Raw genomic sequence first — 144,179 nt, 5'->3', positions numbered from 1 at the left:
ATTGATATGTCTATCAATAGATGAATGAATAAAGAGGCAGTCTATATATACAATGGAATATTACTCAGCCACATAAAATAGTTAAATATTGTCATTTGCAACAGCATGGATGGACCTAGAGCATATAATGTTAAGTGAAATAAGTCAGTCAGAGAAAGACAAATACCATACAATTTCACTCATATATGGAATTTAAGAAACAAAAGAACAAAGAGACAAAAAACAGAATTAAATACAAGGAACAAGCTGGCAGTTGTTAGACAGGAGGTAGATGTGGAGGAGGGGTGAAACAGATAAAAGGGATTAAGGGTACAACTTATGATGAACACTGAGTAGTGTATAGAATTGTTGAATTATGTTGTACACTTGAAATATAACACTGTATGTTAATTATACTTCAATTTTTAAAAAAATACTATTTATAATAGCCTCAGAAAAGAGATAAAATACTTAGGAGTATATCTAACAAAATGTGTAAGATCTGTATTCTGGAAATAATAAATCACTGATAAGTGAAATTAAAAAAAGACCTAAATATGTGGTAAAGATGCACTGTGTTCATGCATTTAAATACTTAATATTAAGATATTAATTTTCCCAAACTTAATATATAGAGTTACCACAATCCTCTTTAAAGTGTCACAGGTTTTATATAAATTTCAGATATCATTACTACATTTATATGGAAAAGCAAATTACTTAGAATAGCTAGAAAATTTTTAAGAAATACTTAAAATACTCCAGCAATACTGTATCAGACTTCTAGTTGCTTTGTAACACTCATAACGTCTATAATATGTGTAAGATTCATAAAGCCAAATTTTAAGATTATCTACAAGGCAACAATAGCCAAGATAGTGTAATATTGGCAGATGAACATACAGATAAATGAAACAGAAAAGCCAGACATAAACATATATGTGCTCAAATGAATTTTGATAAAGCTAATAAAACAATTCAGTGGAGAGAGGATTTTCAACAAACCATGCTTTAATAATCTGCCATCATATACAAAAGTGACCCTTGACCCAGGCCTCATAGCAAATACACAATTTATCTCAAACTAAATCATAGGCTCATTCCTAAAATCTAAAACTATCAAAGTTCAAAAGAAGAGAATATCTGTGACTGTTTTTAAAGCAAAAACTCCTTACATATAAAGAAAAACATGAACTCTAAAATAAAATATTGATAAATGGTATTTTATCAAAATTTAAAACTTTTGTCTTTTGAAAGATGTATTTAAAATGAAAAGATACGGAGTAGGATATAAGAAAATAATGGCACAACCTATACCCAACAAAGGACTTTTATCAAGGGCATGTCAAAAATCCTTACAATCAATTATAACAAAACTGATGACCTAAGAAATGGGCAAAATATGTATATCAAAAGAAGATACATGAATAAATGAACACAAGAAATAAAACAATAATACTGGAATGGATAACGAGCAACTAGCATTCTGATACATTTCATTACTGGTGGGAGTGCAAAATATGTCCCCTTTGAGACACAATTCAGCTTCTTACAAGTTAAACATACAATTTCCATACAACCCAGCAATCCTTCTCCTGGTATTTATATAAGATAAATAAAAACATATGTTTACCCTGAGTCTGTACCCGAATATTTATAGCAGCTTCATTCATATTCACCAAAACTTAGAAACAAATATTCATCGAGTGAATAGATTAACAAATTATGGCACCCCCTTACAAAACAGTACTACCTGCCAATACCAAGGAATGATATACAAATATATTCAACAACATTGTTGAATCTCAAATACATTATACTACCTGAAAGAAGTCAGAGTCAAAAGGCTACTAAACTATGATTTAATTTATATGACATTCTAGAACAGGAAAAACTGTAAGTACAGAAATTAAATCAGAGACTGACATTGGATAAGGTTGAGCAAAGATATTAACTCCAATGGGCCATGAAAACATTTTCATGATGAAAGATATATTCTATATCTTGGTTAAAGTAGTGGTTACATGATAGTATATATGTGCCAAACTATATATATATATGACATATTTATAATATATATATGACATATTTATAATATATATGACATATTTATAATATATATATATATGACATATTTATAATATATATATAAACATATGCCATATATATGATAAATATTTATTTTATGTGAATTTATGGAAATTTTACCTCAGTATTCTGATTTTTTAAAAATCTTTTTAAAAAGAGATCTATAACAAGTCTTATCTCACCTTATTTTTTATGACTTTAAGGCAAGAGGATAATGCAGGCTTTGTCTCTCAATCATCATGAACTCCTCAACATTTCTGCTAAGGGAACACAGGACATCTAGAGTCAGGAAGTCCATAATGATGTGGCATTATGGCACAGAGCTGAGCATCACAACACAGGGGAGTATAAACAAAGTCACGTGACACTGCTCTCTGTACAAAAAAGTGACCCACACTTCAAATTGTGTGCAAGGATTATGCTGAGAATGAGAAAAAAAAATTCTAAAATAAAATGATATAATAGGAATTAAATCTTCACATCTTCCAGATCCAGAATTGGTCTCTATCGTTTCAAAATCTGAGTAAAAGTTTGGAGTATATTCATTATTGGTATCACCCCTTTTCTTTAATTAGGTAATATTGAAGCCCATTCCAAACTTTCATCCTTGTTTTAATTTAAAAAATGAATGCGTATATTCTAGATATAGCTTTCTAGAAAATCACTGAAGCCACTCTGGGCTACGACAGTAGGGTTAACAGGAGAATTTCTTTTGTGACATTATCCGGAATCTTTCATTTCATTGGTTACAGAAACTGATAACCAGAATTTCTCTGAAGAATAGTAGTATGTTATAACAACGTCAGTTTTTGTTTTATTTTGTTTCGTTTTTACAAGACAGGTAAAACCTCTCATAGAGTCAACGATTAACATAGGGCAGCATTTCGTTTTTTGTTTGTTTCAAGTTTTTATTTAAATTCTAGTTAGTTAACATATAATGTTACATTGGTTTCAGGAGTAGAATTTAGTGATTCATCACTTACATATAATACCCAGTCCTCCTCACAAGTGCCTTCCTTAATACCCATCAATCACCCATCTAGCCCATCCCCCACCCACCTCCCCTCCAGCAACCCTCAGTTTGTTCTCTATCCTTAAGAGTCTCTTATGGTTTACCTCTCTCCTCAGCCCCCACTTTCCCTATATTCATCTGTTTAGCATCTCAATTCTTCCAAGATAAAAACTTTAATTTCTAGATATACATACAAAGCATAAAATTTACCCAGGCATTTGTGGGTTGTAGGCAATTCTTTGCAGCAGAAAAACCTTTTCCTCAAATTTCACCATCATTTTACCAATCTTATAATGCTACATCATGACATTTATTGGTGAAATCAGTTGACTCATCAATCCGTAGAGAAACTGTTGTTTTTCAGTATGTTACACAAACCTCCTCAGTGTGATGGGACATGTCATCAATATGTCAACTTACTGTACTGTTTTGAGGCTGGAGCTTTCAATTTCTCATACTGCATCTTGTCTAAACATTTTCCTTACTATAATTTTACATGCTGACATTATTAGTTTCTCACCAGCTGTAGGACTTTTCCTTTTCTGAGCAGTAAGTTCAGTCACTATATAACTTGATTCTTGAGGCTTTTGACTATGACTTTAAAAAAAAAACAAAACTTTACTCTGCTTTAAGAATATAATAGCTATTTAAAATCGTCAGTAGCTTTATCTATCAGATGGCTGTGAGTTGTATATAAGTGACTTTTAAGTTTGTTTGAAGCCTCTGCTGCATTTTTAAGTTGTGACTCTTCATCATTTATCATATCAGAATTGCTATCAGACTAAAATCCTCTTCCATGTCTTACCTTATCTTTAAATGTCACTATACTGGATAGCCAGGCATGTTTTAACCCACAAAAGCTAACAAGATATAAAGGAGAAGGGCATGAAATATAATAAAATTATAAGAAGGTAAAATTTCACAATATAATACAACCCTCATTTTGCCAAGCTTATACCAGCAAAATACTGAGGGGTTGCTAAGTCATGGTAGGTAAGAATTTCTTTTTTACATTTAACATCTCCCTCAAGTTTTGTTATACTGGCAGAGTTCCTTCAATCCTGTGAGTCAGTCAGCAGCACACAAGGGACGATTGAGGGAAGTAATTTAGAGGGAGAATCTAGCATTGTCACCATACTGTTCTACCCTCCCTCCTATATAGCAGCCACTAGTAATCAGCAGTCTCCCCTATCTCATGTCAGAAACAGAGACTAGATTGAACCAAATGAAATGGCCTTCCTATGTATTCTGTCATAAAGGCTGATAAGTTTATAATAAAAATTCTAATGGTGCTGCTCAGTCAATATTCACTACAGGCAAGGTTAGCACTGCAAAACATCTAAAATTTAAATTACAACTATTTCACTAATTATAATCTCTCATGAAACCCTAGCAACATTTTGCAGAACCTCATCTGGGAAAATCTATGGTAAGACCATGGAAATAAAATCAATATAATATTGCTTTGCAGTTACACACATAGAATTTTTGAAATAAATGATGAACCCAGAATTAGATGTTTCTACTAGTGGGATGTTAATATATGACAAATAAAAAAGTTTAATTCAGTGTGTAAAATATAGACTATTTCATAAATAGAACTGGCAAAACTGGCTAATAATTTGGAAGAAAAGAAAAATAACCCCTAATATCCTAAAATAAATTTCAGATAGAGTAAATGGTCAACAACAAAACCCAAAACACTTGCAAAGAACTCTAAGAAACTAGACTATCTAGGAATCAGGGAGATTTTCCCAATTAAAATCTAGATGGTACAAAAGAAGATAGAATGAACAGATTAAAACTTTTAGATGAGAAAGAATATCATTAAAGTTAAAAGAAAAGAATTGTTCTTAAAGATACATAATGTAGATGATAGACCATGGGTTAATTTGCATAATAACAGCTTTTACAAGTTAAAAAGAACAAAACAAATATAAAAAAGTGCAAATTCTAAAAATAGGTAATTCAAAGAGCAAATCCTAGTGAAGAAATATGTAAAAATGTGCTCAGTAACACAAATAGTAAATGCAGATTTAAGTGACAGTGACACGTCCTCTAAATCCTCCAGTCTGAAGGCAAGTGACCTCATATGGTTATTGAGAATGAAGTACTATAGCCCCTTGGAGGGCAATTTAGTAATATTCACCCCAAAATGACTGTTATGGTGTCCAGCCCACAGATAGAAAAATTCCAACTCACAAAGACAATGAGGGCATATGGATAGAGATGTTTTTTCAACCTTCCTCACAGAGGCCAAGAACTGGAGACAGACTGCCCATCAACAGAGGAATCACTAGCTTGTGGTTTTCTGCCTGTTTCAGTATTACACAACCAAAGAATGAATTTAAACTATAGCAGATGATGAGAGATTTTCAAAATGTTTTTAAGACTGAGAGGCATTCAGAAAATAAGCTAATAATATGATTTTACTTTTGTAAATCTAACATTTAAATGATTATCGCTGAGTATTGATCAAAAGAGAAAAAAATGTATGTGAATATCCAGTATAGGTGTGTATAAATGATGCAGATTAAGTGTGAGGACACTGAGGTCATAAAAGAAGATAAGAAAGATGTTAAAAAGTGCACTAAATAGTATATTCTTAAGAATAAAATAGTGCCCTTAAGAGACATAAATGAAGAAGTGAATAGATGGAAAGAAAAAAAAGGTAAACTAATTGCAAAAATGCTAGTTCTACTTAAATTACAAGTAACATGCACTCTAATTAAAAAGATGGCTGGGGCACCTGGGTGGCTTAGTTGGTTAAGCAGTAGACTTCCGCTTAGGTCATGATCTCCTGGTTTGTGGATTGGAGCCACCAGTTGGGCTTTGTGCTGACAGCTTGGAGCCTGGAGCCTGCTTCAGCTTCTGTGTCTCCCCCTCTCTCTGCCCCTTCCCTGCTCATACTGTCACTCTCTCTCTCTCAAAAATAAATAAACATTAAACAAAATTTAAATAAAAAAAATTAAAGGGGCACCTGGGTGTCTCAGGTTGAGTGACGTCAGCTCAGGTCATGATCTCACAGTTCATGGGTTCCAGCCTGCTTCGGACTCTATGCTGACAGTTCAGAGCCTGCAGCCTGCTTCAGATTCTGTCTCTGGTTCACTCTGCCCTTCTCCCGCTTGTGTTCTGTCTGTCTCTAAAATAAATAAACATTAAAACAATTTTTTTTAATTAAAAAAAATCTATGGCTAATCTTGGAAAGAGATACTATCATTTTAAAGCTCATTTGCATAAAAATTTGCTATAAAAGAGCCTGAAAATTCTGAAAAGAGGGGTAATTAGTACTTCTTTTACCAAAACTTAAAATATAAAACTGCAGTCATATAAATATTTGGACTTAGCACATGAACAGAGGTAGATAAATGGAATAAGCAAGAGTCCAGAGAGACCCAAGTACATATGGGAATTTAGTATATATGGTAAATGTAGCAATTTAAATAAATGAGTCAAACGAGCAATTTTTAAAGAATAGTGTTGAAACAACTGTGTAGCCATCTGGAAAAAATGAAATTGGATTCTTATGTCGTCTCTTCCATTTAAATAATGTCCAGATGTATCAAATATTTAAGCATATAAGATGAAACAATAATGTATAAAGATAAATATGGGAGTAGTTAAATCATACTCTCGGGGCGCCTGGGTGGCGCAGTCGGTTAAGCGTCCGACTTCAGCCAGGTCACGATCTCACGGTCCGTGAGTTCGAGCCCCGCGTCAGGCTCTGGGCTGATGGCTCAGAGCCTGGAGCCTGTTTCAGATTCTGTGTCTCCCTCTCTCTCTGTCCCTCCCCCGTTCATGCTCTGTCTCTCTCTGTCCCAAAAATAAATAAACGTTGAAAAAAAAATTAAAAAAAAAATCATACTCTCATAGCTGGAGATTTGTTGTTTAAAACATAGGACACAGAAATTATTAAACTGACAAATTTGGCTCATGGAAACTAAAAATTTTACAAACACATGACCAATGAAGATACACAAACGAGAGGTATATGAAAAGGTGTTCCATATCATACGTCATTAGGGAAATGCAAATTAAAACAATGAAATACCACTGCACACCTATTAGAATGCCCCAAATCCAGAACACTGACACCAAATGCTAGTGAGGATGCAGAGTGACAGGGACTTTCATTACTTGCTGGTGGGAATGCAAAATTTCACAGCCACTTGGGAAGATGGCTTGGTGATTTTGTACAAAACTGAAAATACTCTCACTACATGATCCAGAGATTGCACCTTCTTGATATTTACCCAAAAGGATTTGAAAACGTGTCTGCACAAAGCCTGCACATGTGTATTCACAGTGCCTTCATTCATAATCACCAAAACTTGGAAGTAACTAAGAATCCCTTTAGTAGATGAATGGATAGACAGTGGCACATCCAGATAGTGGAATATTATTCAATGCTAAAAACAAATGAGCTATAAGACCATGAAAAGTCACAGAGAAATCTTAAATGAATGCATATTATTGAGTAAAAGAAGCCAGTCTTAAAAGGCTACATACTGCACACTTCCAACTATATGACATTCTAGAAAAGGCAAAACAATGGAGACCATAAAAAGACCCCATGGTGGTTATGAGCAGGGAAGGAGGAAGAAACAGGCAGAGCATGAGGATTTTTATGCTTGTGAAAATACTCCATCTGATATTTCAATGGTGAATAAATATAAGTTTGTCTAAACGTATATATCATACAACACCAAGAGTTAATTTTAACATAAACTATTGACACTGAGTGATAATGATTTATCATTGTAGATTTAACCAGTTTTAACAAGTGCACCACTCTGAAAAGGGGTGTTGATAATGAGAAAGACTATGCATTCATAGGGGCATAGATTATTTGGGAAATCTCTGTACATTCCTCTTAATGTTGCTGTGAAACTAAAACTGCTCTAAAAATAAAGTTTATTTTTTTAATTTAATAATTTTTACAAAGTGAAAATTATTTCAAAGATTAATTTTTCAAGATTAGGAAAAAAAAAGTTAACCTATCAAAATAATTTTTACAAAGTGAAAATATTTACAAAGTGAAAAGGCACCATAAACTGAGTCAAAACAAATTACAAAATGGGAGAAAACACTTGCCACAATATTTGCCACAAATATGGGGAGAGCATTTGCAAATCAATACAAAAATAGGGCAAAGGATATGGACATAAAACTCATTAAAAATAGAAATCAAACATATAAACAAATACTCAGACTCATTCATATTTTAAAAACTAAGATTTTTCACCTACCCATATCAAACAGTTTTGGTTAGATGGATCAATATTAAATTTAATGCAGTCAACTATATGGTAATAGAATATCAATAGCCTTAAGAAATTAACACTGAAGTATTTAGACCTAAAAGGCCATCATATATGTAACTACCCTTAAACTCGTGTGCTTGTGTATACATACATACATACATACATACATACGTACATACATACATAGAAAGAGAGAGGGGAACAATGAGAAGCAAATAAACCAATGAAGAAAATTGTTAACAACAGGTAAATCTAGGTAAAGGGTATACAGATGTTATCTATATTATTTTTATTTTTGCAAGTTATCTGTAAGTTTGAAATTATTTTCAAACAAAAATAAAAGTTTTGGGTGAAGTGTGGAGAAAGCAGCCATATATTCTTTCATGGGCATGTAAAATTTGATAATACCTACCACATTTTAAGATGCATTTATTTTTCACCAATGATTTATATGAAGATTTCCTTTGAATATAGTAAAAACCATTCTGTGTAAAAAAGAGTATATAAAAATATTTATTCCATTATTATTAAGGGTACAAAAGGATTGGGAACTATATATATCCATAGAAGATAGGTTAAGTGAATTACAACATACATGTACAATGGAATACAGTAAAGATGTTAAAAATATGAATTCAAGAGACATATAAGCATGCACTAATCTTAATTATATATTTTACTGACAAAAACTATATACTTCCACATATCTGTAGAGACTTGTTTATTGATAGGTTAACTTTTTTTTTTCTAATCTTTATTTTGACAGACAGCACAAGTGGGTGAGGGAAAGAGAGAGAGGAGTGAGAGAATCCCAAGCAGGCTCCACACTGTCAGAGTGGAGCCTGATGTGCTTGAACCCACAAAACTGTGAGATCATGACCTGAGCTGAAATCAAGAGTTGGACACTTAACCTAACCAACTGAGCCACTCAGGCGACCCCATAGATTAATTTTAAATGTTTATTTACTTATTTTGGGAGAGTATTTATTTATTTTGGGAGAGAGAGAGAGAGCAGGCAGGGGAGGGGCAGAGAGAGAGGGAGAGAATCCCAAGCAGGCTTTGCACTGTCAGCACAAAGCCCAATGTGGGCTTGATCCCATGAACCACAAGATCATGAACTGAGCTGAAATGAAGAGTTGGATGCTCAACTGACTGAGCCACCTAGGCAACCGTCCCATAAATTACCTTTAAATAGGTACATATAAACTGGCAACACTAACTCTAGGGAGGGGAACTGGATACATAATTACTAAATTACAGAGATTTACTTTGACAGTATATGATTTTGTATATTAAATTCATATATATATAATAAACTTAATAAAAATTGAAATAGAATATTTTTAATAAATACTTTGACCCCAATTGATTAAAGAGCACGTGTATGACATGCTTTGAAAAAAAAAAATGGTGATAACATTTACCCTCTGTAAAACTGTCCTTTTTTTAACTAGACCATTTCTGCTTATACATCCTAAAATCTTGCTAACAATAACATCATTCAAAAAAATTGTTTCTTGGGGTGCCTGGGTGGCTCAGTCATTTAAGCAGCCGAGGTCATGCTCAGGTCATGATCTCATGGTTCATGAGTTCAAGCCCCACATCGTACTCTGTGCTAACAGCTCGGAGCCTGGAGCCTGCTTGGGATACTGTGTCTCCCTCTCTCTCTGCCCCTTCCCCACTCACACTCTATCTCTCAAAACTGAATAAATGTTAAAAAAAAATAATGTTAATTTATTTATTTTTGAGAGAGAGAGAGGCAGAGAGAGTGGGAGGCAGAATCCCAAGCAGACTCCACACTGTCAGCGCAGAGTCCAATGTGGGGCTTGAACTCACAAACTGTGAGATCAGGCACTAAGCTGAAATCAAGAGTGGGATGCTTTAACTGATTGAACCACCCAGGCACCCCAGCATCATTTTTTAAATAGATAGATTTATGCTTTATGTCCAGATATCTTGCTACCAAGAGTAAGAGTTTGAAAAGCTGGCTAGAATGATGCCTCTGGTTTTGGGAAATTCCTCTTCATCTGTCTTGAAAGGTGACAAAACACACGAGGGGTGACATGACTGCCAACCCTCACCTTTGCTACGCCCATGAGAAAGATAGGCTCAGCACAGATGGCAGTGTCAGAATCCTTAACACTTTTACCCGTTGGTCCTAGTTAGCATGCCTACTGCAATTAGAATGGATTTTGAAACCTGACAGACTTATGTTTGTCTAGCTTCACAACTGATGAGCTGCATGATATTGGGTAAGTTAATTAGGCCTCCTATGTGACTTCCTGTGAAGATAAAAGCCATGTGGAAAAACACTTAGAGTAGCATCTGGCATATGTACTTAACTAATATACATGTTATCATTATTACTGATATATTTGGTATTATTACTATTATTGACTGACTGATTCTGCCCCAAACCCAAAATTCTAAAGTTAACTGGCATTTTGTAGCGGGATTAATGAAGTGACATGTGACAACGCTATTAAGTAAAAGTTAATGTTCTTGTCATTTTAATAGTTGAATGAAAATAAATTGCAAACTACGTGAGGAATGGTAAAGACTTCATTTGATAGCAGGCTAGTTTCCCTGTCTTTGCATTATTTATAATAAAAATTGAAAACTCAGTTGCCAGTAGTTTTATGAGCACCTTCAGGTTTGGGAAAACTGATGATATGGTAGTTCTGCATCATGCTATAACCTTATGGGCAAAACAATATATTGGAAAAAATCACCATTTTTGCCAAGTATCTACTTATTAACCATTGGAGAAATTTGTCACCACACCCTGAAAGCATTTGACATTAAGTTGCTTGAGGGTGGGTAAAATGTGTATCTCCACAATATTAGATCTCTTGACATCTAGCAAAAGGAAACACTTCATAAATATTTGGTCAAATAAATGGATGAATCCAGTTGACAAACTAGAGGAACTTTCCCCTCCTTCTCTAAAGGATGCAGTAACCATCAATAAGTCTGAAATAGACTAACTACAGGATTCAGTCTTGATGTGGCCCAGATTGATTTAGCTACACATGTTTATGTTTTTAAATTACGGTCAAATTGGAAGCTATCCACTATATGGTGAAATGAAATGTATGCTGGCACAAGAATCAATATTGCAGCTCTCATCATTTTGTATTCCTTTAATTGTTGCAAATCCGAAAGAATAAAGTGCTAAATCAAATCCTGCAGAAAGCATCAGTGATTATTTATGCTCACACATATCTCAACCCACAAAAATCTGAGGCTTGAGTGAAGGGAAGGGGGAAGAAGGCACAAAGCATTTCAAGCAAGTCCCATCTTTGGAGATGTCCCTCTGGTTGGTTCAAGTAAAGAAGTGAAAGCCTTTATCACCTCCCTGTAATGTGTTTTTGCAATAAGAGATTATTTAAAACATTTTCATACTTGAAATTCAACACTTATCTGTTTAAATGATTGATTATTTGCTTCTTTTAGCACAATCTAAGATCCATGAAGACAGAGACAACTCAAATCAAGTAAATTGATTTTCATTATGGCATCCCCAGTGTCCAACAGAGTGTTTGGCAAAGAATAGACATCAATAGACATTTTTAATGCATAAATTAATGAAAATGTGAGTGTTTTCTGCCATGTTCATAGATGTTAAGAATAGCTGCACACCAGGATAAATATAGTTAACACTACTATATTGAATATTTGAAAGTTTCTAAGCCCGAAATATAAGAAAAAAAAATTGTAACTATGTATGGTATCAGATGTCAACTGGTGATTATTTTGTACTGTATACAAATATCGAATGATTATATTGTACACATGAAATTAATACATTATACGTAAATTAGACCTCAGGAAAAAAAAAAAGAAGAAGAATGGCTGGACTGAGCATATGTCTGTGATGTCCTATCCTAACCATGTGTTTAAGATACAAGGTCTGTGGTTACCAGTAGCATGTGCTCTCTGACAACCTATGGAGCACAGTCTGAGGAGAAGATGTAAAGTGGCCTCATTAGCTTCTGCTATTTCCAAGTCTTTAAACTGTTCCAATTGAATATACAATCCATGTGGAAAGAAGCTTTTTGAGACTTCAAACCATCAGGTTTCTCCAATGGTCCAGTGTATATTCTTTATAGTCTTTGTATTAAGTAACTTTTGCATTTGGTGTCTGTGTCTCAAAGTAGAAGACCATTGCTGTCCAGTCTTTTCTCTCAGTTTCATAGATTGAAATCCTTTGACTCACTTGAATCTTACTTTAAAAGCTGAGTGATCTTTACTGGGCTCTCTCTGATCTTTTTTTCTGACAGATTTAATACACTGCATACCAATAACCTACTTCTATCCATCTATAAGCAAGGACTTGAATACACTTGTTAAATGAAACTTAAAAATCAAAATGAGAAAATGTTTAAGAGGGCTTAAAAGTGATCTAATTCAACTCTCACTGTTAAAGAGAAAGAAACAGAGTCCAAGTCCCAGAATAAATTTGCTGTAGAAATTGTCAAAAGCCCGAATTCCCTGACACCCAGAAAAAGCACCACCCCTACCCCGATGGCCTAAAATTCTCAAAATTCCTAATCATAAATCATCTAAATACCATTTAACAATACAGAAAACCCAAAATACTCCACCAAAATACTACTAGAACTGATAAATGAATTCAGTAACATCACAGGATACAAAATTAATTTACAGAAATCGGTTGCATTCCTATACACTAATAATAAAATGGCAGAAAGAGAAATTAAGAAAACAATCCCATTTACACCTGCACCAAAAATCATAAAATACCTAGGAATAAACTTAACCCAGAAGGTGAAAGAACTATACTCTCAAAACTATAAAACATTGATGAAAGAAATGAAAGAAGACACAAACAAAAGGAAAGATATTCCATGCTCATAGATTTGAAGAATTAATGTGGTTAAAATTTCCATACTTCCCAAAGCAATCTACAGATTTAATGTAATCCCTATCAAACTACCAACATAATTTTTCACAGAACTAGGACAAATAATATTAAATTTTGTATGGAACCACAAAAGACCCCAATTAGCCAAAGAGATCTGTGGGGAAAAAAAAAAAAAGTAAAATTGAAAGTATCACAATCCCAGGTATCCAGATAGACTACAGAGTTGTAGTAATCAAAAACAGCATGGTATTGGCAAAGAAAAAAAGAAAAAAAGAAAGAAAGAAAGAAAGAAAGAAAGAAAGAAAGAAAGAAAGAAAGAAAGAACCATAGAACGGAAGAGGGAGCCCTGAAATAAACCCATAGGTATACAATCAATTAATCACAAAGCAGGAAAGAATATCCAAAGGGAAAAAGTATGTCTCTTCAAAAAATGGTGTTGGAAAAAGTGGACAGCTACATGCAAAAGAATGCTACTGGACCACTTTCTTAGACCATAAACAAAAATAAAACTCGAAATGGATACACAAAAATACACAAAAATAAACTCGAAATGGATTAAGGACTTAAATGTGATACCTGAAACCATAAAAATCGTAGAAGAGAGCATGGGTAGTAATTTCTCTCACATTGGCTGTAGCAACATTTTTCTAAATGTCTCCTGAGGCAAGGGGGGGAGAAAGCAAAAATAAAATGTTGAGACTTCTGCACAGCAAAGAAAACAATCAACAAAACTAAAAAACAACCTACTGAATGGAAAAAGATATTTGCAAATGACATATCTGATAAAGAGTTAGTATCCAAAATATATAAAAAAAACTCCTACAACTCAACACCAAAATCATCATCATTGGCAGAAAAATCTATTAAGCTGAGGCAAGGAGGGGACTTGGGGCTCTAAATACTCTTTAAAAATTTTTTTTAACGTTTATTTATTTTTGAGACAGAGAGAGACAGAGCATGAACAGGGGAGGGGCAGAGAGAGAGGGAGACACAGAGTCTGAAACAGGCTCCAGGCTCTGAGCTGTCAGCACAGAGCCCAACGTGGGGCTGGAACTCACGGACGGCGAGATCGTGACCTGAGCCGAAGTCAGCTGCTTAGCCGACTGAGCCACCCAGGCACCCCTCTAAGTACTCTTTAAATAGATATTTAAATACTCTTTAAATAGATATATCTATTAACTATATTTAATTTACTCTTTAAATAAATATCTTTATCTTTAATTGGTCTTTATCTCTACCCTCACACTCATTTTCAGAAATACTACCAATTTTTACATGTTCGGGGTCTTCTCCAGGATAACTGGGCTGCTTCTCAGCTTTGTTTATTGTGTGTTCAGGAAGTCACTTTCTCACATCTAAGGTAGGGTTAGGGTTAAAATTTGGCTGAGGTTTAGGATATGTGCCTGGTATTTTGCAGTTCAGAGACCTCTCCAGAGGATTGGGTTAGGGGCAGTGCTAGGTTAGAGTTAGGGGTTAAGGTTAAGTGTTAGGGTTTAGAGTTAAGGATTAAGAGTTAGAAGGATTAAGAGTTAGGGTTAGTGTACGTGCCTGGTTTAAAAAAATAAGAAAAATAAAAAGTAAACAGAAAATATAAACAGACATTTCTTCATAGAAGAGGCACAAATGATCAACAGACCAACAGACACATGAAAAGATGTTCAAGATTACTAATCATCAAGGAAGTGCATATGAAAACCACAGTGAGATATCACCTCACACCTGTCAGAATGACTAAAATCAAAAACACAAGAGACAACAATGTTGCAGGGATGTTCCGGGAAAGGAACCCTTCTGAACTGGTGGTGGGAATGTAAGCTGGTACCACCACAGCGGAAAAGAGTATGGAGGCTCCTGAAAAATTAAAAGCAGAACTACCATAGGAGCGAGTAATTCCACTACTGGGTACGTACACAAAGAATACAAAAACACTAATTTGAAAAGATATATGCATTCCTATCTTTATTGACACATTATTTACAATAGCCAAATACAGAAACAGCTCGTGCCCATGAACAGATGAATGGATAAAGAAGACGTGTTGTGTTTATGTGTATACACATATATACCTATATGCATATACACACATAGACCACACACACAATAGAATATCTCAGCCATAAAACAAAGAATGAAATCTTGCCAATTGCAACATGTTTACTGCTAGAGAGTATAACATTAAGTGAAATGTTAGAGAAAGACGAATTTCATATGATTTCACTCGTATATGGAATTTAATAAACAAGATAAACAAGAAAGTAAAAGTAAGACAAAACAAAAAACTCACTCTTAGCTATAGAGAACAAACTGATGGTTACCAGAGGAAGGTGGGTAGAGGACTGGGTAAAATATTTGAAGGAAATTAAGAGTACATGTATCACAATGATTGCTGAGTAATAAAGAATTGTTGAAAAAAAAAAGAAAAAAAAACGAATTGTTGAATCACTAAATTGTACACCTGAAACTAATAGAGTACTGTATGTTAACTATACCAGAATTAAATAAAAAAAAAAAAACAATTTAATGCAAATATAGTTGACCCTTGAATAACATGGGTTTCAACTGCATGGGTCTATTTATATGTGGATTTTTTTTTATCTATAAATACACCACAGTACTGTAAATGTATTTTCTCTTTTCATGATTTTAACTATTTCTTTTCTCTAGCTTACTTTATTGTAAGAATTCATTATACAATACATATAACATAAAAAATATGTGGTAATCGACTGTTTATGCTATTGGTAAGGCTTCTGGTCAATGTTAGGCTATTAGTGGTTAAGTTTTGGGGGAATCACAAGTTATATGTGGTTTTTCGACTGCATGGGTCACTGGTGCCCCTAACCCAGATATTGTTCAAGTGTGAACTGTAATTGCCATTAACTTAGGGATATAGACACCATTCCAGAACCATAGCCATTAGTGATCAAAACCCAGTAAGCTAGGATGGCCCAGTAGTTTAACACCCGACTTCGGTTCAGGTCATAATCTGACGGCTTGCGGGTTCAAACCTCAGGTCGGGTTTTATGTTAACAGTGCAGAGCCTGCTTTAGATTCCCTGTCTCCCTCTCTCCCTTCCCTCCCTTGTCTGTCTGTCTGTCTGTCTGTCTGTCTCTCTCTCTCTCTCTCTCTCAAAAATAAATAAACATTTTTAAAAAATGTAAAACCCAGTAAGCTTGGAGCTGAGAAACTGCTGGTTTGGGGTGCCACTTCACATCTCACTTGCCAAATATCCAAGCTGTTGAGTAAATTCCAAAGTGAATAGCCTCCTGGAGCTATTCTCATTTTCCACCTTGGTCAGTGACAACCATTTTGTTTCCCTGTGATTGCCACAGCTGAGCCAAAAAAAAAAAAAAAGCATAAAACACCCAAATACCTTACAGGTAATGCGATCATTCCTAAAAGAAAGTTTGAATGCACAACACATCCTACCTGAACTTAATCAACAAATACCTTTCTGTGTCAACAGTTATCTTTGCCATAAGGTCAAATTGAAGGAGAGTGGGCAGATGGTAATGCAAGAAGATATTGTTTCACTAATTAATTGCCTGGTTTTGAAAAAAGGCATCTCCCCTTTTTAATCTGGAAGCAACCATAAAATGGCTATTATTTTATAAACTTAATTCAACAGTTATGTTTGGAGTTCAAAAGTAATCTATCATATTTTGAACTAATCTAAATGTTATAATAGGAGGAAAGTTAAATAATGACACATTCACATGATGCAAAGTTGTCATAAAATATAATTACAAAGATCATAACAATGAAATAGCAAGAATAAGCAGAGTCCATACTGTGTGCCAGGCAATACGCTAAACACTGAATAAGAAGTATAATAGCCATGTGAGAAAGGTACTATTATTATGCTACACACAAAACCAAAACCCGACATGGAACTAAACGGGCCAAAATGCAAAATACAGTTATTTTGGGAGATGGGTGATTATTTTTAATGTGTGATATGATTTTCTATTTTTGTTAAAATAGTTGTTTTTCAAAATCAAATTGGTTAAACCAAGTCAATCTCAATAACATTTTGAGTGACATGAGAGAAGTCCATAGCAAGCAAGGCTATAATATTTGGACAACCACTGTGTTTAGTTTTTCACTTCTTTTACATTATATTAATATCTGCATTGACATTTACCTTGTGACTGCTTGGACAAAACAAATATATTTTAAGAGCATCAAGAAGAAGCACTTGCATCTATCCCCCACCTAAAACCGGCTTATCTTAGGTCTTTAGAATTGCCTAAAATTTTCATCGTTCTGAAATCAGTCATTTGGACATACCCCTGGGAAAAATAACTCCTCTATTTCTGAGAAGCTAATAGTTTCCAAGGTGTTAACTCAGTGGTTCTCAACCAGGATGATTTTGCCTCCTCAGGGACACTTGGCAATGTCTGGAGACATTTGTGATTGCCATGACTGGGGAGGTACTACTGGCATCTAGTGGGTAGAAGCCAGGGATGCTGCTAATAACCTAAAATGCACAGGACAACACTCAGACATACACACTGTTCCCTCAAGGCATTATCTACACTAAAACATCAAAAGTACAGATGGCTAGTTTAATTTATGGCTATGAGAAATATCCTTCCCTGGAACATGGACCAGCGTTCTAGATTAAGGCTAGTGAAAAAGACTAAAATGCAGAATAAAAAGGAAAACTAAGAATCAGAAAAGTAAACCTTGGTAAAATCCCATATTTTCTCCTCCACAAAGTGGAAAAACCCCAGCTTTTCTCCTCTATAAGGAAATGTGACTTTGCATGAGTTACCTAAGCCTCCTTTCCATGCTTGTTAAATGGAAATAATAATTAAAATTTTTCTCCTAATAAGGCTTGTGAAAAAAATTAGGACCTGTAAAGATTCTGGCAACTACAGTTGCAACTACAGTTAGGAAGCCTGTTATGAATGGTGAAGATGATGGTGTCATTGATGGTGTCATGATGACAATGGTAATAGTTATGGTGGTAATGATTTTCACCATGCCTTAACATTGCCTAATTATGACACTGATCAAGATAGCAAACTATCAGAAACAAAGATAACACACCTTCTTAGTCCTTAATTTCTCAAAAATTGAATTTATTGTACTGGTTAGTGTTTTGACTATAGGAATATAAGGAGAATTAACTCATTACTCAAGATAATGATCACCAAGATGTTCTTCTGGTAAGAACTCTGTGGACAGAGAAAAGAGTTGTGAGGATACATCAGAGAGTAGATGTAAACTGGACCTAAGACTTAGTATCTGATATTTCAACTGGGCGATAATTCTAACAGAAAACACTGCTGAGGTAACTACAGCTATGGTAGATTTCCTTCCAAAATAGGGAGGTTAAGTGGAGATTTAAAACATCTGCAACAGAGCCTTAAAGACAAATAAACTAAACTTGAAAATAAAAGTTAACTATTCATTGAACTGCTCAGGGCATAAGATGATCACTGGACTAATCTACTAGCTTCATGACTTTGTACAACCATTTCAAAACCTTAAGTTTGTTAAAGAGCACTGCTATTTCCATTATCAGTTTTATTTGGCCTTTTTCAATATACTTTTTGATATGAGTTTATTTTCTTTATCCCATGGATACTCATGTGAAGTTCAATGAGCTCATCATTTAATGATGACCCTTGAAAGGATTTCAAGAAACTAATAGATTGAGCCAACTCTCAATGTTTTCTTTCAATATCTGCCTACTCAATTCCACCTCCAGCTTGAAAGCTCTGGGGATACTGTGCTCAACAGCTCTGTCTTTCCAAGCTGGTGCCTCAGTGTTCAGATACTTTTATCAACAAATATACAGTTCTGTTTACTGTGATGGAAAGAAAGTGTTTATGTTGCAAACTTCACTATTTGATCATGCTAGTTCATCTTCCTGAACTGTGCATCTTTCTCTTTTCTATACAGCCAAGTGCTACCTCTATTCCTTCCAGAATACATAACTGGCTGCCCCATCCTTTTGTTGTTCCATGCAATATGCTGTAGATAATGATATATCTGTGCTGTAGCACTTGTGTGTTCTTACAGTGAGCAGTCTCATAAGCTATACTGCCTAGGTTAAAATCCCACCTTTGGGATTTTAAAGGACACTTATTAGATATATGTGTTTGGGCAAATAACTTAAACTTGTTTTGCTTTGCTTTCCTCATTTGTAAATAGGGATAATGGTAGCATTGAACTCACAGTGCACAAAAGATTTTTTAAATGCCTGACATGTAGAAAGAACTTAATTAACTCTCATGCCACTGAGTTTTTTCTCTCCAGATGGGCTGTAAACCCTTTGGAGACAATGACAGCAGCAGCTATAGTGTGGGAATTCTTAGACCCTGAACCCACCATTAACTAAGAGTCCCAGCCTTTTCTCTATACTTGTTGCCTAACGATTATTGATAGGATGAAAGAAGTTCACAATTGTCCATAAAGTATTTAGCATAATATCTGGGCCACAATAGGATCTCAATGAACTTACTAATGAAGACATTTTAAATAACTTATTGAGCACTTCTTGATGTAGTATATGTGTTCATATGCATTATATAATTAACTTCCTAATTCTCACATTCATACTGTGGAAGAGGTACCATTTTTTATCTCCATTTCACACAGAGGGAAACAGAGGCTGAGGAATGTTTAATATTGAAGATCATGCAGCTCAAGTAACAAAGCTAAGAGGTAAATCATCAATGTCAAACTTCAAAGACTTGTTCGCTTAACAACTCTGTATCTTTCCCTTTATATACCCACATTGAGTGGCATCAGATATAGAATAAGATTTTATTGATGATTGTAATGCAAGTTGCATTTATTATAATCTTGAACAGTACAGTGAAAACATACTTTTTGGCATTTTTTTAATATCTGGAAATCATTAGTAACAAGATTCCTACTCAGAAGCTTAATATAGATTTCCTCAAGTATGGAATGTTTTCCCACATAAATATTCCTAGACAGTATTTATGGATCAAAACCGCTCATTTAAAGTGAACATCTGAGCTAACCTCAGTCTTACTGGAATGAGCTCTTTGAAAAAAACATAATGTATCAAGAACCATAAGGAAAGTGCTAAAAGCAATGGTTGCTTTGCTTAATGGAGCAAGTCGAAAGTGTTTGACGTTACTCTTAATAGTAGTCAGTAAAACAGTTTCCAGTAAAACTTAAGTGAGGAAATTAATCCCATAATAACAGCATGCATGCAGGTCTAGCTCAAATAATAGCAGTGTGAAGATAGCATGAAGAAAAGAGGCTTTAATTTGTGCTTCAGAATGTGTTGGGTGGGTGAATTGCACACACATTCAAAGTGATTTATTTCTTGGTCAATTTTTTTTTTATTCAGCAAGAATTTTGAAAATACGGTTAGTAGGTTCTATATAACCTAAAAATATCAAATAGTTTTTGAGTCTAAACACTACCATAATCATTCTATCAATATTTGTTAGGCAACTACTACTCTGCTGCTATGAGCAGTAAAAGAGTGGGAGAGAGCAGCAAATAATATTTAGCTTTTTAAGTTTATTTATTTATTTAGAGAGAGAGAGAGAGTGTGTGTGTGAGCTTGAGCAGGGAAGGGTCAGATATACAGGGAGAGAGAATCCCAGGTAGGCTTATTGCTATCAGTGTGGAGTCCAATGTACAGCTTTATCTCACAAAATGTGAGATCATGACCTGAGCCAAAGCTAAGAGTCAGATGCTTCACCAACTGAGTCACCCAGGCACCCCAGCAGCAAATAATATTTTAATTATAATATGATGTAAAAAGTTCTATGATACATGATATTATTTACCTATATATATACCTATATATATAAATATATTTATAATATGATGTTAAAAGTAATAAAAGGCTATGTGTGCATAAGTGACTATTTCCTTTTCTTTCTGGGAACACAGACTATGCTTCCAGACTCCCTTACAGTTAAGTAAGTCATGTGACTGAGTTCTTGCCAATGGAATATGGAAAGAAATGATGTTTGATGGTTGTAACCTTAAGACTGACACATGAAAACCAATCACAGGGGATACTCTCTCTCTCTCTCATTTCCTTACCTGCTGATAAATAGAACTCAGAGAACTTCAAGGAAGGCCAAGTCACAAGGTGGAAGGAATGTGCATCTTAGAAATCCTGCTCATCAGGCTGTCTGCCAAGTACTTACACTGAATGCTTCCCTGAGTAAGAAATAAATACCTATCATCCTAAGTCATTGTTATTTAGGAATTGTTTGTTATAGCAGTTAGCTTACTTTAACACATATTCTCTACAGAAAATGTGCTTACATGGGCCAAAGGCACACAGAAGAAAGAGGAACTACTTCTGCCTGGGCCATACTCCAGAAGTGGTAAAACTCAAACTGGATCTTGAAGGCCATTTTCCCTTCACAGAGGACAAGTGAAAAGTGCTCACAAATAGCCCTCTCTATTCTTTAAAAGTCTTACTCAAACTAAGACATGGTTGTATTTTGCTTTTTCTAGATCTGAACACTCCAGAACCAAATACTTACACCTGAAAATTGGCCAGAGGCATGATCTAGTGAGCTAACATTATAAGAGAATAGTTGATGAAGTCGTGGCTTGTGGGATGAAATGTCTCTCCCAGCAGCTGCTTATATGAGATCATGAAGAATAGGTCACTGACGACTCATTTCTGGTACCTAAAAAAGAAACCATCAATACTCACACAGCTTTCTGTCTTTATTAACATGACCACTATTCCATGTACTTGATTGTCATAATTTACTGTTCCAGGAATCTCTTGACAAGAAGATAATAATTGCTAAGAACTTTGTTGTTCATTCTAGGAACTTCCTAAATGACACATTGACTCTTCATCAGAAAGCTCAAATGGCAGTTTACACTCCAAGTCCTTGTGACTCCTTATGTCAACTTTCTTGTCTTGCTATCCACAATTACCCAACAACTATAACATAATCTTTACCCAGTGCTAATCAAGCCCACTTGCTGAAAGACTCATCTTCAAAAATCCCAAAAATATCCTGATAACTTTCCCCTCCCTGCTCTAAGAAGCTACCAAAACTCTATCAGGGAAGTGTCCTCCCTTACTACAGTAAACAATACATTCAGCTTAGATTATCCAAACAAACTGCTGAAAGGACAATTAGTTTCCTAAGGCTGCTATAACAAATTACCACAAACTGGGTGGCTTTAAAGAACATAAATGTATTCTTTCACAGCTCTGGAGGCTAGAAGTCTGTTAGCAAGACACTGGCATGGCATTTTTCTTTTTGAAGGCACTAGGAGAATATCCCTCCTTGACCCTTCCTAGATCCTGGTAGTTGCCAGCAATCCTTGGAATTCTTGGCCTCTGGCAGTAACTCCAGTCCCTGCCTCTGTCTTCACATGGCATCTTCCTTTTGTGTCTGTGTCCAAATTTCTCTCTTCTTATAAGTCTACTAGTCATTGGATTAGGGCTTAATCCAGTAATGAGATCATCTTAATTACATCTGCAAAGGTTCTATTTAAAAATAAGGTTACATTCACAGGTTCTGGGTAGACATGAATTTGGGGGAGAATACTACTAAATCCAGTACAGATGATATTTTGGAGAGCCAGAATTTTACTTCCTTCATCCTTGTATTAGAGTGACTAAAACAACTTTTACTGTGGATAGAACCTCTTGTTTTTAAATTAGACTTAAAATTCAGATGCCACCAGAGAGAAATACTGATGCTTAAATTTGCATTAAGCTATAAATGACTGGCATTAGAGTCTTTCCAGAAGGCAAGTTTTGCAGAGGAGGATGGTGCAGAGAACAAGAGGCTAAAGAGAGCCCAAGGGAGTTCTGAAACTATTACACAAATACATACCCCCCCACACACACATACACACTACATAATGTCTTATAAATTTGGTAAAAAATATAACACTCAATTTCATTTGGCCTGCACTGATGACTAAATTACTACCTTAAATGATTGGCCACTCGGGACCAAGACAATGCACCCTTAGTCCAGCCTTTACATGTAAATACTTCGGAAAGAGAGAACACATTAAGACATTATTCAACATTAACATTTTAGTGGGATTCTTTAACAGATAACCAGTTATCAGAACTATCAGTGTAAAACGTCAGAGAAGGGCCCTAATAATAAAGAGACCCTTGGTGTAGCTTTCTTAGGTTCCTGGGAAGGAAGTCACTGCAGTAGAAACTCCAGATCACTGACGTATAGGCAGTGTTCTTTGGGGTTAAACATTACAAGGAAAATCAACAATTTATCAACACTTTTCATATGCAGTTGTCTAACCAATGACTTGTGTCATGAGTGAAGACTCATTATTAATCTTTCAATATTTCCCAAACTTTGCCATGAGCAGTGTTGCCTATTAAACTTCTGAAATCTGTTTATGCTTCAGTTGTCTACCAAATTCATCTAAGAGGTCAGCAAAACTCAATCCCACGAAATCTAGAAACCCTGTCAAATGATCTCTGCCAATGTAGGAGAATGCACTCTCACGAGCTCCTTCATTAACACATTCTCTCATTCCACAACAAAACCTCTTATTAAAAATGGAGACAAAATTTTCTAATGATTAATACAGCTGGTATGTCTAGCTTCTCTGTAAACAGTCATTTTGCTCTTTAAAATCTTTAAAACACATTCCTTTCTCTGAGGTTATGAAATGCCTGCCATTTTCCCCTAAGTCAACAAAGTTTAGTGGGTTTCTCTGAAAGTATATATAGAGGGTTTTATTCATTTCAAATATTATTGGTTTTATTTGTGTAGTTATGCCTTTGTATTATGCACTTCATATATCTGGGCTGAGATAGGAACTTATTTCACAGGGCTATAGGTTTCAATTCTTTCTTTGGCATGTCTATTTAACCCTGTCAAATTAAAAAATCCTCCTCTTATAGGATTTTTTAAAAATAATATATGATAACAAACATATTTTATCAATGTAATTCCTCCAACAGATATGTATTGGGTGCACATAATTTATAATGCCTAGGAAACTAGAAATCACCTATTTCAGCTAACCAATCAGTGGTTAAGCATGTGAGTTCCAAAACCATAACACTTGAGTTTAAATCACAAACTGGTTGTGTTACTTTGGACAAAGTATTTGACTTGTTGGTGCCTCAGATTAGTGATAATTTACTAAATCAATCTGTGCAAAGTGTCAAAAACAGTGATTAAGACACAGTAAGTGCTCACTAAATGCTATCTCTTAATATTATTATTATTGTTCTCTGAGGCACAAAAAGAACAAGCAAAATGTCCCTGCCCTCAAGATGCTTGAGATCTGTTGGGGAATGGCCAAACAAAACTTAACTAACCAATAAGCCAAGATCTGTTATTTTATGTGTCAAAGGAGATGAGAAGCCTGGAGTGATCAAGGTTTCATTTTGAACACATGATTGGAATGAGGGCTTTAAAAATGGTATGGCTCCATGATTAGTATTCAAGGCAAGAGAGTATAGAATGAAAGCATCAAGAAGACAAGAATAGACAATGCACTCATTTGATGAGGACCCATATGTTCCTGGAACAGACTCTTTCTATTGAAAACAAAGACAGAAGTAAGAGTAGCCTAATACAGGAAACCACCAAGAGCCAGGTAAGGTATTGGTTCTTATAGATTTATGTTCATTAAAAAGACATGCAATGATATCAGGGCTGAAATGGAGGGTCAAGTCTACTAACTGATAGCTGATTCCATGTAAATTAAACTGTCAATCAAGTATGAATGTCATTAAATGATATATTTAGGCATTTTGCATATCAACAAAACTTTTATAGGGTTGAGTCTAGCCTAACACTAAAAGTGACATTTGATTAATTATGTAAAGAGTTAATCATTTGTGAACATGTTCATTCATTTGTTTTTTTGTTTGTTAAACAGCATTTATGTTCTAGAATAAGCACTATAGTTGACATAGCATCTATACTTTAGATGATAGACCAATGATTAAAATTGGGCTCTATCCTCAAGGACCCCAAAGTCCAGTGAAAGTAATTTAAACTTGTTTTTCTTACTGTTGAAGATAGAAAATAAGCAGTGCCATTAAAGGAATATGCATAAAAAACAAAAAGGAGTTTAAAGTGAGAGGGGACACATCTGCCCAGGGAATTCTTGCAAGAGGATGGATGGCACACAGATTCAGCTTTGAAGAATACTGAAAATGATGGATGAGATATTCCAGTGTGAGAGACTGGATAGGCATAGGAAACTGCTGGGCAACAGTTCAGTGTGGCTAAAGCAAAGCTTTCCAGAACACATTTCATGGAATGCAACTCTTTCCTGAGGAAGTTAAAGAGGTATGTGAAAAAAGGAATTTATTTGTAATTACCTAAGTTTGGAAAACAATGGGTTAAACAAAATGGAACTAGTTTCCTTATTAAAAGATTTCTGAGCTCTTAATATGCTAATTTGCATTATGAATTCTTAAGAGAGTAATATTGTATACAGCTATAAACAAACTTGTTTTACTATGAAATTTACTTCCTTTCCAGAATATTTTAAAGGACTAATACTCAATGAATATACATTGTAAGGTGTTTGGTTAAAACAAAGAGAGATGTTTAGAGTATCTCATAGCAAAAGGTATAGAGTCAAGCTAATGAATTCTGACCTTTATTTGGTAGGATTCAGAAAATCAAGTCACTAAGGGAAGCCAAAGCTCACCTGTGTAAATTGATTCATTACAACGTGTATTCAAAACATAACATTGGTCAGTTGGGAGTCATTCTTATTCTAAAGCCTACTAGCCAGAGGAAAATTGAGAGGAATTTGCCAATATACCCATTGTGATATTCAAATGATCATGAGCCAATATTTTAAATGTAGGTGGGAGAACAACATATTTTAGAGGCTATAAGCAGGAGAAGAAGCCTGGAGACCTGATCGAACAGAATTTATTTTTTCTTATGCTTCTGTGTCCCCAGTCATTTTATTTCCACATTTATGTCACGTTAATAGAATAAATATAATAAGACAGTATATGGGAAAGAATGCAGTTCTGTAGAAAAAACATGCTCTTATTTGTATCCATTTGCTTTTATTATTTTCCTAATATACAACAGATCTGCTATGAAAGCAGAATAAATGGATTCTAGGCTTTCACATGCCTACCAAACTGCAGGGAATTATGAAAACTGGAAGCTGAAACCAGTCACCTTAGGCTTTAAGAATGCTTTAAGAATAAGGGACCAAATATTTGCAAAGAGGTTTGGGCTTCTTGAAAGAAAGATGCAACATGTTAGCTCACATTTCAAAAAACTTGGAAAATTAAATTGATTTAAAGAAGAATTTTCTCCCCAGGAGAATCTATTTACGCAGCATCTACTTTCATTGCTCTTATACTCCATGAGTCATCAGGAAGTAACACAAAGTCACACAAGAACACAGAGTCCTCTTGGGATTTTGAAACAAATGGATTTGAAACTGCTCAGTTGATCCTACCCAGAGGATGATATATACAGGAATTCAGCATAAGGAGAGTTTGATCAGTGCAATTAAATGTAAGCATTGCACCTGTGGAACCTGGAACACGATGTAGCGGTGTGATTTATGAGGCCAGAGTGGGTGGATTTCATTAATTCAAGCCTTTGTATCTTGCATCTTTGCCATGTAGTTAATGCCACTACCATTTTAATGGTGCTTGCAAATAATCTACTGACGAAATAAGGAACATATTTTTGACCTTCCCACCAGTTTACTGAATGCCTACTATGTGCCCGCCAGTGTGAGTCACTGGGAATTCAAGTGTCTGTAGGAATCAATCCAGTTTCTCTAAGACAAATAAAACTCAGTATGGGAAGTCTTATGCTAGAATCAACCATATGGGTTTATATGAGCTCATGGGAGACACACTATGCAATCTCAGTGTTTGGAAGAGATAGATTTTAACAGGAGTTCTGAATGACCAGACATATTTAGCTAGGGATAGCTGGGAGCAGATCTAATAGGTAGCAGGAGTACCCTGAACCAGATAAGAATACAACTTACTAGAATCTGACTATTCTGCTGAATTTGATGATAGTTTTCTATGAGGTTGAGATTATACAGAATTCTATGAGGTTGAGGACATGAAAAGAGATCAGGAACATGTACACCTGTCATTGCAGGGAATATGGGATTTATCCTGGAGGACATAAAGAGATACTAAAAGTGTTGAAGCAATATAAGGAAAATGTAGAAAAAGATAATAATCATTTATCTCCTTAGGACCACCCAGCATCCATTTCTCCTTCCTAACAATACTCCAGTTTCCTCTTGCAAATGACCACTACCTCATCGTGTACAATCTTAATATGAGTATACTTCAACTATTTTGCCCTCAGAAACTGACAGTCTTTGGAGGGTCCAATTATCACATCCTTTCTTTCACTATTCTACGACCATCACTCTGAAGGAAAGAAACACCTAAGCTCAGCCAATCAAAGGAAAAAAAAAAAAACATATTGCTTTTCATTTCTAGTAAGTGGTTAGGCAAGACTGTGGAGTAATTCCTACTGATAGAAATTTGTTTATATCTGTTCTGAATTTAATTCTTTAAAATACTTTTCTGTCTTTAAAGGTCTATGTATCTTTCCAATTCTTTCAAACATATTACATTTTAACTTTAGTTACCCAGAGATGATTTCTCTCATTTTCCAAAGAAACTTAATTAACATAAGCTATCACCTTGATAGAAGGGGGAACAATGGCTTTAATAAATATAAAATTGGAAATCTAGGCAAGACATAACAGGGACCAAAAAAATGTAGAGCCTATAATGTTTAAATGAAGTGAATGCAAATAAATATATTAAGGAATAGAATTGATAGGATTTTGCAGTTAATTAAATGTGAAAAGTAAGGGAGAAAAAAGATTCAAGTCAGCCAGGTTCCTTGCCTGAGCAATGAGTTATGTGATACTGCTATCCCCTGAGCTAACAAACACAAGAAGTGGCACATATTTAAGGATTAAGATAAGGAATTTATGTTTAGACAAATCCATGTTGAAGAAGCCCATCAATAGTTAAATATTCTAGAGCAAAGGAAGATTCTGTAGGAAATGGATATCTAGGCATTTTAGGTTGGTAGGAGATAGATGTATCACTGAGCATACGACATAGAATGAAAACAGTACAAGGTTGAAGTTGAAGAGAGCCTGAATTTAAAAACAAACAGAGAAAGAAATCCCACAAAGAAAAGCTAAGAGGAGCTTTGGGGAAGATGGCGGCATAGGAGGACGCTGGGCTCACCGCGCGTCCTGCTGATCACTTAGATTCCACCTACACCTGCCTAAAGAACCCAGAAAACCGCCAGAGGATTAGCAGAACGGAGTCTCCGGAGCCAAGCGCAGACGAGAGGCCCACGGAAGAGGGTAGGAAGGGCGGCGAGGCGGTGCGCGCTCCACGGACTGGCGGGAGGGAGCCGGGGCGGAGGGGCGGCTCGCCGGCCAAGCAGAGCCCCCGAGTCGGGCTGGCAAAAGCGGAGGGGCCGGACGGACTGTGTTCTGACAGCAAGCGCGACTTAGCGTCTGGGAGGTCAGAAGTTAACAGCTCTGCTCAGAAAGCGGGAAGGCTGGAGGACAAAGGGAGGGAGAGCTGCTGAGCCCCCGGACGGCAGAGCTCAGCTTGGCGGGGAACAAAGGCGCTCGCCAGCGCCATCTCCCCCGCCCATCCCCCAGCCAAAATCCCAAAGAGAACCAGTTCCTGCCAGGGAACTTGCTCGCTCCGCGCAAACACCCAACTCTGTGCTTCTGCGGAGCCAAACCTCCGGCAGCGGATCTGACTCCCTCCCGCTGCCACAGGGCCCCTCCTGAAGCGGATCACCTAAGGAGAAGCGAGCTAAGACGGCCCCTCCCGCCCCCGTGCACCTTGCCTACCCACCCCAGCTAATACGCCAGCTCCCCAGCACCAGAAGCCTGGCAGTGTGCAAGTAGACCAGACGGGCCACACCACCCCACAGTGAATCCCGCCCCTAGGAGAGGGGAAGAGAAGGCACACACCAGTCTGACTGTGGCCCCAGCGGGGGGCTGGGGGCAGACATCAGGTCGGACTGCGGCCCCGCCCACCAACTCCAGTTATACACCACAGCACGGGGGAAGTGCCCTGCGGGTCCTCACCACTCCAGGGACTGTCCAAAATGACCAAACGGAAGAATTCCCCTCAGAAGAATCTCCAGGAAATAACAACAGCTAATGAACTGATCAAAAAGGATTTAAATAATATAACAGAAAGTGAATTTAGAATAATAGTCATAAAATTAATCGCTGGGCTTGAAAACAGTATACAGGACAGCAGAGAATCTCTTGCTACAGAGATCAAGGGACTAAGGAACAGTCACGAGGAGCTGAAAAACGCTTTAAACGAAATGCAAAACAAAATGGAAACCACCACGGCTCGGATTGAAGAGGCAGAGGAGAGAATAGGTGAACTAGAAGATAAAGTTATGGAGAAAGAGGAAGCTGAAAGAAAGAGAGATAAAAAAATCCAGGAGTATGAGGGGAAAATTAGAGAACTAAGTGATACACTAAAAAGAAATAATATACGCATAATTGGTATCCCAGAGGAGGAAGAGAGAGGGAAAGGTGCTGAAGGGGTACTTGAAGAAATTATAGCTGAGAACTTCCCTGACCTGGGGAAGGAAAAAGGCATTGAAATCCAAGAGGCACAGAGAACTCCCTTCAGACGTAACTTGAATCGATCTTCTGCACGACATATCATAGTGAAACTGGCAAAATACAAGGATAAAGAGAAAATTCTGAAAGCAGCAAGGGATAAACGTGCCCTCACATATAAAGGGAGACCTATAAGACTCGTGACTGATCTCTCCTTTGAAACTTGGCAGGCCAGAAAGGCTTGGCACGATATCTTCAGTGTGCTAAACAGAAAAAATATGCAGCCGAGAATCCTTTATCCAGCAAGTCTGTCATTTAGAATAGAAGGAGAGATAAAGGTCTTCCCAAACAAACAAAAACTGAAGGAATTTGTCACCACTAAACCAGCCCTACAAGAGATCCTAAGGGGGATCCTGTGAGACAAAGTACCAGAGACATCACTACAAGCATAAAACATACAGACATCACAATGACTCTAAACCCGTATCTTTCTATAATAACACTGAATGTAAATGGATTAAATGCGCCAACCAAAAGACATAGGGTATCAGAATGGATAAAAAAACAAGACCCATCTATTTGCTGTCTACAAGAGACTCATTTGAGATCTGAGGACACCTTTAGATTGAGAGTGAGGGGATGGAGAACTATTTATCATGCTACTGGAAGCCAAAAGAAAGCTGGAGTAGCCATACTTATATCAGACAAACTAGACTTTAAATTAAAGGCTGTAACAAGAGATGAAGAAGGGCATTATATAATAATTACAGGGTCTATCCATCAGGAAGAGCTAACAATTATAAATGTCTATGCGCCAAATACCGGAGCCCCCAGATATATAAAACAGTTACTCATAAACATAAGCAACCTTATTGATAAGAATGTGGTCATTGCAGGGGACTTTAACACACCACTTACAGAAATGGATAGATCATCTAGACACACAGTCAATAAAGAAACAAGGGCCCTGAATGATACATTGGATCAGATGGACTTGACAGATATATTTAGAACTCTGCATCCCAAAGCAACAGAATATACTTTCTTCTCGAGTGCACATGGAACATTCTCCAAGATAGATCATATACTGGGTCACAAAACAGCCCTTCATAAGTTTACAAGAATTGAAATTATACCATGCATACTTTCAGACCACAATGCTATGAAGCTTGAAATCAACCACAGGAAAAAGTCTGGAAAACCTCCAAAAGCATGGAGGTTAAAGAACACCCTACTAACGAATGAGTGGGTCAACCAGGCAATTAGAGAAGAAATTAAAAAATATATGGAAACAAACGAAAATGAAAATACAACAATCCAAACGCTTTGGGACGCAGCGAAGGCAGTCCTGAGAGGAAAATACATTGCAATCCAGGCCTATCTCAAGAAACAAGAAAAATCCCAAATACAAAATCTAACAGCACAGCTAAAGGAAATAGAAGCAGAACAGCAAAGGCAGCCTAAACCCAGCAGAAGAAGAGAAATCATAAAGATCAGAGCAGAAATAAACAATATAGAATCTAAAAAAACTGTAGAGCAGATCAACGAAACCAAGAGTTGGTTTTTTGAAAAAATAAACAAAATTGACAAACCTCTAGCCAGGCTTCTCAAAAAGAAAAGGGAGATGACCCAAATAGATAAAATCATGAATGAAAATGGAATTATTACAACCAATCCCTCAGAGATACAAACAATTATCAGGGAATACTATGAAAAATTATATGCCAACAAATTGGACAACCTGGAAGAAATGGACAAATTCCTAAACACCCACACTCTTCCAAAACTCAATCAGGAGGAAATAGAAAGCTTGAACAGACCCATAACCAGCGAAGAAATTGAATCGGTTATCAAAAATCTCCCAACAAATAAGAGTCCAGGACCAGATGGCTTCCCAGGGGAGTTCTACCAGACGTTTAAAGCAGAGATAATACCTATCCTTCTCAAGCTATTCCAAGAAATAGAAAGGGAAGGAAAACTTCCAGACTCATTCTATGAAGCCAGTATTACTTTGATTCCTAAACCAGACAGAGACCCAGTAAAAAAAGAGAACTACAGGCCAATATCTCTGATGAATATGGATGCAAAAATTCTCAATAAGATACTAGCAAATCGAATTCAACAGCATATAAAAAGAATTATTCACCATGATCAAGTGGGATTCATTCCTGGGATGCAGGGCTGGTTCAACATTCGCAAATCGATCAACGTGATACATCACATTAACAAAAAAAAAGAGAAGAACCATATGATCCTGTCAATCGATGCAGAAAAGGCCTTTGACAAAATCCAGCACCCTTTCTTAATAAAAACCCTGGAGAAAGTCGGGATAGAAGGAACATACTTAAAGATCATAAAAGCCATTTATGAAAAGCCCACAGCTAACATCATCCTCAATGGGGAAAAACTGAGAGCTTTTTCCCTGAGATCAGGAACACGACAGGGATGCCCACTCTCACCGCTGCTGTTTAATATAGTGCTGGAAGTTCTAGCATCAGCAATCAGACAACAAAAGGAAATCAAAGGCATCCAAATTGGCAAAGATGAAGTCAAGCTTTCGCTTTTTGCAGATGACATGATATTATACATGGAAAATCCGATAGACTCCACCAAAAGTCTGCTAGAACTGATACATGAATTCAGCAAAGTTGCCGGATACAAAATCAATGTACAGAAATCAGTTGCATTCTTATACACTAACAATGAAGCAACAGAAAGACAAATAAAGAAACTGATCCCATTCACAATTGCACCAAGAGGCATAAAATACCTAGGAATAAATCTAACCAAAGATGTAAAAGATCTGTATGCTGAAAACTATAGAAAGCTTATGCAGGTAATTGAAGAAGATATAAAGAAATGGAAAGACATTCCCTGCTCATGGATTGGAAGAATAAATATTGTCAAAATGTCAATACTACCCAAAGCTATCTACACATTCAATGCAATCCCAATCAAAATTGCACCAGCATTCTTCTTGAAACTAGAACAAGCAATCCTAAAATTCATATGGAACCACAAAAGGCCCCGAATAGCCAAAGTAATTTTGAAGAAGAAGACCAAAGCAGGAGGCATCACAATCCCAGACTTTAGCCTCTACTACAAAGCTGTCATCATCAAGACAGCATGGTATTGGCATAAAAACAGACACATAGACCAATGGAATCGAATAGAAACCCCAGAACTAGACCCACAAACGTATGGCCAACTCATTTTTGACAAAGCAGGAAAGAACATCCAATGGAAAAAAGACAGTCTCTTTAACAAATGGTGCTGGGAGAACTGGACAGCAACATGCAGAAGGTTGAAACTAGACCACTTTCTCACACCATTCACAAAAATAAACTCAAAATGGATAAAGGACCTGAATGTAAGACAGGAAACCATCAAAACCTTAGAGGAGAAAGCAGGAAAAGACCTCTCTGACCTCAGCCGTAGCAATCTCTTACTCGACACATCCCCAAAGGCAAGGGAATTAAAAGCAAAAGTGAATTACTGGGACCTTATGAAGATAAAAAGCTTCTGCACAGCAAAGGAAACAACCAACAAAACTAAAAGGCAACCAACGGAATGGGAAAAGATATTTGCAAATGACACGTCGGACAAAGGGCTAGTATCCAAAATCTATAAAGAGCTCATCAAACTCCACACCCGAAAACCAAATAACCCAGTGAAGAAATGGGCAGAAAACATGAATAGACACTTGTCTAAAGAAGACATCCGGATGGCCAACAGGCACATGAAAAGATGTTCAACGTCGCTCCTCATCAGGGAAATACAAATCAAAACCACACTCAGATACCACCTCACGCCAGTCAGAGTGGCCAAAATGAACAAATCAGGAGACTATAGATGCTGGAGAGGATGTGGAGAGACGGGAACCCTCTTGCACTGTTGGTGGGAATGCAAATTGGTGCAGCCGCTCTGGAAAGCAGTGTGGAGGTTCCTCAGAAAATTAAAAATAGACCTACCCTATGACCCAGCAATAGCACTGCTAGGAATTTATCCAAGGGATACAGGAGTACTGATGCATAGGGGCACTTGTACCCCAATGTTTAAAGCAGCACTCTCAACAATAGCCAAATTATGGAAAGAGCCTAAATGTCCATCAACTGATGAATGGATAAAGAAATTGTGGTTTATATACACAATGGAATACTACGTGGCAATGAGAAAGAATGAAATATGGCCTTTTGTAGCAACGTGGATGGAACTGGAGAGTGTGATGCTAAGTGAAATAAGCCATACAGAGAAAGACAGATACCATATGGTTTCACTCTTATGTGGATCCTGAGAAACGTAACAGAAACCCATGGGGGAGGGGAAGGGAAAAAAAAAAAAAGAGGTTAGAGTGGGAGAGAGCCAAAGCATAAGAGACTGTTAAAAACTGAGAACAAACTGAGGGTTGATGGGGGGTGGGAGGGAGGGCAGGGTGGGTGATGGGTATTGAGGAGGGCACCTTTTGGGATGAGCACTGGGTGTTGTAAGGAAACCAATTTGACAGTAAATTTCATATATTAAATAAATAAATAAATAAATAAATAAATAAATAAATAAATAAATAAAAAAGAAAAGCTAAGAAAGAGCAACCATAAAGTTAGGCAGGTGGAAAAAAATGGGTCATGGAAATGAAGTAACAAGTAACAAGAAGAGAGCACAATCAGAGTAACAAATGCAGAGAGATTCAGATAAAGGTTAAGGAGTGCTTATTGACTTTAATAGAGAAGAGATCATTGGTGACTCTATCCATTTGCAACTGACACACAAATTCAATATGACAACTCACAAATCAGTTGCTTAAAACAATAATCATTGATTCTCATTGATCTGCATGTTGCTGGAAGATCAGCTGATCTAGCCTGATCTCAGCTAAAGGCATGCATATATGCTCATTCTCTTCCTGGAACCATCAGGCTAGTCCAGAAATACTTTCATGGCAATAACAGAGGTCCGGAAGATAAACCCAATCATACAAGAACTTCCAAGCATTCAGTCTTATTAAACACCATAGCATTTCATTGGCCAAAGCAAGTAATATGGCTGATTCCAAAATCAAAGGAAGGGGAACTATACCTCCTTCATAGGAACTCGAAAGTCACAGAGCAAAGACTTGGAAACAGGAGGGGTGTAGCATTAGGGCCAATAAAGCAACCTAATGTAGTCTGCCTTCCTAGGCACAATTATTCCTGTCCATCTCACAGGCAAAATACACTAAGCCTTATCTCAAGAACCACAAAATTTCCAGCCAATCATGCATTGATCTCTACCAGTATCTTGTGATCTACCAAGTTCAAATGTGATTCCCTTCATTTGAAGACATTATCTAAAAAGATAAATTACCTACCTCTGCAAACCAACATGCAATGGTGCAACAGGAGCAAGATAAGAGTGGTAAATGTTTTAATTTAAGAGAGAGAGAGAGACAGAGAGAGAAGTGATATAGCCATTTGAGCACTACAATTCTAAAATCACACTGCCAAAAAAGTTGCTGGTTTTCCTATTCTTACAGTAGGGAGTGTTTCTTCATTAGACACTATTTCTGCTCTTTGGGAGTGGCTCCCAGTACATTGTTTTTTATGGCTCATTGTTCTCCATGGCTCTGACTTCTGAAACATCCTTTTCCATCACACCTCCCTGGCTACTAATGAGGAGAGCATTGTAAGATAGGGCATTTCTTATGGCTGAAAAACTTCCTGCCTGAAGAAAGTTGGAGGTCCAATGATCTTCATATATTTTGAATAGTCTCAGTATCTTTTTGTCTAGTATTTGAGTTCTCTAAAACATTTAGTAGCCTTTTATTAGATAGCTCTACTAGAACTGTCCTACAGCACTCAAAATGATGGAAATATACTTTATCTGTACTGTCCAATAAGGTAGCCACTAGCCATATGTGGCCACTGAGCAGTTAAAATGTAACTAGTATGAATGATGAAGCAAATATCTAATTGTAATGCATTTTAATAGCCACATGTGACTAGTGGCTACCATGTAGGACAAAATTGCTAAGACTTAATTATGTATTTGGGGCACATAGGTTGCTGTGGGGCATAGCCTTAACCTTCCTAAAAGCTCGAGTCCAACTGAGAGAGTCTAAAAGGTACTATAACCTAAATTGTTCAGAGGTATTACCAAAGTCTTATAATCTCTGACTACAGACTTATAGTCATAAACTTTAGTTGGTCTTTATTTGGAGACCTTGTACATGTAAGCTATACTCAGATTTCATCTTTACCCTCAGGATTTATCAGAACTGAAGATTCTTTTGTTGCCTAGAAAGGTTAGAGATAAGAACCTTTTATTTCCCAACCCAGCAGGTCATGGACCTTATGTTCCCTCTAAATTTTGCTTACAATCTACTCACTACTTTCCTAAGCTCATATCTTTTTAAAAGTAGCATATCAAACACAAGTACAAGAAAACAGAATATACTTTCAACATTTTGCCTAGAGTTCTACTTGCCCAAGTGCAAACATTCAAATACATTTTCTATCTTCATAGTTATTATAACAATTTTACTAATTTCATCACTACGTAATATAGGCTGTCATTTATGTAGCCTCCTCTAATTGTTTCCTTATCACTGACTTGCTAGTCCCAAGACTCATGTCACATTTAAGCATTTTAATATTTAATACAATTTTAAGCATTTAATATGCCAGCACCCCACTTTTAAGTAGGAATCTTTGTATCAGTTAGCTGCCAGTTTAAAAAGATACAGAATGAACCATGTAATATTTCAGCAGCTTAAACAACAATAATTTATTTTCAGGAAATCTAGCTTTGATGTGCATCAACTGATATAGGTCAGGAACAGTGTGGATGTCTCGGACCTGCTCTATGTGCCTTTCATCCTCTTCCTGGTATCAGTAGGTTAGCCCTGGAAAGCTATTCTCATGGAAATATAAAGGCATGAGGTAAGCCCAATCTCACAGAAATTTTTAGGATTTTTATTGCCATATGCCTCCTAATATCATACCAGACAAAGCAAACCACATAGCCAAACTCAAGTCAAAGGGCAGGGAAATATATCTCTTTAGTGATAGTAACCACAAAGCCACGTGGCAAAGAGTGTAGATACAGAATGCGTGAAGAATCAGAACCATTAATGCAATTTAACATAGTAACTTTACTAAGAAAAGTAGGTTGAGCTTAAAGATCATAGATTGTAAGAGACTGAAGAGTAAATGGAAGAGATTGGAGACAAGAAAAGTAGATGACATACTTCATAGACCCATGGATTATGAGGGGTATAAGGAAACATGAGGGCAATTTAGTGAAACTTCCAAACTGAGGCTTAATTTCTTTCTATAAGAGCCTCAGAAAGTAATCTGCATGTCACTTTTTAGATGCTTGGATTGACAAGGAAATTGAACCATTCCTGCTTACTATTCTTTAAATTCTGAGAAATCTACACTCCTCATCTTCATGATAATTTCTTGAAACTGTTCATGAAATAACTCAGGGGATAATGAAATAATTCTACTAGTATGTGTCTGTCACCACTTGGTATTAATTCTGCTCTTTCTGGCAATGCAGAATAAGATGATTCCTTCATTTGTAGGATAGCACTCCAAATATTTGAAATCAACCATAATGCTCTGTACTCCTAAAAAGGTTTCACCTTCAACCTCTTCTCATACAACATAATATTGAGTAAACTTATCTGATTTATGTTTGGGGCTATTCCAAATTTACTATAAATAGCACAGCTAATTATCTAGTTTGATAAGAAGTTTTTCTTATTGGAACATGCTACAATTGTAATGATTGGCACATTAGCAAATTGATCCACTCATGAGGCACTTGATGAAGGTTGGTTAATTTGGTTTTGATGGTGAAATGCTGGTGTTATATAAATGGATTATTTTGCATAAAGGATTATTCTCTGAATCTTCTTTGGAAGTAAATACTCCTAGAACACAAATAATTATTTTTTCCTTGCTAGACTTCAATAAAAGCATTAAAAATATGTTCACCCAATCAGTAGGTGACATTGAGTACAGCTGGCTGTAACTCAGGGTACCAAGGATAATGCAAATAAATATTTAATTAATTAGAGAAATAGTCCATCAGAGAAAAGATAAAATGCACTATGGATAATTGTTAGCTTCTGTACGGAAGGGCTAAAACCATCACAGGAAGAAAAGTCAGAAACTCTGGTTAGGCAGAGGTACAGCGTAAAAGATAGGGGTATCAAAGTGGTAACAAGCTAAAAGAGAATCAGTGCTGTTTGGTTGCTTATTATTTTTAATTATTAATTAATTGTAATGGATAATAACTGATAATAAGTAATAATATTGATGAAATAAATATAATAAAGGAACTTTAAATAATAAAGCTAACTTGTAGACAGGCAGAAATTAGAGATGAAGTTGCAGGCAATATTATTACCTTGGCGTTCATATTTGATGTCGATGCTTGCTTTCATTTGTTACGGCTGCCTATTCAGCCGGATAAGGTTTTTAGGAAAACTGAGCTATATTGTTCAATTTTCCACAAATTATCTAAATATGTCCATTTGTATTTTAAAAATATAGGATAGATTCATAGAGGAGAAAGAGATGAGAATCAGATCCTATTTTTTAATGTTCTAAAAAGAAAAAAAAATAATTCAAGATTGCTTTCCAAAGCAAGGCTCTTTTCAGATTCCCATTAGTGTCTGCATGGGATTCAGCCAATGGAATATTTAATATTAATTTTATTTCTTAAGAGGGCTATGGATTTTTTTTTTCATAAGGAAACAGTGCAAGTGTGAAGACGCTAGCTACATTTGATACATTTTTCCTGCAAGAAGGTATCTAGTGCCAGTAAATGGCTGATATGAGCTGTCTTCATTTCTGAGAAACAGGAGAGATGCCCTAGCCCAAAGCCTTCATATTCTGGATGTTGCTTCATCTAATGTTTAATCCAACTGAGGCCTTATTATTAACACTCATCACGTTTGGGTTTTCTTTATTTATGCTAATTTATTCCATAGCCTGTTGTTCCTCATCTTTTCAAAATAGATTATTTCCAGTGGACTGATAAGGGTAAAAGTAAAGGGATAAAAAGCCGGTTATCACATGTCTCAGGCCACACAAGGTGATGGTGAGGAATAGCCATTTCCTAGAAGTACAACACAATGAGTCTGTGGCATGAGCATACTTGACATTTTATGAATGTCCTATTCTCAAGTAACCCCAAAGACCCCTAACTAGTAATCTATAATTATTCTTCCAGAGATGTAAATTTAAATCATGGGCTTTGTGAAGCTGGTAAGAAAAAAGCAAGTCATTTACTAGTAGGTCCATCAAGACTCTACCCAGTATATACTCTAGAGAATATGTTTAATACAGAAAAAGAATGCATATTTGTGTATTTATAACATTGACCAGTTAAAAGTACCAGGATTAATAGGTTTATCTGACTAATATTTATTAAGGGTCTATTATGGGCTAGAAGGCTAGGTTTACTACGATGTGCAAAACTGGCATGATCTCTGGCATTCTATTATTGGTAAGAATAGGTAATACCTACTGAATGCCTATAATATGCCAGGCACCATGCTAAATATTTTATTCACAGTAATTATTTATCCTCATAGCAATTCAGTGAGTCAGGTCCCCATTATTTTATTTTATTATTTTTTTTTTAATGTTTATTTACTTTTAAGAGGGACAGAGCAAGAGCAGGGGAGGGGCAGAGAGAGAAGGAGACACAGAATCTGAAGCAGACTCCAGGTTCTGAGCTTTCAGCACAGAGCCCGATGTGGGGATTGAACCCACGAACCATGAGATCCTGACCTGAGCTGAAGTCGGATGTTCAACTGACTGAGCCACCCAGGTGCCCCAGATTCCCATTACTTTAAACATGAGGAAACTGAGGCCCAGAATAAATAATTTGTCCCAAATCACTCATCTAGAAAATGGCAAACTGAAGATCTGAATCAAGTTAGATTGGCTTAGAAAATACCCTTAGTCACTTGAGATCCAAGGGTCACTCTACTCCTCCTGGACCTTAATTCAAAACGTACAACCTTAGGACACACATATATTTTTTTTTAACTCTGATTTATCACTAGGAAATAAAATTCCAATACTCCTACTGTCACCATTTATTAAGTGAACCTCTATTATGTGTCCAGGCAATGTGCAAGACCTTAAAAATAATCCCTAATCTTCAAATAAACAAAAAAAGCATATAGTTTTAATCCTATTTTATAGAATGGAAATCTGAAGCTTAGAGAGGCTGAATGATGAGTTAATGGCTAATAAGTTGAAGCGGAGACAGAATAAGAACCTAGGTCTGTTTGTCTAAAGTCTCTATTCTACTCAGAACCAGTGATTCTTAACAATAAAATAAACTTACCCATCTAGGCTAAATTGAGGCAATGTCAGGGTAGACTACTTAGATAAAACATACTCATAAAATTCTTATTTTTTTAAATTAAAGTATAATTAACAATTTATATTTGTTTCAGGTGTACAACATATTGATCACAGAATTCTATACGTTACTCAGTGCTTACCACAATACACTTAGTTACCATTGTATTGTCACCATACAATGTTGTTACAATATTATTGACTATATCCCTTATGCTGTCCTATTCATTTTCATAACTTATTTATTTTATAATTGGAAGATTGTACCTCTTAATCCCCTTTATCTGTTTCACCCATCCCCCACCCACCAACCTCCCCTCTGGCAACCACCAGTTTTTGTTCTCTATATTTAAGAGTCTGTTTTATCATTTGGCTTTTATATTCAACATATAAGTGAAATCAATGGTATTTGCCTTTCTCTGCTTTATTTCACTTAGCATAACACCCTCTATGTCCATCCATGTCATTGCAAATGGCAAGATCTCATTCTTTTTTATGGCTGAGAAGTACATCATTGTACCACATCTTCCTATCCATTTATCTACCAATTAACACTTGTGTTTCTTCCATATCTTGGCTATTATAAATAATGCTGCAATAAACAGAGTGCCTATATCTTTTAGAATTAATGTTTTTCTTTTGGGGGGGAGTAATATCTAGTGGCAGAATTACTGGATCATATAGTACTTCTATTTTTAATTTTGGGAAGAACTTCCATACTGTTCCCCACAGTGTTTTGAACTATGAAATTATTTATAGAATATATATGATCTCTAACTGTCTGCAGTGGAACCAAGAAGAGAAATGTCTCAGCTTTTGACAAAAGAATACACCAGCAAGTGATTCAGTCACAGGCAGTGGAGATATAGCAGTGAAAAAAAAAAAAAAAGACAAAATTCCTGCACCTGTGGAACTTAAGTTCTAATGGGAAGACAGATAGTACCTAAAATATATAATATGCTAGAAGATAAATGCTGTGGAGAAAGCAAGAAAGTGGCGTAGGGAATCCCAGAGGTATGGGGGAAGGTTGCAATACAAATAAGATGGTCTCCAAAGGTTTCACCAAGAAGAAGGGATCAAACTACCCAGCTAGAGAAAGAGTATTCCAGGCAAAGGAAACAGCAATGACTGTTTTTCTGAGGAAAGAATACCTGGACAACTTCAGGAGCAAAGCTAGCAAATTTGTAAGAAAGGTAGGAAGGGGGATCTAGGTAGAAGATAACTCAGAGAGATAAGGTAGGCCACATAATGAGATATAAACAAGATTGTTAAGACCTTGACTTTCATCTCTTACATGATGTTACTTCATTTTTAATTTTTTTTTACATTTATTTATTTATTTATTTTTGAGGGACAGAGACAGACAGAGCACAAGTTGGGGAGGGGCAGAGAGAGAAGAAGACACAGAATCTGAAGCAGGCTCCAGGCTCTAAGCTGTCAGCACAGAGCCCCCACATGGTGCTCGAACTCACAGTGAGATTGTGACCTAAGCCGAAGTCAGACACTTAACCGACAGAGCCACCCAGGCGCCCCTTACTTAATTTTTAACAGATCATCATCTTTGCTTGGCTGAGAATAGCCTAAAAAGAAACAAGGATGGAAAAAGACTACTGGAGAAAATAAGCAAGAGATGATGGTAGAATGGACTAAGAATAAAAGCAGAGAAGTTGCTGAGAAGTCATCAGATTTGGGACATTATTTTGAAGGTAGACCCAGCTGAACGTCACAGAGGGTCATACCAAGCAGATGGAGTTATTACTAAGTGTGCTGGAAAGACTGTAGAAACTAGGCTAAGAGTTTTGTTTTGGACATGATAACATTGACATATCTGTTGGACATCTGAGTGGATGAATTGGTATTTTGATTTATGAGCCTGGAGGTGGAAGAGGTCTGGAATATAGATTTAAATTTTGGAATTAGATCATATTTGAAACCACGAGATAGATGGTACTACCAAGAAAGAGGTTCAAATATGAAATGGGCCCAAATACTGGTTCCAGGAAAGTCCACATTAAGAAGTAAGGTAGATGAATAGAAACACAAGGTGCATGAGATAAAAAATCAACAGGGTGAGCTGGTTTTAGGTGTAGGAGTTAGTTTTTGTTTTGAGTAATGAAATTATTCAAGGAAGTTTAAAGAGGAAAATGAATTATTAAGGATACCATGGAATTACAAAAAAAAAAAAAAAAGACTAAGCAACTAAGTTTTAGAGAAGGTGGAGAAAGACACTCCCAGAAAATACATTAGGAGGTTTAAGGGCTTTCCGTCAAAAACCATACCAGTTGTATAGTTCAACTCCCAACTTTCCTTCAGAGACCACACTTCCAAAATCCTCAGTAAGGCTCAGCATACCTCAAGTATTTATCTCCTCTCCAATCAGTGGCCAAGTCCACATTGAACAAGCATGGTTATCAGGAAAATGCTGTCAACTTCCAAAGAAAGGGAATTATAAATGTGGTAAAAATTTTAAGAGCACTTGAAATATTATGTTTTCATTGACATGTCGGTTTAGATATTTCTATTAGCATTTTTTGAAGAAGTTTTTTTTGGGGTGCCTAGGTGGCTCAGTCGATTGGGTGTCCGACTTCAGCTTGGGTCATGATATTATTGTTCATGAGTTCGAGCCCCACGTCAGGTTCTGTGCTGACAGCTCAGAACTTGGAACCTGACTCAGATTCTGTGTCTCCCTCTCTCTGTGCCCCTTCCTCACTTGTGCTCTGTCCCTCTTTCTCTCTCAAAAATAAATAAACATCTCAAAAAATTAAAAATAAGTAACTTTTCAATGTTTATTTATCTTCCAGGGACAGAGAAAGACAGAGTGTGGGTGGGGAGGGGCAGAGAGAGAAGGAGACACAGAATCCAAAGCAGGCTCTAGGATCTGAGTAGTCGGCACCACGAAATCATGACCTGAGCCAAAGTCGGAGGCTTAACTGACTGAGCTATCCAGTTGCCCCTCAATTAGCATTTTGTTGTGGCTCTTACTATAATAAACTTTCTTATTACTAGTCCAAGGATAAACAATTCAGTGTTTTGACTTAATGAGATTTCCCTTTAGTGTCTCTGGACAATTTTATATCGACGTGACAACAGCACATTGGACCATTTTAGCCTCTTAAATACCTGATTTTACTTAAGCTATAGGGCTTCCTGGACCCCTCTTTCATTTAGTTCACTCGCTAAATATATTAAGGTTGCTCAATTTTAAAGACAAAACATTGGTCTTTACTATCTAGACCCGTTAAAACATAAATATGCATATGAAAAAGTGGAAAATACTAGTCTACAAATCTAAAGCTTAAATTTTATTCTTGGTTTTGCCACCAACCAGCCATGAACCCCTTCTCAAAATATTTGACATTTTTTAAAGTTTATGTATTTATTTTGACAGAGAGAGAGAGCAAGCATGAGGGAGGGACAGACAGGGAGAGAGAGAGAATCCCAGGCAGGCTCTGTACTGTTGGCATGGAGATCAACATGGGGCTCGAACTCACGACCATGAAGACATGACCTGAGTCAAGATCAAGTGTCTGAAGATGCTTAACTGACTGCACCACCCAGGCACCCCTTAAATTTTAAATCTCAGTTTTCTCATCTCTGTGGACAATGGTAGATTTCAGAAACGGCAAATTGTTTCATGTTCATCCTAACTTCAGGCGATTTTGTGTTGACAAGAACTCCGAGGTCGTATATAAGATATGATGAAAAGAGAACATTAACTTAGTCAATTAATGAAGTCTACTAGCCTGGGAAGTTATTTTGCCAAGTACTTTCCATGAAGGAACCAGATGTTTCCTCATTCAAAATACTCTTATTTTGTATGTGCCAGTGCTCAGCACTGCATGGGGCAAGGAGGAACATCAAGATAGGTTAATAAGGTACAATCCCTTGCGCAGGTAAAACTCATTTTACCTGCGGTAAGAATTATAATTCTTACCTGTTGTAAGAATTATAAGAAATTATTTCTGAAGTTTATTCAAGTTCCAAAACTGCACAGCTTCCTGATTTCTTTGCAGGTAAAAAAAAAAAAAAATAGATAATACAGAGAAATGCTTTAACCCATTCTTTACTTATTTTACATTTCACTACCTCCTATATACACAGGCAGAGCGGCACACAGACAGACAGCCTCACGGGTAGGTGGTATCTCTGCAGGCAATGCCATGCAACATCACACAGCAAAAACAATCAACACAGCACTGTTGCCCCCGGCTCGTGGGAGAAAGCCTCTGCTCTCACTGTCCATATCACTGGCACAGGACATGAGAAAATAACTCTAAAATTGCTACCTTTCCACACTGGATATGACCGCCACTGAAGCTAACAGCCTAGAATGCATTTGGCAGAATTCCTGTTCCTGTATGTCTAGTTTCTTATTCAAGGTTGAAGGTGGGCCTAAGGATGGTAGGAGTTGGGGAGTGGGCGGTGAGAAGGCATAAAGAGTTTGTACACTAGCTGTAATGAGAATGGCATGTTCAGTTTCCATAGTGGGCTTTCATTACCTGGGAGAATCCCAAAACTTCCCTATTCCTGACTCCTACTCAATCAACATTTACCTGTCTGGGTTGTATTCTCAGCTATATTTTTCTTGTTAATCAAAGTGATATCCTTTATATATCAATTCCCTTTGAAAATAGTTAGCATGAGTCAGGATACTCAAATCTGGTCACTTCCTATGAACTCAATTTTTTTCAATTGTATTTAAGCAAGTGTTGCCCAAGCTCTGATGTATAGCAACTTTATCAGGGAAAAATACTACCTTATGAGATCACTTGGCAGTCACCCAGCTTGACTTCTAGTAACACCTCTGTATCTCTGCTGGAGAATGTTTTGTTGTTGTTGTTTTCTTCTTCAGACTTCAAAAATAGGTGTCAGTGCCATTGAATGAAACCAGCTAGAGCCATTGACATACTTGCTATCTCACAAATTGGAAAGGGGGTAAAAACTATAAAGGAAGTACTTGACAGATTTACCTACCTACCTACCTACCTGCAGACCTGTATGCCATGAGAAGCACTTTATTCCCTCATAAATAGCATGATTTAGGTTCCTCAATGCAGTCTTTCTCCCACCTGTCTCCTCCAAGTATCCCAGTATCTGTTGTCTCTGCCTTCAATTTAGTTGGTAGGTAGTTGCCAAAATATTCTAAAGCACTGCTACAAACATTCCAATCTTCCGAACTGAAACTTCCCTGTGATCCTTTCTTCACCTAACAAATTAGGTAAAACTTCTCAGACTGGTATGTAAGATCTTTTACAACCTGACCCCTACCACTACCCCGACAATGCTCTCCAGCACTTCTCTCTTATTCTTCCTCCTGCAAGTCCCCACCTTTCCCCTCCTTTACCCAGAATGCTCTCTCCACCACTCCTGTTTAACCCTCAATCATTCTAGTTCCTACGAGAATGTTTCAAATGGACTTTCCTTACCTTCTCAACTAGACTTTCATTGCGTCCACTTTTAAATCATCATAGACATGTATACTTTTATAATTATTACAACTTACATATACAAATGTATGGATTCTAGGTGTTCAGATTAGTGAGTTTTGACGCAGGCAACCATAACCCCAACTGGGCTATAGAATGTTTCCACCACACCAGACAATCCCCTTGTGTCCCTTTCCAGCAAATTCTTCTGCCTCAGAGGCAGTCACTGTTAGGACTTCTATCATCATAACTTTTCCTTCTAGAATTTCATACAAACAGAAGCATACAGTCTGTACTCTGTTACGTCCGTTTTTTTTTTTTTTTTTCTTTTCTCACCTAGTGTATTTCTGAGATTCTATTATTTGGTATAACAATAAATTGTTTCTTTTTATTGCTTAGTAGTATTCCATTGTATGAGTATTCCACAATTAATTTACCTTCATGTGTGTATGTCTTTTTTGTTCTTTCAAGTTTCTATTTAAATTCCAGTGTTTTCATTTATTTATGCATTACCTTAATTCATCAAAAAGTGAGGCATGACATTTTCACCTTTCTTACAAACCATTACAATGATTTTGTGACTTGTGTTATTTTCTCCCTGTATTATATTCTCTGTGAAAAAAAGATGAGAGGAAAGGCATTTCATTTATTCCTTCTGTATTCTAAGTGCCATGATAAGCTACCTCATTTGATCAACACCACAGAAATGAAGTAGATATTATCTTATTTTACAAATGAGAATACTGAGACTCTAAGACATTAAGTGTCCTGCCTTTGTTTACACATAAAGAGGAAGTAGAACTTTAACTTTGGATACTCCTGGCTCTAAAGCATTTACATTTATTTCTGTGTCATGCTTTGTATCCTGTGAAAATCCTACAGCTGGGGTGCCTCATGTACTTCTATATGAGGGAAAGATTTCATATTTTGTGAACATCTTTATGGGGATTCAGTAAGATGCATTATGTTAGGCAAATGACAAGTAAAATAAAAATACACAAGGGACAGAAATGATAAGGTGTCCTCACTAACCATCACTACCCAGTTGGTAGTGGGTACCCAGTTGGACTGTCAGTTTTCCCAGAAAAGCAGTAGATACCTGTTCTCCCCACAGTATCCTTGGATGCTATTGACATTACTGTTATTTTAGCTATTCCCCAGATCCATATACTGGATATTTGATAATTTTGAATCCTTCTTCAGTGTCATCTTTTCCAGATACACTTGTCTAAGATAGTAGAAATAATACAAACTTAGGATATGAACACCTATGTAAAATTTCATTTGCATCTACTATCTCTGTGAACTTAAATAAATCACTTAACCTTTCTAAGACTGATTTCCTTATTTTTAAAATGACTATAATAACATTTACTTCTCAGTACTGTTGGAAGAATCTGTGCAAATTTGTATGGACTTAGCACAATGTCTGGCATGTGGTCAATAAATATTTCCTGTGATTACTACTGTGATCCAAAAAACCAACATTCTTTATTATTCTGATCATTGTTGCCCTGTAAACATCATCTGGATTCTCTGTTTACAAAGAAAAATCAACCCGCAATGAACATACACAAAATAATTTAAACACTACACATGAAGACATATGAGACATAGACTTACAGGAAGGAAAGATCAGGACCTTGTTGGAAGGAATGCACTCCAAGAGAGAATTTTTGAGAAGTTAAGTGTGTGGACTGTGGAGCCACCACCTGTATTAGAATCCTGGCTCCAATTTAATTAATTGTGTGATCAGGGCCAAGTCATTTAACCCTGTTTATGGTCTTAATGTGCAAAATAGACCTGATAATAATGGAATCTCTTCATAGGGCTTTTGAGAATGAAATGAAATATAATGTATGTAACATACATACATTACCTGATTACCTGGCACTGAATCATCAATAATTTATTTTTTATGATAATAATCATTATTGTTATCAGTACAATTAGTTTATGAGTGAGGGTCTGCCTGAGCCAACATTTAAAATGGTAACTGGGAAAGCATCTGTCTGGTTTTCCCTGGAGGATATGCTTTCATGTTTCTTCCACAGGAGCTGGTCTTTCCTGCCAGAAATTCACAGGGCAAATGAATTACCTATCCTGTTAACAGGAAAAAATAGTTGTTTTCCACAGGGAGTTGAGCTGATTTCCCACTTAGAAAACCACAGTGGCTGGACGGCACCACGGTTATAGAAGCAATGAGCAGTGTGCTGCCCAGGTATTAAGGGTGAAAACAAGTGTATTTTCAGGACGAGGCACTGAGTAAAAACTCAAAGTCTGTAAGTGTTCACAATTAGCAAGAATCGCCAAGGAACTCACACAAGGAACATGACACTAAAATAGAAGCTTTGTAGAAGAGAAGACTGCTATCTGGGGCCTCTGATTCCCTGCAGAATCAAGGTTGGCCCACTTACTGAGCTCTTGAGAAGACAGAGTCTGAACTCCACCTGTCTGATATACATGTAATTAACTAGTAACAAAGACCTGATTTAATGGTTAATGAATTCTGTAGCAGATCACAAATATAGTAAAGTTTTTCCCCCAGTTGATTTCTTTGAATATAAATGCAAATGATAAATTCCATTTAAATGCTGTTGAGCTGCAAACATTCATTTGTCCAGGTAATTGTTAAACAAACTAAGTTATAAAGTTATCTAAGTGATCACTAAGAAATAAACTTTGAGAATAGATAATGACATTTTAGGATATACTGCAAAGACTTCAGTCATAGGAACTTTGAAAGGAATGTACCTGGACAGTGTTTTTCTAAACTAAAGACTCAAAAAAATAAATAAAGGAATAGGCAGACTCTCAAAATGTAAACACTGTTTTAGTTAAAAACTAGGAGTAAGAAGAGTATCCCCTCTCATAACTAATGTGTTGTACATCCTGGTAGCAACCCCTGAGAGGTCTCCTTGACATTATAATGCTCTGTCGAGCCGCAAGACAAGAGCCATTACTTCAAGCCATGAGGAGTAGTGCCCAGCTCTGGCTCCCTAAGAAAGGGCAAACTTGCTGGAGTACTACCTAAGAAAGGGTCCTTGTAAGAAAAGCCTCCAAACCAGAGTGAAACAGGAGAGCTGCTTATGGAAATAGCCCATGACCATGTTAAAAAGGAGATTATGAAACATGAAATGCTAAGACTGTACCAAAGAAACAAAACAAAACAAAACAAAAAACACTTAAATATCAAAGATTTATCTTAAAAAAAAAAAGAAACAAGCAGTGATAACAAGACAGGGAAAAGTGAAATGAGCTGCAATGAGAATCAGGCCTAAGGCATCAAGGTGCTCGAGTTCATTCATTCAAAAAATGTTTTTGAGCATGTGCCAGGGTTAAATTGGGGTCCAAGACAAGCAAGGACACTGTACAAAACCTGCATTCTAATGGATAAACATAGATAACAAATGAGAAAATAAAATTATCTCAGATGAAGATAAACATTAGAAGTGAAATAAAAAGAATAATGTGATTCATATGATAATAAGCAGGGGACCATCAGAATAGATGGTCATGGGAAGCTTCATTGAACAGAAAATGTTTAAGTTGAGAACTAAATGATGAGCAATTGTCAGCTATGGGAAGATGTAGAGAAGGGTGCTCCATGCAGAGAAAAAGCAAACACAAGGACCATAAAGTGAGAAGGAGATTCCATATTCAAGGAAAAAACAAACAAACAAAAAAAAAAAAAAGATGACAATGTACCCAAAGAAGGGTACTGGGCAGAAGCTTGGAAAGGAAGGTAAGACATTCAGATTTTACTTATTCTTACTGGGATGGGAAGTCACTGGAGCATTTCAAGAAAGGAAAAGATGTAATTTAATTTGCATTAAAAAAAATTATGATTACGTATGTGGCAATGCATTTTAATGTGGCAAGGTGGAAACCAGAAGGCCAGTCGGGAGGCTCCTCCAGGATTCTTAGGCAAGTAAAATCGTATCTTGAAGTGGCAGATATGCAAAGAAGTGGACAGTTTGGAGATATGCTTTAGAAACAGACATCGTTGACAGATTAGATGTAAGTGTGATAAATAGGAAAAAAATCACCAAGATTCTTTTGTTTAGGGCTTGCATAACAAGGCGTTACCATTTGCTCTAACAGAGAAGACTGGAGGAGAGACAGGTATAGGCAGAGAGGAAAATGAAGAGTTTGTTTTGGCCATCCCAGTAGAGGTAACAAGTTAGTGGTCAGATATACATATTTGTAACTGAGGAACAGGTCAGAACAGAGAATCTTTTAATTGGGAAGTCAACAGCTCACAGAATGATAGTTAACACCACTAGGACAGACAAGATCACCTAGGAAAAAGAGTGTAATTAGGGAAAAGTGGAAGAATCTAGGGCTAAGCCAAGAGGAAAACCAATAGTTAAAGGCTGAACTGAAGAGGAGATCGCAAAGGAATCTGAAAAGGTGCCATCAAGTGAGTTATAAGGAAAATCAGGTAATTGTGGTAGCAGAGTAGTAAGGAAAAACAGTGTTTGAGGAAGCATACTGTAGTCATTAGGTCAAAACTTGCTGAGAGGTAAAGCAGCCAAAAAATGCCATTAGATTTGGTGATGTGGATCAGTAGCTTTCCAAAGATGACTCAGCAAGAGGAGGAGAACAATGAGGCAGGGGATGAAGCCCAACCAGAAAGTGCTGAGGAGAGAACGGGACATGAGGAAGTGAAGATATAAATAATTTATTAGTTTTGGAGAACAGAGGAGAACAGAGAGAGTAGGATCTAGAGGGAGACCTGTCAAAAGAGCTCTTGGTTGGTTTGCATGTTATTTGAGATGAAAGATATAAATACTATTAGTCTAGTATTTATTTTCTGATTGCCTATGTGTAAGGTGCTTTTCTAAATGCATTTCCTGATTGATAAATCCTCACAAAATCCTTATGAATTAAGCGCTATTACTATCCCCATTTTATAGATGAGGGAAGTAAAGCATGATAATATGCTTCACCTAGTGAATCCTAGTCTAGTGAAATTATAATTTCAATCTCTACTGTGAATTGTCCCTCACTGTGTTAGTCTGCTTCTAATACCTGCATTGTTATGCTGATGAGAATCAGCCAGCAGAGAAAACTGATGATGGCAAAGAAAGAGTAACATTCCAGAAACAAAATCCTTAATAAGGCAAGATTGAATGAGATCAAGAGCAAAATGATGTAGATGAGGAAGGGAACACTTCTCTAACAAAAGGGAAAAGAGAGAGCATGGCTATGGATATACATAGTTTTATAGACTCAGTGGCAGGAAGATAAAGGCATTGCCAGATGCATATTTCTTTCTCACCAAACTATGAAGTGTGACACTCCAGATCTTTCTTACTAAATAAACCATGAAGCAAGAGAAAGAGATGATTGTGGTCTGATACTAGAGGAGAAACAGAGAATCGCAGAGAATACACCTCATGGAAGCATGCTAGGATAAATTGGCAGGGGCAAGTGCCCTTTGGAGATCAGTGATTATGAATTCAAAATGAATCCACATGGTTCCATGTTTTTCTCCAGACCCATTTAGTCTGCTTGAGGGCAGGTAAAACTTGTTGAGTTTTTTGGGATGAGGCTTAATCAGGCATGTAAGGTGGAGGAATAAATCAGGAGTGTAATAAGTTCTCCACAGGCAGATGCTAAGATGAGGTTTAAGGTAAAAGATGTTCATTAGCAATCAGCACGTGTGAAAGGAAAAGGGAAGACACAGGATTCAGCCGAGAGAGAGGCATTCATTTCAAGTAAGACACAAAAAACATTTGGCCAACCTGCTGGGGACCTCTGGAGCAATTGTCTATGGTTTCCCATGCGACCACAGTAGGTAGAAATGGCTGGGTAACATTGATACTCCTGCTTTGATACTTTAGCCAAGGTATATGGGCTGCCCTGGCAGAGGTGATCTGCAGGAGAGGTGATTCTGCAACTGGGGCCAACACTAAGGTTGCTGAGCCAGAGGCTGCAGGGTGAAAGCACTCCCAAATTGGCCATCAAGTCCTTTGGTGAAGGGGATCTGTACAGCATATCTTTGTGTCTAACAGAGAGTTGATGGGGAGAGAAAGAGTAATTATAATGGTAGAATACAGAACTCAAGGCCATGAGGAGCTATGGGACAATGAGTCCTTATTTTATGTGGTTGAATGTGGAAAGAATAGTGTAAAGTTACCAGATAGGGCTGAGAAATCACAAATGATAGGTTATGCCTACCCTCAGTGTTAATTAAAAATAATCTCAAAGAGTATATAGCCCAGAAGCAGTCTTAGACCCTCAGACCCACCTTTGCATGTTATAATCTACTTTCGTACAGCAATTTGGCTAACCAAACCTCCACAGAGATATTTTGAACATTTTAATGTGAGAAGGCTTAGACTCTCTCTTATCACAAGTGGTGAGAGATAGTTAAGTTTACTGATCACTCATGTGGAGTGACTTAAACGTGAACCTGCAACAAATTAAGGAGACCAATTAGATACCCTCCTAAACTATCTTCCTTTCTCATGATGTTTCTGATTGCTAAGTCAGAACTAAAAACTAAAAACCTTTAGTTTTTTTGGGATTTGTTTGTTTTTAATGTACATAAGTTTAGGGAAATAGGAGAAGGCAATATAATTGAAGATAACTGTGAATTTGGACTCACATTTAGAGGGTAGAGTACAGAAACTAACATCGAAAATGCCTTTTACTTTCCTGCCACATTCTGGTGAGTGATAGAATATGCTCTATATCATGCCCTCCTCCTCACAAGGGTAATAGCCCCCTTACAAATAAATGCAGTCTCCTGGTTATAAACCACATCACCTAAGTAATTTCTGCCAACTCTACCCTCCCTTCACCATCCCTTTAACTGGAAATGTTCATATAACACATTGTGGCTGTATCATCTAGTTAAAAAAAAAAAGTAAAATATGCAGTGCTACCCTCTTTGTTTTCTGGAAATTATATGGCTAAAAGCAATAGCTTTCGTCGCTAACAAAAGACTGTTTCATCTGACTGCGACAGTTTAGCACTCAGGAAAAAAAGAATTATTGTAATGACAAATTTAACAGCCTAGGCTATTAGCAGCTAAGTTTAGACGAAGTCTTTACCCTAGTTACTATGTTTAGAGTTGAAAATGAAAATATTATTTCAAGATGGAATGGAAATGCTCACCATGCTTCTCACGTGGGAAAGAAACAGTGCTGAAAAGAGCTTGAATTGGTTATGAATACAATGCAATTATTCTATTGAAAACATTGGCTGAAGGAGTATTTTTCTAAAGATAGGAACCAAATAGGTGGAAACGACTTCAGTGAGATTCCTCCTTCCCTGCCCCCAACCCCCACAGACTCCAATTGCCCCTGAGACACACACAGCCAAATGGAAGAAAGTTAAAATTCTTACCTTATCAATCACTGACAAGTCTTTATCACTGAGCACCTGCTCACTGATCAGAGAAAGGAAGCATGTTGACTTAGGAGCTTGGACTATTCCTGCCATTGCCACATCTGTGAACTGGAAGCCACTTCTTAAAACCTGTTTGTTCTTTTGTGTTTATGTATTTTTGAGACAGAGAGAGAGAGAGACAGAGAGAGAGAGAGAGAGAGAGAGAGAAAGACTGATGATCTGAAGTGGACTCTGCACTATCAGCACAGAGCTCGATGCAAGGCTTGAACTCACAAGCCTGAGATCATGACCTGAGCTGAAGTCAGGTGCTTAACAAACTGAGCCACCCAGATGCCCCAGAACCTGTTTTTTTTTTTATAATCTGTAAACTGAGGGGTCTCTCTAGATTAGCTAAAGTCCCTCATATCTAAAATTCTGTTATAATACTCCCATTTGAACGAAACATCCTTCTCTGATATTTCTGTATATGTCTCTCAAAGTAATACTTGCTTTGCAGAATGAGCAAAAGGTCTATTCAGCCAAGAAGGGGTGGGATTGAGGTGGCTGGGCACAGAACCAACAATTTGGGGTGTTTGCTTTGTGCCAGACATGATCCAAGGCACTTTACAAACCTCATATCTCCTTTTATCTTCTCCAAAACCCCATGAGACTGTATTCACTATCAGATGGACCAAAAGGTCAGATTGTCAGAACACTAACCATGGAAGCTACTAGAGCTTTTGAACCCTGGGCAGGGTCACATTGATTTTACGATTCAAAGCTTCCCAAAATGTTCTCTGTCACACACAGCAAACTTTCTCCTACTTATAGAGTAAATTAAGCCATGAGAACTTCACATGAGAAATTCATTCCTTTCTGTGTCAGTCTTTCCAGATATCTCCTTTTGAAATGAGACATTTCAAAAATTTAAATGTAGCATATACTTAAGAGTCAGCCTGAGTTGGAATTCCAACTTTGTGATAATTCATTTAAACAATCTGAGCCTTCATGTCCTATCTGTAAAATGAAGACAGCAATACTGCCTTACATTTCTGTAAGAATTTAATGAGCTCATGTGTGTAAAGTGTTTTCTTCCCTTCTACCTCTTTCCTTATGGGCCAACATATTTTCTAACATGAATTCATTGTCAGTGCACAATATTTGAACATTGTGCGAGAACAAATTTCCGGTCCTTGAGAATGTAAATTGTGAGCCATAGAGAAAGCCAGGTAAACAAGAGCACTAACTAGTTACAGGTTATGTCTGAGAAATTCATGCCTACTCAGCAGTCCACTCACACTCCTGCATCTCCCAGACTCCTTGTAGTTAGCTTTTCTTGCCTTCACTTGTCCTAATTTTGTAAGCCTTGTTAGGCCAATTCTGGCCAATAGGCCAGAAACAAAAGCAATTTTGTCATTTTGGTTCAGGGCATTTAGAAATGGGTGTGAGTTTTCTACCTTTTGTCTTTTTCTATCCAGGTAATCCTGGAAGCCAAATGTAAATATGGCACCATGATATGATGGTAGAACCTCTGTCAGATCAAGTCCCTGAATGACTAACCTTGAGGAGAAATGTCCCCCATCAACTGCCCCGGAAATGAAAGGAGGGAGAAATAGGCTTAGTTAGGTCACTGAAATTTAGAGCTCATGTGCCATATTCGATATCTCATCTAATATCCTGATATTATAATATAAGCCTATTCAGGATGTGGGGCAGGACAGAGGGGCAGGGATGAGGGAGTTCTGCCTACGGTGTCTATCTCTACCTGGAAGGTCTGCCTGGAGGATGTTCTTGTTTCAGTTTTAAAAGATAAATAAATATGATTTATTTATTTTTTTTTTTTAAAAAGGATAAAGTGGGGCGCCTGGGTGGCTCAGTCGGTTAAGCGTACGACTTCGGCTCAGGTCATGATCTCGCAGTCCGTGAGTTCCAGCCCCCGCGTCGGGCTCTGTGCTGACAGCTTAGAGCCTGGAGCCTATTTCAGACTCTGTGTCTCCCTCTCTCTCTCTGACCTTCCCCCGTTCATGCTCTGTCTTTATCTCAAAAATAAATAAACGTTAAAAAAAAAAAAAAAGGATAAAGTATGTTCATTAAAGAGCCCTGGTTGTGGGCCAGGAAATGTCATTTTAAGCAGAGGTAATAGCAGAAGGAAAGGTACACCATGAATTTACATGACACAGAATTGTAGTTATATTTAAAGTATAGTTAAATCTGCAGGATGGTAGTGTGGGAGGGGATCCCCAATGAGAAAGGACATCTCACAGATGTGTACATTTCCATTATCTTTGAAAGCAGAAGGAAAGAGGAAGGAAAACCATTCATGGAAGTGGAATCCCAAAAAAGACATTCTTCACTACTTTATAATTTTGCCTCAGGCTTGCTTTGATCTACAACAGGAAGAATTCAAATTCATCACCACTATTTATTTTTGCTTATGCCCATGTAAACTTGCAACACCCATTTATCTCCACTCCAAGTGGCTTTCGAGCTGAAGCTGCCAATTATCCAAAATGGGTTCCTGGTAGGTAATGTCCATATTCCACTTGAGGCTCCCTTATTCCATAAAACTCATTTAATGTATAAACTTAATTACGAGATCCAGGGCCTCAGAGGTGAAAGGCTAACTAGGGCATTAAATCCTGAACCACTTAACAGCTGCCCCATCACTTGGCAGAATTGTATTTTAAAATAGTGTTTGAAATATATTTAAACTGAAATAAATAAAACATTTTCCTGTAAATGATGCCAAGTCCTGCCAATTAAACTCGGATCTATTTAGAAAAAAAAAAATCTTTAGCTCTCAACAAATGCTGGCTGCTTTTTCCCACTAAAAGCAATTCTGAGCATTCATGCTCGCACTTTTTCCCTGTATCATTATGCTGTGTTCCTCTTGTTAATATTTAAAGCTTCTGAAACTGTTTTTCCCATATGCTTTTGGACTAGAATGCAAAACTTAAGTTTTCCATTTTTATGAAGGCTTGTAAAAAATAATCTTATATGCTGCATATTAAGGGAAGATATTACTAATATCCACAGGCATAAAGTCTTTACTAAATAAGAAAAAAAAGAGACATGGTGGACAATCATTTATCTTTACCATACTATACTATCCCCCATTATACTTGACAAATAATGATGATATGGTAATAATAATCTTCGAATGTGATATGCCAAGTGCTTTTCTAAGCACTTTAAATGTACTATTTTATTGTATATGCCTAACTATGGTACAAGCATTTTTCACATGATGAGACTATTAGTAACCAGAAAACCTTAAGATTTCAGAATTTTAAGCACCTGAGCTAGAATTCATACCCACGTCTATCTACTATCAATTGAAATCACTATGCTTTTCTGCCTTTAAATTTTATAGTTGGTTTAGTTAATCAGATATGATATTTGAAACCATAAAACATATATACCGGTTTGACTGTTTCTAATTCAATGAAAAGACAACTATTCTATTATTTGAATCATGAATCCCAGTTTATAAGGTGAAATTATAAATTATAAAGTCAAAGGAACTATATTATCTGACTGAAGAGACTAAAAGCTTAATACCAGAAATTTTAAGGACACTGAACACAGCACTGAAGAAGATGCATATTCTCTATTCTAATAGAGTGGGGGTCCCAGCTGGATTTAAAGTGTTGGGGGATAGAAATGGTGGGTCATCTTTGATAAACTGCTGGAATAGTCCAAACCAAACTTAATTTTCATGAGGTGCTTCCTAGAAAGACAGGCACAAAAAGGTAGACCCCATAAGAAATCCATGGTTATCAGAGAAGAGAAACAAATCTGACTATAACACAGTTGTTTCTTAGATTTATCAAGCACAGCTACATCCTTAGACTCATTGCTCAATCCAGTTGAGAATGTGGGTGAGGAGGAAAGAGGGGAGGTGTGCTTTATATAAAACATAAAAGTCTTGTTTCACTTAAAATAAGTCCTCCCTTTCTTTAGTCAACACTCTACAGCAGCCCACAACTGTGATAAGGATGCTTATCTCACTCACCCCAGCTTACAGTATTTTATTCTTGTAATGAAGACATCAGACCTTCACAAGGCATGTTCTGGTTCCTACAGCCTTCTCCAACACCAGACTGCACCATTCTCTACCTTACTTTATGTGCTTTAGCCACCTTGGCTATCTTTAGATTCTGAGAAACTCCATGCTCCAACTGCCACGGTCTTGGGATAGTTCCTTCTGCTGCAGTAATTGACCCTCATTCCCACTCTACCCATACCCAGGTTACTTAGTTTTTATAAATCCTTCAGATCTCATAAGGGCCTCTTCTTTCTGAATCCTTTCCACAATTGTAGTTTTGTACCTGTGTTCTCATTATTGGAATATGAGTAAGTTCTGACTGCTCTCCTAAAGCAGCTATTTTTGTATTTGATATTCAATACCAAGCACCTTACCTGGAATGAGCCAACATTCCAAATGGATCTTGCCACCCAAGAAGTGCTATTTAGCACCCTCTAACAGGATATGATGTAAGAATGATAGACATTCTCTTCCTCATTCAAAAGAGAAATTCATGCAGCCGAGTGATCACTTTGTGTATGCCATCAGAACATGAAACTGGCAAGAGTTGGCAATACTGTGCAACCTCAATCTACAGGATGCTGGACAAGCCATGGAAGTTCCCAGCAGTGTCTGGAAAATGTAGAGACACACAGTGATGGGGGCCCAGTCAGGAAAGAAGTGGGAACTGCAGTAGCACCACAAAGTAACAAACCATACTAAACCCTGAGATATCTCCCTGAACATATTTGAGACAACTTCTAAGAATTTCTAAAATATTACTTTCTAAGGTTTCAAATGATCTATATTTCCTGAGTAGGTAGACTGAGGGCCATCTATTTAAAATTTCAATAGAAGGAGTGTATTGGTTCCCCCACTTATCCAGACCAAGGACATGGTCCTGTTCAAAGAAAGTCAGTCATTGCTGACTCATGGCCAGACACTGGAATGTAGATGCTAGCTCTTTGCTCATAAGTCACATTCAGGAAAACTAGAGGATGTTATCGCTTTGGGATTTCTATATTTAGCATTTGGTCCTATCTCTTATTTTATTATTTCTTTATTTATAAACATGTTTCATAACTTACTGAGTCTCAATATTTAGAATAATGTATTGCTGATCTGGCTTAAAGCCATAATCCTAAACTTTTCCTTCTATTACTTGGAAACCATATTGGTTAATATATCAATTTTATGAGATTTCAAGAGACTTAAGGCATTAGGAGTATTACGCTAATTTGCTTCTTAAGTATAATTTTTTTTCCATTTTTTTCCAAACAACTTTAGATGTCCTTGGCTGTGGTTTGCTACCAAGGAGCCAGACTGTAGTGTTAGACCACCAGGATTCTCTTTGCTGAGCTAAAGCGATGAGAAATCAACTCTTTTTTACTGTTTTCAGGCCCCAAGCCTTCTGTTCCCTCTTTTTGTCCCTTAAATTATTACCAACTCCTGTTGTTCATCTTTCAAAAGTGCTTTTATGGGCCCTTCACCTGGTGCTCATCTCTCCCCTCATGTCCTTTCTCCCAGCAACATCTGCTAGTCCTGAAAATCTGGCTAATATACCCAGAATGTTAATATAGTTCTAACACTGAAATACTTGGTGACTCATGACCAATCAATTTACTTTCAGTTCTTGTTCCTTTTCTTTGAAACTGATGAATTAAAAATGCATTACATGTGAATTCTGGAGACAGAGACAGCCTTCTGTTAGTTGCAATCAAACTTCCCTATAGTCTTATTTTTAGTGATACTCCCAACCTTTTCTTCCTTTAGCCTACTCCCTATATTTACCAGTTTTTGCCAAGGACCTTTGCATTTTCTTCTTCTTATACTGAGTTATCTACCACATCTTTGTAGCATCTACATGTAGCATGTAGCATCTACATGTAGCATTTACTTTGTAACTTGTACTACATCTTGAAGCATCTTTGGAATCTATATTTTCTATGTAGCTCTCACTCATGAATACAATATCTGTAGGTTCCATATTAGGCATCCCCATCTGGATATGCCACAGCAATTCAAGTCAAATCTTTAGAGTGGAATCCATCATTCCCTGTGCCCAACTAGCTCCCTTCCCACATTAACTATTTGAGTGAGCATCACTGTTGTGCCGTGTTCTCCAAGGTTGTTCCTTTAGCCCCAATATTGAGCCAACTGCCTTTTAATCTTGCCATTTTAACATTTGTACCTTTTTCCTCTATTCTATCTCGAATTCTCTCCCACTGCTTCCTAATCTTCAGGATTTCTTCACCTTGTTCAAATTTTTTCAAGACATTCAAAAGATATCTTTTTATACCTATACATACTTTGTTCAATCCATTCTTCTCAATGCTTCCGGGAAAATTTTTCTAAAACAGAAAATATAATTATACCATTTCCCTGCTTAAAATTCTTAATAGCCCTATATCATGCTCAGGAAAGAAAACAAACAAAAAAACCCAACCAACCACACAAACAAAAACAAAGACATTAACATAGCACTCAGTGTCCTTCCAAATCTGACCCTTGTCTACCTCCCCAGCTTCATATTTTCCCTTAGCTTCATAGCTTCCCAATCCTCTTCATTCAAGAAAGACTCCCACCATTCTGAACAACTTTCACTTTACTGAATGCACCATGCTCTCTCATTCCCTTTATACACAAAATTCCCTTTGTCTGAAAAACATTCCTTCTTTGTCTAAATAAATTCTATTCATTCCTCAAGATCTATTACAGACATTACTTCTTCCAGAAAGATTTCTCTATTACCCCACACTTCCATCAGATTGGCTTATGCCTGTCTCTCTTCTACCACAGCACCCAGCATATGTTATAGTATTTTGTCACACACATTACTATCATCTGTGTATGTGTCTGAATTTAAATTGTAAAACATCATCTATCATTGCAAATGCCATGACTTAAATTAAATTAGAATTTAAAGTAGAATCTTACCAATGATATTGATAAAAGATGCTAGTTCCTTCAATCTAACTTATAAGTTATCTGCTGTCAGTTGCTCATCAAATGGGGATGGCTTCTATTTTGGAGGTCCAGTGAGTTCCTGCCTTTCTCAACCTCTGTGTTCTACCACTGTGGTGGTAAGATGAGTTTTGGTGGGCATAATGGCTTCCTGACTCTACTTTAAAAAAAAGTGTCTTCACCCAGAGAAGAATATGTATTTGAGGTCAGTTCTTTTGTGTCAACAGTTATCTTCCATAACTACTTCTGTCTGGCTACCTCTTGGCCATTATTCAGAGATGCTACTACTACTGACACATATAGCTTCCTCTAGGAAGAAGTCTTTTTGATTTGTATGTCTTTACTCTGAGCTGCCTCAGGGTTTTCAAAAGCATCACTGAATTAAAAACCTAAATGGAATCAATTAATATAGGCACTTAATAAGTAGTAATCAAATCAATGAAGGATCTTACCCTGGGTCTGATTTAATGCAATTTTAAAATAATTCTCTACTATCCAACATAAATTAACAGTGTAAAAGAGGATTTTTAGGCATTTTATTTTTTAAGCTTATTTATTTTTGAGAGAGAGAGTATGTATGTGCTCAAGCATGAGTAGGGGAGGGGCAGAGAGAGAGAGAGAGAGAGAGAGAGAGAGAGAGAATCCCAAGTGGGCTCCACACTCAGCATGGAACTCAACACAGGGCTTGAACTCACAAGCAGGAGATCATGACCTGAGATGAAATCAAGAGTTGGACGTTTAACAAACTGAGCCACTCAGGTGTCTTTTGTGCATTTTAATAGATGTAGAAACATATGAGGCCTTTAAGCACCCTTGAAATGATGCTACCAGTGAGCAACAGTTTCACACTATAACAAAACTCAATCTGTTTAGAGACCATTTGGGTTTAGATCAATTTTATCCATGTGATAAAATCATCTCCTTTCAGAATTTATTAAATGGCAAGAATATCAGACTCAGGATACATAGTCTGTCTAACACATTTTTGGTTTAAAGGGAATTTTTTCCCCTCAGTAATACTGTGATCCAAGATGATCCTAAGGTAAATGTTTACAGTTGTTCAGACTTTTTGTTCTTGAGAACAACAAATTTTCAAATGCCAATCATGTCCATTTCCTGGGATGCAAAGAAGAATTATCAAATGCAGTGAGAGAACTAAAAATGGTATGCTTTCACTTCCAGAATATTGACCACCAAATACCATGGAGCAAACCAAAAACAATTGTGATTTCAGAAACAGTATCTCAACTTCTCTTTCAAAACATTTCTTTCCTTGTCTAAGCTGTGAGAAAACCAATCTTCTGAAGGACACTAACATAATCAATTAATAAGCCAACAATTTTCCAAACCATCTATTTTTTTCTGGTGCCATTATATAGTCAATTGAGAACAAATTCTCTTGCAAGGAATATAGGTCACCATAGATTTTATATGAAAGATAATAGATATCTCTTTCGTACTCATAAAATAGAATAGAGTTTTCTATAATCCATGATCAAGATAGTAAAAGTAAATGAAAATAAAAGAAGGCGGTATCTTGTAGTATTAAAGGAGTCAGCTTTGGAGTCAAGAAAAATGGATTTGAATAAGGGCTTTGTCACTATTAGTTTTAAAACCTTTGGCAAGTTACTTAACTTCCCTGAATTTCATCTATAAAATGATGACAGCATATATACAATCCTTAAAATGTTTTCTGGATTTAAAAATTATTTGAAACCATATATATAAAGCACATAGCACAGTGCCTGATATGTACCAAATGCTCATTAACTGATGGGTGGCCATTTTCAAAGACAGAATTCTTTCAGGCATCAGCTGTAGTGGAATGTTACTATTATCTTATCCTTTCTACTACTGTAACATTCCTTTCTAAATTATCACAGTTGCATCAGTGAAATAGCCAAGGGCATAAGCCATTTCTAAAATGAAAAATGTTTTATTTCCAAATAAGCCTGAAGCACGCAAAATAACTAGAAGTTTATAATTTATAAGTCATTATTTGTTCCCCTCCTCCAAGGAACTTAGGCAAGAGGGGGATATTAACCCTGATTTATAGATATTTGCTCAAAGAATGACATTCTCATATCTCAATTTTTAGGTCAGACAGTAAGTGGAGTATGTTATATAAATCTGAATTAAAAAGCAAAGTTGATAAAGCCTCCAGTGATTTCCTGAATCATACAGCATAACTTCATTAAGGATGGAAATGAAGCTCCTTGATCCCACTGCTTCAGAAAATATTCTTTCAGTGCACAAAAAAAAAAAAGGAAAACAAGGGAGAAATAAATATGCCACAAAAAGAAGAAAAGAGAGAGAAAGAGAGAAATAAGGTCTGCCAATCTCAATAGTGGCCTCTCTTCTACCAGAAGAATTTTGTCATTTCTCAAAAGATCAAAGAGGTTTACAGTTGTCACACATAGAAACAGAGCTGAGTGTAGAACTTCCCTCACTTCAAGCATTATCACACCTTGAAAATAGATGAATGCCATCATCAGTTGCCACTAATGGAAATGCATTTTACAGACATACTAAATTCTACTAAAATAATATAGCAGTGTAGCAACTCCAGATTCACTTACTCTGATTTTTTTTAGGGATGGGAAATCTACTTTAGATTGGTAGGGGAAAATGACCTAGCAAAAAAACCAACCTTCAGTCTGTAAATAATCTTAACTAGTCTGTGACCAATCCATGCAGATTTGGCATCTAACTAGTTACACCTCTACCTCTCTACAGGAAAAAATATCCATGTAAGTGAGTAAAGTTGACAGCAACCTAATTGGTATGATATGTGATCATCAAAAGTGTTCCATGGGGCACTTCTGTGGCTCAATCAGTTGAACATCTGACTCTTGATTTCAGCTCAGGTCAGGATCCCAGGGTTGTGGGATCAAGCCCAGGGTCAGGCTCCATGCTTCCATGCTGAGCATGGAGGCTGCTTAAGACTCTCTCTCTTTCTCTCTCTCTCACTCTCTTTCTCTGCCCTTCTCCCTGGCTCTCATGCTCTCTCTCTCTTGAATGAATGAATGAATGAATGAATGAATAACATAAAGTGTTCCTTAGTGCCATGAAATCTGTGATAGTCCCCATCACAGTGTCTGAAATTCCAGAATTTTGAGAGCTGTTTTTTTCACACAAGTTCTTTTACAAATAACAGGGACATTTTATATCAAGGAGAATAAAATCAAAATGGCATGGCCCCTGCCTTCAAGAAGTTGACAATCAGTCCATCCCAAGAAACTCAAATGACATTATTGAAAGAATGAACACTGTCAGCATGGGCACCTGAGAATGAGGAGAGAGAGAAGAAAAATGTAACAGTAATGAAAAAGCAAGGATGATTTGAAGAATTTTTAAATACATTTCTGCATGTTTCTAATATGTCTAAACATCAGGCATATTGAAGACACACCCATTATCTATAAAGTGCTTAAGTGTACAATCTGATTACCTGAGGGATAGGACGAAACACACCTACCTCTGAAAACCAGCAGAGCTTGCATCTACAAGACCCAGAAGACTATATCAAAGAAACAGTACTTAAGGGGCTCAGGAGGGCTCCCAACGGCTATCCATCGTCCAGGCTCAGTGCAGAGAGAGCAGGCAAAAATACCCATCTCCCAGGCTTTCCCTGAAACAGGACTATTTACATACTTTAAAAGCTGGTACTTGAGGGTCAGGTTTCTAATGAACATGCTTCTAGGAGCTGACTTCAATCCTCCCTGGAGAACAGGGAAGCCAGCAGACACCACCTCTGCCTTCTTACTCCAGCCTACTCCAAATCACCAATATCTTCTGAGAAGCAGCTGAGACACATGTCTGGCTCCCAAGCTTTTGTGGCTGTTGCCCAAAGGACAGGCCCCAACCAATGGGTCAAAGAAGAAATCAAAAGAGAAATCAAATAATATCTTAAGACAAATGAAAATGGAAATACAACATAACTAAAATTTATGGGATACCACAAAAACTGTTCTAATAAGGAAGTTTATAGCAACAAATACCTACATTAAAAAAAGCAAGTTCTCAAAAAATATAACTTTACACTACAAAGAACTAGAAAAAGAACTAAGCCAAAAGTTAGCAGAAGGAAGGAAATAATGAAGATCAGAGAAGAAATAAATGCGATAGAGACTAATAAATTATTTCAGTAAACTTACAGGATATAAAATCAATATGTAAAAAGTAGTTGCATTTCCATATGCTAACAACAAAGTATCAGAAAGAGAAATTAAGAAAAGAAGCCTGTTAGCAATTGCATCAAAAAAAAAAAAAATACTCAGGAGTGAAAGATCTGTACACTGAAAACTATTACACACTGACGACAGAAATTAAAGAAGACACAAATAAGTGGAAAAATATTTTGTGATCATGGACTGGAAGAATATTGCTAAAATTCCCATATTAACCCCAAACAATCTACAGATTCAATGCAATGTCTATCAATATTCCCATAACATATTTCCACAGAAATAGAAAAGAATCCTGAAATCTATATGGAAACACAAAAGACCTCAAATAGCAAAAGCAATCTTGAAATGGAAGAACAGAGCTGGGAACATACTTTCAAAATACATTAAAAAGCTATGATAATCAAAACAGTATGGAATTGGCATAAAAATTGATGCATAGATCAATGAAACATAAGAGAGAACCCAGAAATAAACCTACACATATATGGTCAATTGATTTATGACTAAGAGGACAAAAACATACAATGGGGTAAAGGATAGTTTCTTCAACAAATGGTGTTTGGAAAACTGGACGGCCACAAGCAAAAGAATAAACCAGGACCACTTTCTTACATTATACACAAAAATCAACTTAAAAATGGACTCAAGCCTTAAATTTAAGACCTAAAACCATAAAACTCCTCAAAGAAAACATAAAGGTAACTTCTTTGACAAGTCTTGGCAATGATTTGTGTGTTGTTTTTTGTTTTTGATTTAACACTAAAAACAATAACAAAAACAACATAAATAAGTGGGACTATATCAAACTAAAAAGCTTCAGCACAACAAAGAAAAACCATCAAAAACGTGCAAAGGCAACCTCTGAAATGGGAAAAATATTTGCAAATTATATGTCTGACAAAGAACGTATATAAAGAACTCCCACAATTCAATAACAAAAAAATCGATTTTAAAATAAGCAGAGAAATTGAACAAATATTCTTTTCAAGAAGGTATGCAAATGTCTAATAACATGTGAAAACATGCTCAACAGTCATCATCAGGGAAATGCAAATCAAAACCACAATGAGGTATCACACCACACCTGTTAGGATGGTTTTCATGAAAAAAGAGCTAAGTGTTGGTGAGGATGTGGAGGAAAAGGAACCCTCATGAACTGTTGGTAGGATTGTAAATTGGTGCACTGCCATGAAAAACATTATGGAAATTTCTTCAAAAATTAAAAATTAGAACTACCATATGATCCAGCAATCCCACTTCTGGGTATATATACAAAGGAAATGAAAACAGGATATTTAGGAGATACTTGCACTCCCATTGTCATTGCAGTATTCACAATAGCCAGGATACGGAAACAACCAAAGTGTCCATGAACAGCTGAAAGGATACAGATGTGGTATAAATATATAATGGAATACAATTCAGCCATGAGAAAGAAGGAAATCCTACCATTGTAACGACACAGATGGACCTTGAGGGCATTATGCTGGTTAGATAAGTACAGAGAAAGACAAAAACTGCATCCTGTCACTTGTATGAGGAATCCTTAAAAAAAAAAAAATTAAGCCAAACTCATAGAAACAGATAGTAGAAAAGTAGTTGCCAGGGACTGAGGAATGGGGGAAATAGGGAGAGGTTGGTAAAAGGGTACAAATTTCCAGCAATAAGGTGAATAAGATGTGATGATCTAATATAAAACATGATGCATAGAATTGATAACACTGTATTGTATACATAAAATTTCCTAAGAGAGTTGAATATAAGTGTTTCACACACAAAATAGATCCTAAGGCCAAAGTTTACCTTGCATGTCTTACGAATAAGCTGGGACTGCCGCAGAGAGAAAGCAAAGGTAGTAAGTTAGGAAATAAAGTTAGATGATAAGAGTTTAATCAAGTACAGGTTTTTAGTTCATTGATAGAACTTACTCTTAGAGAAATGAGGAACCATTGGAGGGTTTTGAGCAGAGACAGAACATCATCTGACGAATGTTTGAAAATAATATTCTGATGTTAAGAATAGACTGAGGGGTGCCTGGCTGGCAATTGGTTGAACAACCAACTCTTGATTTTGGCTCCAGACATGATCCCAGGGTCGTTCTTGGGCTCCACATTGAACGTGGTGCAAAGGAGGGAAGGGAAGGGAAAGGAAGGGAAAGGAAGGGAAAGGAAGGGAAAGGAAGGGAAAGGAAGAAAATTAAAAGATTGGAAGAGAATAACATTAGAAGCACAAAGACCAATTAAGAGGAAATTGAAATAATCAAGAGATGATGGTGGCTCAGACCAGTGAGAATGGTACAAGTTGTTGGATAATGAATATATTTTAAAACAGAGCTAGGAGATTTCCCTCTAGAAAGGTCACTGGATGTATGGAAAAGAGGAAAAGGGATGACTCCCAAGATGTAGGCCCCAGGAACAAGAAATTGATATGTATATTCCCATGATATTTTTTTTTTAATTTTTTTTTCAACGTTTTTTATTTATTTTTGGGACAGAGAGAGACAGAGCATGAACGGGGGAGGGGCAGAGAGAGAGGGAGACACAGAATCGGAAACAGGCTCCAGGCTCCGAGCCATCAGCCCAGAGCCTGACGCGGGGCTCGAACTCATGGACCACGAGATCGTGACCTGGCTGAAGTCGGACGCTTAACCGACTGCGCCACCCAGGCGCCCCATCCCATGATATTTTTTTAATTTTACTAAAAATGTATGTTTTCAAAAATACTATCTGTTGTTTTGTAAGGTTTTAAAAATGTGTAAAAATATATATTACCTTTTTCACTTTATAGTTCTTTTTAATTTATCCACATCAATCCATGTAGGTCTAGTTCACTAATACAACTGTTTTATAGTATTTTACCAAATGACTAAACTACACTTTTTGTATCATTCTCCTACTAAGTTACTCTGCTTGTCTATACTTTTTCACTGTTGCAAACACTGGCATAAATAAAATCTCATAAATAAATATGCATCTCCTTAGGCCTGTATCTAACAGTATGTCAAATAAAACATCAAAAATCAGAACTACTGTGTACACATATCTTTCAGCTTCTTTGAGTAATTCCAAATTAATTTCCACATCCAATATACCAATATATACTCTCACCAGCAATGTATGAGTTCTTTTCCCATACCCATGTAAAAGCTTGAGGTTTCAGGTCTTACTTTTTGCTAGTCTAATGCGTGAAGAATATGTTTGTAATATTATGCATTCCTGATTATTAATGAGGTTGGCCATTTAAATATATATGTGTATATATATAAGTGAGATAAGGATTCAACTTATATATTATACACACACACATATATATAATATATATATAATACATACATATACATATACCTATATATATACATATATATACCTTTTAAATTCCCTCTATAAATTGCAGATTTCCATCTTTTGTCAATATTTTTACTTTCCTGGCTAATTTTTCACATCGATTTCTGGAAGTTCTTTATATAATCTATATAATTATTTTTCAGTCATATGGATTACAAGTATCTAATTGTCCATGGCTTTTTTTCATTTTGTTTCTTCTTTCTGTTGTCCAGATAAGTTCATCCTATTAATGTGATTAAATTTATCACTCTCTTCATTGTTATATTTTGTATATAAGTACATGCACAAACGTGTGTATATTTTAATGAATCCTTTCCTAATATAATATCATAAAGGGGTTCTCTTATTTTTCTAAGTTTCGATATTTTTGCCCTCTTTTTTTTCTTTTTTAGGTAGGCTCCACGCCCAGAGTGGTGCTTGAACTCACAACACTGAAATTACGAGTCACATGATCTACTGACTGAACCAGTGAAGCACACCTGAATTTTTACTTTTCTGACTTGGGTCCTAAATTCCTACTCAAAATCCATTTTTTGTATATGGTGAGATAGATACCTAATTTTATACTTGACAATATGGAAGCAAATTTAACCAACATTTATTTACTGTAAAGCTATTTCATCACTGATATTTCTGCTTGTCATATATACAATCTCATTATTTAAGTGAAATCTTATGTATAAATCTTTTCTCTCTGTGTATTTTGCCCCATATGTTTAAGATTTATCAATCGTGTTAACCACAGCAGTCGTTTTATCCGTGTTTGTCACTGCTCTATGGTATTTCCATGTATGACTATACCTCACTGTATTTATCCATTCTATTTTAATGGACTTTAGTGTGGTTTCCAGTTTGTTTAGTATAAATACTTTTGCAGCTTTGAACATTCTTGTAGATCCCCTATGTTGCATGTCTGTGTATATATACCTAGAGTAGAATTGCTGGACCAGAAGATATGCAAGTCTTCACATTTATTAGGTGCTGCCATTTTTTTCCAAATGATACTGTTACAGGCCCTACAGCAGTGCATCAGATTCAGATGCTTTACATTTTTGTCAACATAGTATAGTTAGAATTATCTTTAAAACACTATTGAAAAAAATTAAAGGAGATATAAAGAAATGAAAAAAAAATCCCATCTTCATGTATCAGAAAAATTAATACTGTTAAGATGGCACTTTTCACAAAATCGATCTATAGAATCAGTGCAATCCCTATCAGAATTCCAGGTGAATTCTTTGTAGAAATTGGCAAATAGATCCTACAATTTATATGAAAACTTAAGGAACCTAACAAAGGCAAAACAATATTGAAACAGAACATAATTGGAGGATTCCCTCTTCCCATGGCCAAACTCACCAGAAAGCAACAGTAATCCCAACAGTGTGGTACTGCCACAAGAATATAACTGTCAGTACAGAAGTTAACACATGTCTCTATGGTCAATGATTTTCAACAAGGGTGCCAACATCCTTAAACAACAACATCTTTTAAAACAAATTGTACTGGAGAAACTGGACAGACACTCAAAAAAAAAAGTGAAGTTGAATCCTTATCTCATTTATATATAAATTATCTCAGAATAAATACCAAGAGCAAAAACTATAAAGCTCTTGGAAGGAAACACAAGATAAATATTTATGACCATGAATATGGCAATGAAACCCTAGATATGATACCAAAAGCACATGCCACAAAAGAAAAATAGATAAGTTGGATTTCATTAATAAATAAATAAATAAATAAATAAATAAATAAATAAATAAGCAAGCAAGCCTTAAAGGACACTACCAAGGAACCTAGGACACCTCACACAATATGAGAAAATATTTGGAAACCATACATCTGATAATTGACTTGTATCTAAAATAAAGAACTTTTACAACCTAATGGTAAAAGGACAACTAAAAAACAGGCAAAATATATGAATTCACATTTCTCCAAAGAAAACATATAAATAGTTAAAAGCATTAGAAAAGATGTTCAACATTACTAATGATCAGAGATATGCAAATCCAAGCCACAGTGAGATATCCCTTCACCCCCACCAGCATAACTATAATCAGAAAGTCAGGTAACAACAAGTATTGGCAAGGATATGGAGAAATCAAAATACTACAGATGGGAATATAAAACGATGCAGCCACTTTGGACAACAATCGGGCACTTTCTCCAAAAGTTAAACATAGAAATTTCCACTTTACCCAGCAATTCCACTCATAGGTATATATCCAATAGAAGTGAAAACATGTCCATGCAAAAACCTGTAAACACATGTTCATAGCAGCATTATTTGGAAAGGCCAAAAGGTAAAAACAACCCAAATGTCTATCAATTGATGAATGGATAAGCAAATTGTGATATATCCATACAATGAAATATAATTCAGCCATAAAAAAAGAATGATGTACTGATACATACTACAACAGGATGAACTTCAAAAAATACTAAGTTAAAGAACTAGTTACAAAATATCACAGATTATATGATTTGAGTCCGATGAAATTTCAAGAAGAAAACAGATAGAGAAAGAAAGTATATTAGGGATTGCTTGTGGCCGAGAGGTGGGACAGAAAATCAGGAGTGGTAGCTAGGGCATGTGGATTATCTTTTACAGGATGAAACTGCTCTGAAATTGTGCTGATTGCTGCATAATTGTAACTCTACTAAAAAACATTGAATTGTACAGTTTAAAAGTGTGAACTGTATGTATGTAAACCCTATCTTAGCAAAGCTATTACAAAAAAAAATAACATAAAAATGCATTCCTTTATTTTCAAACATTTGTATGTTTTCTGTTGTTTTTGGTAATGGTTTCCAGCTAACCTGGCTAATTATAATTTTTCTTTCTTTTTTTAATTTTTTTTAAATCTTTGTTCATTTTTAAGAGAGAGAGCATGAGCAGGGGAGGAACAGGGAGAGGAGACACAAAATCCAAAGCAGGCTCTAGGCTCTAAGCTGTCAGCACAGAGCCCGACACAGGGCTCGAACCCACGAACTGCGAGATCATGACCTGAGCCGAAGTCGGACGCTTAACCAACTGACCCATCCAGGCGCCCCTAATTATAATTTCTTATCCCCAGTAGCATTTAAGATTTTCCCCTTATCACTTTCTTTGTTCTATGGCTTACTCACAGTGTTTTTCTTTTATTATTTATTGTTAATCGTTTTCTGAATTATAACCTCTGAATTGAAAGATTCATACCTTTCATAAATTCTAGAAAATCCACAACCATTATTTTTTCGAATACTGGCCATGCTCCATATTCTCCATTCTCTTTTTCATAACCCCTATTATACATATGTTAGACATCTCATTCTGTCCTCTTTGCCTATATATTATTTTTCTATTTTTTTATTTTTATATCTCCTTTATTACCTTCATGTCATTTTCTTGGTATCATTCTAATTCATTAATTTGCTTTTTAGATATGCCTATTGTACTTAATCTGTTTAGTTTTTATTTCAGTGGACTTTTTAATTTCTCAAAGTTCTACTTGCTAATTGTTTCCTAGTAATCTGTTCTTTTATGCTTTTAATCATTCAAATGTAACTATTTTATGTTCTTTTTCAGAGTATCATTCTATTATCTTTTTCTTTTTTTATTTTTTAGAGAAAGAGAGAGAGAGAGTGAGCTGGGGAGAGGAGCAGAGAGAGAGAGAATCCTAAGCAGGATCCATGCTCAGCATGGAGCCCAACATGGAGCTCAATCCCACAGCCCTGGGATCATGACCTAGCTGAAATCAAAAGTCAGAAGCTCAACCAACTGAGTCATGTAGGTACCCCCAGAGTCTTATTAAATTATCTAATGTTTATAGAGCTCCAATCTTCTATTTTGTTTGACTTCCAAATTTCATGCATATTGAACTACTGATCATACATTTACAATTTTTGACTGAGATTCATTTTCATCAGCACTTGTTTTTTGTGTAAAGTTCCAGTGTTCTACATTGCAAAAATATTCTTCCAGAGTAGTTTTTCTTTTGTTTCTACTCTAAGTGTAAGAATTATTATCCAACACTATTTTTGGTTATTTTTGACCAAAAAATATTTAAAAACATTTCATAGCAAAAATTTAAAATTCAAATATATAGGAATACAGATTCAAGTTTTGCACTTCTCAGGTAACCCTTTTCCCACTCCCAGTCATGAACCTAAAGCCTTGATATCTAAACCTTCTTGGCAATTCTATGTGCTTATTGTCAGTCTACCTTATGATGAGGTTACAGCTTATTTAGGGATCTTAGTTCTAATTCTTTACCTCATTCAGACCCAAGACCCCATTTCCTATTACAATATTGGTAGTGAGATGCATAAGCCCTTTAAAACCAGATAAATACTCCTGCCTCCAACTCCAAAGAGAAAGTGTATCTTCAGTCTGCTGATGCATCTAGTTAAAAAGTAGCGATAAAAGTCATAGAAGAGAATGCAGGCAGTAATTTCTCTGACATCAGTCATAGAAACATTTTTCAAGATATGGCTTCTAAGGCAAGGTAAACAAAAGCAAAAATAAACTATTGTGACTATATCAAAATAAAAATCTTCTGCACAGCAAAGGAAACAATTAGCAAAACTAAAAGGCAACTTATGGAATACGAGAAGATATTTGCAAATGATATACCCAGTAAAGGGTTAATATCTACAATATATAAAGAAGGGGTGCCTGGGTGGCTCAGTCGGTTGAGCGCTGGACGTCAGCTCAGGTCATGATCTCATTAATGGTTCATGGGTTTGAGCCCCGCATTGGGCTCTGTGCTGACAACTCAGAGCCTAGAGTCTGCTTAGGATTCTTTGTCTTCCTCCCTCTCTCTCTGCCCCTCCCCCACTCACATTCTGTCTCTCTCTCCTTCTCTCAAAAATAAACATTAAAAAAATTTAAACACAAAATATATAAAGAATACAACTCAACAACCAAAAAATAATAAACAGTCTAATTAATAAATGGGCAGGGACCTGAATAGACATTTCTCCAAAGAAGACTCATAGATGGGCAACATATGTAAAGATGCTCAACACCACTCATGATCTGGGAAATGCAAATCAAACCACAATGAGATATCACTTCAGGCCTTTAAGAATGGGTAAAACCAAGAAGACAAGCAGCAGCAAGTGTTGACAAGGATATGGAGCAAAAGGAACCCGCCTGTACTGTTGGTGGGGTATAAACTGGTGTAGCCACTGTGGAAAACAGTAGGGAGATTCCTCAAAAAAGTAAAAATAGAAATATCATATGACCCAATAATTCCACTATTGAGTGTTTGTTAATTAATAAAAATTAATGTAAACACAATTCAAGTTTACAATGGCCAAGACATGGAAAAAACCTGTGTCCATCAGTAGATAAATGGATAAGAAAAATGTGGTATATAGACACACAATGGGATATCACACAGTCATAAAAAAAGTATAAGATCATTCCGTGAGACCACCCTCATCTAAAGGGTATTATGTTAAGTGAAATAAGTCAGACTGAGAAGACAAATACCATATGATTCCACTCATAAATGGAATCTAAAAAACAAAAACAAAAAACCGGATCAGAACTCTAAGTACAGATAACTGATTCAGAGGGAAAGGGACTTGGAGTTTGGGTAAACTGAATGAAAGTGAGAGGGAGATTCAGGCCTCCAGTTATGGAATGAGTAAGTCACAGGAATAAAAAGGATAGCATAAGGAATATAGGCAATGATATTGTAATAGTGATGTAATGAGACAGAGCGACAGATGGTAGTTCTACTTATGGTGAACATAGCATAATGTATAAACTTGTAAAATCACTAAGTTGTATATCTGAAACTAATGTAACATTGTGTTTCAACTATATGTAAATAAAAATTAAAACTAAAAAAATTAAAGTGGTGAAAAAAATCACATAAACCACTTTCCTCCCACAGAAATTATTTTCATAACCCAAATAATTGATTTTCTTCTCATTTCATTGAGCAGATGTGGATTGAATTAAGAATATGTGGCTATTTGCAAACCTGGTCAAGATGACCAGAAGATGGGATGCCTCGTTGGCTCAGTTGTTTAAGTGTCCGACTTCGGCTCAGGTCATGATCTCACAGTTTGTGAGTTCAAGCCCTGCGTCAGGCTCTGTGCTGACAGCTCAGAGCTTGGAGCCTACTTTGGATTCTGTGTCTTCTTCCCACTACCCTTCCTCCCCTGCTCACACTCTGCCTCTCTCTCTCAAAAATAAATAAACATTTAAAATATTTTTTTAAAAAGATGACCAGAGGCATCTATTAATACAATCCAAATCACTGTTTCTCCATATTTCAATGTCAGTGAAATTTCCAATAATCACCCTCCCTTCTGAGAAAATGAGTCTTAGTTTTTAAAGGTAAGTATCTAAATACAATACATACAATGGTGCTAATCATCTTAGTAACATTTGACAATAGCTTTCTGATTATTTTCAAAACCAAATAAAACTATAATTCTGCTGAGAAACCAAGTTTTGCCATCCCCGACCATTTCACTATGTCATGCTTTTTCATCCTGCAAAGGTAAGAACATACCCTACTTTGTGGGCCACAAAAGAAACAAATGTGACAATTCTTTTTTTTTTTCACATTTGATTTTCTATTAGCACAACCTTCTAAAGTCACTCATGGATGATACCCGAGCCATATGGAAATAGGTATTTATAGAAAAGGTAGAGAATTATCAAATGGAAGGGAAGAGAGCCAGAGGAAAATCTTGGTAAAAATGTGTAATTTCTGCGGTACTAACAACAACAACAACAACAAAGTACAGCAACTTGAAGCTATATTCCTAAGTTATTATTTTGCTCAATACTGATTAGTATTTTAAAGTAGAAGTGACAGGAGGAAGGAAGAAATTGGAGGGGAATGAGAGGATGGCAGCATTCACTGAGTGTGTTCATAATAGGCCCTTGGTTATTTCAGCTTTACATGGACCCCTTATTTCATAATCACTGTTCAATGGGATAGAATTATTATTATCTGGACTTTAGTGACAAAGAACTAAGAACATATGGTAAAATAGGAGTATAAAAAATACAGACTCTGTATCAAGACTGCCTGAATTTGAATTCTGGCTCTACCACTTATTTTTTTTTAAGTTTATTTATTTTGAGACAAAGAGAGAGAAAATATGGGGCGGGGACAGATAGAGAGGGGAAGAGAGGGAGATCCCAAACAGGTTCCACACTGTCAGCGCAGAGCCTGATGTGGGGCTTGATCTCACAAAGTGTGAGACCATGACCCAAGCAGAAATCAAGAATCAGATGCTTAACCAATTGAGCCACCCAGGTGTCCCTATAAGTAACTTAGAACAGCAAATAGTTTACAATTAGTTCTCAATATGAGGTCACTTAAAATGCATGGAAACATGTCCATATATCTATAATAAGTGATTAAATTTAGAACTGAACACTGATATATCTACTTCCAAAATCAGAGTGCTTTAACACAGTCCAATTGTAATACAAGCACCACCCAACATTATATATATATGTCTATTATATATGTATATATATGTATGTATATTATATATGTATATATATGTATGTATATTATATATGTATATATATGCATGTATATTATATATATTATATATGTAAATATAACATATATACATACATATATATGTATGTATGTTGTATATATTATATATGTAAATATATATACACATACATATATATATATATATATATGTGTGTGTGTGTGTGTGAGTGTGTGTGTGTGTGAGTGTTATTCTCAAGTTAGTTAGGATACAGTATAGTCTTGGCTTTAGGAGTAGAACACAGTGATTCATCACTTACATACATTACCCAGTGCTCATTCCAACAAGTGTCTTCCTTACTGCCCATAATGCATTTCTCCACCCCCATCAACCCTCAGTTTGTTCTCTATATTTAAGTCTCTTATTATTTGCCTCCCTCTCTGTTTTTATCTTATTTTTCATTTCTATCCCCATGATCATCTGTTTTCTCAAATTCTACATGTGAGTGAAATTATATATAAATATATATATTATATTATATTATATTATATATAAATTATATATATATTATATATATAATTATATATAAATTATATTTATATAATTATAAATTATACCTACCTTTCTCTGACTTATTTTGCTTAGCATGATACCCTCCAGTTCCAGCCATGTTGTTGCAAATGGCAAGATTTCATTCTTTTTTCATCACTGAGTAGTAGTAATAGTGTGTGTGTGTGTGTGTGTGTGTGTGTGTGTGTGTGTGTGTGTGTGTTTGCTAGGTTGCAGGGCAGTTCTTCTTTAATTTTTTGAGGAACCTCCATACTGTTTTCTAGAGTGGCTACACCACCGTGCATTCCCACCAACAGTGCAATAGGATTCCTCTTTCTCCACAACTAGCCAACATTTGCTGTTTCCTGAGTTGTTAAATTTTAGTCAATCTTACCAGTGTGAGATGGTATCTCACTGTGGTTTTGATTTGTATTTCCCTGATGATGAGTGATGTTGAGCATCTTTCTGTGGGTGTGTTAGCCATTTGGATGTCTTCTTTGGAAAAATGTCTATTCATGTCTCCTGCTCATTTCTTCACTGGATTATTTGTTTTTTGGGTGTTGAATTTGGTAAGTTCTTTACAGACTTTGGATACTAAACCTTTATCCACCATGTCATTTGCAAATATCTTCTCCCATTCCATCAGTTGCCTTTTAGTTTTGTTGATTGTTTCCTTTGCTGTGCAGATTTTTACCTTGATGAGGTGTCAATAGTTCACTTTTCCTTTTATTTCCCTTGCCATTGCAGACATGTCAAGAAAGAAGTTGCTGTGGCCAAGGTCAAAGAGGTTATTGCCTGTTTTCTCCTGTAGGATTTTGATGGTTTCATTTGTTTCCATATATTTTTAAATTTCTTCTTTATTGTCTGGTTGACCCATTCATTCTTTAGTAGGATATTCTTTAACCTCCATGTATTTGGGGGTTTTCCAAATTTTTCTTGTGGTTGATTTTGAGTTTCATGGCATTGTGGGCAAAAAATATGCATGGTATGATCTCAATCTTTTTGTACTTGTTGAGGGCTGTTTTGTGACCCAGTATGTGACCTGTTTTGGAGAATATTCTATGTGCAGTTGAGAAATATGTGTATTCTGTTGTTTTAGGATGAAAAGTTCTGAATATATCTGTTAAGTCCATGTGGTCCAATGCATCTTTGAGAGCCATTGTTTCCTTATTGATTTTCTGCCTGGATGATCTCTCCATTGTTATCAGTAGAGTGTTAAAAATCACCTATAGTTACAGTATTAGTATTAATACATTCATGTTTATGATTAATTGGTTTATATTTAGGTTCTTTCATGTTGGGGGGCATAACCATTTATAATTGTAGCTCTTTTTGAATGATAGACCCCTTAATTATGATATAATGCCCTTCTTCATCTCTTGTTACAGTCTTTGTTTTAAAATCTAGTTTGTCTGATATAGGCATGGCTACTCTGGCTTTCTTTTGACGTCCATTAGCATGATAGATTGCTCTCCATCCCCTCACTTTGAATCTGCAGGTGTCCTCATGTCTAAAATGAGTGTCTTGTAGGCAGCATATATATGGATCTTGTTTTTTTATCCATTCTGATATGCAATGTCTTTTGATTGGGGCATGTAGTCCATTTACACTCAGAGTGATTATTGAAAAATATGGATTTAGTGCCATTGCGTTATCTGTTGGATTCATGTTTGTGGTTATGTCTATGGTCCTTTGTTGTCTTTACTGTGTTCCACTCACAGAGTCTCCCTTAGGATCTTGTGCAGGGCTGATTTAGTGCTCATGGACTCTTTTAGTTTTTGTTTTTCTGGGAAAGGCTTTCTCTCTCCTTCTATTCTGAATAACAGCCTTGCTGGATAAAGGATTCTTGGCTGCATATTTTTCCAATTAAGCACATTGAATATTTCCTGCCACTCCCTTCTGGCCTGCCAAGTGTCAGTGCACAGACCTGCTACTACCCTTGTATGTCTACCCTTGTAGGTTAAGGACTGTTTGTCCCTCGCTGCTTCAGAATTTTCTCTTTATCTTTGTATTTTGTCAATTTCACAATGATACATCATGGTTTGAACTATTTTTCTTGATTTTGAAGGCAGTTGTCTGTGTCTCTTGGACTTGGATGCCTGCTTCCTTCCCTAGATCAGGGAAGTTATCATCTACAATTTGTTCAAATACACCTTCTGCCTCTTTCTCTTGCCCTTCATCTTCTGTAACTCCTCTGATATGAATATTGTTTTGTTTCATGTAATGAATCACTTAGCTCACCAATTATTCCCTCATGATCTAGCAATTCCCTTACCCTCTTTTTTTCAGCTTCATCACTTTCCATAATTTTATCTACTATTTCACCTATTCTCTCCTCTGCTTCTTCCATCCTCACTGTCGCTGTATCTAGTTTATTTTGCGTCTCATTTATAGCATTTCTTAATTCATCATGACTAGTTCTTAGGTCTCTGATCTCTATAGCAAGAGATTCTCTGCGGTCTTCTATGCTCTTTTCAAGCCTAGCTATTAGTCTTATAACTGCTATTCTAAATTCTTGTTCAGATATATTGTTTATATCTGTTTTGAGCAATTCTCTGGCTGTGATTTCTTCATGAATTTTCTTTTGTGGTAAATTCTTCCATTTTGTCATTCTTGGCCACGTTTCTGTATTTTGCATGTTTTAATAGCTTGTTATGTATCCTGTACCTATAAGTACTACTATATTAAAAAGGGGGCATACACTGTCCACGGCCTGGCACTTCAGGAAATGTTTTTGATATATGTTGCATGCACTCTATTGTTGCATTTTGGCTGCTCTATCCCACTGGTCAGTCCTCTACAAAGCTCCTCCTTGCTTGTAGTGGTGGAGTGTTTGGACCTTCATCCAGGTGTGCTTTGATTTGTTCATTGAAGTAACCCTAGAAAAAGAAGAGTGGGGGAGGCAGAAGCCTAGTCCCATACAAAGAGAAAAATGAAAGGGGAGAAAAGAAAACCTAACAGAGAATGAAAAAAAAACTATAAGACTAAATCCAGAGAAAGTAGAGAAGAACTGATAGAAAAGGTATAGAGTAAAAACACCTGATCAAACAAATAAAATGAACAAAAAAATTATATATATGTATATATACACACACATATATACATATACATATGTGTGTATATATACATATATATACATATAGTTATATGTGTGTATATACATATATATGTGTATATACATATATATATATACATACACATATGTGTGTATATATATATGAATGATAGTGTGTATACATATATATACATACACATATGTACATGTGTACATGCACATATATATATATATATATATATGAATGATAGTGCCAATCTCACTCTGGTAGATAAGCAGTTACCAGGCATGGAGGGGCAGGGTTTGATGTAATCCAGTCCTGCCTCCACTGGGGGCTACTGGGTTGCTCTCTGAATTCCCACCATGTTGGTTTTGGAAAGAACAATGGTAACCTCCCAGTCTCTCCTTCCCAGACTGGGTGTCTCAAACCAATTGTCTAGCCAGCCCTCACAGAGTTGTGCAGGCAGGCCAGTTTGCCCTGCTCCAGTTTCCTGCACCTCCAAGGTGCTTGGCTGGGATTCAAAATTTGATGTCTTAAAGGATCCCACTCTGTACACACCTGGATCTGGGGCAGTGCCACTCTGCCCAGTCAACAAGGGCCTCTGGCTGATGTCTATAGGGTCCTTTGTCCTTGGAGGTGGGGGGGGCAATATACCCTCTTCCCACAGTACTCAAGGGAGGGGACTGTTCTCTCCCAGTGCACCCCCAAGATCACTACTGGGCCCCGGGGCTGGCCTCTTCCCCCGAAGGCACATACACACAGCTTCAGTTTTGCTCCAGAGAAAGTTGCACACCTTTGAAATGTACAAGTTTCAGCTCCTAAGGCTGTTTTCAAAACAGAAACTGGCACTTTCCATATTTCTCATTCCCCAGTCTGTGGTCCAGAGAGGTTTTCCTCTTGTGCTGAGTTGATACCGCAATTTCACAGCTTCTCTCTCCCTTTCTCTCCCTTTTTTCTCTCCACAGAAGGGGTTCCCTCGCCTCCATGCTTATGCCATTTTATCTCCCCCAATTCACATACATGCACCTCAATCCTGCCAACCTGTCTCCCTCCAACTATGGAAATCCTTCTGCCACACAGATTGATTTTCTAGGTGTTGCAAGTGATCTGACACTGTTTTAGAGTCGAGGAAAATCTCAGTGTCCCTACTTCTCTGTCATCTTAACTCCACTGCCTTTCACCTCTGTATTTTTAATGAACATTCACTGGATTTTAATGTCAGAAAGGAATATTGGCCAGAAAAAATTAAGAAACAGAATGATGTAGATTCAAAATTAATAAAAACTATTTAACTAAGAGGCTTAATTACCAGATGTTAATAAAGAACAAAAACTGAGTATTAAAATAAAATGTACCTTAAAAAGGTTAAATCATTAAAAATAATAAAACAGATAAACAAAAACAGAAACAGACCAACAAAGCAATGGGTGAGAACAAAGCAATGGGTGCCAGAGAGGAGAGGGTTGGGAGATGGGCAAAACAGGTGAAGAGGAGTAAGAGATACAGGCTTCCAGTTATGGAATGAATATGTCACAGGAATAAAAGGCACAACATAGAGAATATAATCAATGATATTGTAATAGCACTGTATGGTGACAGATGGTAACTACATTTGTGATGAGCATAAGGTAGAATTGTTGAATTACTAGTTTGCATACCTGAAACTAATGTAACATTATGTGTCAAGTATACTTAAAAAAAAAAAAAAAAGAAGAAAGAAAAAGAAAAGAAAGAAAACCTGGGATGAGAACTTAGAAACTGAAATCAAATGTATATGTTTCATTGAGTCTTGGTGAGAAAAAAAATCATCAGTGATACATGCATTTTTAAAATTAATACCAAACATTAAGAGACAGAAAAGAGACTATTAATTTATCAACAATGAACACAGTGGTATAGAAAATAGTACATAAAACATAGGAAGCAGAGTAGGGAACATTTGCATGAAGAGGAGATGACAGAAAAATAGCCTAATACCATAGTAACTAAGGTAGCACAGGAGTGATAGTAGACTTTGATTGTCCCATAATGCTCCTAAATGCCTAAGTTCTAGTATAGTATTCACTTTTTTGTAATTTAAAAATCTATACAATATTAAATGACTTTCTTAAGAAAATACCCATAATTACACTGATGTAACATATTTCCTATATATGGTTATTGCAATACATATAATATATTGCATTCTTCATGATTTAGCAAGTTATAACCAAAAACATTTTCTATCTTGTACTTTAATAATCTGTTATTATCTATATAATATCACACTAATTGGTGAACCATGGTTAACTTAATCATTTCCAAATTGTTGAATATTTAGGTTAATTCTTTACTGCTCTTTTGGTATAATCAGACATGCAAATTTTGCACATATTTTTACTGGTTCTTCTGGTGAATTCCTTAGAATTCCTTATTGTTAAAAATAGGATTATTCAATCTAAATTTACAAATATCTGCATGACTTTTAATATGTTGAATTTGGAAAGGCTTATGACAAAATACTAAAATGTCTCATTCCTTCTAACAGTACATAGTATTCTATGATTGCATCCTAATTTTTTAACTAATTTCCAATGACATGTATGTTGTTTATAACATGGAAAAATTCAAAACAAAGATAGAAGTGTCCTGGCTCATATAAGTATTTCAAAGAATATTTCCATTAGAAGAAATTCGGGAAATTGAAATCACTAACCTGAAAGAAGTGCATTTATATAAAATGTGATTAGCATTGCCAAAATTACCTTAAAAATAATTCATAGGGGCACCTGGGTGGCTCAGTCGGTTGAGTGTCTGACTTCGGCTCAGGTCATGATCTCACAGCTTGTGAGTTCAAGCCCCATGTCGGGCTCTGTGTTGACAGCTGAGAGCCTGGAGTCTGCTTCAGATTCTGTGTCCCTCTGTCTCTCTGCCCCTCCCTCACTCATGCTCTATCTCTCGATAATAAATAAAACATTTTAAAACTTTTTAAAAAATAATAATTTACAGCTCTACATTATGAAATTAGAATTATCAATACCTTCATAATCTACCCAATAGGTTATCAGTCTTTTAATCTCTACTAATATCATAAATAAGATTTAAAAAATAAATAACCCCTTGCTTTTGTCACTAGATGTTGTCATAAACATTATACCTTAACTTTTTTATCATAAATCTGCAATACTGAAGAAAAGAAGCCTGGAGTCTATTCACCCATACATCATAACTTTAAGGAAACAAATTCCAAAAATGTTTGAAGAAAGGTAGGCATGAAGCCAAAGCTAAAAGGATGTTGATTTAAATGGATGAGAGAAACTAAAAAGTAAATTTTTGATGGTACAATTTTTAAATATCTCAAATATCATAGATAATATTAAAGTAGCTAGGCTGAACAAAAATTAACAGACAACATATCGACATCACATCATGTGATTGCCAATAGATCTCTATGAGAAGCTTAGATTTCAAAAAGCATTCAAAGGTGTAGAGCCATATAACTAGGTCAAATACATGCCCGTAAAATAAGAGGCTAATAAGACAGGATAAGCTAAAGCTCAAATAAATGAACCCACGAACAAGGAGAGACCAACAAATACCTACATAAAACCAAAGACCACAATAAAGTGCAAGTAGGGAGCCCAGGGGAATGATAGAAAAAAGATGACCTATAAGAAAGAGATAAAACAGGGGCATCTGGGTGGCATAGTCAGTTAAGCGTCAGAATCTTGATTTTGGCTCAGGTCATGATCCCAGGGTTATGGGATCAAGCCCCACATCTGGCTCTGTGCTGAGCGAGGAGCCTGCTTAAGATTCTTTCTCTCTCTCTCTCTCTGTCTCTCTCTCTCTTTCTCTCTCTCCCTCTGCCTCTTTCCCCCACTAGCATTTTCTCCCTCTCTAAAACAAAGACAAAAACAAAACAACTTCATCCGTCAACTCAACACTGACCCCCTGGCAAGCCCCTGGAACGCATCATCAAAAGCACATGTAGGTTTCAATATGGGTTCTTTATAAAATACAATCATGAACAGTGGCAAATCCTTTAACAATTCTATGCTTCATTTGCCAAAACCAGAAAATGGAGGAGGTATAACAGAAGAGTCTGATGAAAGCCAATTCTTAGATTCCAGGAGACTATGCCTCAAAAGAAGCAAAATTGCTAACTGCTGTTTTCAAGGACAGAAAAGGGAAATACTGGTTATATCATGTGTTCTTTAAATGTGTTAAAGAACATTTAGTCTGATTCTTTGTATCTTAAAATGAAAACAGAGATAAGACCTCCAAATGAAATATAGTCATGGAATTAATGCATAAATGTGATAGTCAAATTTTATCTGACATTTAAATTCAAATGCTGATCAGTGCAAAGAAAACTTAAAAGCACCATTTCTGGTCTTTGTTGCTCTTACTTGAGCATTTGTGTTTTAGTTTGCTAAACCTGATTTCATTGCATGGATTATTATATTATAATAAATGCAGCATATCACATATGCTTATTAACTAGTTGTGTATTTGTTAGATGACAACCTATATATTTTCAAACTATGAAATTAAGATTTGCTGAAGACAAATTAGAGTAATTAATCACATTATCATGTGTCACTCAGACAGGAAACAGCAAGACTGCAGTGAAAGATAGAATCCAGTTACAAATTTATAATTTAGATGAAAATCTGATACCTGTTGAGTACATTCAGATTTCAAAAGTGACTCAGCATCATCATATTCCCTTAATTGGATAGCATCTTTATGAAGTTTTAGTAAGCAGGCAAAGCTGGTTTTGATGCTGCTAGCTTGGTTGTCTTTACATCTGAAATATGTTACCCCAGGGAACACAATCACTTCTGCCCTTCATAAATCTAGTAAATTTGTAACCCCTATCTCATTGTTTTCATCTTTTCTCTAGTGATTTTTAAAGATTTTTTTAACCCAACAACTATGTGCCTAGGACATTGCAAACAACAGATGAAATTCTTTCTCACTACTCAATCCATAAATACTTCTGAACCCTCGCCTGCCTCACATATCATTAAGGCCACTGCCAAATTAATACCAGAAAATGCCATTTCTGTCCCCTTGATTCTATAATATCATATAGAATGTGTAATTTGTTATTCTACAGCACAGTTATTTGAGTCTTTATGGAGATACCTACAAAGAATTTTCTTTATTATGGGGCACCTGGGTGACTCAGTTGGTTAAGTAATTGACTCTTGATTTCGGCTCAGGTCATGATTCCAGTGTAATGGGATCAAGCCTCGTGTTGGGGCTCCATGCTGAGTGTGGTTATGATTCTCTCCCTTCCCCTCTCTCTGCCTCTTCCCCCTTATGCATGCATGTTCTCTCTCTCTCTCTCAAAAAAAAAAAAAAAAATTATATATATATATATATATATATATATATATATAATTTTCTGTATTGGATATTAAATTATCTGGAACTGTGACTTTTTTATTTTAAATATCCTTACAAATTCTACTGCAATTTTCTGTGGATATTCAAATACTTAATAAGTTAACATTGCATTAAACATAGGTCCTATTGCTAAAGAACTCCAATCATGGAATCAAGATTATACATATAAAAGTCAGAAGACAAAAATAACTTTAGAGCATCCAATTTATGTTATCAAGAATACATTTTGAGAGTTCAGGAAAGAAAACCCTCATAATGATGTATTATATGACCCTTGATGGATTAGTACAATGTGGATGAGAAAAACAGGAATATGTAAGCAATAGAGAAAACATAAGTGTTTCTCCTCATTGGCTCATTAAGTTTTTACTGGGGAACAGTGAAAAAATATTACTTGATAAGGGCAAGTGAGCTTACTTTATAGAAGACCTTGCTATTCAAAATTATTACATTATGAAAGAGGTATGAAAGTAACTGGCGAGCTCTCCAAAAAAGAATCACTCTCAATTTCCGACTAATAGATACATAAAAACTGTAAAATTACAAGCAAAATCTCATAGCAAGACAGAAGTCTGCTCATTCAATTACTGCCAAAATCTAGGAAAATTTCTATAAATTACAAAAATGGAAGATTTTCCTGAAAGTGGCAATTAACAATCTACTAATCCTGCAAAAAGTAGGCAAAATATTCTCTGTTTCTACCTTCTTTACCAGTGGCTCAAAAAACAAGGTGTATATCCAGAAAAATTGCCACATCCCATCTGTCATAGTATCTTACTTTCTACAGTCACATGCAAAAAAATAAAATAAAATTGGACTCTTACACCATAAACAAAAATCCACTCAAAATGGATTAAAGACTTAAATGTAAGAACTGAAACGATAAAACTCCCAGAAGAAAACATAGGGGAACAGCCTCATAACATTGGCCTTGGCAGCGATTTCTTGAATATGTCACAAAAAGCACAGGTAACAAAAGCAAAAACAAGTGAGACTACATCAAACTAAAAAATTCCACACAGAAAAGGAAATAATATAATGAAAAGTCAACCTACAGAATAAGAGAAGGTATATGTAAACCACATATTTTACAAGGGATTATTTCCAACATATGTAAGGAATTCTGACAACTCATTAGCAAAAATGCATACATTCATACACACATACTCCAACTGAAAAATGAGCAAAGGACTTGAATAGACATTTCTCGTAAGAAGACTTAACTTGGCAAACAAGTATATGAAAAGATGATCAACATCGCTAATCAGGGAATTGCAAATCAAAACCATAATGAGATATCAGCTCACAAATGTTATAATGGCTATTGTCAAAAACAAATAAACAAGTGTTGGTAAAGATGTGGAAAAATTGGAACTCTTATGCATTGTTAGGAGGAATGAAAAAGTGATGCAGCTACTATGAAAAACAATATGGAGGTTACTGAAAAAATTAAAAATGAGACTACTGTAGGATCCAACAATTACACTTCTGGATATTTATCCAAATCATTGAAAACAGAATCTCAAAATGATACCTGCACTCCTGTGTTCATTGTAGCATTAGTCACAATAGCCAAGAGGTGGAAACACCTAGATGTCCATCATTAGATGAATAAAGAATAGGAAGGTTTTATACAGACAGTGAAATATTAGTCATAAAAAAGAAGGAATTCCTGTCATATGCTACAACATGGAGGAACTCTGAAGACATTATGCTAAGTAAAATAGGCAGTCGTAGAAGAGCAAATACTGCATAATTTCCCTCATGTAAGACAGCTAGCCAAATTCATAGAATAAGAAAGTAAAATTGTGTTTCCAAGGTCTGGAGTAGGGGAAAAGGGGAGACGCTGTTCAATAGAGAGCTTCAGACATGCTCTGTGAAAAAGTTCTAGAGATCTACTATACAATAATTTGCATACCGTTAACAATACAGTACTGTATAAAATTTAAGAGTTAAATATTTAAAACAAAAATTTAAGAGTTGATTTCATGTTATGTTTTTTACTGTAATTATATATATATATATATATACATATCACATTTTTAGAAAAATTACAAAATAAAATAGGCCTCGAATAAATTTTAATTGATCACCTAAATCAGGATTTTTACATAATAATTTATCCATGCAATTATAAAACCAGAATTTAAAAATAAAATTCTAGAAGGATTTTTTTTTTAATTTTTGTTTATTTTGAGAGAAAGAGAGCAGGGGAGGGGCAGAGAGAGGGAGGGAGAGAGAGAGAGAGGGGGAAAGAGAGAGAACATCAAGCAGGCTCCACACCATCAGAACAGAGCCTGACATGAGGCTTGAACCCACCAACCATGAGATCATGACCTGAGCCAAAACCAAGAGCCTTTACCCAACTGAGCCACCTAAGCTCCCCTAGAAAGGGAAATTTTAAAGTACACTATGATGTAAAAACACTGCCTTAAAAACAGAAAGAAAACATACCTAAAAGCTAAGGTATATTTAATAATGGAAAAGAAAATAATATTTTTTAAATCTTATATACAGAAAAAACTTCACTATAGAGCAAATTCCTATTAAACTTCTCACATTACAGCAAGTTATGAGAAGGCTATGACATTTTCTTTCTGAATACCTATTAAATTTCTTCTGGAGACAACAAGAAATTACTAAAATTTGGCGTAAGCTAGTATCATATTTAGAACTACTAGTGGATCAGGGTTTCTGATCAACAAGCCATCAGCTTTTAGATTATTAATATTTTTAAATGACTTTGTTCTTTGCTTCTTGTGTTTTCAGTTTCCTTTTATGTACATGTTAACTTTATAAAATATTTTTTAAAACCTAAAAATATATTATTAATATATCTTAAACCATACCCACAAGCTGGTGGGAATTATGAACATTCATTTTACATTAGGAAATTTATTAAAGACTACATTTCAAAAGTAATTAAAAGTAAAAAATATTGTTTCTCTCTTTCAGGTGATATCAAAAAGGTATTTGATAAAAATAAAACCCTTGCTCCTTGTTAAAACTCTTAGGAAGTAAAGGACACTTACTTGTGAACATGATATCGTAAAACTATACCTAAAATGATACTTAGTGAAACATCAGAAACATTCCCATTGACATCAAAAACAAGACAATGATGCAGACTATTTCCACTAGTATTTAGCATTTTCCTGGAAGTTCTATACAAATCTAGATGATGTTCAAAACAAAGATGTAAAAAAAATTACCTTTTTATGAAGATTGTAAGATTATGTGCTCATAAATTCCAACAAAATAAACTGAAAATTCCTAGAATCAGAGAGAGTTGAATATTTTTAATTAACAAATATTTATTTTATATAAAATAATGACAACCAGTTAAGAAATACAAAGGAAAAAGATAGCTATAAAATACAATCTAGAAACACCACACAGAAGAAGCATGTAAACTCTTCATATAGATGTCTACAAAAGTTTTCAGAGATATATAAAAGAACTTTAAATTTAAATACAGAATGTAGTTATTCCATATTTTTTGTGGAGAGACCAATATTACAAGGAGTGAAATGGCATTTTTGTCTACTTTTAGCACGTCTGTACTTTCTACTTTTTCTATGAATAGGCAAAACTCTCTTAAAAAAAGAAAGGTAGTAAGTATACTGAAGGGGAAGAAAAAGGCTGAATGAGACACAGTTATGATCCATTGTGTACTTTTACAAAATGAATGATGAACAGAAAAGAAAATGATGCAGGAAGATCATCTAAGGGCATATATTGTGGCACCTGGGTGGCTCAACTGCTTAAGCATCAGACTTTTGATTTTCAGCTCAGGTCATGATTTCACAGTCCATGAGTTCGAGCCCTGCATAAGGCTCTGCACTGATGGTGAGGAGCTTGCCTGGGATTCTCTCTCCCTGTCTCTCTGCCCCTCCCCTGCTTACGTGTGTGTGCATGGTCTCTCTCAAAATAAATAAATAAATAAACTTTAAAAATAAGGGTATATATGAAGTTGATCCAAGGGAGAAGAGCAGAGTATGAAAAACCAGAAACAATATAGCTGTGGCAGAAACTAAGGAAAGAAAGAAGGGAAATAATGAAAAGGAGAAACATCTTTGAGAAAGAATTGACAGGAGTTTATGAGAATAAAACAGAGACTCAGAGAAGAATCTAAGACAACCACAGTATTTCATTGTGAGAGACTAGACTATGGAGTGGGTGAAAACCAACTTGGGGAATAGAGATGACAAAAAGACCATGAATTCCAGTTTGGACATGGTGTGTTTCAGAAGAAGGAAAATGTTCTCAACAAGTTCATGGTATAAGCTATGCTATTCATGTAAGTTAACTACAGTGATAGCAGTTCTTGCTACACAAATACAATATGGCAAGTTGAAAAGCCTGCCAAGATAGAGGGCACCAGACAAGGCAGGGGCTAGATGTTTGTGAGAAATCGAGGGTTAAATACTCAAATATCATAAGTTCCAAAAGAGAAAGGAAGAAAGAATTATGATCTCTAAGATAAATATGGAGGTTATTGCCTAATTTAACAAAACTGTTCTGTTATTTCAAAGAATATCACAGCATTTTCTATAAAATGAACTTAACAAAAAATACATTATGATTCTAGCTTAAAAATGTAATGTCTGTGTGACTCTGAACAATTTTAAGTCTAAAAGTCAGTCTGTTTTATAACTCTATTAGATTGGAAGCTCCTTGAGGGATAGGGTAATTCTATCTGGACTTCATAAAGTCTGTATTCTATAGCACAGTGCTAGGTTGCCTTTGAATCACAATGAAGAAAATCTGGCAATGCAAAGTCCCACATAGTTATAAAATCTTTGAGTCATCACAGCTGATACGCACAAAGTTCCTTAGCACAGGTGTTTCTGAAGTTGAGACACATTTGGGGAGTTCAAAATACCTATGGTTCTCACACTCTTATTTCTCCTGGTGTGATTCTGTGCTAATGTTAGTACACAGAGATGTAACATTAAATGTGCCATTTTTCTGGGTGACTCATTAGCTGCTAGGAATTTATTATAGGAGAGCCAAAGCTTTCCAACATGTCTATATTTATTTGGTAGTTTCTATAATTACATTTCTTCATTTAAAGAAAATTCCAGAGAATATGGAATCACATGGAAGTCATATGAATTGATTAAAGTTTTATATACCACATATCATTTTGATACAGCCCTATTATTAAGACTAGAAACTTCCTTGTCTGTGTTCCCAAAATATATACCTATCTCCGCACTTAGACATACTGTAGCGACTTATATCCACAACTAACTTCTTCATTATCCTGAAAGACCCTTGGTAACAGAGATTATGTTTCATTCATTTCTATATTATTGTTTACAAATATAGAATACCAGTGTATTGCTATAGTAAGCATTCATTAAATGATTCCTAAGTAGATGAATTAATCAAGTTGATAATTTAAAAATCGCTTTCTTATGAAGCAATTACAAACAATTCAGTAAGAACCTCCAAGATAAACTATATCAATTATTCAATTTACTGAAATGTGGGAGTTCGATTAAAGAGTTTTCTGGTTACCTCATTATTTTAGTTTCCAAATGTCATTTGGTTTGAATCCTGGTTTAGAAATTCTTTCTGTATATTTTCTCTTGCCTTCAATTATTTGAGGAAGACAATATGTTGAAGGTATTTACTTGTTTTATAACCACGAATTTTATAAACTCTCAGAATTCACTACTCTGTACATCACTTTCAGTTGTAAAGCATGTGAAATAATGATACAAATTGTGAAGGAAAAGGACATTTTAGTGATTCTATGCTATGCAAATCAAGGATGTTAGAAGAGTCAATGATACCAGTTAATGCAACAACTCTCTCCTCCGAAATGTTGCCAAAACAACAACAACAAAATATATGCTCTCTATATATTATGTAGATAATAATATATATATTATGGTCTTATAAAGCACAGAATAGTTTTCTTGGTATTGATATTGCTCTGAATAAACATGACTGTCCATATGCACAGAATGGAGGGTTTGAGGTTAAAATTAAATTCAACTCAATGACAATTTATTCAGCATCCATATGGGAAGGTTCTGTGCTGGGTGCCATAGTCTGCACAGATGCAAGTCCTTTTAGAGCTCGAAGTCCATTGGGGAAATCAGGCACATGAATTACAATCAAAGGTAATAAATGTAACACAAAGTGCTATATTTCTGTGAATATAAATGAGTTGTTTAACATTATAAGCCTCAGTTTCCTCATTTTCAAAATAATGAAGTAATAGAATCTATTTCACATTATTATTAGGAGACTTAGGTAAAACAATGTATATATAGTTCTTAGCATAGCGCCTGGCATATTAAAGTCACTTAACAATGCTATTACTAATAATTTTTTTTACATGATGCAGAGAGAGGTGTCAGACAAGACGACCAGTAGCTTTACTTGTAGAATTAGGGGGTTTGGGGATTGAATTACTTTGGAATAGTTTATGGAAGAAGTGATATACATTTATAAAAGAAGAAAAGATAACAGAGCCCTAGGACAAACATTGGTTTACAGCATATGTGCCATGAGATTCCATAAACCCTTGGAGATGTTTTCTGACCTGTATAATGAAAGTTATAATACATATATATATATATATACATTATTACATGTACATATATATATATATACATTATTACATATGTGTGTGTGTGTATATATGTGTGTATATATATATATATATATATATATACACATACATACAGTCCTCATAAGGCTGTAATGGGATTAAATAAAACAATGTATGTAAAAATATTGCCTGACACATAGCAAGGCTTGACGGAAGGAAGGAAGGAAGGAAGGAAGGAATAATGACTGCTAAAGTCTGGTATCAACTGTGTATTACTGTGTAATATATCACTCCAAAGTGTAGTGGTTTAAAGCATCTATCACTTCACACTTTAGGTGTGTCTGGAATCCAGGCACAGAATAATTGGGTTCTCTAGCTTAGGCTCTCTCACAAGTGAGAAGAGTGAAGGTGTTGGCTGAGTCTGCAGTCCTCACTAGGCCCAACTGGGGAAGGATCCACTTCCAAGCTCATTCATATGGTTGTTGGCAAGATTTAGTTCTTTGCTAGATATTGGACTGAAAGCCTCAGTTCCTTGATGGCTGTTGGCTGTAAGCCACTTAGATTTTTGCCAAGTGGGCTTCTCCATAGGACAGCTCACAACATGACAACTTGCTTCATCAGAAGGAAGAGCCAGAGAACAAGAGCGAGAGAATATGGAAGTCGCAGACTTTTATACCGTGATCTCAGAAGTGATATCTCATCACTTTCGCTGTCTTCTATTGGAAGCAAAGTGGTGGATGCCTCCCCTCCTCCACACAAGGGGAGGAAATTACATAAGGGTGGAATACCACAAGTCAGGTATCACTGGGGGTATTTTACAAGTTTTTTATCACCAGGGTTCACGCTGATAGTGGACATTTACAAACATAGTGGTTAGAAGCATGGACGCTGAAACCATACTGCCTGCATTCAAATCCTGGCTCTGTTACTTAATAACTTGTCTGTCATAACAAGTTATTTAACCTCTTTATTTCTCTGCAAAGCGTAGAAGAAAATAATTCCTGCAACATTAGGAGTAATAAGTTAATACACGTTAAGTATTTAAACAGTGCCCCAAACAAAGTAAACCCTCAGTAAATGTTAGCTTTTGTTCTTGTCATCATCATTGTTGTTATAACTGCAGAAAATAGAGGCAAAATGCACCAAGTCACAGAATGACAGAAAATAAAGGAGAAAAACGACCCAAGCGAGTCTACTTATTCTTGCAACACATCTCCCCAAGGCATCTTGAGAAGGCATGTTGTCTGGATCAGGTTGGCAGTTTGACACAAGCCCTGTAAATTGGGAAGTGCATTATGTTCTGTGGTGAGAGGAAGTCACACGGGGGCAAGGAGACACAACTTCCCCATTGCCCAGGAACGGGATGAGCCACGTTACCATTGGAAAAGGAGAGCTTTCCCTCAGAATAGAAAATCTAGAAATATGGGAGAAGCAGTTTCAGTTTTTATACATGGGAAAAGCTGTTAATTTTGCAGTGAATTTTATACATGTTTTATCACAGCAGAGAAATCCTGTTATTTCCAGCTCCTCTTTTTATTGCTGGTAAGCCTCACAGAATTCTAACCAGTGAAATATTCCCCTTTTCTCCTGGGTGGTAATGAATTTCCCAGAGGAAAAGGAATAGTTTCATGTTCTCACTACATAATAACTCAAATATTTAGGCATGTTGTAGCATAACATTTTAAATTTTAATTGTTTAATCAAGAAGGTGTCTCATATGCTTAAAAATCAAGATATAGGTTTTTTTTTTTCTTAACAGGGAATTATATAGGTAAAGGCGACTCTTCAAATGAAATAGCCTAATGCTCTCATTTAAAAAATGACATAAATGACACCAAAGGGCTAAGAAATTTGCCCAATTTACACAATCACTGGACCATAACAGGATAGTTCATTTCATGTACTTATAACAACAATGTCAATGCTAGGTCATGAGCTAACTCTGACAGATTCTTCCTATTTTTATCTCACTTACACCAAGTGTTATTATTCCCTTCATAGATGAAGAAAGTAAGGCTGGGAAATACATTTATTCATTGCTTTAATTAATGTTTTTGAGCACTTTCTGTATGTCACTCTGTGAGGCATTGGCTTTTGGGTAGTGAGACAACAGACCTAGTTTCTGCCCTCAAGGAGTTTGTCTTTGTGTATGGGCCAGGAGGGTGAATAAACATATATATTAATTCAAACTTCGATAGGTGAAGAAAGCGACTAGAGAGCTGTAATGAACACTAAAGCAGAGAGGGGTGGGGATCAGCCTGAAACAGGTGTTTGCAATGCTTAAGCTGAGCTTGGAAGAATGAGAAGTAGTCAGGAGAGGAGAGGTGGTGGATGTTACCAGAAAATGAAGAGAAGCCAGAAGACCTAAGATAGGAAAGAGGCTGACCATTCAAAGAACTGGAGGAAGTTGGCTCTGGGGGTGAGTAACTTACATGAGGTCACTGAGGTAAGCATCAGAGTGGAAACCACACCCAGGACACCTGGCTCCAATCCTTGCTCTTCCCTCCACTCGGCCCCCGGGTGAACTAGGTGCTAGGACAAAGGGGTAAGGGACCAGAATCCTAAACCACTGAGCACTCATAAAAGTCTACCTTCTAAAGATCTTAAAAGTAACTGTGATCCTGACAAAAATCCACAGGCCTTTAAAATCATCCATGAGAAGATAGAGAGCTACTTGTGTTGTTTCCTCTTGAACACAAATTCCTAACATGAAAAAGAGCATAGAGGAGAAACAGACTTCCTTCCACACACTTCCAAGTAAAGACTACACAAGAGCTGAAAACAACAGTGAAGCAAACTCCTCTTCTCTCCCTGAGGTGTTGCCAGCTGAAGGTAATGTTGGCTCCCCCAAATCGAACTCTGGAACAATTGCAGTAAAAAGAACTTTTTTTTTTATGTTCCAGTGGCATAGTTCTAGCTACAAGAGTAAAAATCTTTGCATTGAACAGAGAAGAGAATTACTAGTTCTGGACCACCTATCACATGCCAAGTAACGTTATAGGCCCTATGCTTACAGTATATCATGTTTTTCCTCATAGCAAACTAAGATGCAGGTCTTAAAGAAAACATAGTTCAGAAAACTATAGGGTTTTTTTTAACTCAAACTCACACAAATTAAAATTTAAAGTCATGCCTAATTTACTCCAGATTATAGTTTTTACATTTCTCAATACAACTATATTTTCTGATGTAAAATTTGGGGTAGAGGGTGAGAGTTGGTAGCATGGATGGAGGAGGCTTTCACTGCATTTAAGATACACAAGTAGCCTCCAGTTTAGTAGTCCCATTGTCGGGTACCTTACCAAGAGCAGTTTAGCGACAGATTATATTCCACCTAACTGGCAGACAACTGGATACATTTTGATATATCATCATCATTATATATAATATATATAAAAATGATACATCATTATCATTATATATAATGACCAGGAGTCATTATACGGGCAGCCATAGATAAAATGTAAAGAAACACTGTGGCATAACTTACCATTTAAATAAAGGCCCCTAAATTCCAATCTGTAAGCAAAGGCAGATACAACAAATCTCTTAGGACAGCCTCTGGCGTAGGCAAACAATCTGGCACTGAATGCAAACACCCCCATACATCCCACATTTGCGTGCTGAGTCAAAATGCTATAGGAATATAAATTCTTACCCAGCAGACTCTGGGGCTCCGTGCTGGCTTCAAAGATCGTTTTGTGAGGTGCTGTCCCAATTCTCCTTCCCTACACTAATGGGCAGATTGCCTTACAAGTGCAAGTCATTATCAAAATAGACCAGGGATTTGACAGTACCTTTCATCAGCAATTTCAAATGTACTAGCTGGATGCTAAGGTAAAAATGAATCAACCTGTTCCTAAAAGCAGGTGAGCTGAGCTACAAGTTAGCTTCTGGAAAAGGCAAGTGTAAATGAGGCCCACAGTCCTCTGTACTGAAGAAAAAAATATTTCAATGTGGAAAGGTGTTACTTTTCTCCATTTCCCCAAGCAGTTCTTAAATTTTAGATTTACTTCTTTTTTCCTTCTTTTAGCTTTCTTGCTCATTTGAAAAATGCCAGAATATGAGCATTAGATTTCAATATCCCCCTTAAAAAGTTATATAAGTAGTTGCATTACAGGATTTCCCAATTGAGCCTTTGCAAGTAAAAATGAATGAATGAATGAATGAATGAAGATAAAAATTGTGATAATAATTACCAACTAACAGTTCTGAGACCCATAATGTGCTAGGCACCATGATATGAAATTTACATCTGAGCTTGGATGTAAAATGGAATGTTTACTGTTCTCTGAGCACTTTGACTAAAATTACAAATCTACAGACAATGTGAAGTAAGTCCCTCTCTGTTCTGAAGGCAGCAGTTAAGTAAGCATATTAGACCTCTGCCTTGGGTGCTCTAGAAGTGGCCACACCAGCCCTTCAAACTTTAGCTTACCACTCCATTACACTCATATAAGGTCAGATGGAAGAGAGTTGTCAGCCTAGTGGGGAGTGTGTCCATTTTTTTTTCCTAGTGCGAGAGAGGGGTAGGTAGTTCTATAATGCCTACCAGCCAAGAGATGCAAAATACCAAGATAAAAACTCACAAACATCTAGAAATAAGAGCTTGAAATAAGAAACAAACAGCTTGAAATAAGAAAAGATGGTCATCTCTCTCCAAGGCTGTATGCTTGATGGCCTAGAAAAATCCATATGCCCAGCTCAGTGCTGTAATGAGTACAGTGTGGAAAGAAATGTCTTAGGATCTTGACATGTATCCTCCAGAGTTTTATCCTAAATCAAGATTAATATCTACTTTCTGTTAGAAAATTCTGAGGGTGGGAAGATGATTAGAGAGGCTTTGAGTGCAAGACAAGAAGAGAGGAAGCAGCAGAATGATCATATGCATGTCCACATTTGTCAGAGAAAAGAGGAAGAAGTCTCTTAGAGCATGCTGGATCCTCCAAAAGATATTGAGCCATATTATTGAGACTACCCAAGGCAAAGGGATACTACAAATATCTTGAGGTGATCTACTGGGACAAGAGGTGAACCGATTAGTTGATTCAACAGGCTCATATCAGCAGCTACCCAGTGTGGAAGTCTGTGATGGGCATTCATGTAACCCACACATTTGTACTTTACAAAAACATGAGCATTTGAACATTTGCCAAAAACAGAGGGAATGACACATATTATATGCCAAGATAGAACTTCAATCAGGACGAGAGAAATAAAAATAACTTTAACCCTTTTCTTCCTCTTCTTAACCCCAGAGGATTTGAAGGATGGAAAAGTGGTGAGTCAGAGGAGAAAAGAAATATTGAGGAACATTGAAAGAAGCCATTCTATTTCCCTATTATAGCCATTCCTATTCCCTAATATAGATGTAGTAGAATTGAGACTGAAGTTTCCAATTTATGTTTAAGTCTAGATGAAATCTTTCAGATAACTAAAATTTATGAGAAAAATGTAATTTATTCTTATTAAAATTATCTAAAGCAGTAAAATATTTCTAAATATTGTTGGAATAAGGAAGGTTCAACAGAGCATGTTTGAAGACTGTAGAAAAATAAGATAGTTTTCTGATTGAATGACACCATGTTCAGCCTACTCAATAGATCAGTCATATGTTATATTAACTTTACCACTTCCCTGCTACATAGGGTCGAGAGCAATAAAGTAATTCACTTAAGGTCTACATGCTTTGTCAATGATTGTTCTAGGGGTCAGTCACACTAAAGTACTTCTGATTCCCCAGTCTCTTCTGTTCTAGAATTTAGGTTTATGCAGGCAAATGCTTAAGAAATTTATCTGGAGAAGTAAGCAAGAGAAATCACAAGGAGCTTATGAATCATGTATTAAGAATTTTCTATGTCTTCATCTTATTCTTTCAATAAAACAGGAAGAGATTTGATGGGTGGCCTGAGAATGGGATAGGACCAGAGAAGGATCAGATGTGGCAGAAGTGGAGAGACATTCCAGGAAAAACAGCAAGAATAAAAGACATGTGGGTCTTCGTCTCCACTTGCTCTTCCTTTCTGAGATGCCATCCCCACCCTCTGCCCTTAACCACCACATCCACAGTTCATATTTACAGTAAAGATTTTCTGACCTTACCCGCCAGAGTTAAGATTTCTATCTCTGATTTAACAGTTCATAGTACTTTGCTTTAGACCACATCCTTCCTCTTTAATTTTATGCCCCCTTCTCCTGTCTTCACTTCAGATCCTATTTAAGCAGTAGTGACTATGATTCCTATCCACCTCTGAATATCCTGTACTGAGCAGAGTATCTGAGAAATAGAGGGCCTGTTAGATATGAGAAGGGACAGGGATCGGGTGCAGGGAACAGTGAGGACATGAATTTATAATTACTGAAGAAACTAAATTCATCCGTGAGAGTCAAAATCTCCTTTAAGAAAAAATTTAAAACTCATAAATTCAAAAGGTATTCTAGGAAAAGCAGGCATATTTTTGACAAAGAGGTAGATGAGTTTTAGTTGGTTGATTGGCAGATTAAAATTTTGGAATCATAGAGTAACATCTCATCCACACACATTCTGAAGCTTAGATGGTGTGGTCTCCTTTGCTAACATAAATTTAGGTTTAAAAAATTCTGCATGTATAGGGGTGGCTGGGTGGCTCAGTCGGTTGGGGCAGCTGACTTCAGCTCAGGTCAGGTCTCAATCTCGTGGTCCGTGAGTTCGAACCCCGCATTGGGCTCTGTGCTGACAGTTCAGAGCCTGGAGCCTGCTTCGGATTCTGTGTCCACCCCCCTCTTTCTCTGCCCCTCCCCCACTCATGCTCTGTCTCACTCTGTCTCTCAAAAATAAATGTTAAACATTTTTTTAAATATATTCTGCATATATGTGTGTGTGTGTGTGTGTGTGTGTGTGTGTGTTAATTTAATACATAATTAGATGTTGTGGTAGGCAGAATAATGGCCATCCTTAAAGATGTTCCTGTCTTCATCCCTGAGACCTATGAATAGGTAATGTTACATAAAAAGGAGGGGGTGTTAAATTTGCAGATGAAATTCAGGATGTTAATCAACTGACCTTAGAATAAGTAGATTATCCTTAGTTATGCAGGTACAGTCAATAAAATCACAAGGGTCTTTTAAAGTGGAAGAGGGCAATAGAAAAGGAAGGGTCAAGGGGAGAATTGAAGATGCTAATGCTGCTGGTTTTGAAGACTGAGAAAGGGGTTATGAGTCAAGGGATGCAATCAACCTCTAGAAAGTGAAAAAGAAAAAGAAACATATCTCCCCTAAAGCCTCTAGAAGGCACACAGCCCTGTCGACACCTTAGTTTTAGCTCAGTGGGTCCCATTTAGACTTCCGACTTCAAGAACTGAAAGGTAATAAACTTATGTTGTTTTAAGCCATAAATTTGCGCTAACTTGTTACAGCAGCAATAAGAGACTCATACAGATGTTAAAATCCGCATTAATGTAATTGAATGGTAATGTTTGTAAAAACCAAAAGACAAGAAAATACTCATCTCCCATAATACTAATTGATTTACAAAGTTAATCATGTAGAAGAACCTCAAGCTTTAAAAAGTATTTGCACCTCATGTGGCTGTTGTGTGTAAGTGTGAGTGTTTTCTTCATGCATGGTTGGTCACTGCCTGTCCAGAATCCTCCTCTCTTTCTTATCTATAGCACTGAATCAAAATTGATCATTTGGCTTTACTGATTCCAGATAATAGTATCATTTTGCTTGATGTATATGCAGCCACGAACTTACTTTCTGTTTTGGAGTAATGCTTTTATTATCTCCAAATCTGAATCCATATTCTTAGCTGAACATCAAGGCCATTTTCTGGCTGGTTTGGCCTTATTCCTTATTTTTCACTAGGAAGCAATTCCTGGAATAACTGGATTCTTGTGTACATATAGGAGAATGTTAAGCGACGTCTCCAAATCAGGTCATGCTTTATTACTGTGTACATGAAGTTACATTCATAGGCCTACTCTCCTTCCACCCAAAGGATACTCATTCAAAAAACCTTGAAGAAAAGCAGCAAAATAAAGCACACCTTGGTATAGTGCGCAGCTAGGTCCAGGTTCCCTATGCCACACGAAAAGAGAACCCTAGGAGAGTCGAAGGGCTACCTTGCTTCTGAAACATCTAGGCACCTACTAAGTGTTTCTATTTGTTTTGATTACCTACATCCAAACTAGCCAGCACTAAGAGGGTATCCTGGCAAAAACATGCTGATTCCTTTCTTTTTCTTCTATTTGGTATCTCACTGATGTCGTTGCAAGCTCACTCTGCTATTTCTTGTCATTATAGCCCTCTGGGGACATTTTCTCTTTCTCTAGACAGTAACCTGTAACATTCTGTCGTGGTTCAGGTTGGTTTGTGGTCCTGTTGGGAAATCTTATTAATCATTTAGATTCCACAAAGTGCCATCGCCTGAGTTGGGATGAATAAAAAGGTTGGCAGGAAATGACCTGAGCAGAAACATTTTGCCCCATTCTTGCCTCTCACTTCCCACACATGCCTACTCTTTTTCCCCATAAATATCTAGAATGTGCAAATTACAATTCTCTCTCCATATCCTTCCACCAATGAAAAATGTATCAAATTTAAAGTGTTAGTATCATCTATAACCAAGTCCCCACATTCATTCTACATGCAACAAATGATGAACCCTCAGAGAGTCCTCGTTCTAGACGTTGTGGAAAGGGAACAATTTTGTGACAGCTAAATATATGAGCATTTTCTCCAACATGCCTCTGACCTTTACACCGAGACAGGCATTTTGGTGGTAATGAAATCCTTAGTCTCTACTGACAGGGAAAGCATCTACAAATGACAATTTTTATCACATAGTAAATTGTCCCAAACACAGCTAAGCTAGTAGTACTTTTGTCAAGTAGAAGTATCAGAACTGAGCTTAAGTTGCCAATAAAATCTTTAAAAATAAAATAAATAAAGTAAAAACCGCAAAGCCATCCTTGGCACATATTTACTTTTATACTGTCTCCCCTAAGGTTCAAGAATTGAAAGATGCTTTATGCTAAAAGAAGTTGCTCCCTTGCCATGAATGGAAGCTCAGGATAACAAGTCCCATTTCCTTCCTAAAGGCCTCTATAAGATTCCATTGAAAAGAAGTCAGTATAATATCATTCTATCTGTATCTCCCACACTGCACTTTTTATATACGTTCTGCTTATTTATATGCATGTCTTATCTCTCCAGCTAAACTTCACCTTTTTGGAATAGGGACCTAAGGAGATGGTACTTATAGAAGAGTTAAGTTTTGGTCATATGCTGGAGAGAATCATTGTACTTTCTGAGTTTTACTTTATCCTATTTCTGTTATAGGTCATTTTAGACAGAACTGGGAGACGTACTCCGGTGTTCCTTACCATTCAATGATAATTTTCATTCACTGTTCTTCAGAATATCCTGCCTTAACTTTTCTTTTCTAGTTGCTATATATAATCTAGGCACTTGCTACTAGACATGGGGCAAGACCCAGTTACACTTTTTATATGGTATAATTAAATGCCAATTAAAAGCTGGACTCCTCAGTACTTTGAGGTTTACTCTGGTGCACAAGATACTGAGTCTCCAAGTTGAGAGAGTGTCAGAGAAGATACCTGGGGACACCTATCTCTGAATTAGCAGCAGACAGCCCAGTGTTAGCCCTATCACTTTCCATTGTAATAGTGACAGGACAGAGATAAAACTTGGAAAAGACCAAGGGATATTACAATAAAAAGTGTTGTTATTGCTACTGTTCTTGAGGTTACTTTAATTACACATGCTTTGTTCAAAATTGAGCCTTTTGTTTTAAATAATTAATTAATTAATTTAGAGAGAGAGAGAAAGAGTGCATGAGCAGAGGGAGGGGGAGAGAAAATCTTGAGCAGGCTTCACACTCAGTGCGGAGCCCGACACGGGGCTCAATCCCACAACCCTGGGATCATGACCTCAGCCAAAATCAAGAGTTGGGCACTCAACTGACTGAGTCACCCAGATGCCCAAAACTGAGCCTTTGAGCTGGACAAGGGGAATCCTTAACTTAATTCCTATGATTCACTGACTGTTAAAATCATATTACCTCCATAACCAGAGAGGTCTCTGCCCTCATTACTGGCCCACCAGTTCTCCTAAAAGGCCATGGTTCTCAAAAAGACAGTCCTGGTGTTATCATCCATGTCAAAGAAGTTTAAGGATATCTATTTGCAAAGCTTGTTTTGTGGAGTAGTAGAACAGGTGTCTGATAAAAAAGAGTGGCTCATAAACTATTCAGTCCAAGGTGAATTTGTAAAAGCAATGTTACATTATTTGTTCCCATTTCATACTACCTAGTATTTCAATGTGTGTTGGATAAAATGAATACACACATGCAAATGCTGTTTACCTTTTCCCAGTAACACTGGCATTTTCATGCACCACAGAGGATTCATCATCACTTGACCTAATTACCTTAATTATCACTTCCTTGACCTCCCTGATTAGGTGAGGTTCCCCATGTTAAATGCTGTCATAGCAACCTGAATTTTTCCTTTCTAGCACTTTACACAAATCTAATTAATTACTTGTTGGATCATCAGTTTGAAAATTATCTTTTCTACTAGATTATTTGCACCTCAACTTCAATAATCATATCTATCTTGTTATGACTAATGAGGTTCCAACATACTGTTAAATATTTATTTATTGACTGAATAAATACAGGTACAATTTGGTATTCTGCCAAGTAGTGACAAAATATATGATATGTTTCTTCTATTTTTATTTTGGGATTTTAGGAGACTTTTTTCTTTTTAAGTTTTATTTTTGAGAGAGAAAGAGAGAGACAGAGCATGAGTGGGAGAAGGGCAGAGAGAGAGGGAGAAAAAGAGAGAGAGAGAGAGAGAGAGAGAGAGAGAGAGAGAGAGAGAATCCCAAGCAGGCTCCATGCTGTCAACACAGAGCCCGACTTGGGGTTCAAACTCATGAAACTTGAGATCATGACCTGAGTCAATATCAAGAGTCAGATGTTTAACCGACTGAGCCACCCAGGTACCCCAAGGGATTTTATTTTTGAATCCAATCTTTTGGACCTAATTAACACATTTGTACTTAACAAGATGTTCAACATAAATTCATAGTAACAGAAAAGTTAAAATAAGTTCCTAGCACAGCACATAAATCTTCATGAACACATCCTGAACTATTCTTTTCAAACTTTGATGTCCCATCATGCATCGAATTTTCTAGCTACACTAGACTGTTTATTATTCTCAAAACACTTCATACCTTTTTTGTACTTAGGTGAACTATTTCAAATTCTTTGTGGAATAAAAAGGAGTATAAATAAATAAATTAAGTAATTAAGATAAATCCTCTGGTGCCCTTGTTAAGCTGTTTCCTCTGCTTTCCCTTCTTCTTTCTCTTTACTAACCTCTAAGGTCTAGCTCAAATACCTTCTTCACTGTGAAGCTTTTCTTGATATTCAGCCCACACTGTCCTGGAAAACCAGGCAGAATGAATCACTCACTTGTCCATGTTTCCATGGAACTAAGATGCCTCTATGTTTTATCATATCATGTTTTAGTCTACTGTTCATCTCTCTCTCTCTCTCTCTCTCTCTCTCTCTCTCTCTCTCTCTCTGTGTGTGTGTGTGTGTGTGTGTCTCAATTTCTCTCTTTCTCTCTTATCTGAGGGAGCCTATGAAACTGGAATGTGTTGCATCGACTATCTTGGTACACACAGAACCTAGTGCAGTGCTTGCCACATAATTGATACTCAATAAATTATTAGGGTACTATCACCATCCAGGATTAAAGTCATAAACTTGTAATTCATTGTTAACTCATTTTTCCTTATCCCTAGTAAGTAAAATCATAATAAATCTAAACCAGATTTAAAAAATAGAAATATCATAATGATCCAGTAATTCTACTAATGGATATTTACCCAAAGAAAATGAGAACACTAATTTGAAAAGATATTTACACCCCTATATTTACTGCAGAATTATTTACAATAGCCAAAATATGGAAGCAACGGAAGTGTCCATCAATAGATGGATGGATAAAGAATACGTGGTATACACACATACACACATATGTACATGATAGAATATTATTCAGCCATTAAAAAAAGAATAAGATCTTGCCATTTGCGACAACATGGATGGACCTAGAGCATATTGTGCTGAGTAAAATAAGTCAGAGAAAGATAAATGCCATATGATTTCACTTATTTGTGGAGTCTAAAAACCAAAACAAACAAAAAACAGAAACAGACCTGTAATACATAGAACAAACTGATGGTTGCCAGAGAGGAGAGCAGACAAGCAAAATGGGTAAAGGGGAGTGGGAGATACAGGCTTCTACTTCTGCTTCTAACAAGTCATGGGGATGAAAGGCACAGCATAGGGGATACAGTCAATGGTATTTTAATGGCCGTGTATGGTGACTGATGGTAGCTACACTTGTGGCATATATAGCATAACCTATAGACTTGTCAGATCACTACACTGCACACCTGAAACAAATGTGACCTTGTGTGCCACTATATTTTAATAAAAACAAAACAAAACAGAAAAATACGGAGACATTCAAACCTAAACAAGAGTTTTCCAAATTCATTACACAGTTCTTATATATGTACAGATAATCATGCTTAAATTTATGGGGTGCCTGGGTGGCTCAGTCAGTTAAGCACCTGGCTCTTGATTTTTGGCTCAGGTCATGATCTCACAGTCTGTGAGATGGAACTCCATGCCAGGCTCTGAGCTAACAGCATGGTGCCTGCTTGGGATTCTTTCTCTGCCCCTCCCGTGCATTCACTCATTCTCTCTCTCTGTCTCTCTCTCTGAAAAGAAATAAACATTTAAAATATCTAAATGCAAATAGTGTGCAATTTTAATTTTTTAGTGTAATGAGAGAATCATTATTATATAATCACTTTTCCATATAAATTTTATATTAATTTATATTTTATTTTTACATTTATGTTTTATAATTAATTTATAACTCAGAATTATTTTGTTAATTTAATTAAAGAATACCTTTCTATTTCCCAAAGTGAAAATATAAGCAGGTACTTTTATCCCTTAAATAAGTGAGTTTTTATAGAGAGTGTAGACCAGGTTCATATCTGAAAAATAATTTGGCTCCTCTTTAAGGGATGTGTAGTTTAGAAGTACCCTGGAATTTTAGGACCGAATGACTCATACATTAGAAACTCACAATCCCCTGAAAATATGTAGCAACATGGTAGTCTCAATAATACCTTCAAACAAAGCTTTTGTGTCTAAATAAGCTTTTGCTGTGTTGTAATCATGTTGAAACTTCTGGTTTTTATATAAAAATCCAGAATTTTCCAATACTTCAGGAGAGACTCTAATAACCAAACAAATCAAACTCTTGTTAAGAAGAGGTATTTTCTTAGGAGAGAGGATTTTAGATTCAGACTTCTAAAAATATATTTGTCCCCTGGACCTCTTACCAAGGCAAGCACCAAGTTAAATATCCCTCCATGCTAAAAATAGAAATAAACACCAAGTAGTCCCTAAATAACTATTGCAGTCATAATATATACTGAGGGTGAACACCAGATAAAATGTGTAGGCATGTACTTATATGTGTGTGTTTTAATGGTAATTTAAATTTCCCACCTCCATCTAGATATACTATACTATAATTTACAATTAATGAACTTCTTCATGGTATGCCAAACCAATTTAAATGTCCAAAGATTTCTTCCCTTGATTCCTGGCTATTAATTGCAATGATTTCTATATTATAAAGAATGAATGTAAAAAGGTATAGTTGAAAATGCACTGGTTAAAATAAGGAACCCTGGATCTGACTTCTAACTCTTCTACAAACTAGTCTTCTGATTTTATCAAATTCCTCCTCTGAAAAGTAGAGGAAGAATTGAATCTAAAAGTCTCAAAGGCCATTTTCTGCTGTAAAAGCCATTGATACACTTGACACCAAAAGTTATCTTCAAAATACTCAAATATCATCTTTAGATCTATGTAAATATTTACGAGACTTAAAAAGGTGTCCCACACATGTACTTTAAAACCTCCTTATTTGATTAATTCCATGACTCATGTTTGCTGTAACAACATAGTCAAAAGAAATATTTATTTACTTACTTTTACATTTTCCCAAGTAAAAAAAAATTTTTTCCCTACTGCTGGCCAACTCATTCAAATTGAGCATCTTAAGTGGAGTTTTCTTTATAACCAGCTCAGAAACACTTCTGGTATCAAATTCCTTGCAGCATATCTAATATGGGATTATTATATTTTGTTTTCCTCCCCCCAAATCCATTGCAGTCTAATTCAGCAGAGAATAATCAGTGATGTCCATGTGAGTGGATGATTTCTTGCATCTTTATTGTGGGATATAAATATGTGAGCGCACATAACAGCCATCTGAGTAATTAAAGGTACACAAAAGATTTATCATTAATGTATTGAAAACAAATTATATTTCATTTGCTAAAAAAAAAGAAAGAAAAGAAAACAGTCTTTTTTTATGTACTTGTCATCTGTTTCGGAACTTAAAGCCAAATAGGAGATCTTGACATAAAGCCAAAGAAAAATTAGTCCTAGTAATTGAATGGCCTTTTGCATACCAAAAGAACAATCCTTGATGCTCAATTTTTAAATGAGAAAATTATATGTACCACCTGCAAAGAGATACAACCTAATTATTTTTCCTATTCCAAGGTTACTTAGATTGTATATTCCCAGACAAAAGAAACCACTAATTGATCCATAGTAAAATTGCTCTTGTTCCAAATAAGTGACATAAGTAACAAGTGAGACAAAAATACTGAAATGCTCACAGTCTACCTTCAAGGTAAATAATGAAGATTAAGTACTTTTAAGAAAATGAGTCCCTTTTAATATAAGAACACAGAATTCACAGGGTCCAAGTAAAATACAGATAGTTCAGCACTGACAATATGTGTTTATAATTAGGCGATTCAAACTTTCACGTTATTCCTCTTGCTGAGAGCTCCCCTTTTCACCTGAAATGTGCCCACATTTGAATGCTAAAATATATATGAGCAGCCTATTTAGAGATGTCAAGGTCTTACATAACAGTAGCTAGCAAAGGTTACAAAACAGTCCTAGACATTGATTAAGTAATCTGTTTTCATGAGCTATTTAATTTTTCCACTTGCCAACTTTTAAACAGAGTAGCACAGAACATCACAATTATTCATCAAGGTGCCTGTGTGGAGAGCTTACTCATGCTTATGAACATGGAAGGTTATAATAGTGGGTCCAACCAGTGCTCTTGCTGGCCCAGGATTGTTTCTGTCATGGATGCTGAGGCAGGTGTTGCAAACTGGCAGCCAGGGGGCTGAAAAAGTCTCATAGATACTTTCTGTGAGGCTTTGAGCATTTTAAATTTGGCAGATTTCATATAAAAATACATAGTTTCAGTTTTTCTTGAAAAATCCCAATATCTGGCAACATTGACCCAAATTCCCACAGGGCAATAATAGGCAGGACCTAGATAGCAGCTTGCGTACCAGGTGTTCTCTGGCATATGACAGTCCCTTGTCATTACTCTGCACCCAAACTTCTCATTAAATTACCTGCCTCACTCCCATAGGCAATTGAATTTGCTACTTCAGGGTTAGGAAATGAGAGTAGCAGTTGCCATAATGCCTGTTTCTTGTCCTAAAGATATTCTCCTACTTTTTTTCCTATTTTACTAGACCTTAGGCTAACCCTGTGATATTTCTTAGAACTTTCAGCAGCATCTCTTTTTTCTTTCCTTCCTTTCTTCCTTCCTTCCTTCCTTCCTTCCTTCCTTCCTTCCTTCCTTCCTTCCTTCCTTCCTTCCTTCTTTCCACTAAAGGGCAATATTCTCTAGGCCTCCATCCTAAAATATTTTACTCTTCTCACTTTTCTTGGACAAATCATATCTACTACCTCAATTATTGTGCACATCTCTTAAATGTGTGTGTGTGTGTGTGTGTGTGTCCAAGTACATAGATGATATTTCACTTGGAAGATCCTATAGGCATACCAACTAACTAAATCAGTCTAAACACTTTTTCATTATCCTTTTTACAAAATCGGCCTCTTTTCCTATATTCTCCATTTTAGTGACTACATTATCATCTACCTGCAACAAATCTCTGACTCTTTTTTTTTGTTTGTTTTAATTTTTTGAATGTTTATTTTTGAGAGAGAGAGAGAGAGAAAGAGACATAGTATGAGCGGGAAATGGGAAGACAGAGAGGGCGACACAGAATCCGAAGCAGGAACCGGGCTCTGAGCTGTCAGCACAGAGCTCAACATGGGGTTCAAACCTACAAATCATGAGATCATGACCCAAGCTGAAGTCAGACACCCAACCAACTGAGCCACCCAGGTGCCCCAGTACTCCTCTCTTTTACTTAACCTCTCATGTTTTTCTGATTCTGCATCCATATCTTTATTTTCTACCCCTATGCATGCCTATTTCTATTTTCTTACTCAATATCTTTATTACTTATTAACTGGATTACTCACATCATGTTTTAGTTAGTGGTTTTCCCTGTATGTCATCTCTCTACCTAATGCAGCCTTGACATGCCATCAGATAAATTTTTACCTCAAATCACAGATGTGATTCTTTTATTCCTCATACTTTAATTCATAGAATTAAAAATCAAAGTCAAATTCCCTAACTTAGCAAAACAATTCATTCACAACCTAGTGCCAGTCAGCTTTATAACCTATCACTCTTCTATCTTGCCACAGAAAATAGTTCCCTGAAAAAAATCATTCTATGCCTTTGACTGTGATGTGAACTCTTCCCTTTTCCATAAAGATAATTGCTTCTTTTCCTAGAAATTTCAGCTTCAAGCAGTACCTACAGGAAGCCTAACCCCAACCCATTTAAAGGTTAGGTGTTCTCAGACTACTTCTATTCCTTCACCATGTGCATACCATTGTCATTGTATACTCTGGGGTTTTGTTGTTTACTTATCTGACTTCCAAACTGGACTGTAAAAGTCTTAGAAGACAATAATGGTATCTTATTTATATTTGTATTTAAAACGTATACCCCAGTGCCTGGCACATAGTAAGAACTCAATGCTAATAAATATTTTTGTACAATTAATCAATAGGTGTTTTAAGAAATGTTGAGTTCAATGGTCTTTGAAAATGGGTGAAATTTAATGGATCATGCTATTTAATTAAGTCAAACTAGTCCATTCTCTGAAAATGCTGGTTTACTGAGACTCCCTTTAATTTTTCTTCTAAAATTATTTATTTCATTTTATTTTATTGATTAATTTTTTAATTTTTTAATGTTTATTTCTGAGAGAGAGACAGACAGAACATGAGCAAGGGAGGGGCAGAGAGAGTAAGGGAGACACAGAATTTGAAGCAGGTTCCAGGCTCTGAGCTGTCAGTGCAGAGCCCGATGCAGAGCCCTAACATGACCTGAGCTGAAGGCAGATGCTTAACTGATTGAGCCACCCAGGTGCCTCTTATTTTATTTTACTTTTAATGTTCATTTATTTAGAGAGGGAGAGAGAGTGCATGAGTGGGGAGGGGCAGAAAGAAAGGGGGAGAGACAGAGAGAATCCCAAGCAGGCTCCACACTGTCAGTGCAGAGCCTGAAGCAGGGCTTGAACCTATGAACCATGAGATCATGACCTGAGCTGAAACCAAGAATCAGGTGATTAATTAACCAACTGAGCCACCCAGGTGCCCCTAAAATTATTTATTTTAAATTTTAGGAGAGGGGATGGTAACTTTATTAATGTTATAAGATTTGGTGATGATATTTATGGGTCCTCTATACATACCAAAAGTGATTTTATAGACATAAATCTTATATACATTATCTGCTCTTATCTTTATTAACTGAATAGCCCTAACTAGTTTATGTTCACCTGTGCAAGCTGATCTCTCAATCATCAGGTTAGGTTCTCAACTCTAGCCTTAAAGTGATTATGATTCCTGCAACCTTGGATTATAAATTTAATGTGATGTACTTTTTTTCTTAATCCAAAAGATGCAATTATATAAAACTTACCTAAGCTGCAGCAAAACTTCCTTTTGTTCTCATTTTGTAAAATAAAAACCTAAAACATGAGGATCGGGAGAAGTGGTCATCTGAGTGCAGTTTTCAGAAAAACACTTTGAAAAATGTAGTTCAAATTTCAGCCAAAAACTTTAAGGAAAATTAAATTAAAGTTATTATCATGACTTGCCTTTAACCCTGTAATACTTATAGTCAAACATCTGTTGTCATGAATCCCCTGCTATATTTAGATGAGTACTCTATGCTAAGGAGGCATCTTCCTGACAAAATTGATAATTAACAAGCATCAGCCTCAGTGAGCAAGTGTGTGGGTAGAGGGAGTAAAACATAAAAGGGTATCAAGAGTTTTATCCAAGTTTTCTCTCTGTTCTTTAAATTTATCCTATTTAGGTTTTCAAAATGACATGCAATAAGTTATCTCTTAATCCAAACTTTGTCGTAGGCTCAATAATGCCCCCCAAAGATGTCCAGGTACTAATCCCCAGAAACTATGAATATGTTTCCTTACATGGCAAAAAGAAACTTGTAGATGTGCTTAAGTTAAAGACCTTGGTGGAGGAAGATGATCTTGTATCATGTAAGTAGACCTATGTAATTACAAGGACCTCTCTAAGAAGGAGGCAGATGGTCAGAAAGAGTGAAGGCACTAAGACAATGAAAACAAAGATTTGAGTGATTCACTTTGAAGATGGAGAAAGGGGCCATAAGCCCAGGAGTGCAGATGTCCTCTAGATGTTGGAAAAGTCAAGAAAACAGATTCTCCCGTAGAGCCTCCAGAAGTATCCAGCTTACAGATACCTTATCTTCAACCCCGTGAAACTTATTTCAGACTTCTGGCCTCCAGAAGTATAAGATAAATAAATTTCTATTGCATTAAACCACTAAGTTTGTGGTAATTTCTAGAGCAGCAGTAAAAAATTAATATATCTTGTTTTCTCTTAAGAAGTATATTGAAATAAAACTTGTCTAGCTTGAAACAGTATAAAAATTGTAAATAAACTACTTAGAATGATATCATGATCTAATTTTTTAATTAAAATTTGAATAGTAATTAAAGTGTCATTGAACAGATAATAACATAAGTGGCACATGATAACATAGGGAGAAAGTCAAAGCAATATCATACACAACCTATACTTTGGAGTGAAAACCATTGTGCTCTATGCCTGGCTGGACATGCTTATTAGTTGAATGACATTGTACATGTTATTTTCCTTCTGTAAGTCTCAATTTTCCCAGCTATTAAAACAGCATCTCTAGTGATGTTGCAAGGATTCAGTTATAAAAATGACAGCTTAAACATACATAGTAATTTTTACTGTGTCAAGGAGTGTTTTAAGCACTTCCTATGAACTCAATATTCACAAAACCTCTATCCAATAGGTACTATTATACCCTCATTTTACAGAAAAGGAAACTGAGGTGTTTAATAACTTATCCAAGGTCACATAATAAATAAGTGGTCACAGAGGATCCTAAACCAGCACTTTTGCCATATTCTGTGCTGTTAACCACTGCATTAAACTTAGGCCAGTGCCCACAGAAAGAGCATAAAGTTACATTATTCAAACTCCTGTGTCTGAATCTCTCTCTCTCTTTTTTGTTTCAAGTTTTTATTTAAATTCTAGTTAATTAACATCTGGTGTAATATTGGTTTCAGAAGTAGAATTTAGTGATTCACCACTTACATATACTACCTTCAGCAGGTTCCCTATAGTTGAGTCTCTTATGGATTGCCTTTTTTTTTTTTTAACGTGAATCTACTTTCAAGGAAAATATTTCCAGAATTGCAAATATATTTGTTTTTTGCCTGTTTGTTTGTTTGTTTATATCCCCTTTATCCAGAATTACAAAGTTCTTTGAATAATCAATACTGATCTCTAAGGTGCTTACCAGCTTAATGATTCTATGAAATGGTCACTGTTGCCCGCCCCAAGAAAAAAAAATTGGGTGGCCAAGGTTCTTGCTCTAAGAAAATAAAGCGAAACTCCTGTGTGTCCAGATGTTTTAACTGACCACTTCTATCCCTCCCAGAGCATTAAATCTATAATTAAACTACCAAGGAAAAACTTTTTTTTTAAAAAGAACTTCATTAAAAATATCATTGTTTCAAAGGATAACAATGATTGTCATTGAAAACTACTTGGGCATGAATTAATTCCAACCTATTCTTTCTGGAAATATGTTCATTATAACACAAAGTGAAGGTTTTACTTCACTACAAGATGTAGAAGAAAAAATACAACCACCTTTAAAAGGTCTTAAAGGGGCTTTTAGCATATTATTTTTATCTTCAAAGGAACTGAGAAGATATTTTCAAAGAAGGCCATTAAGTGTTTCCCATTCTACCCAAAGTATTTGTATTTTCAGAATGACATGTTATTTAGCCCACTTTGTTCGTATTAATTTTCAGTGCTGTGAGCAAGCATGTCAGTGTGTATTAACACCTGATCTATAAAGGGAATGCTGAGGCCTTACTCAAAGCATGAGTCACTGCACCTCGGGAATGCTGTTGTGCTTGCTGCTGTTGGCTTCAGTGCAGAATGATGCACGTGCTTTGATTCCTAATGAAACATGCATACAATCAAATTCATCACCAAGAACACTGAAACTTCAACAACTTTTTTCAAGCTCAGAATGATTCTCCAGGCATCTTCTGTTTTTTAACCACCAGTGGTTTGTGATACATAAAACACCATTTCCCCAATAGAATACTGGAAAGGAAACTGCAATGTGAAGGAGAGGTCTTTCTGAAAGGTTTTCATGTGTTTAGTACCTCTATCAAGACCATCAAACCTGATATTCCCTAAGGTGTAGATTTCCTAAATCAAAACTCAAAGGCTCAGTGCAGCTTATCTGTCTCTCTCGCTTTCTAGGTTGTAAGTTATTCAAGAGAAATACTCTACCGTAATCATCTTTGAATCCCAAGCACTAGTTTCATACACTGTAGTAGGAGAAGATACTTGGTATGATTTCAATCTTTTTAGATTTGCTAAGACTTGTTCAGAGACTTACTGTGTGATCTATCCTGGATAATGTTCTGTATGTGCTTGAGAAAAAATATACATTCTACTTCTGTTGAATGGAATGTTCTGTACATATCTGTTAGGTCCATTTGGTCTATAGTCCCAGAATTGCTTTCTATCCCAAATGCTCTCTAGTTACCAAACCACTTGGTGCTAGATTCCCTTAGGCATAATCAGCTGGGAAAGGTTTCTGCCTTTGCTCTTTCCACATGCATCATAATGGAAAATCCTCTAGCATTTTAGGTATGTTTCAGTTCCTTGAACTAAAGGAATCCAACACACACAGAAATATACAAACACACACCCACAATCACACATTTGTATATACACACCCTCTTGTACATCATATCTTATTTCCTAGTGCAAAGAAGAACAAATAGAAAACTCTCAAGCAGCACATCAAAAGACACACACACAAAAAAGACACAACCACTAAAACATTTTCATTAGAGCTACTAAATGTAAAGAGCATACCTCTCCCTGTTTTATAACAGTTGACATTTACAACCATAATTTTGGATTACTGCAGAAAATGTAATTTGATTACTCATATGGTTACAAAGTAAAGGAGAGGTATATGTATAACATTTGAGCTACAATGCCATCAGGCTATTAGAAAATTAGAATACTTCATTGTTGGGGCACCTGAGTGGCTCAGTCTCTTAAGCATCTGACTCTTGATTTCTGTCATGATCTCATGGTTTGTGGGATTGAGCCCCACTTTGGGCTCTGCATTGACAAAGCAGAGTCTGCTCAGGATTCTCTCTTTCCCTCTCTCTCTGCCCCTCCCTCGCTCATGCTCTCTCTCTCAAAATAAATAAACTTTTAAAAAAAGAATACTTCAGGACATAAAATACTAATATTGAGGAGAAAATCTCGCCCATTTTTCATAAAAGAAGCTTTAATGTAACCCTTGGAGTTTTATCTTCTAATATCATTTTGAATTTTACTAACCTCTCGTGTAATTGTCCAATGGGCCCTATTTATATCTTGGCCCTCTGAAATATATTTTGAGCTCTCTGGGCAGGAGCTAATATATATTTGCATCATTCCCCTTAAGAAGAAAGCATAGGAACACTTAGTTTTAATATTATCTTACAGAGATATAAAAACATAAAATCCTTATATTATTTTAAAGCATACAACTCTGAAATTAGTGCAAATATAACAGAGAACACTTTTTAATCATTAGATTAAGTCTGTTCATTGTCAGTGACATGAGGATGAGACTGGGAAATAGAATATCATTAAGTCAATGATTTAGATGAGGGATAATGTTGTGCATTTGTAGTGTAGAGCACATTTCATTCACGAAGAAGATGAGTAACTAGATTTGTTTTCCTACCACATAAATTACTGGAATTCAAGTGGCATAGTAATTATGAGTGGACTGATTGCTTTCCATGTTTGCAGCCTTGATTTCCAGAGCTACTTATAGCATGTAATCTAGCATTTAGGCAAGATCCCCAATTTGGGTTTCAATGAGGTTTTCTGAGCTTTAAAAATCCAACTTTAAATCAATTGTACAATAAACTATTTTGGCCCAAGTATCAACTAGGTGCTTTGTTCATGTGTAGTTTAGGGTGAGCTTTTGAGGGTCTGAGTGTTTGAAGAATCACTATTTATGAGCTAAAGTTCTCTGGTCTCTTTAGTACAGTAAGGAATGAGTGAAATTAGGATATCAAAAGAGATAAAAATCGGGTTATCTATGTATAGATAACGCTTTGATAACCCTTTTTGTAATCTAAAAACATTTTCCAAAAGCAATCAGAACCTCTGCAAATTTTTAATTGAAAGCAAATGTGTTGATTTTCCATACTGAGTTGTGTGGATACTTAAAAGATTATCTGTGAATCTGTGCCACAGTTTTTCCCTGTATCTTTTACCAAAACTTCACTTTATATGCCAAAAATTAAGAGTTTTTGGATTTGTGGTTCTCTGAAGTTAGTCAGATGGCAACATAAAACATTATTCAAAGTGGCATAAGTTGGTTTACCCACAAAAAGATGTAATTATCTCTCTTTTTTTTAAGTTTATTTATTTTGAGAAAGAGAAAGCACAAGCAGGGGAGGGGCAGAGAGAGAGAGGAGAGAGCAAGAATCCCAAGCAGGTTCCACACTGTCAGTGCAAAGCCCAATGCAGGGTTTGAACCCACAAGCCATGAGATCATGACCTGAGCTAAAGTCAGATGCTTACCAACTGATCCAGGTGCCCCAAGAGGTAATTATCTATTGATGCTCTTATTTCTCAAATTATTTCTTACCTTTGCTAAAAAATTAACAGCAGGTACAGGAAGGTTTGTTTTAATTTGCATTTTAGCTTCCACTGGATTTCCTTCATTATTATGTTGTTATGGAACCTGATCTGGATCACCTGGCAGAAGAACCAAGGGGCACTCGGACATCTTGGAAAGCAGGTTTATTTTACATCAGTGGGCTCAGAGGAAATCACTCTCCAGAGGTCTGAGCCCCTGCATAAGCAGAGGGAACAATTTATTGTCTGTTACTTCCACATTCCACATTAATAGTAATTTGGCATGGGGCAAGTGCGGATGGAAGAAGAACCTGGAAGGGGAGTTTGGGGCAGGAACTGGAATTTCCCTATCAGTCCTGTCTGCCATCTTTTAACGGATCTTTCCCTATCAATGTTATTTTCACATGGCACACCACATATTACAATAGAAGAATACACTGAAATAGAAGCTATTGCTTTACTAAAATGGGCTTCATGACATGCACATTTCTCATTATTTCCTTTCCCTCTCTCCAAATATACAAAATATTGTATATAACTGATCACTTTTTAGAAATATGATTTTCCTGTTTGAAATATGAGGCAGTAATTTTTAGATAGTTTTAAGATCTGATTCAGTTAAGTGCTGGTAGCAGTTAAAATCATGATTGAAATAAATCTAAAGATGGAAACCTAAATTTGAATAAAAGAAAAACACTATGAGAGAATCTATTCTCTTAACTTCATTGAAAAGGAAGAGAAGGTTTATAAACAAGTGAAAATGGAAACAAAACATACCCGAACTTATCCAATGTGGTAAAAGCAGTTCTAAGAGGCAATTTCATAGTGATAAATGCCTACATTAATAAAAAGAAAGGTCTCACATAAATAACTTACCTTTGCATCCCAAGAAACTAGAAAAAGAAGAATAACCTACTCCCAAAGTTAGTAGAAGGAACAAACTAGAAATATATAAAAAATAGAAAAACAATAGAAAAAAATCAACAGAACTAAAAGGTGTTTTTTTGAAAAGATAAACAAAATTAACAAACCTTTAGCCAGATCTATAAGAAAAAAAAAAGAGAATTCAAATAAATAAAATTGTAAATGAAATAGAAGTTAAAACTGATACCACACTAATAGAAAGTTCATAGGAGACTACTATGAACAATTATATGTCAACAAATTGGATAACCTAGAAGAAATGTATGAATTCCTAGAAACGTATAGCCTACCAAGATTGAATCATGAAGAGAGAAAATCTGAACAGACTAGTTATAAGTGAAGAGTGAATAAGTAATCAAAACCTCCCAACAACAGAAGTCCAGGACCAGATGGCTTCATTGGTGAATTCTACTAAACATTTAAAGAATTAATGCTAATCCTTCTCAAAGTTTTACAAAAAATTTAAGAGGAGGGAACACTCCCAAACTCATTTTACAAGACCAGAATTATCTTAATATCAAAGCCACATAAGGACACTACAAGATGAAAAAATACATAGATGAAAAAATTCTGAACAAAATAAAACTATGGTATTGTAGACTCTAAAGTTGCTGAGAAAGTAGATCAAATCACCATAGTATATACCTAAAACTCACATGATGTTATATGGCAATTATATCTCAATAAACCGGGGGGGGGGGATGGGCAATTAATACACCATGATCAACAACAACATAGGATTTATTCAGGAATGCAAAGACAGTCCAGTATTAGGAAATCTGATTATATAATTCACTGTATTGATACATTTAAAAAGAATACCAGGAAAACATTACCAGAGATGTTAAAAATACATTCGATATGATTAAAATAGATTCTTTTTTTAATGTAATACAAATAAATAGAAGAATACCTTCTTAAAATGATAAATATATGTGTCTTATTCCCAAAACAAGGATCATATTTACTGGTGAAGCTCTGGCAGTTTTCTTATTAAAATTTGGGAAGAAGAAATTTTTCCCACTGTTATTTAGTATTTTTTAGGTAAAATATGGAAGAATATACAGTGGGTTATTAACATTAGTTATATGGAGTGGAGAGATGCTGTGGAATGGGGAAACAAAAAAGAGGGTGGGGGAGCCAAACAAATAGGAAAAAAATAAGAAAATATATTCACAAGGAACATGGATATGATTATATTTATGCATTTATGTGTCAGCATATCTGTATATATGCATACAGGTAATGAAATTATACAATCGTCAAACAATAACCACAAAAATTGCTATTATATTTGCAGCAGTACTTCTCAAACTAAACAGACAAAAGGCAAGTTTTTTTGCTTTCAATTTATCATGCTTAGTTAGATTATTTATTTATTATTATTTATTATGTATTTAGAACACATGTGCAAGTGGGGAAGAGGGACAGAGGGAGAGAGAGAATCTTAAGCAAGTCCCACACTCAGTCCAGAGCCCCGACATAGGGCTTGATCACATGACCCAGGGATCATGACCTGAGCTGAAATAAAGAGTTGGTTCTTCAACCTACTGAGCCACCCAGGTGCCCCAATAATTTTTTTAATTACAGTAAAAATGAATTTCTAAAAAAATTGTCACAGCCACAGTGAATGTCACAAATATGTCAAATTGCTCTGAAAGTTTCTAAATGTTTGTTCTCAAGTTTTATTCTTATCTCACTGCAGACAGTACCACAAAATAATTCTGAAAATGAAAAGCAATGCAGAGATTAGACCTACCAGCTATGAACATATTTTGGAACTACAATAATTGAATATAATAAAGTATATCTATAAACCTTCTAGAACAAAATGTGGATTTTTAAATTACAGAACTGAATTATCCAGCATAAAAGTATTCAGAAAGTCTACTAACTTCTAAAGAAAACAGTGCATGCTATGTGTTATATCAAAGGGGTGTTGAGTTAAAAATGATGAGACATTTTTCATGTCTTATTTTTGATCTTTTAACTTTTTAATCCAAAGAGAATTTTTACCAATAATTATTCTAAACCAGTTTCCATAAGAACCACTGTGACCCTCTTCCCCTTTTCACAGAGAACACAGTCGTTCCATGTTGAATTGAGGTATTTGATTCTAAAGAATGCAACAATGATATTACTATATGCCTAAGTCATAAAACTAACACTTTTTGTCAATTTCTCCACCGTTCCTAAGATGCAGCAAATTGAAATAACTGACGTTGTAACACTAGACCAAAGAACTCCAGAACTGCATAAACAGCATATTTGTGTATCCCAAAGCACTATCACATGACTGAAATATGATAGTAACAAAATGGTAATTATATAAAATACATAAACCCAGAGGTGATCTAAAAAAAGGCAAAAAGTTTTACTATACTTTTTAAAATATAAATGGTAAAAACAAACACCTTACCACAAAAGGTAAATTTCAGGGGCACCTGGGTAGCTCAATTGGTTAAGCATCTGACTCTTGGTTTTAGCTCAGGTCATGATCTCACACATAGTGGCTTTGAGCCCCATGTCAGGCTCTGCATTGACAGTATGGAGCCTGCTTGGGATTCTCTCTCTCTCTCCTTCTGTCTCTCTCCCCCTCCCCTGATCACTCTGTCTCTCTGCCAAAATAAGTAAATAAATAAACATTAAAAAAAGGTAAACTTCAAATTGAGGGGAAAATGCAACAATTATCACAAAGGCTTCAATTATTTAATATATATATAATACCTACAAATCAATATTAAAAAGCAATAACTTATGGGAAAAAATAGTCAAATGTTATTAACAGTTTATAGAAAAGGATATACAAATATATCTTAAATATATGCAAATACATTTATCTTTACCCTTAAAAGAGAAATATAAATTAAAACAATGGCCAATTACCATTTTGGTCTTTTGCAAAGATAAAATAGTTAATAAGGCAGTGTGTTAAAGAGGGTATGAGAGGACAGGAGCAGAAGATGGTGGCACAGGAGGACACTGGGCTCACTGCGTCCTGCTGATCACTTAGATTCCACGCACACCTGCCTAAATAACCCAGAAAACCACCAGAAGACTAGCAGAATGGATTCTCTGGAGCCAAGCATAGACGAGAGGCCCACGGAAGAGGGTAGGAAGGGCGGCGAGGCATGCTGCATGGACTGGTGGGAAGGAGCCGGGGCGGAGGGGCAGCCCTCCGGCCAAGCAGAGACCCTGAGTCTGGCTTGCAAAAGCAGAGGGGCCGGACGGAGTGTGTTCGGACAGCAAGCGGGACTTAACATCTGGAGAGTTATAAGTTAACAGCTCTGTTCAGAGAGTGGGAGGACTGGAAGACAACGGGAAGGAGAGTTGTTGAGTCCCGGATGACAGAGCTCAGCTTGGCAGGGAACAAAGGCTCTCACCAGCACCATCTCCCTTGCCCATCCCCCAGCCAAAATCCCAAAGGGAACCAGTTCCTGCCAGGGAACTTGCTTGCACCACGCAAACACCCAATACTGTGCTTCTGCGGATCCATCCCTCCTGTGGGTCTGACTCCCTCCCGGTGCCCCAGGGCCCCTCCCAAAGCAATCTCCAAAGGAAAAGCAAGCTGAGCCTACCACTCCCGCCCCTGTGCACCTTGCTGATCCACCCCAGCTAATACGCCAGATCCCCAGCACCACAAGCCTGGCAATGTGCAAGTAGCCCAGATGGGCCACGCCACTCCACAGTGAATCCTGTCCCTAGGAGAGGGGAAGAGAAGGTACACACCAGTCTGACTGTGGCCCCAGTGGTGGGCTGGGGGCAGACATCAAGTCTAACTGAGGCCCGGCCACCAAAGCAAGTTATTCAAGACAGCACAGGGGAAGTGCCCCACAGTTCCTCACCACTCCAGGGACTATCCAAAATGAAGAAACAGAAGAATTCCCCTCAAAAAAACCTCCAGGAAATGACGACAGCTAACAAACTGATCAAAAACGATTTAAACAATATAACAGAAAAGTGAATTTAGAATAATAGTCATAAAATTAATTGCTGAGCTTGAAAACAGTATAGAGGACAGCAGAGAATCTATTGCTACAGATATCAAGGGACTAAGGAACAGCCAGGAGGAGCTAAAAAATGCTATTAATGAGCTGCAAAATAAAATGGAGATGACCACAGCTCGGATTGAAGAGGCAGAAGAGAGAATAGGTGAACTAGAAGATAAAATTATGGAAAAAGAAGAAGCTGAGAAAAAGATAAAAAAAAATCCAGGAGTATGAGGGGAAAATTAGAGAACTAAGTGATGCACTAAAGAGAAATAATCTATGCATAATTGGTATTCCAGAGGAGGAAGAAAGAGGGAAAGGTGCTGAAGGTGCACTTGAAGAAATCATAGCTGAGAACTTCCCTGATCTGGGGAAGGAAAAAGGCATGGAAATCCAAGAGGCACAGAGAACTCCCTTCAGACGTAACTTGAATCAATCTTGTGCATGACATATCGTAGTGAAACTCGCAAAATACAAGGATAAAGAGAAAATTCTGAAAGCAGCTAGGGAAAAACGTGCTCTAACATATAAAGGGAGACCAATAAGACTAGTGACAGATCTCTCTACTGAAACTTGGCAGGCCAGAAAGGAATGGCAGGAATCTTCAATGTGATGAACAGAAAAAATATGAAGCCGAGAATCCTCTATCCAGCAAATCTGTCATTTAGAATAGAAGGAAAGATAAAGGTCTTCCCAAACAAACAAAAACTGAAGGAATCATCACCACTAAACCAGCCCTACAAGAGATCCTAAGGGGGATCCTGTGAGACAAAGTACCAGAGACATCGCTACAAGCATGAAACCTACAGACATCAAAATGACTCTAAACCCATATCTTTCTATAATAACACTGAATGTAAATGAACTAAATATGCCAACCAAAAGACATAGGGTATCAGAATGGATAAAAAAACAAGACCCATCTATTTGCTGTCTACAAGAGACTCATTTTAGACCTGAGGACACTTTCAGATTGAAAGTGAGGGGATGGAGAACTATTTATCATGCCACTGGAAGTCAAAAGAAAGCTGGAGTAGCCCTACCTATATCAGACAAACTAGACTTTAAATTAAAGGCTGTAACAAGAGATGAAGAAGGGCATTATATAATAACTACAGGGTGTATCTATCAAGAAGAACTAACAATTATAAATGTCTATGCGCCAAATATGGGAGCCCCCAATATATATAAAACAATTACTCACAAACATAAGCAACCTTATTGACAAGAATATGGTAATTTCAGGGGACTTTAATACCACACTTACAACAATGGATAGATCATCTAGACACACGGTCAATAAAGAAACAAGGGCCCTGAATGCTACATTGGATCAGATGGACTTGACAGATATATTTAGAACTCTGCATCCCAAAGCAACAGAATATACTTTCTTCTCGAGTGCACATGGAACATTCTCCAAGATAGATCACATACTGGGTCACAAAACAGCCCTTCATAAGTTTACAAGAATTGAAATCATACCATGCATACTTTCAGACCACAATGCTATGAAGTTTGAAATCAACCATAGGAAAAAGTCTAGAAAACCTCCAAAAGCATGGAGGTTAAAGAACACCCTACTAAAGAATGAATGGGTCAACCAGGCAATTAGAGAAGAAATTAAAAAATATATGGAAACAAATGAAAATGAAAGTACAATCCAAATGCTTTGGGACGCAGTGAAGGCAGTCCTGAGAGGAAAATACATTGCAATCCAGGCCTATCTCAAGAAACAAGAAAAATCCCAAACAAAATCTAACAGCACAGCTAAAGAAAATAGAAGCAGAACGGCAGAGACACCCAAACCCAGCAGAAGAAGAAAAATAATAAATATCAGAGCAGAAATAAACAATATAGAATCTAAAAAAACTGTAGAGCAGATCAATGAAACCAAGAGTTGGTTTTTTGAAAAAATAAACAAAATTGATAAACCTCTAGCCAGGCTTCTCAAAAAGAAAAGGGAGATGACCCAAATAGATAAAATCATGAATGAAAATGGAATCATTGCAACGAATCTCTCAGAAATACAAGCAATTATCAGGGAATACTATGAAAAATTATATGCCAACAAACTGGACAACCTGGAAGAAATGGACAAATTCCTAAACACCCACACACTTCCAAAACTCAATCAGGAGGAAATAGAAAGCTTGAACAGACCCATAACCAGCGAAGAAATTGAATCAGTTATCAAAAATCTCCCAACAAATAAGAGTCCAGGACCAGATGGCTTCCCTGGGGAATTCTGCCGGACATTTAAAGCAGAGATAATACCTATCCTTCTCAAGCTATTCCAAAAAATAGAAAGGGAAGGAAAACTTTCAGACTCATTCTATGAAGCCAGTATTACTTTGATTCCTAAACCAGACAGAGACCCAGTAAAAAAAGAGAACTACAGGCCAATATCCCTGATGAATATGGATGCAAAAATTCTCAATAAGATACTAGCAAATCAAATTCAACAGCTTATAAAAAGACTTATTCACCATGATCAAGTGGGATTCATTCCTGGGATGCAGGGCTGGTTCAACATTTGCAAATCAATCAACGTGATACATCACATTAATAGAAGAAAAGATAAGAACCATATGATCCTGTCAATCGATGCAGAAAAAGCATTTGACAAAATTCAGCATCCTTTCTTAATTATAACCCTCGAGAAAGTCAGGATAGAAGGAACATACTTAAACATCATAAAAGCCATATATGAAAAGCCCGCAGCTAATATCATCCTCAATGGGGAAAAACTGAGAGCTTTCCCCCTGAGATCAGGAACACGACAGGGATGTCCATTCTCACCGCTGTTGTTTAACAGTCTTGGAAGTTCTAGCTTCCGCTGTTGTTTAACATAGTGCTGGAAGTTCTAGCATCAGCAATCAGACAACAAAAGGAAATCAAAGGCATCAAAATTGGCAAAGATGAAGTCAAGCTTTCACTTTTTGAAGATGACATGATCTTATACATGGAAAATCCGATAGACTCCACCAGAAGTCTGCTAGAACTGATACATGAATTCAGCAAAGTTGCAGGATACAAAATCAATGTACAGAAATCAGTTGCATTCTTATACACTAACAATGAAGCAACAGAAAGACAAATAAAGAAACTGATCCCATTCACAATTGCACCAAGAAGCATAAAATACCTAGGAATAAAACTAACCAAAGATGTAAAAGATCTGTATGCTGAAATCTATAGAAAGCTTATGAAGGAAATTGAAGAAGATATAAAGAAATGGAAAAACATTCTGTGCTCATGGGTTGGAAGAATAAATATTGTTAAAATGTCAATACTACCCAAAGCTATCTACCCATTCAATGCAATCCCAATCAAAATTGCACCAGCACTTTTCTTGAAGCTAGAACAAGCAATCCTAAAATTCATATGGAACCACAAAAGGCCCCGAATAGCCAAAGTAATTTTGAAGAAGAAGACCAAAGCAGGAGGCATCACAATCCCAGACATTAGCCTCTACTACAAAGCTATAATCATCAAGACAGCATGGTATTGGCACAAAAACAGACACATAGACCAATGGAATAGAATAGAAATCCCAGAACTAGACCCACAAACGTATGGCCAACTAATCTTTGAGAAAGCAGGAAAGAATATTCAATGGAAAAAAGACAGTCTCTTTAACAAATGGTGCTGGGAGAACTGGACAGCAACACGCAGAAGAATGAAACTAGACCACTTTCTCACACCATTCACAAAAATAAACTCAAAATGGATAAGGACCTGAATATAAGACAGGAAACCATCAAAACGCTAGAGGAGAAAGCAGGAAAAGACCTCTCTGACCTCAGCTGCAGCAATTTCTTATTGGCACGTCCCCATAGGCAAGGGAATTAAAAGCAAAAATGAACTATTGGGACCTCATGAAGATAAAAAGCTTCTGCACAGCAAAGGAAACAATCAACAAAACTAAAAGGCAACCAATGGAATGGGAAAAGATATTTGCAAATGACATATTGGACAATGGGCTAGTATCCATAATCTATAAAGAGCTCACCAAACTCCACACCCGAAAACCAAACAACCCAGTGAAGAAATGGCCAGAAAACATGAATAGACACTTCTCTAAAGAAGACATCCGGATGGCCAACAGGCACATGAAAAGATGCTCAATGTCGCTCCTCATCAGGGAAATACAAATCAAAACCACACTCAGATATCACCTCACGCCAGTCAGAGTGGCCAAAATGAACAAATCAGGAGACTGTAGATTCTGGGGAGGATGTGGAAAAACGGGAACCCTCTTGCACTGTTGGTGGGAATGCAAACTGGTGAAGCCACTCTGGAAAAAAGTGTGGAGGTTCCTCAAAAAATTAAAAATAGACCTACCCTATGACCCAGCAGTAGCACTGCTAGGAATTTACCCAACGGATACAAGAGTAGTGATGCATAGGGGCACTTGTACCCCAATGTTTATAGCAGCACTCTTAACAATAGCCAAATTGTGGAAAGAGCCTAAATGTCCATCAACTGATGAATGGATAAAGAAATTGTGGTTTATATATACAATGGAGTACTACGTGGCAATGAGAAAGAATGAAATATGGCCCTTTGTAGCAACGTGGATAGAACTGGAGAGTGTGATGCTAAGTGAAATAAGCCATACAGAGAAAGACAGATACCATATGTTTTCACTCTTATGTGGATCCTGAGAAACTTAACAGAAACCCATGGGGTAGGGGAATGAAAAAAAAAATGAGGTTAGAGTGGGAGAGAGCCAAAGAGTAAGAGACTCTTAAAAACTGAGAACAAACTGAGGGTTGATGGGGGGTGGGAGGGAGGGTAGGGTAGGTGATGGGTATTGAAGAGAGCATCTTTTGGGATAGCACTGGGTGTTGTATGGAAACCAATTTAACAATAAATTTCATATATTAAAAAAAAGAAAAAAAAGTTAAAAAAAATAAAGAGGGTATGAGAAAATCAGCACTCTTGTTAGTTAATGGAAATATATAGTGTTATATATGTAACTTGTCAATATTTACTAAAATTTTCTAAATTTACATACTCTTTGGACCAGCACATCTATGTTTATAAATATCTATAGATAGAACAGAACACCACATAGTAATGATTTTATGGAAATACTTATATGACAAAAATATTTGCAAGAATAAAGTCCTTTATCAGTGGATTAACTTAATGAGGGCACATCCATGTAATGGAATACTATATAATTATTAAAAAGAATGAGGCAGCTCTTTCTATATTATATATGGAATGATCACAAACATATATCATTCAGTGATAAAACAAGGTAAGGAAAATGGTGTAGAGAATGCTTAAATTTGGTTTTATAATATATACCCACATATTTAATATATGTTTACATATATATAAAACATATCTGGATAGATTACATAAAAAATAGTATCAGGGGAGGGAAATAGGGTAGCCAGGGAAAAAGGATGGAAGATATACTGAAATTTATACCCCTTTTATATCTTTTAGATTTTTATACCATATGTCTGTACAACAATTTTTAAAAGAAAAATATATTAAAATACACAAAATATAAAAATAATAATAATATGTAAACTAAAATTAATAGTATTATAGGTAGAGTTTGTAAAATAATATAAATTAAGTGATATTTTCTCTCAAGTTGATAGGTTCCTCATCCATATAATAAGTTTAATTCCTGTGATCCCTTCCAACTATAAAAGTTTATGTCTATATTATGGAATTTTCTTGAGAATGATATAGGTGTATTATATTTTTTGGAAAACAAATAATATGTAATATGGCAAAAGAGCTAATTATGAAATAAATCATTTTTTTCCTGCTGTGTTTTGTAAATGTAAAGCAAGGCATTCAAATGCAATAAAGATTCCAATGAGTTAAAGTTAAAATCAAAATTACAGTCCTGGGCATGATACTACTGGTCACCCAGAATTTTTAGCTGGCCTCTAGTTATTTAGGTTCTAAGGAAGTGTTCCTTCTCAAACATTTAATTAAAAGGGTTTATTTTGGAAATACCAGAATGCATGTCACCAAGATTATATACCTGTTGAAGAATAAATGAATGAATGAATAAATATATGGGTCACAGATAAGGCATTTTACCATTAAAAGGCAAACTAATTAGCTAAATCAAAGAACAGAGAGTTAAGGGGGCATTTGGGACCAAGGTTCGGAATGAACTGAGCTCCATCTTGCCTGCCTACAGGCCTCAAGGAATAAACCTCAAGTCTTTCCCAAAACTTAAAATTATTTTAATGGTTTAATTTTGTGGTTAGGATAAAGTCCAAATTTCTTAACATGGCCTTCAATAATACCTTTGTGATCTAACTAGTTACTTACTTCTGGAAACTCATTTCATGTCCTTCTCCTTCCTCCCCGTCACACCTCGACCATTTTAAACTTGCAATCCCTTGAATGTGCCAAATTTTCATTTCCTTCCAGATCTTTGGACACATATTTTCCTGTGCTGAACCTCAACCCAATTAACTTTTCCTGTTCATGTTACATTTCGGTCTCAATTTTAATGTCAATGTACCCATAAAACCTTTCCTGACTCCTTAAACTACTCAAGGTCCCCTTGTAGTGTGTCCTCATTGATAGCATTATATATACCTCTTATCCCACTATGACAATATAATATAATCATCTGTATAATCACCTTTCCTATCCACTAGTCTATACGTTCCACGAGCATCCTGTCTCATTTTTTACTTTTTCTCCAAAATTTCAATCAGTGTCTTTCACTATCTTTTTTTTAAAATACAATTTATTGTCAACTTAGCTAACATACAGCGTATACAGTGTGCTCTTGGTTTGGGGAGTAGATTCCCATTATTCATTGCTTACATACAACAGCCAGTGCTCATCCCAAGAAGTACCCTCCTCAATGCCCATCACCCTATCTTATTTAAAATTGCTGCCCCTCTGGGGCCCCTGGGCGGCTCAGTCAGCTAAGCATCTGACTCTTGATTTCAGCTCAGGTCATGATCTCAGTTTGTGGGTTCAAGCCCTGCATCAGGCTCTGTGCTGCCAGCATGGAGCCTGCTTGGATTCTCTGTCTCCCTCTCTCTCTGCCCCTTCCCTGTGCGTGCTCTCTCTCTCTCTGAAATAAACATTAAAAATAAATAAAGAAATAAATAAAATTGCTGCCTCTAACACACACACCACACACACACACACACACACTATCCCTCTTTCTTGCCTTATTTTTCTCTGTAGCTTTTTTTTTTTCATTTAACTTACTATATTGTAACTTCATTTTATTATCTGTCCTCTTCCACTATTATGAAAACACCATAGGACAGGGATTTTCTCCATTTTGTTCATTTGGTCTAATCTGAGAGACTAGTACAGTGTCTGGCACAAAATAGACACCCAATAAAGATTTCTTAGATGAACGAATAAGTGAATGATTAACAGTAGGTAGGTCACTAAAACAATTGTGTTGTGATTGAATTCATCATGCCAACAGGCAGGATTGAGACATGGTCTATAATTTAAGATGAGTTACTTTGGATCCTTAAGGCTAACAAGTACCATCCTCTCACTTCATCAATAGCTAGACCCTCCTTGAGAGCTAAAAGGTGGCACCAGTCCATATCTTAACCCGATTCTACTTTGATCCAGTTTTTATTACATACTGAAAAGAGAGCACTCATCACTAGGGACCAGGTTTGGAGTGTCTTCTTAGCAAAAGGTAGGAAAAGATTTATTTTTCTTACACTGCCCATCAATTTATTATAGTTCCAAGGTTCCACACACATTGTTCCTTTTTGTTCATTGTCCTTCTGAGAAGCGGAAGGGATTCCAAGTTACTAATTATAGGTCACAATTTGCTTTATCCACTGTTAACACAGAATATCTTTCTATTAGTGCTTTCCCCTATTGATACAGGCAGCCCCAACCAGGGGGTAGTTAAGAAAATATATATCTGTGAGACACCTCTGCCTCTGTTTTGAAAGTCAGCGGATTTAACAAAACCTTTCCCAGGGTTAACAACCAGCAGCATTTTCAATATATGCACAGTATACTTATCTTGGAGTAAAAACCTTGGTGAAAATTTGAACTGAATTATCCAGCATAAAAGTATTCAGAAAGTCTACTGACTTCTAAAGAAAACAGTGCTCGCTATGTGTTACATCCATGGGATATTGAGTTAAAAATGATGAGACATTTTGCATAAGTCTTACTTTTGATCTTTTAATTTTTTAATCCAAAGAGAATTTTTACCAGTAATTATTCTAAACCAGCTGCCATAAGAACCACTGTGACCCCCTTCCCCTTTTCACAAGGAATACTGTGGTTCTATGTTAAATTGGGATATTTGATTCTAAAGAATGCAACATGAATATTACTATACGCCTAGTCCTAAAACTAACACTTTTTGTCAATTTCTCCACCGTTCCTAAAATGCGGCACATTGAAATAACTGATGTTGTAATACTAGGCCAAAGAACTCCAGAACTGCATAAACAGCAGATTGGTGTACCCCAAAGCACTATCACATTACTGAAATATGATGATGATGATGATAACAAAAAAGCATTTTTTCTAAGTACAAATATGATATATAATTTAGGCACAATCCCTGTGACCATAGATTACCACACTTTACCATTCCTTCCAAGCATGTCTCTGGCCAATTTTCCAACAGAAACCTATTTCCAAGGCACAAAGAGAAACAACAGGGAAGTATGACATAAAAACATACATGCATACATATGTACATACACTACTAACTTTGGACAGGGACCAAGTTACACAGTCAAAACAAATGAAAATTCTGAAGAGAACTCTGTATTGTAGGACAACAATTCCCAGGGAAAACAGATGATGTGTTGTTAGAAATAGTTTGAAGATAAAGGAGAGATGTAGGTCAATTAGCCCTGGGAATGAGAATAAGATACAGCTTGGAATATTAGGATCCAGAACAAATGTCTCAAAGAACTTTATAAATTCTAAAAGTAAATTGACCTCTAGATTCTCATCAGGAAGATGTTGTATTAGCTTAAATGTTACAAGGTTCCCATCCTTTCTCTGAGGTGATCTTGGTCTCTTTTGCCTTTTTCATTCTTCAGTGTCACACCAAATCCATGTGGCAGATTAACCCTGAACAAGTTGAAAAATCATTTTTTTGCAATAGTTTGAAATTTGCTGACATTATGAAGCTTTCACTATGTGTGCTGAGGTGTTTGACACTGGCATCATTGCTAGACCTAAAACAATAATTTCACCATATAACATTTTTCTTTAAAAAGATAATCCCTGAAGCTAAAATAATGAAAACCAGGGGCACCTAGGTGGCTCAGCTGGTTAAATGTCTGACTTCAGCTCAGCTCATGATCTATGATTCATGAGTTCAGGCCCCATATCAGAGTCTCTGCTGACAGCTTAGAGCTTGGACCCTGAAGCCTGCTTCAGATTCTGTATCTTCCCTCTTTCTCTACACACCCCCCTCCCTTGTGTTCTCTCTCTCTCTCTCTCTCTCAAAAATAAATAAACATTTAAAAAAAATAAATAAAATAGGGGCTGCTGGTGGCGCAGTAGGTTGAGGGTCTGACTTCGGCTCAGGTCACAATCTCACAATTCGTGGGTTTGAGCCCCCCATGGGACTCTGTGCTGACAGCTCAGAGCCTAGAGCCTGCTTCAGATTCTGCGTCTCCCTCTTCCTCTGTCCCTCCCCTGCTCATACTTTGTCTCTCTCTCAAAAATAAATAAATAAATTAATTAATTCCTTTTTTAAAATTAATTAATAAAATAAATTAATTACTTATTTAAATAAAGTAAAATGGAACCCCAAAACTCAAGGTCAGTTTTCTTTTAAAAACTATGGAAAGCATATCAGTAGTCTTTCCCAGTGCATCTAAGGATGCATTCTATTCATTGACAATTGGTGGAAAAAACTAAGAAGTTTCTAGAGATTACCCAGTGAGGGTAGGTAAACCAATACTGGATGAATCATGAGAAGACTAAAAGCATTTACTTTGCATATTTTGCTACTTAAAAATTCGCCCCAAGATTTAATGTCTTAAAACAACAAAGATTCATTATTAAAATATATAAGTAAATAAAAGTGGTATTAAACAAATGTTTATTTGGTCACAATAGCTAAACCTGCTATTTGGTTTAGTAATTCATATCCTAGTGAATTCTAGGATGGATTTTTGAGGAATTTTAGATCTTGTATTCTATAAACTCTAAAAGACTACTTAAGTAGTAGTTCCTTCACCATTAACAATATAATTCATAGTTAACGATTTGCTTTCTAATGTTATATTTGTTTACCATCAATAATATATAGTTTCAAACCCTCAAATTAATATCTAATTTTTCTATTGTTCAAAGAATAGTCTTTATGAGCTCTGGACTTTCTTGGATTAATAGCAAAGGATGGAACAGCACATTCTACAGTGGAATAAAATGTTCCCTCAACCTTTCAACATTCATAATGAAAGTCAGTCAAGTTTAATTTTTTTTTCATTTCAGTCATATATTACTGGATTAGCTACTTTATGAGTCTATTCCCACCTGGTCTAAGTTCTTTCTAATTTTCTAAAATAATTCAACCAACATACTTATTAGTCCTGGAACTTCAAAGAACATTAACACTTTAAGGAAATGTAATTAACCTCTAGTTCAGAAATTTTGCAGGGTTTTATCTTACAGGTTTACCTCAACTCTAATAATTTAGTAGTGCTTCCAGAGCACTATATTGAGTAGGATTCTGAGGTCATGGCTGGTCTCAGGAGGAAGAATATAGTAATTGATTAGTGATGTCTGCTATGGAAACCAGAGGAAAGACACCAGTGCCATCAACTTTCTATTCCACTCTAAGTCAAATTTGTCATTTTAAAGAAAAGAAAAGACAGCAGAAAGGATTCCAAAACCTCACTGTATTTAATGATAAAGTCCAGTCTTAGAAGTCCCATTATGACTTCCAAGACAATATTTATTTGGAGCATACATTTGTCACTTTTGACTGGCCATCATTCACTTTCCACTATTTTCACTGGTTCCTCACTATGTGCCAAAGACAATTTCCAGTGTTTGCCTTCTACTGTTGCTCCTATCTCAAACCACAGAAGCTGGGACCTTCCTCTACCATGAAACAGGCCAATGAGCTGGGTTTTGTTGATAAGGCATTTGCTTTGGAACGCTGAAACTTGGATGAGCAATGCAAAGAATGAGGAAATATAGAGGGAGTCAGATGACCCCAACCATAGCAAAAGCCCATGGATCAGATAGTTGCTGCAGTGTGACTTTAACAGCATTTCCACAGCCTAACCTGCAACTCTTTCATATTCTAAGCTTTAGACTCCCAGCCAATTGTCAGTTACAGGCATCCTTACTAGTTTCCCAATGCATCTCCTTTTGGTTAAAGGCCAGAAATGATTTCTGTGGCTTCAAACCAGGAACCCTGATTGATGTCTTATTCAGCTCCACCGTCATAACTATTAGTGATGTAATGCTTTCCTCAGTCAAGCCATACATTTCCATTTATAACTCCAACACTGAATAAAATGTGGCCCATCGGCAAATGTGTAAAATATGGTCATTTGAAAATTACAAACATCTATAACCATGTCATCTCTGATGGTGGAATCAGCTCAATTATTCCATGATATTGATCTTCAAATCTCATCAACAGTATCTTATTATTTCAATGACCATGTAAAAAGCAAGCAAACAAACAAAAATTGAACTGAAACAGACTTTATACATTTAATGAGAACCACCTTGGGAAAATGCCCTCACTTTTCTCTACCCTATTTATGCTCAGAATGTATCACATTTGCTAACTATAGCTTATAAAGAACATATATTTCTAAGATTAAAGGCTAGTTTGTAGACCATTGTTCATGTAAGATGTAGCCAACCCATAAATGTCTTGCTTCATAAAAAGTCTGCTCTAATGTATACTTGGCAATATTCTACTCTTAAGCCCTGGTTTACTTATCTGCTGTCAGGAAGAAAAGGTAAGAGGACATGCTGTTCTGGAAACTTATAATGTACTTCCATCATACTAGTATCACTTTGAGGCCAACTCATGGAGTATACATTACTCTTCTTGGCTATTTACATTAAGACTCCATTAAAAAATGTCCTTTAGTCTTTTTGTTTTTATTAATGAAAAAATGCTACATTAAGAAATTTCTGCTTGCTTTTCCTTCTTGTTTCATATAGAGACCCATGTGTAATCTGCAAAGCAGTCTGAAAAGAATGGCACAAGCAGTCAAAATATTTACATATTTCTCTGTAAATTATTTCATAGAAAGATTTAACAAGCATAAGTAAGCTATGACAAGCATGTTCACTTATCTGAAGAGAAATACTTGGAGCTGATTTCCTGGCACTGAGAGGAAAGCTGGTTAAGTGACATCTCCCTTTATGGAATGCAATGATGAAACCAATGAGTTGTGTGTTACCTTCCCCAGGAAGGTCAGTTTGATATGGAGCTCTTTTCAATAATGTTCAATACACTATACCCAAAATTGTAGAATCTTTCACTAATATTGGTAAGTAAAGGAGGACCTAATGCTGATGTTAAAACAAAAACAACAACAACAACAACAAAAGAAACAAAGAAACAAAAACAGAAAAACCCAAACCCACCACCACCAACAATAAAAACAAAATTGTCTGAGAATGTAGTGATATATATAAATAATTTCACACAAACCTGAGAAAACAGTAAATGCTTAAATACTAAGAAGTATCTTATATTTGAAGATAAGAAGTAGGGTATCTCAAAACAGAATTATATTAAATGATTTATCTATAGACTAAGTCTAGTTTTTATTTCCTCCTGAATCGTGAGAGGAACATAACTGGAGAACATCACCACGATCTTGTGTAGGATCTTTCTTCAAGAAAGAGAAGAATGAATGGGGGCAATGTAAATGCTCAAACTCTAACCAGAGAAGCAAGCTCTAATTTCACAAGTTACAGAGAAGCCGTGTAGATTCTCCTATGCTGAAGTCATCAGCATTTCACATCAGACACTACGCTGAAGGGTGTAAAATGATGAATATGAGGCATCCCAAAGACCACATTCCAGCCCAGATTTCTAACCTATCAAGATGACCTGAACTTAACCTCTACTTCCCACTCTTCCTTGCCTGGCAGTTGAGGAAAATTCTTTTCCTGAACATGATTTCAGAAATGAAATGAGTGCGCTACGTTGGTAGCATATGCAAAGTACCCTACTTTGGAGGGGAGCAGTAACTTGAAATAATGCTGGATTCACTTCCTATTACACTGAAAAGGTTTTGGTTACTAAAACATTTCCACCAAGCCTACCATAATATATCACTTATTGGTGTAAGGCCTCCTTGTTAGCAGCTCTGATCATGGAAGTTTCACTCTAATCTATCTTCAATTGCTCAGCTTAGAAGAGCATAGGCAGTAATTCTTATCTAACAGGATTTCCATAGCCTCATAAATTCTACCTTTGGAAAATATTCAAACCAAGACACCCATTCACATTCTTTACCCCTCCTACTCATTTGCACAGAATAAGATGTCTCTTAGGCCTCTTAGAAGGCCCAATTCTGGTTGTTCAGCATCTAGGATTGATTCCGATTCAGTTAAAAAAAAAAAAAAAAAAGTGTGGTCAAATGAGACAGGGTTTCCATCCTAACCTAACTACTCAAAATTTAAGATTGCAATCTGCCTGTTCCAAAATGACTCTCAAAGGAGTCGATGGCAGTTGTCAATATTTTAATTTAATTTGTCTTTCAATGCATTTTTTAAACCAAATGGAATCAGCACAGTTTGTTTTTTAATTTAAATGTTTTTCTCCTTGAGTTTAGAGATAGCTGGTAAAATGTTATTGTTTTTATAAAAAGCAATGTGAAAATACTGAACTATGGTCAGGAGTTTTTAAAAACTGAGGGAAAAGAGATAGTCATATTTCTCTGAATGTATCCTGCCTACACTCCTTTGTTCTGCCCCAGAAATAAAAAGATGGATGGATTGCCATAGGCTGCAAAAGAGATTTGACTGTCTGGAGACATCTCAAGTCTTCCTCTGAGCATAATAAAATATTTTTTATAAAACTGTTTTCATATCTATCAATTTGAAAGTCAGCTGGTGTGTGTAGGATCAGTGTAGAACATGGAATATGGAAATCCCACCTTTAGCTAGTCATAGCTGCTTAATTCTCTGAGCCTCTTTCTTCTTCAATAAAATGGGACTAATAATAGTATATGTTCCATGAGTTTTTTATAAATATTAAATGAGATTTTAAATATAAAGTGCCTACCAGGGTTTGTTTTCTTCTGGGGGGGGGGGAGGTGGGTTAGGTAAGGATCTTAAAATGTTAGTTTTGTTATATAGCTAGATGACAGATAACTAGATAGGTAAGTAACTCACTCATGAGCCTTTGCCATGGTTGTATCCCTACCTTCCAGTTACCTGGGTCTGTAGGCTTCATTACGTTCATCTCCCCTGGATTGCTATCCTCCCAGTGTTAAATACATTTTTTTCTTTTGGTATTTACTAACAGCTCTCTGTGTACCAGGCACTATGATATGTGCTCAGAAGACAAAAAGTCAGATGTATGATAGTCCCTGTCCTCTGGAGCTACCTTTCAGGTATGTGAGATGAGATGGAGGGGAGTGGATAGGAGGGGGCTGACAACATTTATAATGTATACAGTGATGAGTCATGATAGAGATGTATAGGTGCTGTTAACCTGCCTTCTTTGGGGTAGGGTGGAGGAGGTAGCCGACTTCATAAACAAAACTTTTGCTGAGCTCAATATGACTTCAGAATTAATTCCCAGCATAAGGAGAAGTAACATGCAAGAAAACAGTGATCTCCTGCAAGAGGAAGGGATTAGATGTGTTTGGAATTCATGGGAGGTTCAGGAAAGTGGCAGTTAAGTGTAGGAGTGGAGTATCATCTTTTAGAATTACAAAGCTAGAATGAACTTGATGGATTATAAAAAAGCAATAATAACAGCCATAATTATGTAACATTTGTTGTGTGCCAGGACACTTTTACATATTAACTGCTTAAATGCTTAGAAGTACTCTATAACATAAATATTATTATTATCCTCATTTTAGAGGAGAGAAAACCTGAAGTATAGAAATTTTAAGCAATTTGCCCAAGGATATGCCCGTCGAATATGTTAGCAGAGCTGAGATTCAAACCCAGTCAGTTTGGGTCCAAAGCCAGAGTCACACGCAATGGTATTTTGCTTCCTTGTTTTTGTGTTTTCAGGTAAGGAAATGTGTGCCCAGCAAGATAAATGATTGGAGCCCTTGGTGAGGGAGTGGCCTCCTGTCACAGTGGCTTTATCAGTACTACCCTGAGAGGCTGCCACTAGAGAAATAAAATTACCTAATTGCTTAGCCATCTGTAGTTAAAAGTGACATTAAATCCTTGTGGCTAAAATTAGCCCACAGCATGTGCTCATGATGGTTGTGGAGCAAAGATAGGAAATAAAGCCAAAAATACAAAGCAATGAAGAAACAAGGTGTGAAGGCTTTAGGGTTACTTCATGCTTACTGTGTCAACGACTTCTTGAAATCAAACATTCCTTCAGTGGGCGCCACAAAGGTATGCATCTGTAAAATGGGAGAAATTCCTACCTCATAATGCAGTGAGGATCCAGTGTCCTGTTATCCCTTAGACTGAAACACAGTACAGAATAGTTGTTTGTTTCTTTCCTTCCTTTATTCTTTTTTCACTTCTTTCCATTTTCACTTCTTCCTTCCTTCCTTCCTTCATTCCTTTGTTATTGTCTCCCTTCTTCCCTCTCTTCCTTCTTACCTTCCTTACTCTTATTTTTTCTTTCAGATTATTAGAAATAACTCTCCCACGTCCTTGAATGGTCTTTTGTCATTGCATCTACTAATAAAGCTTTCGTGACAAAAAAAAAAAAATAATGAGAAATACACTAATTCTGAGAATGGTTGGTGATTATTCACAGGACTATTAAATGACTTAGGAAAAAGTAGAATGATATGATCTCATTTTAAAGTTCAGAATCATAGTTAACATTGAGTTATGTCCATTTATGGTCCTTACTGTAAAATGTTTCAGGCTTTCAAGATATCAGTTATTTGTAATACCATACCCCCACCCTACCATTGAAGAGTAACTGTTTAGTAACTAATGTAATAAAATTATTATTTAGGAACAAATTTCAGTAGTGTTACAATAACAAATCTCAGGGTGGAAAGGCATCATGAAAGGAATGTGTTCCCAACACTTATTCCAATAAAGTAATAGGTCTGAGATAGAAAAATATATATATACATTCAGTTTGAGAGGTCCTGTCTTTACTTTAAATTTGTATATATAGGGGCGCTTGGGTGGCTCAGTCGGTTAAGCATCCGACTTAGGCTCTGGTCATGATCTTGCAGCTCGTGAGTTCAAGCCCTGCATTGGGCTCTGTGCTGACAGCTCAGAGCCTGGAACCGCTTTGGATTCTGTGTCTCCCTCTCTCTGCCCCTCCCCTAGTGCTCTCTCTCTCTCTCTCTCTCAAAAATAAATAAACATTAAAAAAAATAATAAATAAATTTATATATGTATTTTATGTAGGGGAAACTTTATGATATGCCATCCTTCTAGTTTTATATACACTTATTTAATGGACCATGAGTATACTTGAATTCATATTTTCATACACACACCCACACACAATATCATTAGTAAGAATTTTCACAAAACTAATCTTTACAAGTTTCAAACAAGTTTCAAAAAATATATATGTAACTTCTAAAATAAACTGAAGATAACAAAAGGAGATAACTGAAGATTCCAAAAGAAGGCATAATTTACCCCTATTTTAATATTCTATCCATTAGTTGTTGGCCTTATAAATGGAAGTATGAAGCAAATATATAATGAATTCATGTGCCATCTCCTTAGGTGTATAAAGGTTAAGAAACATTCAGTACAAATGAATAAGATCTATGACAAAGGCAGAGAAGTAAGGTGATCAGCCCCCCAAATTAATCAGCACATAAATTAATCTTGCTTCCAAACAAAAGTAGAACAGGAAGCATTGTCATCAATAATCTGCTATGCCAAGACACTCTCTATGATGAATACTAATGAATATAAGCAAAATGTAGCTGGATGAGTAATGTAAATTCTTAAAAAGTTAACTACTTGGATAGAACTGGAGGGTATTATGCTAAGTGAAATTAGTCAGTCAGAGAAAGACAAAAATCATATGACTTTACTCATATGAGGACTTTAAGAGAAAAAACAGATGAACATAAGGGAAGGGAAACAAAAATAATATAAAAACAGGAAAGGGAACAAAATAGAAGAGACTCATAAATATGGAGAACAAATTTAGGGTTACTGGAGGGGTTGTGGGAGAGGGGATGGGCTAAATGGGTAAGGGCCATTAAGGAATCTACTCCTGAAATCATTGCTTCACCATATGCTACTTGGATGTAAATTTTAAAAAATAAAGTTAAAAAAAAGTTAAAAGAAAAAGTTCACACATTTTCTAGTCTATGAACTATATATATTTTAAATATATTACTATTATTATTATTATTATCAAAAATAGTGCTATAGTAGTAACTGGTTATCATTTACAAGGCACCTACAGTGTCCTACCCTATGCAAAGAACTTTCCAAATGTACTCTCTAGTTTTCACTTACTTGCAAGGTAAGTATTATCACCTCCATTTTACAATCCCAACAACCAAACCCCAGAAAGTTTAAGTGTTGTATCTATAAATCTGTGAAAATGACCCTAGGTCTTCTTATTTTAAAGGCTAGACTCTTTTCACAATGCAGAGAAAGACTTAGAATACTTTTCCTAAAGCACAAAATTATAATGGCATAGTTTTTGTTTTTATAATCATGGTCCTTATTGACTAATTGTTATCTTCAGTTTATTTCAGAAGCTGCACATTTTCTCTACAAAGTTCTGTATTGTCTTTTAACGACCTAACTTTTGATGTGTTCTAGAAATGACTTTCCAGAAAGCAATCTGTACAAGTGAAATACTCATCTGAGGTAAAGATAGTTTCTAAGAGGATGAACTCCCCTAAGGAAGTATGATTCTTTGATGGTGACCTCAAATGAGATGGTGACCATCTCATTACACTTCACACAAGGGTGTTTTCCGCAGTTCCTCTGATTCTTTCTCTCGAATGGCCCCTCAATTCTCTTCTTCTGTTAAGGACAAGAATACATGGAAATTCTACCATTTCAACCTCAACCAACATGTATAATTATAAAATGTTCTGAAGAAAAATGTAGTCATGCATCAGGTCCAAATAACCCAGAATAAAACAGCAATTGAGAGGCTTAAGAATGAATATCAGCAGCCACATGGTACTGAGGAGACAGAAATTATAGTTCAGTCCTTGATGAAATAGAGAGATGTGTGTAAACGTTTTAGGATTTCTCAGCTGACACCTCAGAAGGGTGCCATCCTAGGATTAATGGGGCACTTAGTGACATAGTCCAGAAGTGAGGACTATGTCCTACATATAAGAGCAAAATGTAAATAGACTTATGATAACAAAGCCTAAAATAAAATCTTAACAGAAATACACTAATCTGCCAGTAACCTATGCACCTGAGAGAATAACTTGCTTTAGAGAACTGTCCATCATCAAGAGCCCCTACAAAGTTTAATCTGTCAAGCCAAAAATCATAAGGAACATACACACACAGGTACCCCCACCACACACACACACAATACCCACACCAACAAACAACACAGAACCAAACAACTGAAAGTCAAAAGAAAGAATAAACAATAGAAATAGACCTACAGATGATTCACATATTGGAGTTATCCAACAGGGACTTTCAAATAACTAAGATCAATATTTTTAAGAAAGTAAAAGAAGAGTTGGGTAAAATAGAGAAGAAAGAATTTTAAACAAAATTATAATTTACAAAACATAACCAAATGAACATTTTATTTTTTTTAGTGTTTATTTATTTATTTTAAGAAAGAGAGAGGAAGTGAAGGAGCAGAGACAGAGATTGGGAGAGAAAGAATCCCAAGCAGGCTCCATGCTGTCAGCACAGAGTCTGACTGGTGGCTCGATCTCATGAACCATGAGATCATGACCCAAGCCAAACTCAAGAGTCAGATGCTTAACTGATTGAGCCACTCAGACTCCCCAAATGAATGTTTTAAAAATGAAAATTAGAAAAAAGGAAATTTAAAATCATAAGTACCAAAGTTCAGAATTCACTTGTTAAATCTACAAATAATTATTGAGCAACTGCTACCAGACACTGTTCTAGGAGAAAATAGAAACAGTAAACAAAACAAAATCTTCCTTTCTAGATCTTATGATCTAATTAGGGAAACAGAAAATAAGCAATCAAGTAAATAAATCTCATAATATATTATAAGGGAAAAACTAAAGGTGATATTAGATGGGAAGGAGACACTGAAAAGACCATAATTAAATGAGGGAGGTAAAATAACAAGACAAATAAAATCTGAAGAAAGGCCTTCCTGGCAGAGGAAATAACTAACCTAAAGGGCTGAGTGGGTGGTAATTTGTCTGCTAAAGATAAATAAGGCGTTTATTGCAGTTTTAATAATAGGACATGGCTTTTCAACCACTGTAAGGGCTTTGGATTTTACTGTAAATGAGATGAGAAAGTATTAAAGAGCTTTTAGTGGAAGAGTGAGATGACCTAATGTACATTTTAACATGTTTAAATTTGAGATTAGACCGTAGGAGCTAAGAAAAAAAATTAGAGTATTTTGGAATATATTGAAATAATTCAAACAAGAGATGGTAGTGATAAAACTAAGACGGTAGCAGTGGAGAAAGTGAGAAATATTTATATTCTGGATGCACTTTAATCAAGGGTCAGCAGGGAATATAAAAGATAGAGGTGGGGGGGCATGGAGGGGGTACCTGGGTGGCTCAGTCAGTTGCATGTCTTACTCTTGGTGTTCAGCATAGGCCATGATCTCATGGTTTATGGGATTGAGCCCTGTGTCAGGCACCCGTCAGGCTCCACACTCTCCTTCTCTTTCTGCTCCTACCCCGCAAAAAATTAAATACATAAACTTTAAAAACTGATAGAGGGGACTTAATGGTGACTCCAAATTCGAACTTTTTTGCCTGATCAAGTGAAGGGATGAAGTTGCTGGTGAGTGAAATGGAGAAAACAGAGTATAGAAGATTTAGGGGTGGGGATCAGGAATTGAGTTTCAGATATGTTGAATGGGAGATAACTATTAGACATCTAAGTTGAGATGGCCAACTAAAGAGTCAAGTACATGAAACAGGAATTTTAGGTAAAAGTCCAGACAGGATCCAAATCTTAGGAATTTATATATATATATATATATATATATATATATATATATATATATATATATTATATTTAAAATTATGAGACCAGATGAAATCCCCAAAGTGTAATAAGCAGAGGCATGTGAAAAAATTTTAAATTATTCTTCTCTGAAAAAGAATAAAACACGGATAGTATACACATTTGTTTATGGAAAGTGAAATGGTTTGCTGTTTGGAGTATTGTTTTAAGAAACGTTCTCTCAGGGCCTCTGGGTAACTCAGCTGGTTAAGCTTCCAATTTTGACTCAGGTCATGATCTCACAGTTCTGCTGTCAGCCCAGACCCCGCTTCAGATCCTCTGCCCCTCTCTCTCTCTCTGCTCCTTCCCTCCTCATGCTACCTCTCTCTCTTAAAAATACATAAACTTTAAAAAAAAATTTTTTTTAAAGATACATTCTCTCATTTTATCTGAGAGTAAAGAATCACCTAGATATAATTTTAATACTAATATTAATATTTTTACTATACTTAATATTTAAATCAATCAATTAATTTTAAATTAATTAATTATTTCAATCAATTAAATTAAAATAATATCTAATGCTAATACTAATATTTTAATAAATAATATTTTTAAACTAAAGGTCATCTTCCTGAAACCATAAAAACCCTAGAAGAAAGCACAGGCAGTAATTTCTCTGACATTGACTGTAGCAACACCTTTCTAGATATGTTTCTTGAGACAGGGAAATAAAAGCAAAATTAAACTATTGGGACTACATCAAAATAAAAATTTCTTCACAGTGAAGGAAACAATCAATAAAACTAAAGACAATGTACTGATTGGAAGAAGATATTTGCAAATGACCTATTTGATAAAGGGTTAGTATCCAAATTATATAAAGAACTTATAAAGCTCAGTACCTAAAAAAGAAATAATCCAATTAAAAAATGGACAGAAGACATGAACAGATATTTCTCCAAAGAAGACATCCAGATGGCCAATGGACACATGAAAAGATGATCAACATTGCTCATCATCAGGGATATGCAAATGAAAACTATAGAGATATTTCCTCACACCTGTCAGAATGGCTAAAATCAAAACCAGAAGAAACAACAAGGGTTGGCAAGGATGTGGAGAAACAGGAACCCTCATGCACTGTTGGTCAGAATGTAAACTGATGCAGCCATTGTGGAAAAGAGTATGGAGGTTCCCCAAAAAGTTAAAAATAGAACTACCCTAGAGTCCAGTAATTGCATTACTGGATATTTACCCCCAAAATACAAAAATATTAATTCAAAGAAATACATGCACTCATATATTTATTGATCACTATTTACAATAGTCAAATTATGGAATCAGCTCAGGTGTCCATCAATAGATGAATGGATAAAAAAAGACATGAAATTATATATATATATATATATATATATATGAAGTTATATACATGTATATATATAATTATATATATAATGTATATGTATATGTATATATACATATAATATATGTATACAAATAATATACAAATATACAAATATACAAATATATACAAATAATATATATACAAATATATATATAATATATATACAAACATACAAATATATACAAATAATATACAAAATATACAAATATACAAATATACAAAATATACAAATAATATATATGCATATAATATATATAATATATATACATATATACATATACATATAAATTTATATAATGTAATGTATATATTACATATATATGTATATATACACATATATACGAAATTATATATATGTGTATATATATACATTAGTCAAATAATATTCCATTATATATATAACTTATATAATATCTATTAAAAAAGAATGAAATTTTGCCATTTGCAACAACATGGATGACGTTAGAGAGTATAATGCTAAGCAGAATACGTCAAAAAGAAAGACTAATACTGTATGATTTCACTCATATGTGGAATTTATAAAACAAAACAAACTAGCAAATTAAAAAAAAAAAAAGAGAGAGAGAGGGGAGGCTGGGTGGCTCAGTCAGTTAAGCATCCAACCTCAGCTCAGGTCATGATCTTGCAGTTTGTGGGTTTGAGCCCCGCGTTCGGCTCTGTGCTGACAGCTCAGAGCCTGGAGCCGGTTTCAGAATCTATGTCTCCTTCTCTCTCTCCCCCTCCCCCATTCACACTCTGTCTGTCTCTCTCAAAAATAAATAAACATTACCAAAAAATTAAAAAAAAAAAAAAAAGATAGGGAAATCAAGAAACGGACTGTTAACTATAGAGAACAAACTGATGGTTACCAGAGGAGAGGTGCATGGGGGAATGGGTGAAATAGGTGATAGAGACTAAGGAATACACTTGCTGTGATAAGCATTGGGTGTTATATGGAAGTGTTGAATCACTAAATTGTACACCTGAAACTAATATAATACTGTATGTTAACTATATTAGATTAAAATTTAGAAGTTAATAAAAAAATAAAGTAAGGGTTATCTTTGTAGGATACTAGTAAATCAATTCATTATTTGAGAACTTGTAAGTGAAGAGGGAAATAACTATCAAGCATCTATCTTGCCTTTCCTTACAAACTTTACCATGCAGTAACCAAATTGTAACTTAGGGGAAAATTTTCTTTAATAGAAGTATTCCAACTAATAATGTAGAGGGGAAATAGAATTAGAATATCATTATTTGTCATCCCCTAGACATTAAGAATCAGTGGCTGCTAAATTCATTTTAAAGAAGAAAAAAAAAAGACAGTATGCTTCCTGAATGAAGTAGCCTAGTTGATAACAAACAAAAACTAACCTGAATCTTATCATGAATTCCAACCACCAACTTACAGGAAATTCAAAAGTTAGAGGGATGAATTCAATGGACTGTTTAAAGGGGAAGAAGAAAGGATTAGGCTCATCTGAAATGACATTAGCAATGGAGATAAAGAAGGTAGCAATCGAGTAGTACTCTGAATAGTAATTATGATTTCAAAAAGAGAAGGAATCTAAAAGTGTTTCTCAAATTGAGGGAACAGTCTGAGTAAAGACAAGGAAAGTGTGATATATTAATAGATCGACAATATTCTGTGTAGCTGAGGAAGAAGCTTAGCAGAATATTTTCACTAGAAAGTAAACTTGGGAGTATGTATATTTGTTTCTTACCTGTACTTTCTAAATTTTTTCTGAAACTGACAAGGAAATGCATGTAATAAATATATTTCTATAATCACATAAATTCAAGTTTTTTAATGGAATTAAATAAAGGGAGTTTTGAGCCAACTAATGGAAGCCTTCACATACCATGACCAAGATGTTTTACTTTCTTCCCCTCACCATGAAGATATACTTGGCTGCAACTCTGTTGCATTAAATGTTGATGCTAAGGGAGGCACCTGCCATAAATGTTAGAAAAACTTAGGTAGCTTTTTCAGAAATTTAAAATCATTACCATTAGTGAAATGTTCAATTTCAAGCCCAGTTGAAGAACACACATCTCCTAATCTATTTTTGGGGAAGTCATCCAAGCAGATTTAATGTTCATGCCAATAAATTTTAAAATTCACTATGAATGTAAACAGAGTCAATACAGTTTGATATTGGCTCAAATTAGACAGATATTCAAGCTATAACTTGATTTCATAACTGCTCTTCATCCTACCGACTAGTGACAATGTAACAGCTGATGATAAATGATGGCCAAATGGGAGGAGCAGAGACAAAATTGTGAGAGAAGATAAAAATGGAAAGAGTGATCAGTTAAGAAGAGAGGAATACCTTTAAAGACTTGAAAACTGCAAGGACTTAAACAAAACACAAGGCTCTTAATCTCTGATTCCTGGCAAAGGAAGAGTAAGATAGGGCTTAGGGAACCAAAACAGGTCTGCTCAGACTGTTACCCAAACGTGAAGAGCAGACACAGTTCAAGAAGGGTGATCAATTTTTGGCTGGGAAAAGAAAAAGGGGGGGGAACTAAGATCTATTCAGAAAACTGGTATCAGGCCCAAGAGAAGTGTTTAAAAAATCAAGATATCTGGGTCTGAGGAGACCTAGACTAGATAGAGAAATACAGCAGAGATGTCAGGAGACATAAGACATCGTCACAACCTTTGAGACTGTCAAGGATGCGGAGAACAAAACAGTCTTGCTCAATTAAAGAGGCAATGTCAGACTAGACCCTTATATTTTGCCTTACTATGTCTTATTTTAGGAAAATTCACCCCAATTTTGTCCTTTCTCACCTGTATTAATCAACCTACATCTGATCGCAAATATTAATATTTGCCTATATTTCTCCATGCATATGTTATTTGGATAATGTAAAATTATTCATGGACATTTGCAGTGTATTTCCTGTTGAGGGCACCAGACATTCATTCATATTAACAAATATTAATTGAGTACATACTATTTGTAATCTTTGTTGAAACTGCTGGGTGGGTAGAAGTGAATAAAGCAGACTTGACCTCCGTTCTCATGGGACACATTCCAGTTGAGAGATGTGCACATTAAATAAATAACCAATATTATATGGTAACAAATTCTAGGTAGGTCAAGGCTTGTAAGAATGAGATGTGACAGGGGCTACTTTAGACTGGGGTGGTCAGGTCAGGAAAGATCCTTGAAGAGGGGGCATTTAAGCTGCATCCTGAATTATATGAAAGAGTCAGCTGGAATGAGCAGGATTCCGTGCCTAGGTGAAGGATATGGGATAGAGACAAAACAGGAGTCGTGTGATCTATCTGATTGATACCTTGGAAGATGTTTGGAAAAACCACAGGTGTTTGAGTCTAATCTCATGTGTACTTTGAGCCTCTCTTTTCAGAGGCATCTCTAAGAGAAAAATGCCCAGAGGGAATTTTTTTTAAAGTTTGGAATCTTCTCTAAGGGAGAAGCATGAACAACTACCACTAACTTGAAAGGAAAATGTAGATTTCTGCAGAGGAACAGAGATAAAACCATCAGGTTTTTCTTGTACAAGCTGAGCTTCAAAGGTGAATTTGATACTTGCTCCATCCCCCGCATGCCTGAATGAAATAAATGAGAAATGCAGGAGATGAAGGTACAAATCCAATTTCCCTTTTGCAACAAGACAGAGTCAGTAAGTCTTTGCTGCTTTCTTCATTTGAAAACTCATCCATATTTTATCTTCCTTCATAAACAATGTTTAGATAAAGCCAGTGAATAATGGGTTTGAAAGCAAATTTTAAAGGTCATTTCGTCTATACCCCTTGCTTCAGGCAAGATT

This window comes from Neofelis nebulosa, chromosome 10 (genome assembly GCF_028018385.1).
Source record: "Neofelis nebulosa isolate mNeoNeb1 chromosome 10, mNeoNeb1.pri, whole genome shotgun sequence".
NCBI lineage: Eukaryota > Metazoa > Chordata > Mammalia > Carnivora > Felidae > Neofelis > Neofelis nebulosa.
Note: the sequence above shows the minus strand (reverse complement) of the source record.